Source organism: Neoarius graeffei, chromosome 17 (genome assembly GCF_027579695.1).
Source record: "Neoarius graeffei isolate fNeoGra1 chromosome 17, fNeoGra1.pri, whole genome shotgun sequence".
Lineage (NCBI taxonomy): Eukaryota > Metazoa > Chordata > Actinopteri > Siluriformes > Ariidae > Neoarius > Neoarius graeffei.
The window spans coordinates 26,674,702-26,818,880 of record NC_083585.1 but is presented as its reverse complement, the minus strand read 5'-3'; the positions used below and the strand labels follow the sequence as shown (position 1 = coordinate 26,818,880).

The 144,179-nt window shown below is 41.6% G+C and overlaps 5 protein-coding genes across 7 annotated transcripts in view; 3 read left to right on the top strand and 2 right to left on the bottom strand.

Moving 5' to 3' along the window:
* supt5h (SPT5 homolog, DSIF elongation factor subunit) overlaps positions 1–22,534 on the top strand; it is a 73,113-nt gene extending 50,579 nt beyond the window's left edge. For all 3 annotated transcript variants that reach the window (XM_060943915.1, XM_060943916.1, XM_060943917.1), the window contains 2 exons: positions 18,956–19,051; positions 22,172–22,534. In XM_060943915.1, coding sequence (XP_060799898.1) covers positions 18,956–19,051; positions 22,172–22,312 — 237 coding nt within the window. In that variant the 3' untranslated portion in view covers positions 22,313–22,534. The remainder of the gene's footprint in view (positions 1–18,955; positions 19,052–22,171) is intronic.
* rnaset2l (ribonuclease T2, like) lies at positions 22,418–54,255 on the bottom strand. Its single transcript, XM_060943918.1, has 10 exons — positions 54,184–54,255; positions 53,934–54,033; positions 38,313–38,370; positions 38,073–38,140; positions 37,838–37,895; positions 37,692–37,759; positions 28,666–28,779; positions 28,501–28,549; positions 28,339–28,413; positions 22,418–22,884 (listed from the first exon to the last, which is right to left on the bottom strand). Exons 1-10 carry the CDS (start codon positions 54,191–54,193, stop codon positions 22,699–22,701), a joined length of 786 nt encoding a protein of 261 aa, XP_060799901.1. The 5' UTR covers positions 54,194–54,255; the 3' UTR covers positions 22,418–22,698.
* An 11,986-nt stretch (positions 54,256–66,241) lies between these two features.
* On the top strand, positions 66,242–93,337 carry LOC132864647 (cytochrome c oxidase subunit 7A2, mitochondrial). The gene is made up of 4 exons (XM_060898060.1): positions 66,242–66,347; positions 92,722–92,808; positions 92,997–93,081; positions 93,178–93,337. The coding sequence occupies exons 1-4, from the start codon at positions 66,333–66,335 to the stop codon at positions 93,237–93,239; spliced, it is 249 nt and encodes an 82-aa protein (XP_060754043.1). The 5' UTR covers positions 66,242–66,332; the 3' UTR covers positions 93,240–93,337.
* An 8,821-nt stretch (positions 93,338–102,158) lies between these two features.
* LOC132901134 (transcription elongation factor SPT5-like) lies at positions 102,159–102,964 on the top strand. Its single transcript, XM_060943488.1, has 3 exons — positions 102,159–102,225; positions 102,458–102,604; positions 102,743–102,964. The coding sequence occupies exons 1-3, from the start codon at positions 102,217–102,219 to the stop codon at positions 102,962–102,964; spliced, it is 378 nt and encodes a 125-aa protein (XP_060799471.1). The 5' UTR covers positions 102,159–102,216.
* Positions 102,965–107,687: 4,723 nt separating this feature from the next.
* Positions 107,688–134,041, bottom strand: chp2 (calcineurin-like EF-hand protein 2). The gene is made up of 7 exons (XM_060898059.1): positions 133,875–134,041; positions 122,886–122,958; positions 122,728–122,808; positions 117,695–117,819; positions 117,552–117,613; positions 112,975–113,097; positions 107,688–108,711 (listed from the first exon to the last, which is right to left on the bottom strand). The coding sequence occupies exons 1-7, from the start codon at positions 133,939–133,941 to the stop codon at positions 108,658–108,660; spliced, it is 585 nt and encodes a 194-aa protein (XP_060754042.1). The 5' UTR covers positions 133,942–134,041; the 3' UTR covers positions 107,688–108,657.
* Positions 134,042–144,179: the final 10,138 nt, after the last annotated feature.

Here is a 144,179-nt window from a genome sequence, read left to right as displayed (position 1 = left end):
CCTCCTAGGGCTTTCGAGATGGACACCGTTCCAACGTTGAAACGTAGGGCCCGATCTGGAATGGTGTGCTTGTTAAAATGGTTGCAATACCCCTTGTTCATTCGGTATTCCCGTTTTTCGGCAAAATTCTGTGCCATTGAAGTGAATGGGTAGAACTTTGGAGTGATGACGTCATGAGGAGCTCCCCGACTCTAGACTTTAGAACGGGAGCGGCAGAAAAAAAAACTTAAAACTGCGAAAATCCATGTTTTAAACCCTGTAAAACCTCTGAATTAAATTGAAAAACATCTAAAAGGGTGGAGAGGAGATTTCACTGCGCGAAGCACAGTGAAATCTCCCTTCAAAATTATGTGAAAGTGTGTGACTGGCTGAGCCGTGACGCTGACACAGCACGTTGGCAGTCATTTGCCGGCATTTTTAAATCACTCCTAGCATGCTAACAGCTAGCAAAAAACGGGTGAAACGGAATAATAATAATTAAAGCCGCAAGCGGCCTCGACGGGCCCTCGCGCCAGCGGCCAAGGGGGGCGGGGGCATGCGTCCCCGCGAAATACCTTCCACAGCTTCTGTGGCAAGAGACATTACTCCCACAATGGTGACAAAGCACAGAATTGGACACAGAGTACACGGTGCGCTGAGATGTTGTCATGGACAGAACATTTTATGCCATGGCTTCCCAACCGAATTAATGTATTTACCTCATCAGTCACCAAGCTATAGCTACATAGGATTGTCTTCTGTTAGACATCTATTAGTCTGTATGTAACGCTACAACACTTGCTCCCGACTGCCTACCCATTCCCCACAAGTCATGTGTGTTTAAGGCAACCAAAACAACATACACCTGGTGCCTCATGATTGTAAACACCTCTCCTGCAACTGCTACAGCGCAATGAGCGCCCCCAGTGGTGAAAGTTCACCAAATTTGGTATACATGTCAAGGGACCTATGAAGAGTTGTTTTATAAAGTTTGATCAAGGTTGACCAATCAGAAGCCGAGATATACAGCGCCCCCAGTGGCAAAAGTTCACAAAATTTGGCACATATGTCAGGTGACCTGTTAAGAGTGTGCGTATCAAGTTTGATCAAGATTGAGAAAATAGAAGATGAGATATTGATTTTTGAAGAATACATTTTTTGGTTTCTCCCATGTCAGTAGGTGGCGCTATGCTGCACATGAGCGATTATGAGTTGGAAAAATAAGTGTCTACAACAGCAACGTACTATCACAAGGTAGTGGTGTGAAGGAGAAGCATTGTGGAATTATTTACCAAAAACCTGTTTTGGAGCAATTGCGTTGGCCAAAAACAGCGCCCCCCATGGACGAAAATTCCCAAAATGTGGTGTACATGACATGGGAGGTAGTAAGAGGGTGGCCGTGAAGTTTGACCAAATTTGAGGAAAGATTGGATTTTTTGCCCAAAAATAGCGCCCCCAGTGGCGAAATATCACAGAAATTGGGTAACATGTCAGATGCCCAATGAGTGATTTGCGTGTGAAGTATGAGCAGTTTTGAGCAATTTGAAGATATGTTATGAATTTTTAAGCATGTAAAATTTTGCATTGAAAATTGATTGACGTATAACTTCTGAACGGTTTATTCTACGTGAAACGTATTTAGGAACTTTTGTCAGCCCTGTCTGTCGATGATGTGTATCAAATTTGGTGACATTCCTATGAACGGTCTAGGAGGAGTTGCGCCGTCTTCGTGGCCATGCATTTCGCACAAAAGTGAAATTACCTCACTTCCTGTTGGGCGTGGCTAATGCATTGGCATTACATTTTTGTCCGGCTTAGTGAGATACATATGCGTACCAAATGGCATGCCACTACTACAATCTACATGGCAACCAGGCACCTTAATGCGGGAGGCCAAAAATCACAATGAGTTAGGGGGTGCTATAGAGGCCCTGAGGCCCGCCTGGATCTGGGCTTCTGGTCCTCAGTAGCGGTGGGAGTCTAAGAAAAAGGAGCCAAATTTCGTGCGATGTCGACCATGGCAAGCGCCCCAAAAAGGGTCTTGTAAAGAGTTTGCTTGCCAAGTTTGACAAATCAGAAGCTGCAATATCATTTCTGCCATAACCAGCACCCCCAGGGGCGGAAGTGCACAAAATTTGGCGTACATGTCAGGTGAGCTATGAAGAGTTTGCGTATGAAGTTTGATGACAATTGAGTAAACAGAAGATGAGATATAGATTTTTGAAGAATAAATTTATTGGTTTTTCCCATGTCAGTAGGTGGCGCTATGCTGTACATGAGTGATTATGAGATGGAAAAATAAGTGACCACAACAGCAACGCACTATCACAAGGTAGTGGTGTGAAGGAAAAGCATTATGGAATAATTTACCAAAAACCCGTTTTGGAGAAATTGCGTCGGCCAAAAACAGCGCCCCCCATGGACGAAAATTCCCAAAATGTGGTATACATGACACGGGAGGTAGTAAGAGGGTGGCCGTGAAGTTTGACCAAATTTGAGGAAAGATTGGATTTTTTGCCCAAAAATAGCGCCCCCAGTGGCGAAATATCACAGAAATTGGGTAACATGTCAGAAGCCCAATGAGTGATTAGCGTGTGAAGTATGAGCAGTGTTGAGCAATTAGAAGATTTATTATGAATTTTTCAGCATGTAAAATTTTGAAGTGAAAATTGATTGACGTATAACTTCTGAACGGTTTATCCTACGTGAAACGTATTTAGTAACTTTTGTCAGCCATGTCTGTAGATGATGTGTATCAATTTTGGTGACATTCCTATGAACGGTCTAGGAGGAGTTGCGCCGTCTTCGTGGCCATGCATTCCGCACAAAAGTGAAATTACCTCACTTCCTGTTGGGCGTGGCTAATGCATTGGCATTACATTTTTGTCCGGCTTAGTGAGATACAAATGCATACCAAATGGCATGCCACTACTACAAACTATATGGCAACCAGGCACCTTAATGCGGGATGCCAAAATCACAACGACTTAGGGGGCGCTATAGAGGCCCTGAGCCCCGGCCAAGTGTGGGCTTTTGGTTCTGAGTAGCGGTGGCAATTCTCGGAAGTGGCGCCAAATTTCGCGCGTTTTCGCCCATGGCAAGCGCCCCGAAAATGGCCCAACAGCGGAGAAAAATAAAGAATAATAATAATAGTGAACTCTTACAAGAACAATAGGGCCTTCGCCCTATAGGGCTCGGGCCCTAATAACTAGATGATAATTCACACTGGCTGTTAACTTCATTTATTGGTTAACTTTTATTACAACTCCAGTAGCAATTCAGTCACCAGGCATTCAAAACGTTATTCCGTGTGTCATTTGGGGAAACAGATGGACTGTTCCACTGGGGGGGAAATAGAGGGGTTTCCCGGGTTCTTTGTGGGGCAGCCCATTGTGATGGGGGTGTTTTACGGGTAATGACTTAAGCCATTTGGAGGGTTCAATAAGGTATTTTTGTGCATGTCAGTTATTGTATGCATTTTTGTTACGTTTTCTAATTTGATTTATTATTTGGTAATAATTGTTTAGTTAATTGATTATTTTTGACAGTGGGGCTATCCAGTGGGTGGGGCTACAGTTAGCAATGCTCTATATTAGGCCCAAGAGCCTCAGTAGGTGAGGGTTGGCGGTGAAGTGAACGTGTCTTGTTAATTAGGGCCCGAGCCCTATGGGCGAAGGCCCTATTGTTCTTGTAAGAGTTCACTATTATTAGGGCCCGAGCCCTATGGGCGAAGGCCCTATTGTTCTTGTAAGAGTTCACTATTATTATTCTTCCGTCTTCTTCTTCTTCCGTCTTCTTCTTCTTCTTTATTTTTCTCCGCTGTTGGGCCATTTTCGGGGCACTTGCCCTGGGCGAAAACGCACGAAATTTGGCACCAGTTCCGAGAATTGCCACCGCTACTCAGAACCAGAAGCCCAAACTTGGCCGGGGCTCAGGGCCTCTATAGCGCCCCCTAAGTCGTTGTGATTTTGGCCTCCCGCATTAAGGTGCCTGGGTGCCATGTAGTTTGTAGTAGTGGCATGCCATTTGGTACGCATATGTATCTCACTAAGCCGGACAAAAATGTAATGCCAATGCATTAGCCACGCCCAACAGGAAGTGAGGTAATTTCACTTTTGTGCGAAATGCATGGCCACGAAGACGGCGCAACTCCTCCTAGACCGTTCATAGGAATGTCACCAAAATTGATACACATCATCTACAGACATGGCTGACAAAAGTTACTAAATACGTTTCACGTAGGATTTACCGTTCAGAAGTTATACGTCAATCAATTTTCGATGCAAAATTTTACATGCTTAAAAATTCATAACAAATCTTCTGATTGCTCAAAACTGCTCATACTTCACACGCAAATCACTCATTGGGCTTCTGACATGTTTCCCAATTTCTGTGATACTTCGCCACTGGGGGCGCTATTTTTGGGCAAAAATTCCACTCTTTCCTCAAATTTGGTCAAACTTCACGGCCACCCTCTTTCTACCTCCCATGTCATGTATACCACATTTTGGAAATTTTCGTCCATGGGGGGCGCTGTTTTTGGCCGACGCAATTGCTCCAAAACGGGTTTTTGGTTAATAATTCCATAATGCTTTTCCTTCACACCACTACCTTGTGATAGTACGTTGCTGTTGTAGACACTTATTTTTCCAACTCATAATCGCTCATGTACAGCATAGCGCCACCTACTGACATGGGAAAAACCAAAAAATTTATTCTTCAAAAATCTATATCTCATCTTCTATTTTCTCAATTGTCATCAAACTTCATACGCAAACTCTTCATAGCACACCTGACATATACGCCAAATTTTGTGCACTTTCGCCACTGGGGGCGCTATTTTTGGGCAAACAATCCAATCTTTCCTCAAATTTGGTCAAACTTCACGGCCACCCTCTTGGCAACACCTGACATATACGCCAAATTTTGTAAACTTTTGCCACTGGGGGCGCTGTTTTCAGGCAACTTTTTATATCTCGGCTTCTGATTGGTCAAACTTGATCAAACTTGACACAACAACTCTTCATAGGTCCCTTGACATGTATACCAAATTTGGTGAACTTTCACCTCTGGGGGCGCTCATTGCGCTGTATCAGTTGCAGGAGAGGTGTTTACAATCATGAGGCACCAGGAGTATGTTGTTTTGGTTGCCTTAAACACACATGACTTGTGGGGACTGGGTAGGCAGTCGGGAGCAAGTGTTGTAGCGTTACATACAGACTAATAGATGTCTAACAGAAGACAATCCTATGTAGCTATAGCTTGGTGACTGATGAGGTAAATACATTCATTTGGTTGGGAAGCCATGGCATAAAATTTTCTGTCCATGACAACATCTCAGCGCACCGTGTACTCTGTGTCCGATTCTGTGCTTTGTCGCCATTGTGGGAGTAATGTCTCTTGCCGAAGAAGCTGTGGAAGGTATTTCGCGGGGACGCATGCCCCCGCCCCCCTTGGCCGCTGGCGCGAGGGCCCGTCGAGGCCGCTTGCGGCTTTAATTATTCTTCCGTCTTCTTCTTCTTCTTCTTCTTCTTTATTTTTCTCCGCTGTTGGGCCATTTTCGGGGCGCTTGCCATGGGCGAAAACGCACGAAATTTGGCACCACTTCCGAGAATTGCCACCGCTACTCAGAACCAAAAGCCCAAACTTGGCCGGGGCTCAGGGCCTCTATAGCGCCCCCTAAGTCGTTGTGATTTTGGCCACCCGCATTAAGGTGCCTGGTTGCCATATAGTTTGTAGTAGTGGCATGCCCTTTGGTACGCATATGTATCTCACTATGCCGGACAAAAATGTAATGCCAATGCATTAGCCACGCCCAACAGGACGTGAGGTAATTTCACTTTTGTGCGAAATGCATGGCCACGAAGACGGCGCAACTCCTCCTAGACCGTTCAAAGGAACGTCACCAAAATTGATCCACATCATCTACAGACATGGCTGACAAATGTTGCTAAACACGTTTCACGTAGGATCAACCGTTCAGAAGTTATACGTCAATCAATTTTCAATGCATAATTTTACATGCTTAAAAATTCATAACAAATCTTCTAATTGCTCAAAAGTGCTCATGCTTCACACGCACATCACTCATTGGGCTTCTGACATGTTACCCAATTTCTGTGATGTTTCGCCACTGGGGGCGCTATTTTTGGGCAAAAAATCCAATCTTTCCTCAAATTTGGTCAAACTTCACGGCCACCCTCTTACTACCTCCCATGTCATGTATACCACATTTTGGGAATTTTCGTCCATGGGGGGCGCTGTTTTTGGCCGACGCAATTGCTCCAAAACGGGTTTTTGGTAAATATTTCCATAATGCTTTTCCTTCACACCACTACCTTGTGATAGTACGTTGCTGTTGTAGACACTTATTTCTCGAACTCATAATCGCTCATGTACAGCATAGCGCCACCTACTGACATGGGAAAAACCAAAAAATTTATTCTTCAAAAATCTATATCTCATCTTCTATTTACTCAATTGTCATCAAACTTCATACGCAAACTCTTCATAGCTCACCTGACATATACGCCAAATTTTGTGCACTTTCGCCCCTGGGGGCGCTATTTTTGGGCAAAAAATCCACTCTTTCCTCAAATTTGGTCAAACTTCACGGCCACCCTCTTACAACCTCCCATGTCATGTATACCACATTTTGGGAATTTTCGTCAATGGGGGGCGCTGTTCTTGGCCGACGCAATTGCTCCAAAACGGGTTTTTGGTAAATAATTCCATAATGCTTTTCCTTCACACCACTACCTTGTGATAGTACGTTGCTGTTGTAGACACTTATTTTTCCAACACTTAATTGCTCATGTACAGCATAGCGCCACCTACTGACATGGGAAAAACCAAAAAATTTATTCTTCAAAAATCTATATCTCATCTTCTATTTACTCAATTGTCATCAAACTTCATAGGGAAACTCTTCATAGCTCACCTGACATATACGCCAAATTTTGTGCACTTTCGCCCCTGGGGGTGCTGGTTATGGCACAAATGATATTGCAGCTTCTGATTTGTCAAACTTGGCAAGCAAACTCTTTACAAGACCCTTATTGGGGCGCTTGCCATGGTCGACAACGCACGAAATTTGGCTCCTTTTCCTTAGACTGCCACCGCTACTGAGAACCAGAAGCCCAGATCCAGGTGGGCCTCAGGGCCTCTATAGCGCCCCCCGAGCACCGTACAGTGGAAGACCCTATTGTTGCCATGTGTCCAATTCTGTGCTTTGTCGCCATTGTGGGAGTAATGTCTCTTGCCGAAGAAGCTGTGGAAGGTATTTCGCGGGACGCATGCCCCCGCCCCCCTTGGCCGCTGGCGCGAGGGCCCGTCGAGGCCGCTTGCGGCTTTAATTGAAGTTGCTCTTGATAGTAGTTCAGGGTCTGAAGACTTAGCCTGGCTATTTATGCTTGTTTATTTTCGTTTTGTACAGTTTTTTGTTTTTGTATATTTTTTTCATGCATGCTTGTCACTGTAAATATTTGCACATTGGTAAAAAGAAAAAAAAATAAACGAAGCCTTTTCGTTGAAAACTATTTGGCCTCCTCCATCTTCTCCGCTGTTGGGGCTATCCTGCCACAAAGAGACTTTGAGCCGGAGAAGGAGTGAGAGCTGTTGACCAAAGCCATTTAAAACAAGGATTTCAGAGCGCAAAAACACATTCTCATATCTTAACCCTTTACTGTTGCTGGCAACATTTGAGCAAGCACACTCCAGCAGTTTCTGCAGAGGAAATGCAATCTAGTTAACATAAATCTTTCTCAAATCATTTCAGTCTCGTCAGTTCAGAAAATCTACAGTATTTTGAGACCTCTTAGTTAAGAACATACATAATTGCTAAGATGATCACAATTTCCTGGCTGAGCCTGCAGCCTCTCGCAGTAACTCAATGGAGGGAGAAGGTTCAAGAGCTCTACTATACGGAAAGTATTACTGCAAAGTTACAACTAAAAACATACAGTGGTGCTTGAAAGTTTGCGAACCCTTTAGAATTTTCTATATTTCTGCATAAATATGACCTAAAACATCATCAGATTTTCACACAAGTCCTAAAAGTAGATAAAGAGAACCCAGTTAAACAAATGAGACACAAATATTATACTTGGTCATTTATTTATTGAGGAAAATGATCCAATATTACATATCTGTGAGTGGCAAAAGTATGTGAACCTTTGCTTTCAGTATCTGGTGTGACCCCCTTGTGCAGCAATAACTACAACTAAACGTTTCTGGTAACTGTTGATCAGTCCTGCACACCGGCTTGGAGGAATATTAGCCCATTCCTCCGTACAGAACAGCTTCAACTCTGGGATGTTGGTGGGTTTCCTCACATGAACTGCTCGCTTCAGGTCCTTCCACAACATTTTGATTGGCTTTAGGTCAGGACTTTGACTCGGCCATTCCAAAACATTAACTTTATCCTTCTTTAACCATTCTTTGGTAGAACGACTTGTGTGCTTAGGGTCATTGTCTTGCTGCATGACCCACCTTCTCTTGAGATTCAGTTCATGGACAGATGCCCTGACATTTTCCTTTAGAATTCGCTGGTATAATTCAGAATTCATTGTTCCATCAATGTTGGCAAGCCGTCCTGGCCCAGATGCAGCAAAACAGGCCCAAACCATGATACTACCACCATGTTCCACAGATGGGATAAGGTTCTTATGCTAGAATGCAGTGTTCCTTTCTCCAAACATAACACTTCTCATTTAAACCAAAAAGTTCTCTTTTGGTGTCATTCATCCACAAAACATTTTTCCAATATCCTTCTGGCTTGTCCACATGATCTTTAGCAAACTGCAGATGAGCAGCAATGTTCTTTTTGGAGAGCAGTGGCTTTCTCCTTGCAACCCTGCCATGCACACCATTGTTGTTCAGTGTTCTCCTGATGGTGGACTCATGAACATTAACATTAGCCAATGTGAGTGAGGCCTTCAGTTGCTTAGAAGTTACCCTGGGGTCCTTTGTGACCTCGCTGACTATTACACGCCTTGCTCTTGGAGTGATCGTTGTTGGTCGACCACTCCTGGGGAGGGTAACAATGGTCTTGAATTTCCTCCATTTGTACACAATCTGTCTGACTGTGGATTGGTGGAGTCCAAACTCTTTAGAGATGGTTTTGTAACCTTTTCCAGCCTGATGAGCATCAACAACGCTTTTTCTGAGGTCCTCAGAAATCTCCTTTGTTCGTGCCATAATACACTTCCACAAACATGTGTTGTGCAGATCAGACTTTGATAGATCCCTGTTCTTTAAATAAAACAGGGTGCCCACTCACACCTGATTGTCATCCCATTGATTGAAAACACCTGACTCTAATTTCACCTTCAAATGAACTGCTAATCCTAGAGGTTCACATACTTTTGCCACTCACAGATATGTAATATTGGATCATTTTCCTCAATAAATAAATGACCAAGTATAATATTTTTGTCTCATTTGTTTAACTGGGTTCTCTTTATCTACTTTTAGGACTTGTGTGAAAATCTGATGATGTTTTGGGTCATATTTATGCAGAAATATAGAAAATTCTAAAGGGTTCACAAACTTTCAAGCACCACTGTATGTTTTTAGTTGTAACTTTGCAGTAATACTTTCCGTATAGTAGAGCTCTTGAACCTTCTCCCTCCATTGAGTTACTGCGAGAGGCTGCAGGCTCAGCCAGGAGATTGTGATCATCTTAGCAATTAAAAAACAAAAGGACTCTTCATAATGTTCGGTTGTTGTCTTGTATGTCCACTGGTAATATTCCCAGTATAAAATAAGATGGTTCTAATGGCAATTCTGTATCTAAACAGTTTTTTTTATTTCATTTTGAATATCTTGCCTATATTTTAATAGTTTGACAGTCATCCCCCCCCCCCCCCCCCCCAAAAAAAAAAAAAGTGTCTATGGTCTCCTTCCACTCCACAGCCCCTCCAGCACTGATCTGAGGCATCGCCAAATTTCGATGTAACAAAAGGTGTTTTAAAGTACCTCATCTTGATTTTCCACTCAAATTCTTTCCAGATGAGCCTTTTTTTTTTTTTTTTTTTTTTTTTTTAATGTCCCTTTCTACATGGTTTTTCATCTGGAATTAGGTTTCAACTTCTCCAGTTCCCACTTTGGCTTGATATCCAAGCTGTTTTCTGCCAGTCCTTCTTGTATATACAGTCTGTGGGGGGGAAAAGCTTCTTTTTTTTTTTTTTTTTTTTTTTTTAAATAGTACATTTTAATTATCTCATCTCATTATCTCTAGCCGCTTTATCCTGTTCTACAGGGTCGCAGGCAAGCTGGAGCCTATCCCAGCTGACTACGGGTGAGAGGCGGGGTACACCCTGGACAAGTCGCCAGGTCATCACAGGGCTGACACATAGACACAGACAACCATTCACACTCACATTCACACCTACGCTCAATTTAGAGTCACCAGTTAACCTAACCTGCATGTCTTTGGACTGTGGGGGAAACCGGAGCACCCGGAGGAAACCCACGGGGAGAACATGCAAACTCCACACAGAATGGCCCTCGCCGGCCACGGGGCTCGAACCCGGACCTTCTTGCTGTGAGGCGACAGCGCTAACCACTACACCACCGTGCCGCCCACATTTTAATTATTAATGTACAAATTGCTCTAGATTCTGAAGTATGTCATTTATTCCATTCTTTTTCTGTAAATAGTGCCTCCATTTGTAAGTATCTGAGAAAGTCATGAGCTGGGAGATTGTATTTATGTTGAAGCTCTTCAAAGGACATCAGTTCTCCTGCTTCAAATAACTGTCTTAACATTATTAGACCTTTTGTCTTCCCACTTCTTAAACCCTGCTTCTAGTTTGGAAGGAAGGAAGTCAATGTTATGTGTAGTCTTCATTGCTCTAGATGTAGACATGGGGAGTCTAAATTTCTTCCTGACGTTTGACCGTATTTTAAAGTAGTTTTGGCCCATTAGTTACTTATTTTATTGAATCTCCAGAAGTCTTGGTGTATAAATGGGATTGTATCTAAAAACACATCTGAGCAGTCACTCTGTTCCATCCTGACCCATATGGTAACTATCCAGGGATATCCATGCTTTCGCTGAGCAGCTCAATAATATATTTTTTCAGGTTAGGTAAGTTCAGGCCCCCATTTTCTTTTGGGCATAAGATTTGTTTGAACTTTATTTTCCTGGCTCTACTATTTTGCCATATGGATTTGGATATCAATTTATTAATTGTTTTAAATGTAGAGGTGAGGACCTCTTGAGGTAACGATTGATACATAAAGAGTAAGATCTTGGTAAGATGTTCATCTGAATTGTTTCTGCTCGTACTATTAGGGACAAGAGGAGGATATCCTACCTCATAAGGTCAGTTTTACCCACCAGTTTCCTGTAGTTAGCCTTGAACAGCTGTGATATATCAGAGATTATAACAATCCCCAAGTATCTGAACCCTTGGTTAGGCCGGCAGAATTAAAATTTTTCTGCGAATTGTGCAGGCCAGTGGCCCACGAGCATCATTACCTCCAGTTTAGATTGATTAAATTGATGACCTGAAAAAGGTTATGTGCAGTGGTTAGCACTGTCGCCTCACAGCAAGAAGGTTCTGGGTTTGAACCTCGCAGTTGACGGGGGCCTTTCTGTGTGGGGTTTGCATGTTTTGCTCGTGTCTCCATGGGTTTCCTCCGGGTGTTCTGGTTTCCCCCACAGTCTAATATACTGTAGATGAAAGTCTTCCGGATTTACCTGGAAATCCAGATATTTGACAAAACTCTTAAATCTCCGGTTTCCCGAATGGAGAAATTTATTTTTCGGATTTTTCGCGTTCCTAGACGCGGCGTAATACTTCGCATCGTCCTTGCCTGGGCGCAGTCCTTAAATAGCCCAAACATAGTTCATTGATTAGACAGGTGTTCTTTGTTAACGGCGCGCGTGCTGGAGCTCGTTAGGCGCACACGCCCAAGGCACGCCTTCAGGTGCACAAGCTAAGGCGTGCAGGACTGACGCCGTTCTGTGCAAGCACAACACAATCGCACTAGAAAGCATGGTCAAGCTGCCAGTGTAGCTGCAGTCTTTTCAGGTGCGAATTACAAGTATTTCCTCTTGTGTTAATAATTCGCCATGTCAAAACAAGCAAAACTTTCCTCCTTCTTTCGGCGTGAAGAGAGGTAAGCAATTTATTATATATATTTTTTCCATCAAAGTTGCATTTTGCGGCTTCGAAGCTACTGTAAGTTTTAGTGCTGTTTCTAGAACACATCAAGAAAACGTGGAAGAAACAGCAAAAATGGAAGAGCCGGTTTCTAAGCTGCCTAAAACTAGCAATGGTAACTTATTTTTTGTTACATAATGCACTCAGGCTGCCAGTCAGTGTGTGTGACACACACACACACACACACACACACACACACACACACACACACACACACCTGAAAAATCCTAGCTACGCCCCTGATTTACATGAGAAATGTGGTATTCATTGGTGTGTTTAAATTTACAGACAATACGAACTAATGTAAACAATTAGCTTCAACTCGCATAAATATGAATTGGAAATGTTTAGTTCACTTTAGCTTCTGCAAACGCACAACTCGACTAAAAGATGATAAACGAGGCTCAACGTCCCCAACATTGAAACCTGAAAGCTTTAGAAACTCTAACAGACCTTTACTTTTTAACAGTACTGTTTTGGGATTTTGCTGAGTTTACCTTCAACTGTCTGATATTTTTCAAAGTAATGAACTGTGTAGCAGGAAAATCACCGCGTTTTCTAAATGCACTCCTGAAAATTACTCATTAACTAGGGGAATTAAACTTGATATTTTTGACGTTAATCATTAATGTACATGAAAGAAAAAGGCTTAAAAGTTATAACTTGTTTTAGTGAAAATAAGTACTAAAATGTACTAGAATGCAGGGTTTTGCGTGGTGTTAATTTTTTCGGGGGACATTGCCCCCCGACCCCCCACCCACCCAAAATCTTAGTTTGACTTTCAAAAGTTCAGGATTTTTTTCTTTGCTCCACTTTCATCTCCAGTCTAAGGACATGCAGATTAGGTAAAATAGGCCCAGGTAGATTGGGGAGGCTTGTATCAGGAAGGGCATCCGGTGTAAAGCCTATGCCAAATCAAATATGCGGAACAGATCCACTGTGGCGACCCCTAATGGGAGCAGCTGAAAGAAGAATTTGATAACCTGAAAGTCTGCCATATTCTTTTAAAATTTTTCATCAGCTCAGGGACAGAATTGACTATCTGGGTCAGTAATATACGTCATCCGCATAGAGTGAAAATTTTATGTCGTCCCCCCCAAACTTTGGGTGGAATCTCATAGCAGCCAGCATTTTGCACAAAAATTGCCAATTCACAGTATCAAATGCTTCGTGCGTCAAATTTGATTAGCATGGACGTTTAAGTACTTTTCCTTTGCATGTTATGTTTAGTGTTCTCCTTGTATTATTAGCTCCTTGTCTGCCTGGGATAAAGCTTGTCTGATATGGATTCATCAGTTTTATAATAATTTTTGCAGCCTTTTTGCCAGAATCAATTAAATCAATCAAAGTCCTTCCCACGCCATGTGGCGCATAGGGCGGTGCCGATCCCTGTTTCTGTAGCCCTCGGCCTCTCGCCTATTACATAGCTAGGGTTAGAGTGGGGGGCTAGTCCTCTGGTAACCGCGAGAGTTTGACTCCCCACTCGCATCTGTATTGCAGTGTGCCTTGCCAGACGGCAGTAGGTACCATTTTTATGATGGTCTTTGGTACGACCTGACCATGAGTAGAACTCACGATCTCCCAATCGAGAGGCGGACACGCTAACCACTGGGCCAACTCGCAGTTTTTGCCAGAATATTGGTCAGTAATTATGGATTGTTACATAACAGCCTGATGGGTCTATAACCCTCACACAGTGTCAGATCTTTCCCTTCCTTGTGGATTACAGATATAATGGCCTCTGACCATGCTACTGGTAGATCGCCTGTGGAAACATAGTTAAAAATTGTAGTTAATACCAATACTAACTCATAATGCTTCATAGGTAACTCCCTAGGGAGCGTAATTTTTTTTTTTTTTTAAATGACATCCCGTATTTCAGTCTCCTGTAACATCTGATATTTGTAATGCATCATCTTTTGATAATGTAGATAAATGTAAACTAGCAAGAAAGGCCTCAGATTTCGGTTATTGTTTTTTTGGTTTTGGTTCTTTGTACAGGTTTTTATAAAATGTTGCAAAGAATCAGCCATTTCCTTTGGATAAGAAACTTGGGTTATTTACTGGGTTATTATTAGTTTTCTTTACTTATAATCTATATTCAGGGTGACAGGAGCATGATCACTTGATGTTGGTTCTATATTGCAGACGACTACTCTGTACGCATGTTTTGAGATGCAGAAAAAGTCAATCCTGGAATAGCTATTATGAACATTAGAAAAAACTGAAGTCCTTAACTTTAGGGTTTTTATATCTCCATGGGTCACCAAGTCCCAATTCTGAAATGATGTTATTGAGTGCTTTTTTTTTTTGTTTGTTTGTTGTTTTTGTTTTTTTTAGTTTGAGGTCCTCTCTCAGCTGGTGTTCTAATTCTCCATCCTGAATAGCATTAAAATCTCCCCCAACTAATATCATGCCCTTAGCATTATCAGCAATAATATTTGGAACTTCCTTGAAAAAATTCTGGTCATATTCATTTGGGGCATATAAATTCAAATTAGACACCACCTTCTCTCTCATTGTACCTACTACCATTACAAACCTCCCTAATTTATCCTGAATAATAATTTATCCTGCAACCCACTCAAAAAAAAAAAGTTAGGACCGAGGCATTATTACCATTGTGTTGCATCACCTTTCCTTTTAATAACACTTTTTAATCATATGGGAACTGAGGATACTGATTGTTGCAGTTTTACAAGTGGAATTTTTGTCCGTTCTTGCTTGATGCAAGACTTCAGCTGCTCAACAGTCCGTGGTCGCCGTTGTCTGATTCTCTTCATGATGCACCATACATTCTCAATAGGAGACAGATCTGGACTAGCAGCAGGCCGGTCAAGCATACTCACTCTGTGTCTACGAAGTCACGCTGTTGTCTGTGCAGAACAAGGCCTGGCATTGTCCTGCTCAAATAAGTATGGATGTCCCAGGAAGAGACATTGTCTTGATGGCAACATATGTTTCTGTAAAATCCCAATATGCACCTCTGCGTCAATGTAACCTTCACACACGTGCAACTCCCCCATGCTGTGGGCACTGATGCACCAACATATCATCACAGGTGCTGGCTTTGCACCTTTCTCTGATAGCAAACTGGATGGTCGTGTTCATCTTTGGTATGGAGAACTCGACATCTGGTTTTCTCAAAAACAAGCTGAAATGTGGACTCATCTGACTGCAACATGTTTCCACTGTCTTTCGGTCCATCTGAGATGAGTTCAGGCCCAGAGAAATTGGCGGCGTTTCTGCATAAAACTGATAAATGGCTTCCTCCTTGCATAATAGTTTCAGTTTGCATTTCTGAATGCAGCAGTGGACTGTTGAATAGCAATTGTTTCCCGAAGTTCTCCCAAGCCCATGTGGCTGTTTGTCACATTAGCATGACAGTTTCTCAGGCAGTGCCACCAGAGGGCTCGAAGGTCACACACATTCAACAGTGGTTTCTGACCTCGCTCTTTACACACTGAGACGTCTCTGAACTCCCTGAATCTCTTCACAATATTATGTCCTGTAGATTTTGAAAGATTTAATCTCTGCAATCTTGCATTAAGAAATGTTCTTTGAATTAACAATTCTCATCAATTTTGGCACAAAGGGGTAAGGATACCCTCACCTGTTACCAATTAACCTGCTTATTGTGGAATCTTCCAAAATGGTGTCACTTGAATATCCGATAAACTCTTCAGTCTTATTTTGCCTCTGTCCCCACTTTTTTTGTGTGTGTTGCAGACATCAAATTTGAACTTTATTTATAATTTCAAAATACAAATAAGTTGGTCAGTAAAACTACTGAAAATCTTTTCTTTGTATTTTTGTCAGTTAAATCAAAGGTTTGTGCGAATTAACATCACAGATTTTTGTTTTTATTGCATTTTGGAAAATATCTCGACTTTTCTGAGAATGGGACTTGGATGTGCAAGCCCAAACGGGCATCTTGAGCTTCTGATAGGTTTGCAAATCAGATAAATGTTATTCACTTCAAGTGGGAAAAACAAATAGAAACCTTTTAGGGGAAAATAAATTAAAAACAACCTGGTTGCAAAAGCTGAACACCCCTTAACTATTAAAGCACTGTTGGCTTGTAATACAGCCCTCGGTCTTTTTAGGTAAGAGACTAGATCCCCCCCCCCCCCCCCCCCCCCCCCCCGCCCACACACACACTTGAGTGGCTTTCATGTGCACAGCCCTTTGATACCCCTTTTCCACCAAATCAGTTCCAGGGCTGGTTCGGGGCCAGTGCTGGTTCACAACTCATTCAACTTGCGAGCCAGCTGAGAACCAGTTTGCTTTTCCATAGCTCGCGGTGCTAAGGGAAGCCACGTCATTACTTTGCTGTATACGTCAGTTACGTCGCTACGTTTGCATAAACCTTGGCGCGAATATCGAAGCAAAAACAACACGGAAGAAGCAGCAACAACAATAATAATAATAATGGATGACTTCGCATTTGTACAGCTGCTGCTTCTCGTCGCTTAAAAGTGGCGATCTTTCGCGGTCTTGTTATTGTTGGTCTTAACAATTCCACCCCCCCACCCCCCCGCTGACGTAAGCGGTTCTTTCCTCTGGCCCAGCAGAGAGTTGGTGCTAGCCTGGAACCGTTTTTTCTGGCCCAGAGCCAGTTCTTTGTCAGTGGAAACAGAAAACCCGGTTCCAAACTAAGCACTGGCCCCGAACCAGCCCTGGAACTGCTTTGGTGGAAAAGGGGCACAAATCATTCTGCAGGTTTTCAATCTGATAAGATCTGGATTCTGACTGGGTCATTCCAAGACGATGATCATCATCTGAAGCCCTTTCTTTATTGACTTGGATTTGTGGGTTGTTTCATCATGGAGGAGGGGAAAATTCTACTTTTGTATGCTGTCTGACAGAGGGACCGTTTTATGCCAAAATAAACGTTTGTATTTGAAGCCACCCATATTTTCGTGTTTTGATGAGTGCCTGAGCTACTGAAGAGAAGCAGCCCCACAGCATGATGCTGTCACCACTATACTTAATGGTGTTCTTTGGGTGATGAGCTGTTTTATTTTTGTACCAACCATATTTTAGAATTATGCCCACAGTGTTCTATGTTGGTTTCATCTGACGATAACACAATGTGTCGCATGGTTTGGGGTGTTTTAGGCAGGCTCCCCGATAAGTTTTCGTCTCATCTATTTTGGATGGATATCCAAATTGGTTGTCACTGTTCTGTCCTGTTTTCTTCAGTGTGTCATGGTAACATCTAATGTTTTTTGTTAACTTTTTTTTAAACAACACCTCTCCTGTCCGGTATCTTCCAGCAGTGAGATCTTGAACATGCCTGTACACTGTTTGTGGCTTCAGCAGTTGGATATAACCAAGATGTCAGAGTCCTCCAGAAACAGCTCGTCTTTATTTGGGGTTAATCAGAATTGCATCATTGATAACAGATGTATGATAATGACTTTCGAACACGAGTATGAATGTGATTTTAGTTAATTCTCTGTAGTCACATGCTCCATTATAAGAGATTGTATATACTTATGCAACAAGGTTATTTAAGTTGTCGTTCCCCCCCCCCCCCAAAAAAAAGAAGAAACATTTCTATTTGTTTTTCCACTTGAATTTTATCTGTTCTGTGTTAAAGGTGGAAAAAGATCTAACATGCATTATGTTGATTTTCTTTTTTTTTTTAATACATCACAGAAACCCACAATTTGAACAGGCGTGTGTAGACTTTTTATATTCACTGTAGGCAACATAAGATTTGCCCTCAAACCTGAAAGTGCATTTTGCTTGATTATTGTTCAGTGCCTAGTTTCCCGAAAGCATCGTAGCACAAAGATGATCGTTAAAATGGTAGAGCGAGTAGCACAATGAACACTCACTCTTCTAGTTAAGATGCTCTTAGCATTAAGAGGCTTTTGGGAAACCCTCTCCTGACTGGTTCTTATTTTTGAGACTAATGGCCCTTTTCCACTACCCTTTTTCAGCTCACTTCAGCTCACTTCAGCCCGACACGGCTCGCGTTTTGACTACCAAAAAACAGCACGACTCGGCTCGCTTCAGCCCTGCTTAGCCCCTAAAACTCGCACGGTTTTGGAGTGGGGCTGAAGCGAGCCAAAGCGAGCCGAGTGAGGCTGGGGGCGTGAGCAGACACTCCCCTGTGCACTGATTGGTGAGGAGGAGTGTCCTCACATGCCCATACACGCCCCGCGAGCACGCTGGGATCTGTAAACACCGCAAACCTGGAAGAATAATAATTACGAATTACGAGAATTATGAAGCCTTATGCGCCTCGCCTCATCTATACGCTCTTGCCAGTATCTGTTGGCGTTGTCGGTGACAACAAGCCACAGCACCAAGACCAGCAACACTAACGACTCCATGTCCTCCATGTTTATTGTTTACTATCCGGGTCGTGAGACTACCGCTTAAAAGCTCACTGATGTCAGTGTTTGCGCTGCTTAACGACATCACGTGACGTCCACCCACTTTCGCTAACTCCACCCAATGTGTCCACCCACTTCCAGCCAGCACGGTTCAGCGCGGTTGTAGTCGAAATGCAACTCCAACAGCCCCGCTCAGCTCGACTCAGCCCAACTCAGCACCGCACGGCTCAGCCGCGTTTGTAGTGGAAAAGCAGCATAATAGGTAGCTAATGAACTGGTAATTACCATCCTGCTTTCTTTCAGCATTTTTAGATGCGTGTTCAAGTGTCGAATAATGTGTGGGAATTGGAGCTGTGTTATTTAGAGTGATTTTAATATAAAAGAAAAACAAAAGGTGTGTATGCAAGAAAGTAGGCACTTATCTCCTCGACCTGGTTTGTGTTTTGCGTACAGGGTGGCATGTGCTCAGTCTATCTGCAGGACACCGAGAAGGTGGTGAGCATCTCGAGTGAACACCTAGAGCCTGTGACTCCGACCAAAAACAACAAGGTACTGTTGCTTTCTCTTACTGATGGGCTGAGGGACCGCCTTGAACATCTGTTTAGTGCCTCTGTGAAAGGCAGCAGCTTGCTGTATTCGGAGGTGGCAGTAGTCGTATTCCCCCCCCCCCCCCCCCCCAGTAAATACAAAAATATTTTGGTCTTGTGGTAAAGAAAGCTTGTGTCACAAATTTGCATACTAGTATACTAAATAGCATATTAACTACTGTGCTATCCACCAGTATCAGTACCTATAGTATTGTAGTATTTTGACAAGTGCTAACATTGCACATAACGTGCTACTATGACTACCTGAAGTGCTCCATTTACCCATTTCATTCCAGAAATGTAGCTTGTCAGCTGATAGTAAGTAAACAAGAATCTTTATTTATGACCAGAGTCTTTACAAGACTAGCCAGACCTACAGTGCTTTGCAAAAGTATTCATCCCCCTTGGTGTTTTGTCCTGTTTTGTCGCATTACAAACTGGAATTAAAATGGATTTTTGGAGGGTTAGCACTTTTTAATTTACACAACATGCCGACCACTTTAAAGGTGCACATTGTTGTTTTATCGTGATGCAAACAGTAAGATGATAAAACAAATCTGGAGTGTGCGTAGGTATTCATCCCCCTCAAAGTCAATACTTTGTAGAGCCACCTTTTGCTACAATTACAGTTGCAAGTCTCTTGGAGTATGTCTCGATTAGCTTAGCACATCTAGCCACTGGGATTTTTGTCCATTCCTCAAGGCAAAACTGCTCCAACTCCTTCAAGTTAGATGGGTTGCGTTGGTGTACAGCAATCTTCAAGTTATGCCACGGATTCGCAATTGGATTGAGGTCTGGGCTTTGACTAGGCCATTCCAAGACATTTTAAATGTTTCCCTTTAAACCACTCCAGTGTAGCTTTAGCAGTATGTTTGTCATTGTCCTGCTGGAACGTGAACCTTCATCCCAGTCTCAAACCTCTGGCTGACTCAAACAGGTTTTCCTCCAGAATTGCCCTGGGTTTTTTTTGTTTGTTTTTTTTCCCCCTCTTCCTCTAAATCTGAATCCTGTTTTTCCACTTCTTTGCGTCCAAGTATTTTTACTAGGGAAAAACAATTAAATTTTTTTCTTTGAGTGCATTTCTTTCCAAAGAAATGTGAAAATAGGGCTCAGGTTTAAAAAAAAAAAATCCCCAGAGAGATCCAGTCATGGCAGCATCTTTTTTTCAAAGATGCTGTTAGTCTCTAGTGCATGCAACAGACAAACACATCTAGTGAATTAGCAAACCTGAAACTGTCATGGTTTACAAAAAAGTACAACTGGATGGCATCAGGATAAAACTGAAATGACACATTAAACTGCTGAATGAAAATACCCAGAGAAATCATGAAGCGTGAGAATAAAATGGGGGCAAGAATAGATCCCTGAGGCACTCCACATTAAGGGCAGCGAAAGAAGTCACATTATCCCCAGCAGATACGAATAATTTCCTACTGGATAAATATGATAATCAATTAAGAGGAGTCCCAGAAATACCAACCTACTGACTAAACATGCCATGATCAGTTGTATCAAAAGAAATGTTAAGATTGAATGATACCAGAATGGACACTTCCCCGAGCCAGTGTCCTGCATTACTCTTAAAAGCATAGAGACTGTTCTGTGCTTTTTATGAAAACCAGACTGGGATTTTTCAAAGATGCTGTTAGTCTCTAATGCATGCAACAGATGAGCAGACAAATGAGTCACCTAGTCTGTACACGGTCATGTGACTGCTTGCTTGTGTTTCACTTTGCCTTGCACCAACAGATTTTTCTAATTGACTGTTCTCAGCATCCTCTTTTGGCCTTAATTAGGCACTAATGAATCAAAGTGACCTTGATCTCAAGTTTCGATTCGACATTTGATTACCTTTCAATTATTAAATAAAAGTAAGGTAGGTCTTGAAATAAGTTTGTTAGCTTTATCATCTTTTCTAATGTGGTTGTTAGGTTGAAAACTCATTTGTAGTCAGTAATGGATTATAAAAAGCTGAATCTTATTTGCTAAAAATCCAGGAGTTTCTGAGGACATCAAGACATGTGGCCCCTTATTTTAACTCAAGCTGTGTATATATTGTAAAAAAGGTATCACAGCAAAAGCATATTAAAAATGCTTGTTTCAACATTTAAATTAGTAGTAGCTAGAGGTTTTGAAATATCAAGCCTTGTACTTGAAATATTATTTCAGATGAATTGATGAAATGTATTAAACATTTGATGTGAATATGCAAATCATATAACTATTAATATTAGAAATGTTTGCATGAGAGGCAACCATTTTAACTTGTAATTTAAATTTTTTTTTAAGCCCTAAGGGGGGGCTCACCCCCCTTTTACATCTGACTTTGTCAGACTTCGGGTTTTTGAAAATTTTATACTTGCACCCATGGTAACGTCTTTTTTTTTTTTTTTTTTTTTTTTTTTCTTCTCGCCTTCAGTCTTTCATGTTTCAGACTCCTATCCCACAATGCCTTGCACGAATGGGGAAAAGCCCACCACGTGATACACGAAGTAGTATCTTGTATTGCATCATGGTGAAGCAGGAAAAAATACCAGAGAATTTAGGGCCACATGGTTCTAAATTTAATTTAATGTTCTGTTAAAAAAAAATAGTCTGTGATTCGAATTCTGTAGCTTTGGGTCCACTAAACAAAAATAATTGTCAGGGAAAATTCTTTTTATGACCTACACTTGAAAAATCTGAAAGGGAGTCTAGCTTTTTAATATTTTGTCTTTCAGAGCCATAGAGCTGCTTTTTTTTTTCTCTCTCTTCCTGAAATTTCCACTGACAACACATTAGATTCAAGTTGATCTTGTTTACAGACCGACTTTGTCTGAGTTTTTATGGTAAACCCGTTCAGTCACCAGCCAAAAAGGCTAATAAATATAATCTTTGATAATGATGGGTTGTGATTGATATTTCTGTGCAGAATCTTCTATGCTGGTGGTATAAATTCTTCACCCTGTGTGAGCATGGGTGCCATACCTGCAGGGTCGATTCTGTACAGAAGCATAAGTTACCTTTCGGCTTTTCTTCTGATTAATTTCGTTTAGGTTGTGTAAATGGAAATCATGTCAAAGTACAATTTTGCATTGTGTAGGTGAAGGTGATTTTGGGAGAAGACCGAGAGGCCACTGGTGTCCTGCTCAGTATTGATGGAGAGGACGGCATCGTCCGAATGGAACTGGATGAGCAGCTCAAAATTCTCAATCTCCGCTTTCTTGGAAAACTGGAAGTGTGAACAAATGAACTCTAATCAGCCACATGATGGTCATCAAGATGATTTTTTTTTTCTTTTTTCTTTTTTTTGTGGTTTTGTGTCACATCTTAGAGTTAAATCAAAAGGTGATTTTGCTTGCTTTTTATTCAGTGTTTTAGTGGCTATAGATAAATCACTGATGTTTTGCTTTCCAGCAAATGGATTCCATGTCAATAAATAAAAGAACTTTAAGCAGTCTTTCAACATGATCCTATATACTGTCACGATAAAAACATGCTCTATTCCTTCCCATACAGTCTTAAATTGTGGCTTGCAGCAACTGTTAAGTCTAGCATATAAGCAGATTACACAGGGGAGCATGAAATCCTCTTAGTTGGTACCCGAGAGAGCACAGACTAATGCTGTGTTCAGGTACATGGTTGTTTTGGATGCTCATAGTTGATAGGGAAGTAGGAGATGGTGGCATTTGTAGGGCAGGGGTATCCGTATGAAGTGTTCCTGTCCCTGCTGCTGTTGAGATCCTCTCCCATCTGGCATCCAAGAGTCCCATTCTTAGAGACCTTGATCTTTAACTGCAGCCATGCCTCTCTTTCCTATATTCAAAAAAAAAAGCACTTGTTTTTTCCACCTCAACAGAATTATTATACAGGTGAAACTTTTTGGCAACGATGAACTGTAATAAATCTAATATACAGTGTTGACATAAGGAGACATGCAGAATGTTGTCCTGTGCCATCAAATTTCAAGACCACACAACTGATAAAAGCCTCCAGCTAATCTGTCAACATTATTTAAATAAGACATTTATTTATTTATGACTCACACTGCTCATGATTTAATAGCTTGTGTATGTAATGGAAAGGAAAATATCGGGAGAGATAAAAGTTGGAATGGAACCCACGTGCTGTTATATTGTGTACTTGGAAACTCAGCATGATAAAATACCAAATTAGGAAATGTGCGATTTACCGTAACAGCCACCGAAGTCAGATTCAGGTGTCAAATTTAAAATGGCAGCATGAAGGTTGAACAATGCTCTCTTTTACATTGTTTTAACTTTTCTAAAGGGTATCTGGTTATTTAGCACAAAAGTCTTTTAGCACAACTCTGGATTATGGTCACCATAATTGGGGGGGGGGAATACTCCTCTTGCTATAGGAAGGGGTTTATGATGATTGCTTAGGGACTGGAAGCGATGTCCTGTAAAGTTATCCTACCTCTTGGATTTGTCCTACTAAGCCTACTGCGCATGTGTGAAATCCAGGAGGGTAGGAAAATTCAACAGACTCGTCTGCCAAGCCGTGCTGCTTGTCAGGAAAATCCTACTTCAAGCTTCCAGCTGTTTTGACTCTGTTCGCTGTTTGAATGCTGGCTGCACTGGTGATGTGTAGACAACAGATTAATATGGATTGTGTTTTTGGAATTGAATGTATAACAGTCAGTTTATTTAGTTATTGTTGGCTAGGTGTTGGCATTAGTTAAGACTTGATACATTTTGCGTGTTTTAACTAGTGTCTATGGAGTACTTTTAATTAAGGAAAAGGTTGTAGTACTGTTGTTTTCCTTTACTGTTCAGTTAGATTGAAGACCAAAATGTGAGGAGTTGTTTGATTTACTCAACCAAATAAGCTATATTCAATAATTACAATGTAGGCATATTTGCAATTCAGAAACGTATAAAATACAGTATTTATAAACGAAACGATGCCCCGTCATAACTTTGACTGCACAGTGCCCACTGCGTGACAGAATTAGCAAGTTCTCATACAGACCGTTTTATTATTCAAAACAAGTCATTACAAATTATTTGACTCGGCCAAAGACTAGACCAATACGCACAAAACATAAAAATCGGCAAATGCGTGAAATACTCACCGATTTTCTATCAGCCCGGCTGATCGGTAGGACAAAAACTCGGTCCAAATAGATAGGATAACTTTACAGAACACCGGAATTTCTGCTGCTGTGCATGTTAAGGATCAGTTGTTGATCCCTGAAACGTGGACTGAAAATCCGATTCTTGGGTGTCTTTGGATATTTGCACCTGAATTTACAGTCCAAGATTTTTTTTTTTTTTGAGATCATTTCCAGAAAGATATTGTCTTAAATCGTGTGCACTTTTAGTGGCACCTGAAGTTTAATTGATTTATCAAGGATTTTTTTTCAAGTTTAATTATTTCACTTTCTTGCGTTTAGAAGTCACAGTAATTATCTAACATGTAAATAGCTTAATAAATAAATAGCTGTATGTAGTTTTCCTTTCTTTTGTTAAAAAAAAAATTAAAATAAAGAACAAACAAAGCTTTCTTTAAACTCTTGTAAATTTTGCTTGACTTTTCATTCTTTATTACATTAGCAAATTGTAAATAATAAATATAATTTAAGCTTAGCACTTTAATCAAGACAAAACAAACCTGGAAGTTGGCTGTAGCGGTGTACTCAGGACGTGCTGTGTTAAATATTTCAGAGGGAGGATTGGTGACTAACCTACAGGCTACATCAAACATAGCAGTTTCAAGATGGCGGAGTGGGGAAAAACAGTCGCTTGTTTTCGATCAGGATCTTGGCAACTTTCATTAAAAAAAAAATCCTTCAAACATGATCAGTAAATATTCACAATAAAGATTGTGTTCTTGGATCTTGTGCTAAAGAACAGAGTTGTGCTAAATAACCGCAAACCTTCTAAAGCATGCTGTACAAAGTTTCATAACCAAAATAATCCTTTTGGTGTTCATGTGTAATGCGGTTCTCTCCCTACAGCATATTAGCCGCCTTATTAATATAACTAGTGACCTACAAAATGGTTTCTGAAATGTTTAAGTAGATGAATGATATATGGCTCATATTGCTGTAGTAATCAATGTACATCCTTTAAGTATACATACTAGGGGTGGGTATTGCCAAGGACCTCACGATACGATACGCATCACGATACTTGAGTCACGATACGATATTGCGATATTCTACATAGTTCACTGAAAAATGTAAACTGCGTTATGCATCTTAAAATCCGAGTTGTATGTACATCAGATGATAGTGATAATTCATGGGACAAACTGAGTCAAAACAACGTAATTCAAATTATCCATGCCATTTTATTGTAACTATACAAGCGCAAGTTACAACATATTTGCAGGAACAACACTGTCTGGAACACATTGAAAAGTGCAGTGGGCATCTTAGTCTCCCTGAGCACAATTATGAAACAAAGTGCAGTGTGGGTCAGCGTCCACACACTGAAACTGAACTGAAACCTCAGTGAATCATGTTTCTTCTGAACTTTGAGTAAATACTCAAAATAAAATGCAGTGTCTCACACACTAAAATTCCCATCTCATCTCATTATCTGTAGCCGCTTTATCCTGTTCTACAGGGTCGCAGGCAAGCTGGAGCCTATCCCAGCTGACTACGGGCGAAAGGCGGGGTACACCCTGGACAAGTCGCCAGGTCATCACAGGGCTGACACATAGACACAGACAACCATTCACACTCACATTCACACCTACGGTCAATTTAGAGTCACCAGTTAACCTAACCTGCATGTCTTTGGACTGTGGGGGAAACCGGAGCACCCAGAGGAAACCCACGTGGACACGGGGAGAACATGCAAACTCCGCACAGAAAGGCCCTCGCCGGCCACGGGGCTCGAACCCAGGACCTTCTTGCTGTGAGGCGACAGCGCTAACCACTACACCACTGTGCCGCCCCACACTAAAATTGAAAATGCAAGATAAAGTGCAGCTTCTTGCCTTTAGCCTTAAATGACAAAATTAAGTTCACAGTTACAGTAAGTCACACATCACTGAAGTAGACGGGAGGACTTTGGCGCTGTCCAGTGTAGTTTGCTTCGGGTTGGGTTTCGGTGGCTCCGGCTGAGCTAATATGTCGGGGTGGTGTCGTGCTAAGTAAGTTCGCAAGTTTGTTGTTACCTGAATATCTAATTGGAGCAAAACAGGTTTTGCAAAGTGCGTACTCTTTGTCCAGCTCACTGTTTTGTTTTTTGTTTTTCTCCTTTCCTTTGGAATCCAAAGTGCCTCCAAACATTTGCCTTAAAGTTCGGCGGCGTCTCTAGGTTTACGTTAACAGCCATGCTTGCTTGTTTTTTTTTCCTCACTGCAACCACCGGGAAAAAAAGAGAAGACGAAGAGTGCCTTGCAGTGAGGTAGGGGCACAGCGACACCTTGCGGAGCGGAGGTGCGGAAGTCGTACTGGATTTACGACCCGTCTGAAACATGATTTATTATTTGAAAAAATATCGATATTCAAATTTTGAGTATCGATATTGAATCGGAAGACAAAGTATCGCGATATATCGCCATATCGATATTTTTGCCCACCCCTAATACATACAGTGGATATAGTGTGCACACCCTGTTAAATTCTTTTTTTTAACATCAGAAAAACCCATGATAAATAATTTCAAAACTTTTCCCACCTTTAATGTGACCTATAACCTGTACAATTCAATTGAAAAACAAATCTGTTGGGGGGGGAACATAAAAAATAAAAAACGTACAATAAGCTGGTTGCATAAGTGTGCACACCCTTTAATACTTTGTTGAAGCACCTTTTGATTTAATTACAGCATTCAGTCTTTTTGGGTTCACACCTGCCATCTATTAAAATGACTCTGATTAACCCCAAATAAAGTTCAGACATTTACTCAGTTGCATCCTCCAGCAAAAGCCAGCGTTCACAGAGAGCTTACAAAGCGTCACAGGGATCTCATTGTTGAAAGGCATCAGTCAGGAGAAGGGGACAAAAACATTTCCACGGCATTAGATATACCATGGAGCACAGTGAAGACAGTCATCAAGAAGTGGAGAAAATAGGGGACAACAGTAACGTTACCGAGAACTGGACGTCCCTCCAAAATTGATGAAAAGACAAGATGAAAACTGGTCAGGGAGGCTGCCGAGAGGCCGACAGCAACACTGAAGGAGCTGCAGGAATTTCTGGCAAGTACTAGTTGTGTATTACATGTGACAACAATTTTCCGTATTCTCTATGTCTGGACTATGAGGTAGGGTCAAAGAAAAACATCCAGGCCTGGCTAAATTTTGCACAAAAAAAAATTACATCAACTCTCCCAAAAGCATGTGGGAAAATGTGTTATGGTCTGATGAAACCAAAGTTGAACGTTTTGGCCACAATTCCAAAAGGTATGTTTGGCGCAAAAACATCACTGCAGATCACCAAAAGAACCCCATACCCACGGTGAAGCACGGTGGTGGCATCATCATGTTTTGGGGTTGTTTTTCTTCAGCTGGAACAGGGGCTTTAGTCAAGGTGGAGGGAATTATGAACAGTTCTAAATACCAGTCACTTTTGCCCCAAAACCTTCAGGTGTCTGCTAGAAAGATGATGAGGAATTTCATCTTTCAGCACGACAATGATGCCAAAAAAAGTTTTAGAACGGCCCAGCCAGAGCCCAGACCTAAATCCAATTGAAAATCTGTGGGGTGACCTGAAGAGGGCTGTGCACAAGAGATGCCCTCGCAATCTGACAGATCTGGAGCGCTTTTGCAAGGAAGAGTGGGCAAATACTGCCAAAGTCTAGATGTGGCAGGCTCCAACCCAAAAAGACTGAATGCTGTAATTAAATCAAAACGTGCTTCAACAAAGTATTAGTTTAAGGGTGTGCACACTTATGCAACCAGCTTATTGTACGTTTTTTGTTTTCCCCCGAACAGATTTGTTTGTTTTTCAGTTGAATTGTACAGGTTATAAGGTCACATTAAAGGTGGGAAAAGTTTTGAAATTATTTATCATGGTCTTGTGGTGGTGTTTTTTGTTTTAACATCAGAAAAGCCTATCATTTTAGCAGGGTGTGTACACTTCGTTTCAAAAATCAAGATAATTTAAAGATCTAACACCCACACTAAAAAAAATGCACAAAAAATTAATTGGATGTAAATCTGAAATCCTGTTTTGTCTCTTCATCAATTGAATATATGGATGTGGGCAGGGTTCATAATTGTATCTAAAGGACAGGAAGGAAAGATTATTTGCTTGTCATGTTAGTCTGTATAGCATTATTAACTCACCTTCTCATCCTTCACACACTGTAACACAAAGTTATCTCCAAGCAGTGGTTCCAGTGCGCCATGAAGGTCATCATACTAAAATCACAAAGTAATGCATCAGGCGAGCAGTTTTATTCGATTGCACTGGATATGAAAGGTCATGACCGTCACAGGAACTTTTACCTTATAGGAGACATTGCAGGACGGTTTAATGCCTGCATTTGTCAAGGCACTGTTTGGAAGTTGAAATAAAAGGAGAGTTTTAAGTTTTTATTCTAAGTCCATCTTCCCAGTGCTGTATCCAGAACCAGACTGTGTGCTGTGGTTTATATCGTACATGACACCTACTTATCAATATCGAAGAGCAGCCGGAGCTTGAGAACTGTCTTGAAGTAGAGAAACGGAGAACTCATGATCTCCGCACAGCCTGCACATGTTCCGTGTTTAAACCATTCCTCTTTCCTGCCAAAAGCCATGAGAGATTAAAACCAGTACAGTCCTGAAACATGAGATTAACCCCATCAAAACATTTGAATGTGTAAGGAATGATTTTCAAGCTGTGCTGTTTTAGGAAAGGAATCAAAACCAGATAATTTCTCTGATGAACACAGAAATATCCCTTCTGCTATTTTTAGTTTAGTAATAAACAGTCATACTTTTTAACCATTACATTTAATATTGTCGAACATCTATAAGACGAGTTGGTTCCTGCCATCAACAGTCATTCCCTCACCGATATCTCTCTTTTCTCTCTTGAAATTAATAAGAAAAAAGACAGCAGCTTGTCATGTCAGCGAGGAAACTGGAAAAACCTCTGTCCTGAAAATTTCCACGTCTTACCACCATGTTGCGTATTAACTGCGTGTTGCATATTGAAAAGTAGACGGCCTTTTGATTTCATAAAATCGGTGAAATTTAGTTCCATCTGAAGTTTGGTTATTGTGATCTGTTTATTTCTGCAATATCTTAAAAACCCAGACCTTTCTGTGGCTGGGAAGTTATTTAATTTGAGGGGATTAAAGCAAATAATGTGCATGAAATCGTTCGCTTCACGCAGTCAAGCAGACAGAGGAAGTCCATGTGTGTTGTGAGGGAAATTTAGTGAATGAACATTCCTATTCTCTGTGTTGAGCTCAAGTGGCCTAGTGTACTGAGAAGTTGTTTTTCCAATTTCTGTGGCCTTGGTGGTGATAAGCAGGGTGCCTGAGTTCTCCCTAACTACGCATCCGCCTGCACATATCAGAGCATTCCAGGTGCATGCTTTAACAAAGCTTCATAGAAAATCTTGAGCCAATCACATACAGACGCGAGCAGTAAGCGAATATCTTCAGAGTATAATAGATAACATTTCTAAGACACAACTCGGAGTGCACTCTCGACATCACCGGAGGTGGTGTCTTCTTCTCCTTCTTTTTCCCTTTCCTATTTTATATATATCTGGTTTATATACAGTTAGGTCCATATATATTTGGACACTGACACAAATTTTGTTTTTTTACCTGTTTACTGAAACATTCAATTTATAGTTATATAATGAACATGGACATAAAGTCCAGACTTTCAGCTTTCATTTGAGGGTATCCACATTAAAATTGGATGAAGGGTTTAGGCTGATATCCCACTGTCGCAAGATCCTGTTTTAACCTTGTAGAGGTGTGGGGGCTGGTTCCAACCGAACACAAATGCTCGGGTCTCATATCAGGGGACCTGTAACCTTCGGGGAGCAGTGTTTGGAAGGTACAAATTGACAGGGTCGCACAACCTGCGACAGGCCTAGCAAGCCGGCGGGGAAGAAGAACCACGTGCTCAAGAAACGCAAGACGACACTCCGGACGGACATACACGATGTACATACACGCCGCCCCTTGGGCAACGGGCGCGTGAGTTGATGAACCGGAACTACAACGAATACTCTCAACGGAAACGGCGAACGATCAGAGCGGCAACCATAAATGTCTCTACTCTTAGAGAAAAGGAAGAGGAAATTATAGAAATGATGAAAATGCATAAATTAGAGATTCTTGGGATGTGTGAGACAAGACTTGGAGGCAATGGTGAGAAAATATTGCATGACAACTACAAGCTGATATACAGTGGTGAAGAGGACGGTAGGCACAATGTAGCATTCATGCTGGCTCCCAACATAGCAGAAAGAGTAGACAGTGTGAGACAAAGAGGAGGAAGAAAGATCAATATATCCTTAAAATTGACGAATTACAGCATCAGTCTTATACAAGTTTATGCACCCCAGACTGGAAGGCCATTGGAAGAGAAGGAGAGTTTTTATGAGGAACTACAAGAGATGGTAGACGAGGCAAAGCATGGAGAAAACATGATAGTGATGGGAGATTGGAATGGGTATGTGGGAAGGGAGAGAGATGGCTATGAGGGAGTTGTTGGAGCACATGGTATTGGAGATAGAAATGACGATGGTAGAAGAATATTGGATTTCTGCTTAGTAAACAATGCTGCCATTACGAACACATTCTATGAGCATCAAGAATCACATAAGTGGACCTGGTATGGGTGGAACCAAGAGGAGTTGAGGTATACAAGAAGATCGATGATAGACTTCTCATCTCATTATCTCTAGCCGCTTTATCCTTCTACAGGGTCGCAGGCAAGCTGGAGCCTATCCCAGCTGACTATGGGCGAAAGGCGGGGTACACCCTGGACAAGTCGCCAGGTCATCACAGGGCTGACACATAGACACAGACAACCATTCACACTCACACCTACGGTCAATTTAGAGTCACCAGTTAACCTAACCTGCATGTCTTTGGACTGTGGGGGAAACCGGAGCACCCGGAGGAAACCCACGCGGACACGGGGAGAACATGCAAACTCCACACAGAAAGGCCCTCGCCGGCCCCGAACCCAGGACCTTCTTGCTGTGAGGCGACAGCGCTAACCACTACACCACCGTGCCGCCCGATGATAGACTTATTTATCACAAATAAAAAGAATATGTTTAAAGATGTAAAAGCCATACCATCTGTATCAGCAGACTCAGATCACCGGCTAGTGGTGGCTAAGCTAAATTTGACAAAGCCAGAACAGAATGCAAGACAAGGTAGACTGAGGCTCAAGCTGGAAAACCTGAAAGATGAAAATAAGAAAAGAGAAATACAGAACAAAGTTGAAAACTATGCAAGAACACTGAGAGAAGACCAGGTGAATGCACAGTGGGAAACACTTAGAGGAACACTAATGCAGATATGCACTGAAACGTTGGGTACAAAAACCATAAAAGGAACGAAGAAGAAACAAACACCTTGGTGGACAGAAGAGCTTAAGGAGGTTGTTAGACAAAAAATGCAGGCTTTCCGGAGATGGATGAAGACAAAGCAGCCACATGATAGAGCAGCATATATAGCTGAGAGGAAAACAGTTGAAGATGTAAAAAAGAGATGTAAGAGAGAGGCTTGGGAGAAGATCGGAAGAGACTTAGAAGAAGATGTAAACGGAACGAAAAAGTTGTTGTACAGTATGGCTAAAAATTACAGAAGAGGTGACGGAGGAAAAACATATGCTATCAACGATGAAAATGGAACCTTACTAGTAGAGGAAGAAAAAATTGCGGAGCGTTGGAAGGAATATTTTGAACAATTGTTAAATGTAGAAGAGGAGTTGCAATATGAAGATGAGGGAGAGGAAGAAACAGCAAGTATCAACGAACAGGAGGTGAGAACGGCACTCAGCAGAATGAAGACTGGGAAGGCAGCCGGGGAGGACGGAATACCAGTTGAAATATACAAGGCGGGCGGAAATGAAATGATTAGATGGTTAACATATATATACAACTTGGCTTATGAGCAAGAAGAAACACCAGATGAGTGGCAGTATGGTATAATATGTCCAATTTATAAGAAAAAGGGAAATAAAACAGATTGCAAGAACTACAGGGGAATAACACTACTAACACATGCAGGAAAGATATATGAAAGAATAATTGAGAACAGACTGAGAATACAGGTGGAGGGTAAGATAGGAAATTGGCAGCATGGCTTTAGACCTGGAAGAAGTACTGTTGACTTGGTGTTTGCCCTAAAAATGTTGTTAGAGAAAGGATGGGAATGGAACCAAAATAAATACTTGGCCTTTATAGATCTAGAAAAGGCATTTGACAGAATCAACAGGGAAAGACTTTGGAAGATTCTGAAAGATGAACATTATGGCATACAACCTAAATTAGTGAGAATAATCAAGAGCATCTATAAAGAATGTAGAAATAAGGTAAAGAACAGTCAAGTGGATAGCAACTGGTTTGATGTTAAAACAGGGGTAAGGCAAGGAGGAGTGCTCTCCCCTCTGTTGTTCATCATATATATGGACAAATGTCTAAGACACATTTGCGAAGAAAGAACAGATGTAGAAACTTTTGTTTATGCAGATGACGTGGCTGTGATAGCTGACACGGCAGATCAGCTACAGGAGGAGATAGAGAGATGGAGTACAGGGCTAGAAAGAAATGGTTTGAAAATGAATAAAAATAAAACTGAAGGGGGGCGTCGTGGCTCAGGTGGATGGGGCGCCATACCATGGATCCGGGGACCCGGGTTCGGCTCCGACCCGGGGTCATTTCCCGATCCCTCCCCGTCTCTCTCTCCCACTCATTTCCTGTCCTGTCTCTGCACTGTCCTATCCAATAAAGGTGAAAAAAGCCCAAAAAGATATCTTTAAAAAAAAATAAATAAATAAAACTGAAGTGATGTTTGTAGGATGCAGAAGACAGGAGTTAAACATCAGGGCAGGGGAACATCAACTTATGCAAGGAGAAAATTATACATATCTAGGAGTATACTTTAATGAAAGAAATGAGCAAGAGGTGGAACTCAATAAAAGGATAGAAAAGTATAATGCCAATGTAAACATGCTGTATCCGATGCTAAAAGATAAATATGTACCTAGAAAATGCAAGATAATAATATATAAAACCATATTAAAACCAATATTAACATATGCTGCGGAATGTTGGACACTGACCACCAAGACCAAGTCCAAAGTACAAGCTGCCGAAATGAGAGTTCTAAGACTAATAAGAGGGGTAACAAGAAGAGACAAAATGAGGAATGATAGAATAAGAGAGGAACTAGGAATTACATCACTGTTAGAGGAATTGGAAAAATCAAAACTGAGATGGTATGGACACGTTAAAAGAATGGAGGAAGACAGAAAACCAAGAAAATACCTAGAGTGGACGCCGCAAGGAAGAAGACCTGTTGGCAGGCCGAGGAAGAGATGGATGGAGGGAGTGAAGGACGGACTGGAGAGGAGAGGCCTAGAGATGGAACAAGTGGATGAAGAACGGATATATGAAGACAGAACAAGATGGCGACAGATTGTGAGGAGTGACGTCTAGCTGACAGATGAACCAATCATCTACCTGGCGTATGGTGAGAAAGGGTGAGAAGGGTTTAGGAGTTTCAGCTCCTTAACATGTGCCACCCTGTTTTTAAAGGGACCAAAAGTAATTGGACAATTGACTCAAAGGCTATTTCATGGGCAGGTGCGGGCAATTCCTTCGTTATGTCATTCTCAATTAAGCAGATAAAAGGCCTGGAGTTGATTTGAGGTGTGGTGCTTGCATTTGGAAGATTTTGCTGTGAAGAAAACATGCGGTCAAAGGAGCTCTCCATGCAGGGGAAACAAGCCATCCTTAAAAGGATAGTTCAGGATTTTTGACATGAATCTGTATGGCATCCCCATCAATAGTGTCATGCAAACACACTGACTTACCCCTGACAGCATCCTGTGAGTCCAGTTCTTGTCCAGATTTGGTCCAGACGAAAGTAGTCCGGCAAGTTTGTTGGGGTCACGAAAGTAAAACGTTTCTCGTCTCAAAACAGTATGTGTTCAAAAGAGTGATATATTTGCATCACAAAACCGTTGCCAAATAAAAAGTCAGACCTCGAAATCGCTTTGCACTATTTTCTCTCCTTATGACTGCGCGCTGCCGCCAGGTGACAGCCACGGCTGTTTCATTCATTGTTTTAGTGATGGGAATTTCGGCTCTTTTTCGGGAGCCGGCTCTTTTGGCTCTTCTTACTATAAGGAGCCGGCTCTTTCGGCTCCCAAACGGCTCCTGAGATTTTATTTTTGATTTAATTGCTGCAATTAACTAGTTAATTAATTACATTATTATTTATATTTTATCAATAGGATGTTTTCCATTTTATTTTTTAGTTTTTGTAGCCATTGTAAAGCTTTGTAAAGTATAGCAGTGTAACAATGTTCTAGCTATAGAAATAAAACTTACTTACCAATTAATAAATTATTTTCTCACAAACATAATGCAAAACTGTGTTATATTACCAATATAAAATACACAGAAGACATCAACTGTTTATCCTTTATGGCTTTATTTCACACTCGACCTTGAACAAAATGCCACAAAATAAATTATGAAGTATAAATCAGGCCTAAGAAACTATGAAGCAAAGTTGGAAATTATTTTAACAAACACAGAACAATGTGCAACAAAATATGTGGCACCTTGAGCGCATGTAAAAAGAGAAAAAAGTGCCGCACTCTGCTCCACCAGTAATGAGAAGCCGCTGGAACAGCAAATATGCTCCTGTTATAATGACTGCTGTCTCGTTGTATACCGCAGATTAATCTGGCCATGCCAAGGTGGTTGCCGACCGAACCTGTCAATTTATGAGCGACAATTTATATCATGAGCTTTAGGAATTCACGGCAACAAAACAATGATCATGGTTGTCAAATAGACAATCATCCTTCAGCTGAGCTGAACTTTGTCTCTCTCTCTCTCTGAGGCACCTAAGGACAAAAAACTAATTCGGCTCCCCAACTCGGCTCCCACCGAAGAGCCGGCTCCCGTCGTTCACTTCAAAGAACCGGCTCTTTGAACCGGATCGTTCGCGACCGACACATCACTACATTGTTTACTGCTAGCAAAGTTAGCGACAACATGTCTGACTACGACGGTGAAATGTGTGCGGAGATTCAGCCACATCTTTGTTGCTACAGCCTGGATAGTCGCAAGTGCGCACCATTTTCACAAATATATTATTGTATAGGTTATAGAAGGTGATAAATTTGTCGTTGTTCTTGCTCTCAAATTAGCTTGTTAGCGCCGCTGATCTGAACTCCTAATCACTGCCAAACAATGGGAAAGGTGTTGATTCCTGCGCAGATGTCAACACGACAGCGCGCAGTGATACCGAGGGAGAGAAAATAGTGCAAAGCGATTTCGAGGTCTGACTTTTTATTTGGCAATGGTTTTGTGATGCAAATATATCACTCTTTTGAACACATACTGTTCTGAGACGAAAAACGTTTTACTTTCGTGACCCCAACAAACTTGCCGGACTACTTTCATCTGGACCAAAACTGGACAAGAACTGGACTCACAGGATGCTGTCAGGGGTAAGTCAGTGTGTTTGCACGACACTATTGATGGGGATGCCATACAGATTCATGTCAAAAATCCCAAACTATCCCTTTAAGCTGCGAAAACAGAAAAAAAACATCTGAGAAATTGCTACAATATTAGGAGTGGTAAAATCTACAGTTTGGTACATCCTGAGAAAGAAAGAAAGCACTGGTGAACTCATCAATGCAAAAAGACCTGGACGCCCACAGAAGACAATAGTGGTGGATGATCGCAGAATAATTTCCATGGTGAAGAGAAACCCCTTTACAACAGCCAGCCAAGTGAACAACACTCTCCAGGAGGTAGGCGTATCAATATCCAAATCTACCATAAAGAGAAGACTGCATGAAAGTAAATACAGAGGGTTCACTTCACGGTGCAAGCCACTCATAAGCCTCAAGAATAAAAAGGCTAGATTGGACTTTGCTAAAAAAGCATCTAAAAAAGCCAGCACAGTTCTGGGAGAACATTCTTTGGACAGATGAAACCAAGATCAACCTCTACCAGAATGATGGAAAGAAAAAAGTATGGCGAAGGCGTGGTACAGCTCATGATCCAAAGCATACCACATCATCTGTAAAACACGGCGGAGGCAGTGTGATGGCTTGGGCATGCATGGCTGCCAGTGGCACTGGGTCACTAGTGTTTATTGATGATGTGACACAGGACAGAAGCAGCCGGATGAATTCTGAGGTATTCAGAGACGTACTGTGTGCTCAAATCCAGCCAAATGCAGCCAAACTGATTGGTCGGCGTTTCATAATACAGATGGACAATGACCCAAAACATAAAGCCAAAGCACCCCAGGAGTTTATTAAAGCAAAGAAGTGGAATATTCTTGAATGGCCAAATCAGTCACCTGATCTCAACCCAATTGAGCATGCATTTCACTTGCTAAAGACTAAACTACAGACAGAAAGGCCCACAAACAAACAACTGAAAACTGGTGCAGTAAAGGCCTGGCAGAGCATTAAAAAGGAGGAAACACAGCGTCTGGTGATGTCCATGGGTTCAAGACTTCAGGCAGTCATTGCCAACAAAGGGTTTTCAACCAAGTATTAGAAATGAACATTTTATTTACAATTATTTAATTTGTCCAATTACTTTTGAGCCCCTGAAATGAAGGGATTGTGTTTAAAAAATGCTTTAGTTCCTCACATTTTTATGCAATCATTTTGTTCAACCCACTGAATTAAAGCTGAAAGTCTGAACTTCAACTGCATCTGAATTGTTTTGTTCAAAATTCATTGTGGTAATGTACAGAACCAAAATTAGAAAAATGTTGTCTCTGTCCAAATATTTATGGACCTAACTGTATGATCTACTATAATAAATAACCGAAAAGACAACTGCTAAGCGTTCTGAAGTGTTTATTAGAAGTTTCCATTACAGTGTGCGCATGCGCAGGTTTACCTTGACACTGACAGTTTCATCATTCTGTTGCTAAATGAACAGCTGATCACACCGAGGCGCTCGCTGAGCGCCGATATTTATTAGTTTGGTCCTGCGTTTCCTTTCCTTTGTATATAACATAACGTCTTTTTCTTCTTACTTTCCATTTCGGTCTTTCACGTTTCATTCTCACACTCACGTCCTCCATTTTTCTCTCCTGTTTCAAATTTGTATCCCACAATGCCTTGCACAAACGGGGAAAGCCCACCATGTGAAGCATGACGTAGTATCTTGAATTGGGTCATGGTGAAGCAGGAAAAAATAGCGGAGAATTTAAGGCCACGTGGAGATAATTGTTCTATTTAAAAAAAAAAAACTAATAAGTCTGTGATTTGAATTTGGTAGCTTTCAGTCCACTAAACAAAAATAATTGGATGTTGGGAAAGTTCTTTTTATGACCTAAACTTTAAAAATCTGAAAGGCAGTCTAGCTTTAATCTGATATGCTACAGGCGATAAGTTCATATCCCGAGACAACCTATGTGATTTTGTACATATTTATATTTTTGACCAGGTGTCATTACCAGAATGTGAAGTTGCTCCTTGTTTTTATAAATGAAGGCCAAAGCTGAGAGAGTTCTGGCTCCAGATCCTGAAAGAAAAAGATTAATAAAAGTTGTGATGCTTGTTTTTAAGCAGGTTTATTTGAAAATCTAGCGTAGCTGATTACCTGAAGATGAGACTGAAATATTGGCCAACAGCGACAGCAGTTATGAGCCTTCTGCGGCCTTGAAGAACCACAAGAAGAAAGAATGATGTATTTCGACAGGAACGTTTTCCTACTTGCTAGTGAAATTTCTGTTACAGCCGTATTGAGAATGTAATTATTTCACTGAACAACGTTGCATAATAAAAAAAAAAAAAACATGATCTGATTGATTGATTCTTCCCTTGTAAATATTTACCAAAGGCCATGGATGGTCCACTCCTGTACATTCTGTGGTATCTTGCAAATGTTTTCCTTGTCGATATTCTGTGGAAGAGCAGTATGTGCAGGGTAGAAAGATGAAAATACAGACTTCATACAATTATTTTCAAGATGTCCATTAAAGAAAGAACGTGTCAGTGTTCTGTGATAAACACACGTCTACATATTTGTTCTGAATTAGACCATTTTTCATTCTTCATCGCTTTATTGAACTCACCAGACAGAAGCTTCCAGGCCACTGCAGTGTGAAGAGCATGCAAGTCCAGTCACAAGATCTGCACATGGACATGGAGTTAAATACTCTCCTTGAAAATATACTGTACATTTCACTCATTTCGTGCATGGTGCTCCAGACTGTTCTGAGAAATATATTAGATGTAAATCACTTTCAAACTGCTCTACTGTTATACAATCCTCATTCTGTTACTCCATTAAGTGATGCTCCTCCATTAGACTAACGAACGCTATGAGTTTTATGCGCTGTAGCACAGCTGCCCACTGCTCTGGGTATGTGTGTGCGCTCATTGCTCACTTGTGTGTGCATGCGTATGTTCACTGCTTCAGATGGGTTAAATGCAGTGGAGGAATTTCACTGTGCTTGAGTGTACATGTGACAAATAAAGGCTTCTTCTTTTTTTTTTTTTGAAAACACCTGCATGATTAAGTGTTGTAGTCGAGTCCGAGTCCAGTCTCGAGTTGCCAGTGTTCAAGTCCGAGTCATTAAAGAAAAATCCAAGTCAAGTCCAAGAACATGACTCCAACCGCACCATTTGATGGTGGCTGTTGCTGCCTTTATGTGAAAGCGTCTCTCCTACTGTGTTGGACTAACGTTACTGCTCGACTGGCCCATTTTAGTTAACAGGCTACAGATAAAAAGCTTGTTCATCACTCAGCAAGCCCCGCCCACTATCAGCAGGGCAAATAACACGAGAGAGGGTCAACACTAGCTAGTTCGTCACTCAGCAAGCCCCGCCTTGCCCACTATCAACAGGGCAAATAACACGAGAGAGGGTCAACACTAGCTAGTTCGTCGCTCAGTGAGCCCCGCCCTGCCCACTATCAACAGGGCAAATAACACGAGAGAGGGTCGCTCAGCGAGCCCCGCCCGCTATCAACAGGGCAAATAACACGAGAGAGGATCAACACTAGCTAGTTCGTCGCTCAGCGAGCCCCACACGCTATCAACAGGGTGAATAACACGAGAGAGGATCAACACTAGCTAGTGTGTCGCTCAGCAAGCCCCGCCCGCTATCAACAGGGCGAATAACACGAGAGAGGGTCAACACTAGCTAGTTCGTCGCTCAGCAAGCCCCGCCCGCTATCAACAGGGCGAATAACACGAGAGAGGGTCAACACTAGCTAGTTCATCGCTCAGCGAGCCCCGTCCTGCCCACTATCAACAGGGCGAATAACACAAGAGAGGATCAACACTAGCTAGTTCGTCGCTCAGCGAGCCCCGCCCTGCCCACTATCAACAGGGCGAATAACACGAGAGAGGGTCAACACTAGCTAGTTCGTCGCTCAGTGAGCCCCGCACGCTATCAACAGGGCGAATAACACAAGAGAGGATCAACACTAGCTAGTTCGTCGCTCAGCAAGCCCCGCCCGCTATCAAGAGGGCAATGAACATAGTGTGTCACTTCCTCCTCTGGGTGGAGTCTTGCCAAATGACGATTGAAGTTCGAGGTTGTCCCCGTCGTCTCTTCGGTAGTTCTTCTACATATGGAACACATAGCAGTGCATTTTTTTCCCACTGCATGAGAAGTCTGTATAAGCAAAGCGGACAATCCTAGCGGCTTCTCTCCAGGCATTTTAGCGCCGTTAACCCCTTGGCTGCCACCCATAATTAATTGTAATGTGCAAGTATGCGTATTCTGGTACACAAGAACTTTTTGGGGTTACGGGTAGCAAACCACTGCTGAGCCATCCTGTTTCTCAGTGACAAAATGGTCTACCATCTGTGACGAAAATTCTGAAGTAATCCTCAGGATCAAAGCCAGCTGTGTCAATTTGTATGCCAGCATTAGACACAGTGAAATTGTGTTTACTTGGCTGTTCCATACGTGCTTCTCTAAAGATTGGCTGATATATATTTTGGTTTCCCTGATTATCATCATTATGATCATCATCATGCCTATCATCACCACCATCTCCTCCAGCAGCCCCAACAGCAGCAGCATCATTCTCAGTCTCGCTATCTCCTCTTATACCATGTCCTCCACCACGTGCACCACCACGTACATGCACCCTACCACCTCACCTGTGTGGCCCTCTACGTCTAGACCAGGGGTGGGCAATTATTTTTTCCATGGGGCCACATGAGAAACAGAAAATTTTGTGGAGGGCCGGACCAAAAGGCTGAACTAAATTCTGCATAATATTAATTGTATTTCTTTATATAAAGCAATAAATAACATTGTTTTTACAAGCTGCTAAGACTGGTAAGAGTATGGAAAAAACGAGGTTGCCTTACAAAAAATTTCATTTATTCAATCAAATTTCCCAAAACAATGGTTAACAAAATGTGAACGTTTGTACCATTTTTTTTCAGTCACATTCACCCCAAAACACAATAAAGACATCACAATATTGTCTTTCTACTCCAAATATCAAGCAAGATACATCATATTATAATAATGATGCCCACATTTGTAGTCTAATCACCTCATTTGGTGTTTTTCAGTTTTTTATTTGTTCAGTGAGAGAAATCTGGTCTCTGTTGGTCTTTAACGAGTGCATCAGAGTCAGGTTGAATGTCTGAGGTGGAGATGCGAAGCACAGCTGACAGATGATCATTGGTGAGAAAGGATCTATACCTGGATTTGTTAAACTTCATCACTGAAAATGTTTGTTCACATATGTAGGTAGAGCCAAAGAGAACAAACATCTTCTGAGCATGTCTCCTCATGTTTGGAAACTTCTCCTCCTTGAGAGAAGAGTAAAAATCCAGCAGTGTTCCTGACTTAAAGTGCTCTGCCAGTATCGCATCAGACTGCAGGTCAATGAGTTCCAGCTGAACATCACTGGGTGCATTATCCACAACACAGGTAAAGGGACAGGAAATCATCTGCATTTCACCCTCCATTGTTCTGAAATCTTCAAATCCCCTTAAAAACTCACCATGCAGCACTCCTAACATAGTTGAGTACCTGCGGAGGTGGTCAGCTGATGGTGTGACTTCCTTCAGGGTTTGCATGTGAGTGAGATCGTTGCTCTCCAGTTGCCTTCAAAGAAACTGCAACTTTGTCATGAATGCCTTCACCAGGCTGTGCATTTTGTGGACAAAAAGGCCCTTGTCTTGCAGTTTGGTGTTCAGTGCGGTCATCAATGCAGTCACATCAACAGCAAATGCAAAATCTGCCATCCAGTCCTCATCTGAGAGCTCTGGGATGCCTTTGCCTTTCTTCTCACAAAACTCTTGGATCTCTGTTTTCGTCTCGTCTCGTCTTCTTCCGCTTTATCTGGGGCCGGGTCGCGGAGGCAGCAGTCTGAGCATGGAAGCCCAAACTTCCCTTTCCCCAGACACCTCGGCCAGCTCCTCGGGAAGAACACCGAGGTGTTCCCAGGGCAGCCGAGAGACATAGTCCCTCCAGCGTGTCCTGGGTCTTCCCTGGGGCCTCCTCCCGGGGGCACATGCCTGGAACACCTCCCCAGGGAGGCGTCCAGGAGGCATCCGAAAAAGATGCCCGAGCCACCTCAGCTGATTCCTCTCGATGTGGAGGAGCAGCGGCTCTACTCTGAGCTCCTCCCAAGTGACTGTGCTTCTCACCCTATCTCTAAGGGAGCGCCCAGCCACCCTGCGAAGGAAACTCATTTCGGCCACTTGTATCCGTGATCTTGTATCCGCTTTGGGTCATTACCCAAAGCTCATGACCATAGGTGAGAGTCGGAATGTAGATCGACCGGTAAATTGAGAGCTTCGCTTTTTGGCTCAGCTCCTTCTTCACCACGATGGACCGGTAAAGCGACCGCATCACTGCGGAGGCTGCACCGATCCGCCTGTCGATCTCACGCTCCAGCCTTCCCCCACTCGTGAACAAGATCCCGAGATACTTAAACTCCTCCACTTGAGGCAGGACTTCTCCACCAACCTGGAGAGGGCAAGCCACCCTTTTCCGGTCAAGAACCATGGCCTCTGACTTGGAGGTGCTGATTCTCATCCCAGCCGCTTCACACTCGACTGCAAACTGCCCCAGTGCATATTTTCAGCATTTGGCAGACAGGTTGCACGCACCGTTGGAGGAAACGCCATGCATTTTGATAGTCTTAGAGCCAACCCACTAACATTTTCATCTCGTCATATTTTCGTGATCAAAGAGTTATGTCTAGCTCGTCACGGTCTCGTTTTAGTCATGAAAAAAGGTGCGTTAACGAAATCATTTCGTCATCGTCATCGTTAATGAAAACAACACTGACGAGACGTTGTTAAAATCTTTCTCTCTCTAAGTCTCTGTGCCTGTTTGCAATCTTTATTGAAGAGGAAAACAGAAATTTACTTCACCATCGAACACTGGATTTCTTAAAATAGATGTAAATGTAAAAGTAAATCTATCACTTTAGACATCAAAGTTGTTTTTAAATCAATATTCTGTGACATTTTTGACTTGAACTCTAAGTGATACTTTTTTTCCCTACCAGTAATGTTTTTACTCCATTTTACTTTTACTTGATATAAAAATTCTGGAGGGGCGGCACGGTGGTGTAGTGGTTAGCGCTGTCGCCTCACAGCAAGAAGGTCCTGGGTTCGAGCCCCGTGGCCGGCGAGGGCCTTTCTGTGTGGAGTTTGCATGTTCTCCCCGTGTCCGCGTGGGTTTCCTCCGGGTGCTCCGGTTTCCCCCACAGTCCAAAGACATGCAGGTTAGGTTAACTGGTGACTCTAAATTGACCGTAGGTGTGAATGGTTGTCTGTGTCTATGTGTCAGCCCTGTGATGACCTGGCGACTTGTCCAGGGTGTACCCCGCCTTTCGCCTATAGTCAGCTGGGATAGGCTCCAGCTTGCCTGCGACCCTGCAGAACAGGATAAAGCGGCTAGAGATAATGAGATGAGATGAGATGAAAAATTCTGGATGTTTTATAATAATTTATGCACAAAAGGGTTAAATAATAAAGCTGCTATCTGCTGTTAGTGGTATATAACATGCATTCATCTAGTTTTTTTTAGGACGATTATGATTATGTTTAGATTTATATCTATACAACTATATTAGAGTTTCATACAGCACTGCGTATATGTACACAGTAAAACTATTTCTGTAGACTGATATTTTATGACACATCTTTAAGGAAATATGTACATTCACCGGCCACTTTAATAGGAAGATTCCTGTTCTTGACTGCAGGTGTGGAACCCAGTGTGATCTGCTGTTGCATGCTGAGATGCTTTTCTGCTCACCACGGTTATAAAGAGTTGCTATATCCTTCCTGGCAGCTCGAACCAATCTGGCCATTTTCCTCTGACCTCTCTTATCAACAAGGCATTTTTTCCCACCCAGAGAACTGTCGCTCACTCAGTGTTTTTTGTTTCTCGCACCATTCTGTGTAAACTCGAGAGACTGTTGTGTGTGAAAACCCCAGGAGATCAGCAGTTTCTGAAATACTCAAACCAGTCCATCTGGCACTAAAACCCATGCCACAGTGAAAGAAAGTCACAATGTCTTTGAGATCACAATTTTTCCCGTTCTGATGTTTGAACATTTACTGAAGCGCTCGATTTGGATCTGCATGATTTTATGCATCGTGCTGCTGTCAAGGGATCGGCTGATTAGAGAACCGCATAAAACAGCAGGTGGATGGGTGTTCCTAATAAAGTGGCTGGTGAGGATCTCTCATCTCATCATCTCTAGCCGCTTTATCCTGTTCCACAGGGTCGGAGGCAAGCTGGAGCCTATTAGAGCTGTAACGATACGCCTCTCTCACGATACGATACATATCGTACTTTCTCAACACGATACAATTATTTATGATACGATGTTATGCAGGGCGGCACGGTGGTGTAGTGGTTAGCGCTGTCGCCTCACAGCAAGAAGGTCCGGGTTCTTCTGTGTGGAGTTTGCATGTTCTCCCCGTGTCCGCGTGGGTTTCCTCCGGGTGCTCCGGTTTCCCCCACAGTCCAAAGACATGCAGGTTAGGTTAACTGGTGACTCTAAATTGAGCGTAGGTGTGAATGTGAGTGTGAATGGTTGTCTGTGTCTATGTGTCAGCCCTGTGATGACCTGGCGACTTGTCCAGGGTGTACCCCGCCTTTCGCCCGTAGTCAGCTGGGATAGGCTCCAGCTTGCCTGCGACCCTGTAGAACAGGATAAGCGGCTAGAGATAATGAGATGAGAATGAGACGATGTTATGCAAAGTGACATGGCACAAAAAGTTGAATGTAAACTTAAATATTTTTATTTAAAATAAGTCTTAAACAATAGTTAACAATAAAAACATCTCAAAATAAACTTCTACCTGAAGTATAATACTGCTTATTATGCTTAACCATAAAACAATCAATCAATCATACAATTACTGACTAGACAATGTGAGACATAAATGAGTTTCTGTTCTAACAGACAGCTGCATTTACTGAAATTCTGAGATAAACCTAACACGCCAATATGGTATCTGCTCAATAAAACTTAAATGGTGCAAAAAAATAACATTTATAACTGATATCTCAGTGGTGAAACGAACAAAAATATAAATGATAATATTTTTTGTGAAAACAGAAAACATTTAAATTAAACAACAACCCTTAAACAACAAAACTATGTTATAGTCAGTGTCGGGCACGTTACTTTCAAAAAGTAATTAGTTATAGTTACTAGTTACTTTTCCCAAAAAGTTACTGAGTTAGTAACAGAGTTACTTTGTCATAAAAGTAACTAATTACCAGGGAAAGTAATTATTCCGTAACATTTTGTTACCCCCCCCAAAAAAAAATCAAATTCAATTAGTGTAATCATAATAAAAGTGAATGTTAAATGTGTTTAATGACTGAAATGGACACTTAACAGAACCAATTAGTAACATTATCTACACTATATTAAAGGGCTGATGACATGAACATGACTCTATGCAATTTCTTAAATAAACTATACAACATGGCAAACATGTTAGATTTCTGTTATAATTACGTGAAAAGAAGCTGTTGTTACGCGAATATCCAACTTTTAATTGCACAGCGCAAGAAAACTGGGTCTGTGGCTCGCGGCCATGCTGTGACGTCAGCGGGAGAACACACTGCAGTTCACTGGCTGTTCTACTCAATGGAAATGGCGCATGAAAACGCCAGTGAACTCTCTAGTGCTAGCTCTTCCTCTGAACAAAAGAACAACCAAATACTGGTACTTTAAGCAGTGATCATGATGGCATGATTTTATCTGATTTTAAATAAATGAGATTGATGATAATGTGAATGTTCACAACTAGTAAATACAAACTCTGCAGCTTCTGATTCAGCAGCTGCGTCATACTCCGCAAAAACATCAGGAAGAACCTACAATATAAATGGAAATGCAATACACTAAGCTCAAATGACTTTTGGAAAGTATAATTTCTAAATTTTTTCTACATATTCTTGAAGTCGGTCATCGGGGTACTTGCTACCGTTCCCTAACAACGCATGGCAAAGGGTAAAGTGTAGTGTTGCTACGAGTACTTGCTAAAGCCTCCGGTGGAAGATCCTCGATGTGCTGATAAGACATACAGTTCTATATAACACACAAGTGTCACGATAATCACGAAACAGATGCAAATTTTTAAAATACCTAATTTTTAAGCAATCATGTGTTGATCTCTTCCGAATAGAATCTATGATAGCCTACCCTCTTTACCCTTTGCCTCTCGTTGCTAGGCGGCAGTTACATGAAAGCCGCAAGCTTTCACAAGCAAATACATGACTGATATCACGCCGACTTTATGATTACATTTATGATTATCATGAATGTGTACTCTATGATGTGTACTCTGTGAGCGCTCTGGAGCGAGTGACTTCCAAGATGGCCGTGCAGACTGCAGTGTTACTATTTTTAGCAGCATGTCGGAGCACTCTATAGCTCTACATACCTTTATCTTATGTCGTTTCTCAACACATGTTCTGACAGGAGGACTGTCTTTGGAGGAGTCGCCTTGTCCCAGGCGACTGCTGGATCCGGCATAGCTACTAGTAGACCCCCTCCGGAATACTGTAGGCACTGCTGATGGTAGTAACACACGTTTGTGCTGAACTGCACACCCAAGAGATTCTTTTAAGCTGGGAAGGGTGTCAAAACAATCCAAATCGAAGTGTTCAGAGCACAGGACGGATGTGGGTGAGGGCTCCCACTTGTCACGAGTGCGCCTGACTTGCTTCACCCACTTCGCATGCAGCTCGGGATCTCTGGGAAACTTGAATAAACTTACCCCATCCTTGTGGGTTTTGGAGCAAAAGCCGGCAACACAACGCAAAGGCATAATAAATATATATATACAGTGGGGAAAACAAGTATTTGATCCCTTGCTGATTTTGTTGGTTTACCCATTAAGAAAGACTTGATCAGTCTGTAATTTTAATGGTAGGTGTATTCTAACATGTGGAGACAGAATATCAAAAAGAAAATCCAGAAAATAACTTTTAAACATCTATATTAATTTATTTGTATTTTATTGAGAAAAAGAAGTATTTGATCCCCTAGTAACCACCAAGAGTTCTTGTTAATACAGACAAGTTAGACTCTCCAAATTACCTTGTCACCTAAACTGAAGACACCTGATATCACTAATGACTTGTATAAAAGCCATCTGGCCACAGAATCAATCAGTTTGTCAGACTCCAAACTCTCCAACATGGGAAAGACTAAAGAGCTTTCTGTGGATTTAAGGGAGAAGATTGTAGACCTGCACAAGACCGGTATGGGCTACAAAACCATTAGCAAGAAGCTGGGCGTTAAGGTGACAACTGTTGGTGCAATTGTACGCAAGTACAAGACTCACAACATGATCATCAATCGACCTAGGTCTGGGGCTCCAAACAAGATCTCACCTCGTGGGGTTTCCAGGATCATGAGAACGGTGAGAAATAGACCTAATACAACACGGGCAGAGTTAGTGGATGATCTTAAAGCAGCTGGGATCACAGTCACCAAGCAAACAGTTGGTAACACTTTACACCGCAATGGTCTAACATCTTGCAGTGCTCGCAAAGTACCCCTGCTTAAGAAAGCACATGTGCAGGCCCGCCTGAACTTTGCCAATGAACATCTGAATGACTTGGAGAGTGACTGGGAGAAGGTGTTATGGTCAGATGAGACCAAAATTGAGCTCTTTGGCATCAATTCAACCCGTCGTGTCTGGAGGGAGAGACATGCTGCTTATGACCCCAAGAACACCATCCCCACTATCAAGCATGGAGGTGGTAACATTATGCTTTGGGGGTGTTTTTCTGCACAGGGCACAGGGCTACTTCACCGTATCAATGGGAGGATGGACGGAGCCATGTACCATAAAATCCTAAGTGAAAACCTCCTTCCCTCTGCCAGGAAGCTTAAAATGGGTCGTGGATGGGTCTTCCAGCAGGATAATGACCCAAAGCATACAGCCAAGGCAACCAAGGAATGGCTGAAGAAGAAACATATCAAGGTCATGGAGTGGCCCAGCCAGTCTCCGGACCTGAATCCTATAGAAAATCTATGGAGAGAGCTGAAGCTCAGAGTTGCCAAGCGACAGCCACGGAATCTTGATGATTTAGAGGTCATTTGCAAAGAAGAGTGGACCAAAATTCCTCCTAATATGTGCAGAAACCTGGTCATCAACTACAAAAAACGTCTGACCTCTGTGCTTGCTAATAAGGGGTTTGCCACAAAGTACCAAGTCCTTTTGGCAAGAGGGTTCAAATACTTATTTTCCTCAATAAAATGCAAATAAATTAATACAAATTCTTTAAAGTCGATTTCTTGATTTTCTTTGTGATATTCTGTCTCAGCATGTTAGACTACACCTACCATTAATATTACAGACTGATCGAGTCTTTATTAGTGGCCAAACCAACAAAATCAGCAAGGGATCAAATACTTGTTTTCCCCACTGTATATATATATATATATATATATATATATATATATATATATATATAATGTATAATAATAATACTAATAATGACAAACTGAACACCTGTCGCATCAACAACAAACTGGTAAGTGAGGAGGAAGATTCTTTCGCTGACGTCATATAGCTCCTCCTCCTCATTTGTCTCCTGGGTGTTGCAGCCCCGTCAAATTTGCCCAAATAGCCGCGTTTTTTATCATAACTTGTAAAATAGGCGCCTTCGTGAATTAATATATGGATCATCGGGAATTATTTTTTATGTTATAAAACATCGCCAAAGATGTCAAAAACGTGTCATCAGACCGTTAATATTTTTGTGGGACAATGTGAGATAAGACATCTATCAAATTTAATATATTTTTGTAGTTATTAAAATTGTTATATTACTAATTACTGGCCACTGACGAGGACAAACGCTTTGTTCCTCGACATAATGTGCATTGCATGTAGACATTTTTGCCTTTTATTTCAAGTAATGAAAAGTAATGGCTGTATTTCCAATGTGAAAGCGTAGTGTTGGGCTGACCGCTCGCCATCGCTGTGTCTTCTGATTGAAAGTGTGCGCAGTAGTGCAGTAGGCAGAGCCTACCTATGTATGTTGTCCAAATCTACTCTGATTGGCTGACTATGCCGTTGTCTCACGTCTCCCCGCCCCTCACTAAAGCAGAGGAAAGAAAGACTGAACGAGCAGCGTGCCAGATGAAAACAGCTTTAATAAAGTAATGCATAGCATTTTATTGTAAGTTACGGGAACGGCATTATAACAATGTAAAAAGTAATTAGTTAGATTACTCATTACTAAAAAAAGTAACGCCGTTAATTTCTAACGCTGTTATTCCCATCACTGGTTATAGCTAACAGCTGAGTGACACAGTTTGCAAACCGTTTGCTGTTTGGTGCCTGCATCTTCTCGAAAGCCAAAATACTTCCAAACTTGCAATCTGAATTTTGCTGGGGCCTCTTTAATCTTTATCGCTGATTCAGATTCGTTACTATCAGGAGTATCAACCATTTTGTAAAAAGTGCCAACTGATTTTCTGTAACAGTCGATCTGATTGGATTACGGTAAACGATTTAGCCAATAAAAAGAAAAGATAGTAAACTGGCTGGAATATGTCTAAACTTCGAACTGAGCCAAAAAATGTCACTGTCGTATCGTGCTCCGAACTGCAGGTTTAAACCGCGGAGTACCGTTACAGCTCTAGAGCCTATCCCAGCTGACTACGGGCGAAAGGCAGGGTACACCCTGGACAAGTCGCCAGGTCATCACAGTGCTGACACATAGACACAGACAACCATTCACACTCACATTCACACCTAAGGTCAATTTAGAGTCACCAGTTAACCTAACCTGCATGTCTTTGGACTGCGGGGGAAACCGGAGCACCCGGAGGAAACCCACGCGGACACGGGGAGAACATGCAAACTCCACAGAGAAAGGCCCTCACTGGCCATGGGGCTCGAACCCGGACCTTCTTGCTGTGAGGCGACAGCGCTAACTGCTACACCACCGTGGCGCCTCTCTCAAATATAATGTTTTTATATATTTTTTTCCCTATATTTCTGCATAAATATGACCTAAAACATCATTAGATTTTCACACAAGTACTAAAAGTAGATAAAGAGAACCCAGTTAAACAAATGAGACAAAAATATTATACAACCCCAATTCCAAAAAAGTTGGGACAAAGTACAAATTGTAAATAAAAATGGAATGCAATAATTTACAAATCTCAAAAACTGATATTGTATTCACAATAGAACATAGACAACATATCAAATGTCAAAAGTGAGACATTTTGAAATTTCATGCCAAATATTGGCTCATTTGAAATTTAATGACAGCAACACATCTCAAAAAAGTTGGGACAGGGGCAATAAGAGGCTGGAAGAGTTAAAGGTACAAAAAAGGAACAGCTGGAGGACCAAATTGCAACTCATTAGGTCAATTGGCAATAGGTCATTAACATGACTGGGTATAAAAAGAGCATCTTGAAGTGGCAGTGGCTCTCAGAAGTAAAGATGGGAAGAGGATCACCAATCCCCCTAATTCTGCGTTGACAAATAGTGGAGCAATATCAGAAAGGAGTTCGACAGTGTAAAATTGCAAAGAGTTTGAACATATCATCATCTACAGTGCATAATATCATCAAAAGATTCAGAGAATCTGGAAGAATCTCTGTGTGTAAGGGTCAAGGCTGGAAAACCAAACTGGGTGCCCGTGATCTTCGGGCCCTTAGACGGCACTGCATCACATACAGGCATGCTTCTGTATTGGACATCACAAAATGGGCTCAGGAATATTTCCAGAGAACATTATCTGTGAACACAATTCACCGTGCCATCCGCCGTTGTCAGCTAAAACTCTATAGTTCAAAGAAGAAGCCGTAGCTAAACATGATCCAGAAGCGCAGACATCTTCTCTGGGCCAAGGCTCATTTAAAATGGACTGTGGCAAAGTGGAAAACTGTTCTGTGGTTAGACGAATCAAAATTTGAAGTTCTTTATGGAAATCAGGGGCACCGTGTCATTCGGACTAAAGAGGAGAAGGACGACCCAAGTTGTTATCAGTGCTCAGTTCAGAAGCCTGCATCTCTGATGGTATGGGTGTAACAGTTCTAACGAAGGGTGGAGCACAGAGGACGGTAGGACAGAGATCAGGTTTGCAGAATACGGCTTTTATTGCCACACTTTTCAGTGAAACGTTAGTGACTTAACACAGACAGATCTGTTATCGGCACTCAGTTCAGAAGCCTGCATCTCTGATGGTATGGGGTTGCATTAGTGTGTGTGGCATGGGCAGCTTACACATCTGGAAAGACACCATCAATGCTGAAAGGTATAGCCAGGCTCTAGAGCAACATATGCTCCCATCCAGACGACGTCTCTTTCAGGGAAGACCTTGCATTTTCCAACATGACAATGCCAAACCACATACTGCATCAATTACAGCATCATGGCTGCGTAGAAGAAGGGTCCGGGTACTGAACTGGCCAGCCTGCAGTCCAGATCTTTCACCCATAGAAAACATTTGGCGCATCATAAAATGGAAGATACGACGAAAAAGACCTAAGACAGTTGAGCAACTAGAATCCTACATTAAACAAGAATGGGTTAACATTCCTATCCCTAAACTTGAGCAACTTGTCTCCTCAGTCCCCAGACGTTTACAGACTGTTGTAAAGAGAAAAGGGGATGTCTCACAGTGGTAAACATGGCCTTGTCCCAACTTTTTTGAGATGTGTTGTTGTCATGAAATTTAAAATCACCTAATTTTTCTCTTTAAATGATACATTTTCTCAGTTTAAACATTTGATATGTCATCTATGTTCTATTCTGAATAAAATATGGAATTTTGAAACTTCCACATGATTGCATTCCGTTTTTATTTACAATTTGTACTTTGTCCCAACTTTTTTGGAAACGGGGTTGTACATGGTCATTTATTTATTGAGTAAAATGATTCAATATTACATATCTGTGAGTGGCAAAAGTATGTGAACCTTTGCTTTCAGTATCTGGTGTGACCCCCTTGTACAGCAATAACTGCAACTAAACATTTCCAGTAACTGTTGATCAGTCCTGCACACCGGCTTGGAGTAATTTTAGCCCATTCCTCCATACAGAACAGCTTCAACTCTGGGATGTTGATGGGTTTCCTCACATGAACTGCTCGCTTCAGGTCCTTCCACAACATTTCGATTGGATTAAGGTCAGGACTTTGACTTGGCCATTCCAAAACATTCACTTTATTCTTCTTTAACCATTCTTTGGTATAACGACTTGTGTGCTTAGCGTTGTTGTCTTGCTGCTTGACCCACCTTCTCTTGAGATTCAGTTCATGGACAGATGTCCTGACATTTTCCTTTAGAATTCATTGTTCCATCAATGATGGCAAGCCATCCTGGCCCAGATGCAGCAAAACAGGCCCAAACCATGATACTACCACCACCATGTTTCACAGATGGGATAAGGTTCTTCTGCTGGAATGCAGTATTTTTCTTTCTCCAAACATAACGCTTCTCATTTAAACCAAAAAGTCTCATCTGTCCACCAAACATTTTTCCAATAGCCTTCTGGCTTGTCCACATGATCTTTAACAAACTGCAGACGAGCAGGAATGTTCTTTTTGGAGAGCAGTGGCTTTCTCCTTGCAACCCTGCCATGCACACCATTGTTGTTCAGTGTTCTTCTGATGGTGGACTCATGAACATTAACATTAGCCAATGTGAGAGAGGCCGTCAGTTGCTTAGAAGTTACCCTGGGGTCCTTTGTGACCTCGCCGACTATTACAAACCTTGCTCTTGGAGTGATCTTTGTTGGTCGACCACTCCTGGGGAGGGTAACAATGGTCTTGAATTTCCTCCATTTGTACACAATCTGTCTGACTGTGGATTGGTGGAGTCCAAACTCTTTAGAGATGGTTTTGTAACCTTTTCCAGCCTGATGAGCATCAACAACGCTTTTTCTGAGGTCCTCAGAAATCTCCTTTGTTCGTGCCATGATACACTTCCACAAACATGTGTTGTGAAGATCAGACTTTGATAGATATCTCATCTCATCTCATTATCTCTAGCCGCTTTATCCTGCTCTACAGGGTCGCAGGCAAGCTGGAGCCTATCCCAGCTGACTACGGGCGAAAGGCGGGGTACACCCTGGACAAGTCGCCAGGTCATCACAGGGCTGACACATAGACACAGACAACCATTCACACTCACACCTACGGTCAATTTAGAGTCACCAGTTAACCTAACCTGCATGTCTTTGGACTGTGGGGGAAACCGGAGCACCCGGAGGAAACCCACGCGGACACGGGGAGAACATGCAAACTCCGCACAGAAAGGCCCTCGCCGGCCCCGGGGCTCGAACCCAGGACCTTCTTGCTGTGAGGCGACAGCGCTAACCACTACACCACCGTGCCGCCCTATGCAGAAATATAAAAAATTATATATATGTATAGTGCTGTGCAAGTGTCTTAGGCCCCCTATTTTTTTTTATACAAACTTTGTTAAACATTAAACAAAAACAGTTTAGAGTTACAAATGTTCATTTTCCTGCAGAAAATTAAATGTTACAGAAAAAAAAAGTTTGTATGTGAGCAGCATATTCCATAAGAGCCCACTTTTCAGATTAAAAAAGAAAACATAATGAAGGCTGCTGGGTTTTGGTGCAAAATGAAGAAGCGAGTGTGACAGTCAAAGTGTCCAGAAGAACTGTGGCTGGTTCTGTAAGATGTAAAACCTACAGCTCATTTCCTTATAAAACTGCACTCACTGGACCTGAGGCTACTATTTTTATTTGTATTTTTTTTTTAAAGCAAAGGGTCGTCTCATACCAAATATCGACTTTGTTTCATTTATTATGGCTTAATGATTACTGTTTATGGTATTTTTTCATGCTGAAACATTTCATTTAATTATTTTTAAAGCCATTTTTGCTCTATAGTATTTCTTTACAGTAGAATTAAAGGTTTTACGTTCAAACATGCTGTATATTCAAATGTTTTAGAAGTGGACCAGGGCTTTAAAAAAAAAAAAGCAGCTTAAATCTTGTTCAGTTAAGGGATTTTGGTTTGGCCCTCCGTGTGGAACTCTGGTTGTCTGAACCCTGCAGATGCATGTTTACCTTTTCAAGATTATTCTAAGGACAGCAACTTTTTAGGACACTAACTACCAAAGGAATGCATAAAAGTACATATAAATCTTGTATAGCAAACTCAAAACAGACAGGCATTTAATTTCACTCTGCACAGTGATTTCAATAGATGAAACTTACTGGCTTATCTCACTCGTGGACCAGTCGTGCGCTTGATCCTGTGTGAGAACCCATCCAATAAGTAGAACGGCAGAACAAACCCAGACGATGGACATTTTATCTGAAGCAATATCAGATACATTAACACTTTCAGAAGCTTTGTTGTCACACTGAAAGAAGTTCTTACAAGTAAATCAACTGTCACGAATCACCATCAATATCTGTACAGATAACTGCATGTTTTGTTTGAAATACCCTGATGAGTACTTACACGAGGCCATGATAGTGCTGCAGTTGTCACGGATTACAGATCAACATCACACTCGCTTCCCTTTTCGTACTGATACTCAGAAAGCAGAAATGCAACGAAACATACATTCATCACTTTCCATATTTAAACCTTGACAGGGAAGTGATACAATCATTTAGACGTTCTTGTTCAAGACTGAAAGCACAATTGACCTTAACAATTTTGCACAGTGTGATACATCAGGGGCGTCTAAAGTTTTTTTCAAGGGGAGCCAGATTATTCAACATTATATTTATGACTGTATACAGTATACACACCCTGGTAAAATGCTAGATTTTCCTGATGTAAAAAAATGAGACCATGATAAATAATTTCAAAACTTTTCCCACCTTTAATGTGACCTATAACCTGTACAATTCAATTGAAAAACAAACAAATCTGTTAGGGGGGAAAAACATAAAAAAATAAAAAACGTACAATAAGCTGGTTGCACAAGTGTGCATACCCTTAAACTAATACTTTGTTGAAGCACCTTTTGATTTAATTACAGCATTCAGTCTTTTTGGGTTCACACCTGCCATCAATTAAAATGACTCTGACTAACCGCAAATAAAGTTCAGACATTTACTCAGTTGCATCCTCCAGCAAAAGCCAGGGTTCACAGAGAGCTTACAGAGCATCAAAGGGATCTCATTGTTGAAAGGTATCAGTCAGGAGAAGGGGACAAAAACATTTCCACGGCATTAGATATACCATGGAGCACAGTGAAGACAGTCATCAAGAAGTGGAGAAAATATGGGACAACAGTGACATTACTGAGAACTGGACGTCCCTCCAAAATTGATGAAAAGACAAGACGAAAACTGGTCAGGGAGGCTGCCAAGAGGCCTACAGCAACACTGAAGGAGCTGCAGGAATTTCTGGCAAGTACTGAGTGTGTACTGCATGTGACAACAATCTCCCGTATTCTCCATATGTCTGGACTATGAGGTAGGGTCAAATAATAACACCCAGGCCTGGCTAAATAATAAATAAATAAATAAATAAATAAATAAAATACATCAACTCTCCTGAAAGCATGTGGGGAAATGTGTTAAGGTCTGATAAAACCAAGGTTGAACATTTTGGCCACAATTCTAAAAGGTATGTTTGGTGCAAAAACAACACTGTGCACCACCAAAAGAACACCATACCCACGGTGAAGCATGGTGGTGGCAGAATCATGTTTTGTTGTTGTCTTTCTTCAGCTGGAACAGGGGCTTTAGTCAAGGTGGAGGGAATTATGAACAGTTCTAAATACCAGTCAATTTTGGCCCAAAACCTTCAGGTGTCTGCTAGAAAGCTAAAGATGAAGAAGAATTTCATTTTTCAGTACGACAATGACCCCAAAAAAGTTTTGGAATGGCCCAGCCAGAGCCCAGACCTAAATCCAATTGAAAATCTGTGGGGTGACCTGAAGAGGGCTGTGCACAAGAGATGCCCTCACAATCTGACAGATTTGGAGTGCTTTTGCAAGGAAGAGTGGGCAAATATTGCTACCGTAAGTCTACAGTGGTGCTTGATAGTTTGTGAACCCTTTAGAATTTTCTATATTTCTGCGTAAATATGACCTAAAACATGATCAGATTTTCACACAAGTCCTTAAAGTAGATAAAGTGAACCAGTTAAACAAATGAGACAAAAATATTATACTTGGTCATTTATTTATTGAGGAAAATGATCCAATATTACATATCTGTGAGTGGCAAAAGTATGTGAACCTTTGCTTTCAGTATCTGGTGTGACCCCCTTGTGCAGCAATAACTGCAACTAAACATTTCCGGTAACTGTTGATCAGTCCTGCACATCGGCTTGGAGGAATTTTAGCCCGTTCCTCCGTACAGAACAGCTTCAACTCTGGGATGTTGGTGGGTTTCCTCACATGAACTGCTCGCTTCAGGTCCTTCCACGACATTTCGATTGGATTAAGGTCAGGACTTTGACTTGGCCATTCCAAAACATTCACTTTATTCTTCTTTAACCATTCTTTGGTAGAACGACTTGTGTGCTTAGGGTCGTTGTCTTGCTGCATGACCCACCTTCTCTTGAAATTCAGTTCATGGACAGATGTCATGACATTTTCTTTTAGAATTCACTGGTATAAGTCAGAATTCATTGTTCCATCAATTATGGCAAGCCATCCTGGCTCAGATGCAGCAAAACAGGCCCAAAGCATGATACTACCACCACCATGTTTCACAGATGGGATAAGGTTCTTATGCTGGAATGCAGTGTTTTCCTTTCTCCAAACATAATGCTTCTCATTTAAACCAAAAAGTTCTGTTTGTTCTATTTTGGTCTCATCCATCCACAAAACATTTTTCCAATAGCCTTCTGGCTTGTCCATTTGATCTTTAGCAAACTTCAAACGAGCAGCAGTGGCTTTCTCCTTGCAACCCTGCCATGCACACCATTGTTCAGTGTTCTCCTGATGGTGGACTCATGAACATTAACATTAGCCAATGCGAGAGAGGCCTTCAGTTGCTTAGAAGTTACCCTGGGGTCCTTTGTGACCTCGCCGACTATTACACGCCTTGCTCTTGGAGTGATCTTTGTTGGTCGACCACTCCTAGGGAGGGTAACAATGGTCTTGAATTTCCTCTATTTGTGCACAATCTGTCTGACTGTGGACTGGTGGAGTCCAAACTCTTTAGAGATGGTTTTGTAACCTTTTCTAGCCTGATGAGCATCAACAACGCTTTTTCTGAGGTCTTCAGAAATCTCCTTTGCTCATGCCATGATACACTTCCACAAACATGTGTTGTGCAGATCAGACTTTGATTGAGCCCTGTTCTTTAAATAAAACAGTGCCCACTCACACCTGATTGTCATCCCATTGATTGAAAACACCTGACTCTAATTTCACCTTCAAATTAACTGCTAATCCTAGAGGTTCACATACTTTTGCCACTCACAAATATGTAATATTGGATCATTTTCCTCAATAAATAAATGACCAAGTATAATATTTTTGTCTCTTTTTTTAAACTGGGTTCTCTTTATCTACTTTTAGGACTTGTGTGAAAATCTGATGATGTTTTAGGTCATATTTATGCAGAAATATAGAAAATTCTAAAGGGCTCACAAACTTTCAAGTACCACTGTAGATGTGGCAGACTGATAGACTCTGACCCCAAAAAACTGAATGCTGTAATTAAATCCAAACGTGCTTCAACAAAGTATTAATTTAAGGGTGTGCACACTTATACAACCAGCTTATTGTAGGTTTTTTATGTTTTCCCCCCGAACAGATTTATTTGTTTTTCAATTGAATCGTACAGGTTATAGGTCACATTAAAGGTGGGGAAAGTTTTGAAATAATTTATCGTGGTCTCATTTTTTTACATCAGAAAAAACTTATGGAAGGAATACTTCGAGGATCTCCTTAATCCCACTGTCACATCTTCCATTGAGGAAGCGGAGGCTGATGACTCAGAGGTGGACTCGTCCATTACCCAAGCCAAAGTCACTGAGGTGGTTAGCAAGCTCCTTGGTGGCAAGGCACCGGGGGTGGATGAGATCCGCCCCGAGTATCTCACGTCTCTGGATGTTGTGGGGCTGTCTTGGCTGACACGCCTCTGCAACATCGCACGGCAGTCGGGGACAGTGCCTCTGGAGTGGCAGACTGGGGTGGTGGTCCCTCTTTTTAAGAAAGGGGACCGGAGAGTGTGCTCCAATTATAGGGGAATCACACTTCTCAGCCTCCCAGGGAAGGTTTACTCCAGGGTACTGGAGAGGAGAATTCGGCCAATAGTCAAACCTCGGATTCAGGAGGAACAATGCGGTTTTCGTCCTGGTCACAGAACACTGGACCAGCTCTATACCCTTCATAGGGTGCTCAAGGGTTCATGGGAGTTTGCCCAACCAGTCCACATATGCTTTGTGGATTTGGAGAAGGCATTTGACCATGTCCCTCATGGTATTCTGTGGGGGGTGCTTCGAGAGTATGGGGTTCGGGGCTCTTTGCTAAGGGCTGTCCGGTCCCTGTACGAACGGAGCAGGAGTCTGGTTCGCATTGCCGGCAGTAAGTCAGACCTGTTCCCAGTGCATGTTGGACTCTGGCAGGGCTGCCCTTTGTCACTGGTTCTGTTCATAATCTTTATGGACAGAATTTCTAGGCGCAGCCAGGGGCTGGAAGGAATCCTGTTTGGGAACCACAGGATTTCACCTCTGATTTTTGCAGATGATGTTGTCCTGTTGGCTTCTTCAAACCAGAACCTTCAGCATGCACTGGGGCAGTTTGCAGTCGAGTGTGAAGCGGCTGGGATGAGAATCAGCACCTCCAAGTCAGAGGCCATGGTTCTCGACCGGAAAAGGGTGGCTTGCCCTCTCTAGGTTGGTGGAGAAGTCCTGCCTCAAGTGGAGGAGTTTAAGTATCTCGGGATCTTGTTCACGAGTGAGGGAAGGATAGAGCATGAGATCGACAGGCGGATTGGTGCGGCCTCCACAGTGATGCGGTCGCTTTACCGGTCCGTCGTGGTGAAGAAGGAGCTGAGCCAAAAGGCGAAGCTCTCGATTTACCGGTCGATCTACGTTCTGACTCTCACCTATGGTCATGAGCTTTGGGTAATGACCGAAAGAACAAGATCGCAGATACAAGCGGCCGAAATGAGTTTTCTTCACATGGGTGGCTGGGTACTACCTTAGAGATAGGGTGAGAAGCACAGTCACTCGGGAGGAGCTCGGAGTAGAGCCGCTGCTCCTCCACATTGAGAGGAATCAGCTGAGGTGGCTCGGGCATCTCTTTCGGATGCCTCCTGGATGCCTCCCTGGGGAGGTGTTCCAGGCATGTCCCCCCGGGAGGAGGCCCCGGGGAAGACCCAGGACACACTGGAGGGACTATGTCTCTTGGGTGGCCTGGGAACGCCTCGGTGTTCTTCCTGAGGAGCTGGCCGAGGTGTCTGGGGAAAGGGAAGTTTGGGCTTCCATGCTCAGACTGCTGCCTCCGCGACCCGGCCCCGGATAAGCGGAAGACGATGAGACGAGATGAGATGAGAAAAAAACCTATCATTTTAACAGGGTGTGTACACTTTCTACATCCACTCTGTGTGTGCGTGCGTGTGTATGTAACATTAGTCCATATGGCCCTGGGGCTGAATTTTGGACAATCTGCTTTACAACCCTGTGGCAGCGGGGGCATGGTCAAGCGCCGATCTGTGACAGGAGGGCGGAGCCAGGGAAGGTGAGTGGCAGAATCACTACACCTGACGGTAATTAACCTGTGTTTGTGTGTCTCCCCAGTAACCGCGCCCTATTTAAGGAGGCAGAGGAGAGCTCTTCCCGGGACAAGATCACAGCGTGTGTGTGTGTTTACCAGAATAAAGCTGTATTGTTACACTGAAAAGTCTGGCAATAAAAGCCTACTTCGTACCTGAAGCTTTGTCCTGCCGTCCCTCTGTGCTCCACCCACACCTCAGAGAGCTCTACGGTGGTGCCGAAACCCGGGAAAAAAGGTGGAGCACCAACCCCGCAGCCCCATGGAATCCTCCCCATTCGCAGACCTGGTCCACGCCCTCGCCACGGCTCAGCAAAGCCAGCACCAGGCACTCGTCACGCTCCAAAAGGAGCAAGAGCGGCGCTTCGAAGCCCTGGTGCTGGCCCAGCAGGAAGATCACGAGGCGTTCCGGCATCTCCTCGCGTTGGCGGGGTCCACCAGCGCCCCGGCCGCGGGCCCGTCTCCCCTCACCGTGACCAAGATGGGCCAGCAGGATGACCCCGAGGCATTCCTCACATTGTTCGAACAGGTCGCCGAAGCCTTGGGGTGGCCGATGGAGCAGCGCGTGGTGCGCCTCCTCCCCCTCCTGACGGGAGAGGCGCAGCTGGCCGCGCTACAGCTCCCCGCCGACCGCCGGCTGGCCTACGCGGACCTTCGCCGGGCCGTCCTCCAGCGCGTGGGGCGCACACCAGAACAACAGCGCCAGCGCTTCCGCGCGCTGCGGTTGGAGGAAGTCGGCTGGCCGTTTGCGTTCAGCCAGCAGCTCCGGGACGCCTGCTGGCGGTGGCTGAGGGCCGACGATCTCGACGCTGAGGGAATCATCGATCAGGTGGTGCTGGAGCAGTTCATCGCGTGCTTACCATCCGGAACCGCGGAGTGGGTCCAGTGCCACCGCCCGGTGTCGCTGGATCAGGCAGTAGGGCTGGCGGAGGATCATTTGGTGGCTGTTCCGGCGGCAGGACAACTGACGACGTCTTCTCTCCTCTTCTCTCTCTCTTTCTCCCCTCCCTTCTGTGTCCCGTCCTCGCCCCATTCCCCCACCACGGAGGCGGGGGCCGGCTCCACCCCAGCCGGCCAGCCGCACCCGTGGTGCCCTCCCGTTTCTCCCTTCTGTGTCTGTCTCTCCCCCCCCTCAGGTGAGTGAGCCCCAGAGCACAGGTGCAGAGGGAGAGCCCGGGCCGGTTTGCTGGCACTGCGGGGAGCCGGGCCACCTGCAACAACAGTGCGCAGCAATGGAGGTGGGCACGGTGGTACGGATCCCCGACACGCCAGAAGCTGCCCTCGATCGGGCCGGAGCGTATCACATACCGGTGAGTGTCCAAGGGGCTACATATCAGGCGTTGGTGGATTCTGGTTGCAATCAGACCTCGATCCGCCAAAGTCTGGTGCAAGACGAGGCATTGGGGGGAGCACAAGGGGTGAAGGTGTTGTGTGTGCACGGGGATGTTCACAGCTACCCTTTGGTTTCGGCACCACTGTAGAGCTCTCTGAGGTGTGGGTGGAGCACAGAGGACGGCAGGACAAAGCTTCAGGTACGAAATAGGCTTTTATTGCCAGACTTTTCAGTGTAACAATACAGCTTTATTCTGGTAAACACACACACACACGCTGTGTTCTTGTCCCGGGAAGAGCTCTCCTCTGCTCTCCCTCTGCCTCCTTAAATAGGGCGCGGTTACTGGGGAGACACACAAACACAGGTTAATTACCGTCAGGTGTAGTGATTCTGCCACTCACCTTCCCTGGCTCCGCCCTCCTGTCACAGACCGGCGCTTGACCACGCCCCCGCTGCCACAAACCCCAATTCTAAAAAAGTTGGCATGCTGTGTAAACTGTAAAGAAAAATAGAATGCAATAATTTGCAAATCACGGAAACCCTATATTTCATTGAAAATAGTAAAAAGATAACATCGCAATTGTTGAAGCTGAGAAATTTTATCTCATCTCATCTCATTATCTCTAGCCGCTTTATCCTGTTCTACAGGGTCGCAGGCAAGCTGGAGCCTATCCCAGCTGACTACAGGCGAAAGGCGGGGTACACCCTGGACAAGTCGCTAGGTCATCACAGGGCTGACACATAGACACAGACAACCATTCACACTCACATTCACACCTACGGTCAATTTAGAGTCACCAGTTAACCTAACCTGCATGTCTTTGGACTGTGGGGGAAACCGGAGCACCCGGAGGAAACCCACGCGGACACGGGGAGAACATGCAAACTCCGCACAGAAAGGCCCTCGCCGGCCACAGGGCTCGAACCCGGACCTTCTTGCTGTGAGGCGACAGCACTAACCACTACACCACAGTGCCGCAGAGAAATTTTATTGTTTTTTGAAAAATATATGCTCATTTTGAATTTGATGTCAGCAACATGCTTTAAAAAAGTTGGGACAGGGGCATGTTTACCACTGTGTTTCATCACCTCTACTTTTAACAACACTCTGTAAACATTTGGGAACTGAGGAGACCAATTGCTGTAGTTTTGAAAGAGAAATGTTGTCCCATTCTTGCCTGATATACAATTTCAGTTGCTCAACAGTTCGGGGTCTCCTTTGTTGTATTTTGCACTTCATAACGTGCCAAATGTTTTAAATGGGAGACAGGCCTGGATTGAGGCAGGCCATTTTAGCACCCTGACTCTTTTACTATGGAGCCATGTGGTTTTATGTGCAGAAAGCAGTCTGGCATTGTCTTGCTGAAAGAAGGAAGGCCTTCCCTGAAAAACATTTTGTCTGGATGGCAGCATATTATTCTGAAGCATCTATATATCATTCAGCATTAATGATGCCTTCCCAGATGTACAAGCTACCCATGGCATGTGCACTAATGCACCCTCATACCATCACAGATGCTGGCTTTTGAACTGTACACTGATAACAAGCCGGATGGTCCCTCTCCTCTTTAGCCTGGCGGACATGGTGTCCATGATTTCTAAATAGAATTTCTACTTTTGATTCATCAGACCTCGGGACCATTTTCCACTTCGCCTCAGTCCATCATAAAAGAGCTTGGGTCAAGAGAAGGTGGCAGTATTTCTGGATATTGTTTATATCTGGTTTTAACTTGCATTTGTGGATACAGTAATAAACTGTTTTCACAGACAATAGTTTCCTCAAGCATTCCTGACCCTATGCAGTGATTTCCAATGCAGACATGTGTCTGCTTTTAATGCAGTGTCTCCTGAGGGCCTGAAGATCACAGGCATCCAATGTCAGTTTTCAGCCTTGTCTCTTGTCTACAGAGATTTCTCCAGATTCTCTGAATCTTTTCATGATATTATGTACCATAGATGATGTGATCCCCAAATTCTTTGCAATTTTACATTGAGGAATATTATTCTTAACTTGGTGCACTGTTTGCCCATGCAGTTTTTCACTGAGTGGTGAACCCATCCCCATCTTTACTTCTGAGAGATTCAGCCTCTCTGGGATGTTCTTCCCCAATCATGTTACTAACCTGTTGCCAATTAACCAAATTATTATTATTTTTTAGCAATACACAACTTTTTCAGTCTTTTGTTGCCCCTGTCCCAACTTTTTTGAAATGTGCTGCTGACATCAATGTCAAAATGAGCATATATTTTTCAAAAAACAATGAAATTTCTCAGTTTCAACATTTGATATGTTGTCTTTGTACTATTTTCAATGAAATATAGGGTTTCCATGATTTGTAAATCGTCATATTCTGTATTTATTTATGTTTTACACAGTGTCCCAACTTTTTTGGAATTGGGGTTGTACATTGTGTGACAAGGCAAGGCAAGGCAAGGCAAGTTTATTTATATAGCACATTTCATACACAATGGCAGTTCAATGTGCTTTACAGAAGCAAAAACAAAAATAGTAAACAATAGAGAAATAAAATTACATAAAATAATTTTATTTTTATTCTAAAACAATTAATTAAAAGAATTAAAAGAAAATAATAAGAATTAAACAATAGTAGAAATAAAATAATAAAATGCCAAAAAGAAAAAGGAGAAAAAGAAAAAGAAACCAGCGGAATAAAATAGAATAAAATTAAAGTAAATTTAAAACATGCAGAGAAAGTAAAGATTATAAAAAATGTAAAAATATTAATTATTTAACAGAAAGCATCTGAAAACAGCTTGGTCTTTAGTCTAGATTTGAAGCTGCCAACAGCAGGAGCATTTTTAATGTCCTCTGGCAGTTGGTTCCATAGCTGTACTGCATAGTAGCTAAAAGCTGCTTCACCACACTTTGTTTTAACAACTGGTTTTAATAGTAAATTTTTCTGTTGCAATCTGGTAGATCTGATTGGGTTAGGCCGCTGCAACATATCAGAGAGGTAATTGGGCCCTATACCATTTAGAGATTTGTACACCAGCAGCAATGCTTTAAAGTCAATTCTGTAGCTTACTGGAAGCCAGTGAAGGGACCTTAGAATTGGAGTAATGTGCTCTGTTCTTTTTGTTCGTGTGAGAACCCTAGCCGCTGCATTTTGAACCAGCTGAAGTCGTTTGATGGTCTTTTTTGGCAGGCCTGTGAAAAGGCCATTGCAGTAATCAACCCTACTAGAGATGAAGGCATGTATAAGTTTTTCCAGATCATTTTTTGACATAAGTCCTCTTAGTTTGGAAATGTTTTTTAGGTGATAAAATGCCATTTTAGTGATTGCTTTCATGTGACTGTCAAAGTTTAGCTCGCTGTCAATGAAAACACCAAGATTTTTAACCATTTCTTTAGTTTTAATCCCTTTTGTGTCAAGAATAGTGGTAATCCTGAGTCTTTCATCTTTTTTTCCAAATAGAATTACTTCTGTTTTATCTGTGTTCAGCTGAAGAAAACTTTGTGACATCCAGCTATTGATTTGATCGATACACTGGTAGAGACATTCAAGGGGGGCATAATCATTAGGTGATAGAGCAAAATAAATTTTACAACATTAGGAGCTACTTTGCTGTCTATAAATCAGGAAATATTCCCTTTTAATAATCATACATCAGCTTCAGTCCGGTCTAGTCAGGGTCACAGTGGAGGCACTATACACACATATTTACACATTCATACACACACCTAGAGGCAATTTAGTGTCAGTCCACCTACCAGCATGTTTTTGGGAGATGGCAGAAACCGGAGAACCTGGAGGAACCCATACACACGCTGGAAAACATCCAAACCCCCATACTGACAGGGATCGAACCAGGGACCCTGGAGTACGTCACGTTGTATATGATCATTTCAGAACAAGCATCCATCCATTATCTGTAGCCGTTTATCCTGTGCAGGGTCGTGGGCAAGCTGGAGCCTATCCCAGCTGACTATGGGTGAGAGGCGGGGTACACCCTGGATAAGTCGCCAGATCATCACAGGGCTGACACATAGAGACCCACAACCATTCACACTCACATTCACACCTACGGCCAATTTAGAGCCACCAATTAGCCTAACCTGCATGTCTTTGGACTGTGGGGGAAACCAGAGCACCTGGAGGAAACCCACACAGACATGGGGAGAACATGCAAACTCCACACAGAAAGGCCCCTGTCGGCCACTGGGCTCGAACCCAGGACCTTCTTGCTGTGAGGCGACAGTGTTAACCAATACACCACCGTGCTGCCCTCATTTCAAAACAAATAACTGATATCATTTTTGTCTTTTACATTTCTGGATGTGGTGGTGTAGTGGTTAGCACTGTTGCCTCACAGCAAGAAGGTCCTGGGTTCAAGCCCAGCGGCCAACCGGGGCCTTTCTGTGTGGAGTTTGCATGTTCTCCCCGTGTCTGTGTGGGTTTCCTCCGCAGTCCAAAGACATGCAGATTAAGTTAATTGGTGGCTCTAAATTGACCGTAGATGTGAATGGTTGTTTGTCTCTGTGTGTCAGCCCTGCAATGATCTGGCGACTTGTCCAGGGTGTACCCCATTTCTTGCCCATAGTCAGCTGGGATAGGCTCCAGCTCGCCCGCGACCCTGTAGAACAGGAAAAGCGGCTAGAGATAATGGATGGATTACTGTATGTGTTTGTAACTTCTTTTGGCTAATCAATCAGTGAAGCAAAACAATTCTGGGTGACAAAAAAAAAAAAGGATAAAACTGTGCAATAACAGAATTTTGTATTTGTTGATACAGTGCATAAATTTGATTGTCATTTTGGATATAAACAAGTCACAAGTTTATCTTTGTTCAAGTCAGTTTGTAATTATTTTGTTTTAAACTGAAGTTCACCTTTTTTTGTCTTGGACATGTTGGAATTAATGATCTTTACTGTAATTTTGCGTCATTATAATTACATGCCTTTATCAGCCTGATGAAAATGATTAGCTTGGTAAAAGGCAACTCGTTTAGAAAATTAAAGGCTGTCCTGAGACCATTTATACAATTTTACTTGTACTTTAAATAATATAAATGACACTGCTAATAATCCTGTAGCATTAAAATAATTTTCCAGCCAGAAGTCAGAACTTTCACACTGAAGTTTACTTTGATTTCGAGGCCGCAGCGAACAGTCACTTCTCTGTTTCAAAACAAATAAATCATATGACTGCCGTTCTGTTTTTTTTAGCCCACTTTCCAGTTTCACCCGGTCTTGTAAAAGTTGGCTTTTTGCTTAGCAGTACATTTATAAACTACTCAAAATAGAATATTAAATGTGAAAAGACATGTTTTAATCCTCACAGGAGAAAAATGTACCAGAACAATAATAAAATAGTACAACAACATCTATATTGATGACTCTCTTTCTAATATTTGCTCAGATTAATTCCTGGTTTTACAGTATTTTGTGGTAGGTCTCCCACACAGCTTGTGGGGTATTGCTGAAAGCCAGATGTAATTTGTTCTCTCCTGTACACCATACTTGGCATCTGGTCAAGAGCTCTCTGGTTTGTGTGTGTGCGCGTGTCCTTGTATGGCCTCACGCTAGACAAGCAGTAGGACGTTTCTAGAGAACAGGCGGACATGAGACATTTACTGGTAATTACTTTTGCTTTCTTTTCTCACTATCTTGTTCTTGGCTACAAAACTGTATTTGTTCTGTAAAAGGTTCAGGAAAAAAGTTAAATAGTTTTCTCGCATGGAACATGTTCATGTAAAGAGCCCAATAACAACTTGACCTCTCTATTCCTTGTGTCTTTCTCAAGAAGAGTACAACCACGTAGGTCTTGGAGTCAGTCATGTTTCATTCTTTTCAGTCAGATTAATCTTCAGAAATGTCATTGTGTTACTTAAAAACCATTCAGCAGCTGCTACAGAAGAAATCTGTTGGCCAGAAATATCTTTTGTTAACTGATAGTGAGGAAACTGCTTGATGAAGTTGTCACAACAGTCTGTGAAAGAAAACCTTAAATCAGACAATTTAATGTCTCGATTTTTTAACCTGTTCTCTCAGAAAATATACGAAAGACCTTTTCATAATCTAAATGTGCATCCCATGTATTCCCCGATTCGCTGTAGATTGTACATTATTATTCTCAAATAGTAGAAAAAAAGAGGTCACTTCAGTGTCACTGACACACACTCCTGCTTTAGTCTGTGTACATGCGGAGACACACATACGTTATGGACGTCGTGAGCTTCTCAGCCCCACCCCTATCAGTAAACCGTGCTCTGATTGGTCTGTGAACATGTTGCACAGTCCCAATTGGCTAACAACTCATCCGAATCTATTTTCACTTGTGCATATGACCTTGGACACCATAACACCACTCTCTGTCTCTCTGTGTGTGTGTGTGTGTGTGTGTGTGTGTGTGTGAGATTAATGTGTAGCAAACAGGTCACTAGACTCACAGTGCACTTCTTGCTAAAAACTGAACAAGAGCCCGTTTCGAATTGACGTCTCGTTTTGGTGAAAAAGGGCCACTTTTCTACCTATCTCATCTGGATTTTTATCATCTTTAAACGTGATTAATAACAGCATATCGCGTGTTTAAACCCTTTAAAGATCAAGAGCTGTATGTAAGAACAGTGCAAAAAGAGGAACAAAGACGAGTTTTGTTGTTGATATGAAACACCATGTTAAAGCACAGAATGGAATGGAATATCAGGGCATTTACAGTTTCAGACATGTGAGAGGGTTTTTTTTTTGGTTGTTATTTAATATACACTCACTGTCCACTTTATTAGGAACACCTACAGGCTCATGCAGTTTTCTAAATCAGCCAATCATGTGGCAGCTCAAGAGCTTTGCTAATATTTACATCAAACATGAGAATATGGAAAAAGTGTGATCTCTTGACTTTGATACCAGAAGAGCTGGTTTGTGTATTTCAGAAACTCTTCTGGAATTTTCATACACAGCATTGTCTAGAGCAGCGTTTCTCAACCTTTTTTCAGTCACGGCACCCTTCAGAAGTATGCAAATTCTCAAGGCACCCCCATATAAAATATACGCAGTCACGCTGACCATACGCTGCACCCCGGCAGTGACGTTGTGACATGGGAAACGGGGCCGTGAGACAAATTTTGATGATGTATGAGGCAGCGCTGATCTGTATTAGTGTAACTATCATTTTTTTGGAATTTTAATTAGTGTGCTTGCTCAAGCACACAGCAACCGAAGACTGCTGTTGTTCTTCTTAAGTTTACTTATTCTGCCTTATTCCGACATGTTTTTTGGATCCACTACTCCTCCTAGGGCATTCGAGATAGAGACACCGTTTCAACTCTGAGGCTACATCCACACGACAATGGCAACGAGATTTTTTTTAAAAATATCGCGTCCACATGGGCAACGGATCAGTAAAATATCAGGTACATATGGCAACGCTTGCTGAAAACGATGCAATACACATGCCACACCTCTACGTGCGCTGTAAGACGGCCCCATCGGAGACACAAGAACAATAGAAGTAGGACGCATGCGCATAAACCCCTTCTTCTACCCGGCGTGAGCAGGTGTTCTCAGGAACAAACACACAACAAGAAGAAGATGGCTGCGACTACTTGAGGAAATCGTGCCTTCTGTGTGGACAAATTAGTTTTATTAGTGTGCATAGTTTTATATAACTTAATTTTCTTATTGTGTGTGAACATTTTCAAAAGCATTTTTATATAATTTATATAACTTTTTATATTGTGTGTGAACATTTTGAAAAGCAGTCTTATCCAATAAAAAAAAAAGAAATTCAAGAAATGGTTCAGTTACTTGTTTATTTAAAAGAAAAGCTGTATACAAAAGTGAATGCAATGCAGTGGTTCATACAAAACAGCGAGAGTGCTGCTTGTTCTAGTCATGTGGTTGTGACATCATCGTAAACAAATCCGTTCTACTCATCCAGACGACTTCACAACGGCGCCGTTGCCAGATTTTTCCACTCTGGAACCCATTCTCAAAAAATATCGTTTTGGGCCACCCAAAACGCTGGTGCCGTGTGGACGCCAGGCCGAAACGATAAACAATTTTATCAGATTCACCTGAATCCTTTGCCATGTGGACAGCGCCTGAGACATCTGGCCCAAAGTGGTGTAGTATGCTTGTATACAGCTTTTGGATCAATGTGCCCGTTCTCTTGTTCTCATTTTTCTTTTGTTTTTTTTTCCATAGAGAATGAATAGGAGCCCTGTGATGACCTGGCAACTTGTCCAGGGTGTACCCCGCCTTTCGCCCGTAGTCAGCTGGGATAGGCTCCAGCTTGCCTGCGACCCTGTAGAAGGATAAAGCAGCTAGAGATAATGAGATGAGAGATGAGATGAGAATGAATAGGGCTCATAAATCAAATCGTCCCATTCGGACACGCTCCATCGCAGGTGCACCAAACCTCATGTGATACTTCAGGCCAACTCCCCCGACACATACATGCAATCAGTTCTGACCTGCACTCATATTTTTCCTTTCTTTTTGCTCATCCATTTTTCCTCCAATGAATGGTGTTTCAGGAGAAAAACTTTCACTCTCCATCGATTTTTTTTAACCAAGTGACCAAACTTCAAGAAACTTCATTTGATGCCTCAGGTCAAGTCCCCGCACAGATCCATCCCCTCATCTGAGACCTGCACTCGTCTTTTCCTTGGTTTTCACGCATCTCTTTTTACCTCTATAGGCTTCCATTGATTTTTGGCCCCATTCAAATGAATGGAGTTTTGCTCAGTAACACTTCACCACACATCCACCAAACTTCATATGGCACCTCAGGCCAAATCACCCATCACACACATGATATCGGTTCTGACCCGCACTCGTCTTTGTCTTGCCTTTCATCCGTCCATTTTTTCTCCATTTTGCCGCTAATCAATGGAAGCTTGACTGAGTCATTCCTCTCTTCCCCCATAGGTGATGATGCATTTGGGAAGGATCTGCTCATTTGAAACTTTGACAACTTCAAATCAATGGCCACTTTATTAAAAATACTTACATGCACACATGATAGCAATTAGCATATAAGCATTCACGTGTTACCATGCTAGCTGTTAGCATGTTACCAATTACGATATCATGCCTGCTGTTAGCTTGCGAGTTGTTAGCATGTTCACCTTTAGCATGTTATCATGAGAGCTGTTAACGTTAGGATTAGCATTGTAGCATGCAGAGTTCTCATGTTTGCTGTTAGCAAGTTCGCCTGAGCATGTTAGCATGCTAACTGTTAGCATGTTAGCTGTTAGCATGTCACCCTCAGCGTGTTAGCATGCTAAAAGTTAACATACTAGCCATTAACGTTAGCCTGTTAGCTGTTAGCATGATAGCTGTCAGCATATTAGCCTTAAAGTGTTAGAATTTTAACAAATAGCATGTTAATCATTAGCATGTTAGAATGCTAGCTATTAGCATGTTATCTATTAGCAAGTTATCTATTAGCATGTTAGCATTAACATGTTAACATGCTAGCTTTTAGCATGTTAGCATGCTAACTGTTAGCATGTTAGTATGCTAACTGTTAGCATGCTAGTTGTTAGCATGTTGGCATGCTAGCTTTTAGCATGATAGCTGTTCTGCTACAACTCAGAAAGCACACTTTGCATTTTCTCTGCGGAAATGCAGTCTAGTTCATTTTATTTATTTCAATGTTAGAATATATAATTTTTTGACGGCACCCCGGTTGAGAAAGGCTGGTCTAGAGCTTACACAGAATGGGGTGTGTGTATGTGGTGGTGGTGGGCGACATTAAGGGAGCAACAGTTCTGTTGGTGGAAACATTTTGTTGAATTGAGAGGTCAGAGAAAAATGGCCAGGGGTGGGTTTCCCAAAAGCCTCTTAACGCTAAGAGCATCTTAACTAGGAGTGAGAGTGTTCATTATGCTGCTCGCTCTACCATTTAACCAGGGCTGCCAACTTTTCGAAATTCCTTGGAGTGAGATTTTTTTGGGGGGGAGGGTCGACGGCAAAATTTTTCCGCACACCATGCAGTAAGTGGGAATTTTGTATTCGGTTTGATATTCACTTGTCCCCCTGCATTCTGGTGTTTTGTTTGTGGGTCGTCCAGCTGGAGATGGACAATGGGGGGGGGGGGGGGGGTTGAGATTTTGGATTTAGTAGATGTTCCTGCATTCTGGTGGATTTTTGGAGTGGCCTGCTGTGCCATACCTACATTCTTACACACCCTGACTTGCCAGGCCTTCAGCTTGTGGCCAACAAAAGCATCAAGTTTTGGCTTAAAAGCCCCCACACTAGAAAACTACAGATGACTGCCAATGTTCCTGTAGCCCTATAGACCTGTGTTTCAGATTTAAAGGCAAGTTCATGTTTGAAAATATTTCATCAGCTAAACCTAAACACCTTCTGAATTGAAACTAAATGTTAAGTTTTAAATAACTGTTGCAAAAAATAAGATTGTCCCTCACTGACTATTCATTATGCATTTAAGGGCTTTCCCCACCACTGGGTTCAGCAGAAGATTGGCATGGGGAAAAATATCAACAGCAAAAGAACAAATAAAATGCTTAAACAGTAAGCAAAATGTGCATGTGCTACAAGAAACATTAAAATGATTAAGTTTGAACAGTATTGAAACACAAAAAGCTGAACCTTGGCCATAGGTGGGAATGTGCACACAAAGTTGGGCTTAAAAATTTTGGTCATACTTAAATAAGCTATATTAATATATTTCTTATTAATTTATTTCTTATCTATGTTTCTTATTAGTAACAGAGCATTCGTCAGGGCCTGTTATCTGACAAATATTCTCTACCTGTCTTGCCCTCTTTGAAACCCTGTCTTTTTTTTTAATTATTCACAAGTTCAAGTTCTTTGATATTACAGGTGACCATGCTTTATTTACTTTAACTGAGCAATTACGGGTGGCACGGTGGTGTAGTGGTTAGCGCTGTCGCCTCACAGCAAGAAGGTCCTGGGTTCGAGCCCCGGGGCCGGCGAGGGCCTTTCTGTGTGGAGTTTGCATGTTCTCCCCGTGTCCGTGTGGGTTTCCTCCGGGTGCTCCGGTTTCCCCCACAGTTCAAAGACATGCAGGTTAGGTTAACTGGTGACTCTAAATTGACCGTAGGTGTGAATGTGAGTGTGAATGGTTGTCTGTGTCTATGTGTCAGCCCTGTGATGACCTGGCGACTTGTCCAGGGTGTACCCCGCCTTTCGCCCGTAGTCAGCTGGGATAGGCTTCAGCTTGCCTGCGACCCTGTAGAAGGATAAAGCGGCTAGAGATAATGAGATGAGATGAGATGAGCAATTACATACATCATAAATAATTAAAAATAAATACCCTGTAAATAAACAATAGGTATGGTGGCTAATGGCTCTTCTTGCATTTGTAATATTATCTCTTACTTGCTTTATTTTACAACATTTCCAGTATGGCTTCAAATAAAGTTATAAAGTATGATAACATACAGTAAACAAACTAAAAATGCGCCTTAATAAACGTGTGCTAAGGAGGTGCTCTCCCGTGCTGCTTGTTGGGGAAGAGAGAGGCTGTGGCACGGCGGTAGGCCTATAATGATTTGGCATGCCTAGTACACAGCTCTCGATATGGCATTAAATATTCTCACAACGCTTATAGACTAAAACGATTCAGAAACTTTATATAAGTTCATAATTACGCCAGTAACGCCACACATTGGCGTGCATATGTACAAACCTGTCTGAGACACCCGTCTTCAACTCGGATACCTTCTTCTCTCTCCTCTTCCTCTAAATTGACGGTAGGCAATTATCCAACTTCCGGCGAGTGCAGCATCATTAGATGCACCACCTACCATAGGGGAGTGTGTACAGAAGGGAACACCTCTCTGCCTGTTTAGCCGTGCGTAAGGCGTAATTGATTGATCACAAGCGGTTGGCGCGACGCAATGGGTAGCCTAGATTAGATATATAAACTAGATTTTTTTCTAGCGTGAGAAATTGGAGGTATGGCGTGTGAGCGTGTGAAGACAATCAAATGCGTGTGTCTCACGCTCATTGCGTGAGAGTTGGCAGCCCAGATTTAACGATGACCTTTGTGCTATGAGGCTTTTGGGAAACTCAAGCCTGACTGGTTTGAGGTGCCAGGAAGGATATAGCAACTAATATAATCACTCCTTACAACAGTCTTCTTCTTCTTTCGGCTGCTCCCGTTAGGGACCTGTTCTACATATTTGATTTAGCATAGGTTTTACACCGGATGCCTTTCCTGACACAACCCTCCTCGTTTGGGAGCAGTGCGAAGTATACACTGGCTTGTACAAGAGACATCTGGATGTCTTTGAACTGTGGGGGAAACCGGAGCACCCAGAGGAAACACATGCGGATATGGGGAGAACATGCAAACTCCACACAGAGTCAGCTGTGAGGTTCAAACACGGAACCTTCTTGCTGTGAGGTGACAGTGCTAACCACTGCACCACTGTGCCGCCCTTAACAACCATGGTGAGCAGAAAAGCATCTCAGAATTCACAAAACATGAAACCTTGCCTCAGATTTTTGGTCTTGGCTGACAGAAGTGGAACCTGATTGTGCAAACATCCATGCTATGGGTAAAGTCCCAGAGATCACACTTTTTCTTCATTCTGATGTTTGATGTGAATATTAAAGCTCTTGAACTGTATCTGCATGATTTTATGCATTGTGCTGCTGCCACATGATTGGCTGACGAGATTAAAATAAATAAATAAATAAATAAATAAAGTGTTCCTAGTAAAGTGGATGAAGTGTGTACAACTCCACATCAGACAAAGTTGGGATGGGATGGAGAATACAAATAAAAACAGAAAGCAGTGATTTTGAAATTGACTTTGGCTTGTATTTCATTGCAGACAGAACCCAAGATATTTCATGTTTTGTTGGTCAACTTCATTACATTTGTTCATATTCATCCATTCCTGTGTTTCAGGACTGCAACACATCCCAAAAAAAAGTTGTTACCTGGGCAATTAAAGGCTAGTAATAAGATAAAACAATTAAATAATGATGTGATTTGAAACAGGTGATAACAGGTGATTGTATTCATGATTTGGTACAAAATCAGTCTTCAGGAAAGACCTGGTCTTTGAGGAGCAATGATGGGCCAAGGATCTCCAGTTTGTCAACAATTACATGAGAAAATTATTGGAATGTTTAAAAACAATGTTCCTCAAAGACAGATACAAAAGGATTTGGATATTTCACCCTCTACGGTGCATATCATCATTAAACTATTCAAGGAATCTGGAGGAATTTTGGTGTGTAAAGGGCAAGGGCTCAAGCCTAAGCTGAACACCCATGATCTCCAATCCCTCAGACGGCGCTGTATCAAGAATAGTCATTCATCTATAACTGATATAACCACATGGGCTATATCATAATGTGCTTTTATATTGCTTTGAGTGCAATATAGATCAAAGATTATCATTGTTTTCCATTTTAATTTCAACATACTATCCCAACTTTTTCTGATTTGAGGTTGTAATCAGCAAATCATATGGCAGCAGCTCAGTGCAAAAAAAATAAAATAAATAAATTTCATACAGATGCAGGCCAAGAGCTTCAGTTAAAGTTCACGTCAAACATCAGAATGAAGAAAAATATATCTGCGACTTTGATGTGGCATGGTTGTTGATATCAGATGGGCTGGTTTAAGCATTTCAGGAACTACTGATCTTGTGGGATTTTTACACAATGGTACGAAAATCAACAAACGCTGAGTGAGCGAAAGCTCTGTGGGTGGAAACGCCTTGTTGAAAAGAGAGATCAGAGGAAAATGGCCAAATTGATTTGAGCTGCTAGGAAGGTTATACTAACTTATACAGTCAGGTTCACAAGTATTTGGACAATGACAAAATGAAAAAATTGTGTCACTGTCGAAATACTTATGAACCTGACTGGATAATCACTCTTTACAACTGTGGTGAGCAGAAAATCATCTCAGAATGCATAACACGTCAAACCTTGAGGCGGATGGGCTACAACAGCAGAAGACCACATCAGGTTCCATTTCTGTCATGGACACTAGAGGTCTGCGCGGGTCGGATTTTTCAGTCCCGCTCCCGCCCGCGCCCGCATTGTGCAGTCCCACTCCCGCCCGCAAAGAATTATGATTTTCAGTCCCGCTCCCGCCCGTGCCCACAAAGAATTATGATTTTCAGTCCCGCTCCCGCTCGCGCCCACAAAGAATTATGATTTTCAGTCCCGCTCCCGCCCGCAAATCCCGCATGATGCAGACGTTCGCGTTATTTCTCAGGAAAGTTCTTGTCTTGACACAGTGTGATGGTGCCCTGCCCCCTACTTTGAGCGGATTTGAGCATAAATATCTACAGCTCACATTCACGTTTGTTATTATTTACCTTGTTTCTGAATTCAGCATGTAGTGTCTCTAATAATAATAATTAGTGCTGTCAAGCGATTAAAATATTTAATAGCGAATTGCACATTTTTGTCACATGAGAAACCATTGTAATTCTCTGATCAGCATAAAAAAGTGAATGGGCTTGCTTTGTACCAATTTTTTTTTTTATTGCAAAGCAGAGCTAGCAAGAGAACCATGAGTGAACAATTCTAATCAGAGAGACAGGTTACACAGTGAATGGTAGGCTTGACTCAATGCTATCCCAGAAATCCTTCCTGTAATATGCAAATTTGTCCGCCTCTGATTGGACAGCCAAATTTGCATATTACAGGAAGAATTTCTGGGATAGCATTGAGTCAAGCCTACCGTCACTGTGTAACCTGTCTCTCTGATTAGAGTTGTAGACTAACTCAAGCAGTAAATCACTTCACTCATGGTTCTCTTGCTAGCTGGGTGTGAACAGCGAGTCATTAGAGTTACTAGGATTTCCTGTTAGGGTGATCAATGGCAAATTTAAGATGCCATTCCTCACTCAATCTGGCAATCTGACTCTCTCTGCAAATTTAGGCATCTTAAAATGTTTTTATTAATGCCAAATAAAATATCCAGCACAAATTATATATGATAGACATAAATTAATAATTTATAAATTTTATTTCAAACACGTTTTTAGTTAGTGGGACTGCAGCTTATCACTGCTCCCACCCGCGCTGCATATGTGCACTCCCGCTCCCGTCCGCATACGTGCACTTCCGGTCCCGCCCGCGCCTGCAATGAGCTTTCAAAATTTGTCCCGCGCCGCACTGCTTTGCGGCGGGTCCCGCGGGACTCCCGCAGGAGTGCAGGGCTCTAATGGACACAGACTCACCCAAGTTGGACAGTTAAAGATTAGCCTGGTCTTCAACTGTCCAGTTAGGGTGAGCCTGTAGCTGCATGATTTTATGCATTGTGCTCATGCCACATGATTGAACGAGTGTATAACTGCATAAATGAGCAGGTATGTTCCAATTAAATTGGATGGTGAGTGTACACACACACGTATTTATCTAACTATTAATTTTGTCTTTGAAACATGAATATTTGTACATGAATACATTTTTATAAGTACATTATAATTTGAGAGCGATATATGCCTTGCAAGTATATTAAATAAAAACGTGTCGGAATACTTACTTCCGCTCACTGTATATCGATCATGGATAAACAATGCAAAATGTATTCTGCTTTATATAGTCCATTAAAGTAGGGAATCATAGTAAATCAAAAAACCATGGGTTGTGCAGCTGGTATGGTATTGCTCAAGAATGGGGGGGGGGGGGGGGGGGAACAATGAAACTATTTGCAACAGATGATATGGTGATTATTCTCCAGGATATTGAAAAATTAAAAAAAAAACAATACAAAACCGCTTGTCTCCACAACTCAGCTTCAGTACACAGCTTTCTGTCTTTAAAAACAGTGAAATGTGCACTGGTGCTTGAAAGTTTGTAAACCCTTTCGAATTTTCTATATTTCTGCATAAATATGACCTAAAACATCATCAGATTTTCACACAAGTCCTTAAAGTGGATAAAGAGAACCCAGTTAAACAAATGAGACAAAAATATTATACTTGGTCATTTATTTATTGAGGAAAATGAGTGGCAAAAGTATGTGAACCTTTGCTTTCAGTATCTGGTGTGACCCTCTTGTGCAGCAATAACTGCAACTAAACGTTTCCGGTAACTGTTGATCAGTCCTGCACACCAGCTTGGAGGAATTTTAGCCCATTCCTCCATGCAGAACAGCTTCAACTTTGGGATGTTGGTGGATTTCCTCACATGAACTGCTCGCTTCAGGTCTTTCCACAACATTTCCATTGGATTAAGGTCAGGACTTTGACTTGGCCATTCCAAAACATTAACTTTATTTTTCTTTAACCATTCTTTGGTAGAATGACTTGTGTGCTTAGGGTCGTTGTCTTGCTGCATGACCCACCTTCTCTTAAGATTCAGTTCATGGACAGATGTCCTGACATTTTCCTTTAGAATTCACTGGTATAATTCAGAATTCATTGTTCCATCAATGATGACAAACCGTCCTGGCCCAGATGCAGCAAAACAGGCCCAAAGCATGATATTACCACCACCATGTTTCACAGATGGGATAAGGTTCTTCTGCTGGAATGCAGTGTTTTCCTTTCTCCAAACATAATGCTTCTCATTTAAACCAAAAAGTTCTCTTTTGGTCTCATCCATCCACAAAACATTTTTCCAATAGCCTTCTGGCTTGTCCACGTGATCTTAACAAACTGCAGACGAGCAGCAATGTTCTTTTTGGAGAGCAGTGGCTTTCTCCTTGCAACCCTGCCATGCACACCATTGTTGTTCAGTGTTCTCCTGATGGTGGACTCAAGAACATTAACATTAGTCAATGTGAGAGAGGCCTTCAGTTGCTTAGAAGTTACCCTGGGGTCCTTTGTGACCTCGCTGACTATTACAAGCCTTGCTGTTGGAGTGATCTTTGTTGGTCGACCACTCCTGGGGAGGGTAACAATGGTCTTGAATTTCCTCCATTTGTACACAATCTGTCTGACTGTGGATTGGTGGAGTCCAAACTCTTTAGAGATGGTTTTTGTAACCTTTTCCAGCCTGATGAGCATCAACAACATTTTTTCTGAGGTCCTCAGAAATCTCCTTTGTTCGTACTATGATACACTTCCACAAACGTGTTGTGAAGATCAGACTTTGATAGATCCCTGTTCTTTAAATAAAACAGGGTGCCCACTCACACCTGATTGTCATCCCATTGATTGAAAACACCTGACTCTAATTTCACCTTCAAATTAACTGCTAATCCTAGAGGTTCACATACTTTTGCCACTCACAGATATGTAAGATTGGATCATTTTCCTCAATAAATAAATGATCAAGTATAATATTTTTGTCTCATTTGTTTAACTGGGTTCTCTTTATCTACTTTTAGGACTTGTGTGAAAATCTGATGTTCTTTTAGGTCATATTTATGCAGAAATATAGAAAATTCTAAAGGGTTCACAAACTTTCAGGCACCACTGTAGTTCCGTCTGAAATTTGGTCATTGTGATATCAATGCAATATCTCAAAAAAACAAAACAAAAACAGACCATTCTGTGGCTGGGAAGTTATTTAATTTGAGGGTGTTGTAACTATCCAAAAGGAAACTTAATTAGTCACAATGTTGGCTTGAGGATTGAGCTTTACTCGATTCCAGATAAAACAAAGTACTGGGCGAGATTGTTCTTTTGGGCGAGGTTGCCATTTATTGCAACAACAACAAAAAAAAAAGATAGTTACAAAAACAGAACGTTACCATGAAAGTTGATGTTGACTGGAACTTAACATAAACTGGCTTTCATCTGGATGTCGGTCAGAACTGTTGTGCTCCACCACACCACCATTCAACTCACACTGATTTACACCTTATTTCATACACCTGCTGCTGGGAGGTTACTGGGTGGTTACCAATTAAACAGAAACAGAATTATACTACACCATTGTGGTCAAAATAAGGTACTTGCACAAAACATAAATCAGTGGTTCCCAAACTTTCTCTGCTGGGCCCCCCTTTGGTAGATAAGAAAATTTTTGCACCCCCCCCCCAGACAAAAAGAGAGAGAAAAAAAAGATAAACAGGACACACATACACATATTTTGTTTTCAGACTCCACTGCAGTTTATTAATACAAACCTCAACCTTTTTTGAACAAATAAAAATAAACTGCCATAAACTACAGGTCGCAATATAATTATTTTAAGTATAACTGTTTTCAAGCAGGCGGCACGGTGGTGTAGTGGTTAGCGCTATCGCTTCACAACAAGAAGGTCCGGGTTTGAGCCCCGTGGCCGGCGAGGGCCTTTCTGTGCGGAGTTTGCATGTTCTCCCTGTGTCCACGTGGGTTTCCTCTGGGTGCTCCGGTTTCCCCCACAGTCCAAAGACATGCAGGTTAGGTTAACTGGTGACTCTAAATTGACCGTAGGTGTGAATGTGTGTGTGTGAACGGTTGTCTGTGTCTATGTGTCAGCCCTGTGATGACCTGGCGACTTGTCCAGGGTGTACCCCGCCTTTCGCCCATAGTCAGCAGGGATAGGCTCCAGCTTGCCTGCGACCCTGTAGAAGGATAAAGTGGCTAGAGATAATGAGAATGTTTTCAAGCACCTTAACTGTGTAACAGGTTTCGTTTTTTAATATTCAACATTGTTATCAATGCAGTTTTAAAAAACATTGCCTCTCTGCAAAAATGGGTTTTAAAACATAACCAACTCCCTGAGAAGAAAAAAACAAAAACCTAAAGATTTGTTGTGCAAAAATGACACTTTTAATCCTCGCATCTTTTCAGTGACTGGTGTGGGCCTGCTTCATGCTGCAGATCTTCTCAAATCTGGGCTGCAGTTTTGAGATTGCCACTCTGAGTTCATTTTCAATGTCCAGCTTTGATCTGTATTTTGTCTTGCTTGAGGCCACAGCAGAAAAACCTCTCTCACATAGGTAGGATGTGGCAAAAGGAAGAAGTATGGCCAGGGTTCTCTTACCTCGCAGTGGGTAATCTTTCTCCACTCCAGTGCAAAATGCAGCCAGTGTCTTTGACTGAAACTGCAGCCTCATTGTTGAATCAGAGGTGACATCAATGAACTGTTCCTCCTCTGATGTGCTGGAGTCGGCAGGTGGTGTTGCACTGAAGGGGTCACGGATCCAGTCGTATTCTTTGGGATCCTGCATCAGGAAATATTTCTGGAAATGGTTCTGAAGGGCAGAGATGTGTGCTTTCATGCATGGGATCACTGTGTTCTGCAGTTTGTTGTCTTCAATGAATGATTTCAGGTTCTCAAATGAGTCCACATTTCCAACCTTCACTCGCTGCAGCCACATCTCAAATTTTCTGGTGAATGATGTGATTTTATGATTTGTGATTCTTCCTTCAAAAAGATGCGGATTTCATCTCGCAGTTCCAAGACCCTGGACAGCACCTTCTCACATGACAGCCATTGGGACTCGCTGTGAAACAGAACAGCTGTGTGGTCGGAGCCCATTTCCTCGCACAGTGCCGAAAAAATCCGGGCTTTGACAGGTCGTGTTTTGATGTAGTTGATGGTGGCAATAACGTTGGTTATTACATCATTCAGCTTGGGACTCAGCTGTTTAGATGCCAGTGCTTCGCGTTGTATCATGCAGTGCATCCACTGCACATTGGGGGAGATGCGCTTGATGAGCGCTTGCAGCCCTGCCCGTTTCCCAGCCATAGCCTGCGCCCCGTCAGTGCAGATCCCCACACAGTCCTCCCATTTCAGGTTGGCCTCTTTCAAGTAAGAGTCAATGATTTTAAACAGTTCTTCTGCTGTGGCTCTGCCAGTAACTTTTTTGCAGAGAAGCAATTCCTCCCTCATGTCATCTCCATCTATGAATCTGACATAAGTAATTAATAAACAGTCTTTGTTACTGTCAGTGGCTTCATCCATCTGAAGAGAAAAGCGGCTGTCACGCACTTTGTCATTAAGCTGCTCCTCTATGTCCTTTGACGTCATAAATGCACCTGCCGATGGTGTTGTTGGACAGAGGAATAGCCCTTAGTTTGCTGGCTGCAGTGTCATCAAGCATAGTTGATACCATGTCCATAGCACAGGGAAGTACTAATTCCTCCGCTATTGTGTGCGGCTTTTTACACTATGCCACTCGGTAGGCAACTTTATATGAGGCGAGTTGAGCATTTGCCGGCATGGATGCAGCTTTAGTAAATAGGGACTGTTGAGCACAGCAGTTTACGAGTTTTTGTCTGAAAAACTCAACTGGCTTGTCTTTGTGCTCTGGATGTTTTGTCTCCAAGTGGCATCTTAGCTTGTTCGGCTTCAAGCTGTCACAAGCTAGCACTTTAAGACAGACAACACACTGCGGTCTCTCCTCATTACCCACCGTTGTACAGGTGAAGCCAAAGACAAGATATGCGTCATCATATTTTCTTGTCTTTGCCTTGGAAGCACATTTGGCGATGCTTCATCCTCTGATTTGCGTTTATGTGGGAGCCCCGCGCCCCCTGCCAAAAACTTCTCCATGTTATGCTAGCAGTGTCATTCATTCATTCATTCATTCATTCCATCCGTGCTCCGCGCCCCCCCTGCAATGGCTCTGCGCCCCCCCACTTTGGGAACCACTGAATAAATGAAGAATGGCTCCTACACACCGGCCCCATAATTGTGTTGGTGTGCACTTACAATTACATAATTACATACATTTCAAAAGCAGCCAAAAAGGTGCATGTGCAAATCTTTCTTCATTGGTCAGAAGTCAATGTTCATATTTAGTCTTTAATACCAGTCCTTAATTACATGCCTCCAGCAACAGGCAGAGCTTTGTGTCAGGTCTCTCCAGAAAGCCTGCCTTGGTTTTAAGCTGAACTGACCGGACAATACCTCTCCTGTCTGGAAAGGTTTTGATCACTTTGCCCATCAGCCATGAACTTCGTGGAGCAGAGGGGTCCATGATAATAACAATGTCATTAACAGAGAAGTCCCTTCGTGACTGTCCATTTTTGTCTCTCTTGAAGCAGTGGAAGATACTCCCTTACCCACCGTTTCCAAAATAAATCTGACAGGTACTGGACCTGTCTCCATCTCCATTTAATGTACAAGTCATTTTCATTAAAAAATCCAGGAGGAAGAAGTGGTTTGGCCTTCAACAGCAGAATGTGATTTGGTGTAAGTGTTTCCAGATCATTAGGGTCAGACAGTTTAGTGATTGGGTGACTATTAAGAATGGCTTCAACCTCACAGAGACCAGTACAAAAACTCTCATCATCCACAATTTGCTGTTTGAGGATGGAATACAACACCTTCCTTAAGAGGCGAATGATCCGCTCCCATGCTCTACCGTAATGAGATCCAGCAGGGGAGTTAAATATCCATTCTATTCCTCTTTTTGCTAAAGCACTTTGTATTTTGCTATGATCCAAATTTCTGGGAGCTTCCCTCAGCTCTCTTTCTGCTCCAACAAAATTTGTACCATTGTCTGACCTGAGGTTGGAGACTTGTCCACGTTGACACAAACCATCGAATGGCATTTATACATGAATCTGTAGTAAGTGAGTGGGCTACTTCAAGATGTACTGCTCGACTAGTCATGCTTGTAAAGACCACTCCATATCATTTGACCAGGTTACGACCTCTCTTAATTTCAATAGGTCCAGAATAATCCACCCCTACATTAGTAAATGGTGGCAAGTCTGGCAAGATTCTTTGAACTGGAAGGAAGGTCAGACATTTTTTTTTTGTTCTTCAACCCTCCCCTGAAGACAACGGCAGATAACACAGTCAGCAATGATTTTTCTGCAGGCTGAGTTTGCATTTGTAATCCATTAGATTAGATTAGATAGAATTTTATTGATCCCTTTGGGCGGGTTCCCTCAGGGAAATTAAAATAGGTAAAAATAAAAATTATAAATCCAATAGGTTTTTCGAAGAGCAGATATCATGTGATTACGTCCAGCATGACCCAATTGCTTATGAATGTGTTGTAAAATAAGTTTAAATATGGGTTGATCCTTAGACAGAATTACGGGATGTTTCATTGCCTCAGGCATGGATGCCTTCCTCAAGCGACCTCCTACTCTTAACAGCCCATCTTGGAGTACGGGATCCAACCTATAGATGTCACTGTTGGTCTGCACAAATGATGTTCCTTTCTCCAAGAAAGAGATTTCCTTTTGAAATCTTTGCTGTTGACAGAGGCGAACAATTGCCAATTCTGCATTGTGTAAATCATCCCAGGTCAATGGTTGAACCTTTGCTTTGCGGTTCTGCTGCCTTTTATTCTTATTGCATGAATGCTCATGAGTTGATTTACCTTGTTTTCTTAGCTCTTGAAGCAGATCTTCAAACTTCAAAAGCCAAGCAACTGAAGTTTTCAGTTTTTCCCAATCTGAAAAATAGTTGAGAAGCTTGTTTGTAGCATTGGATGTATCCTCAACAGCACAAGCATTAGCTATGATGTCTCGTTTGACCTCAGGGTCATCCAAGGTGACAGCAGGTTTGTTCACCTCCTGTTTTGACCAATTCTTTTCATCAATCAACAGAAACTTGGATCCTTTGAGCCATCGCTCACATTTTAAAAGGTCATCAGCTGACAGTCCTCTTGAGGCCTCATCAGCAGGGTTCTGTTTAGATCCTATGTATCTCCATTGGGCCACCTCTGTAGCTTCGCGTATAACAGCCACTCTGTTTGCTACAAAATGTGTGGAATCTCTTTGTTTCACTTAAAATGTAATTAAGCACAGTTATGTTATCGGTCCAAAAAAACCCGTCTGAGCCAATTCCAGTTGAAGCGCCTTCTTAATCATCTTATCCACTCTGACAGCTAATACAGCAGCTGTAAGTTCAAGCCTGGGTATTGTGGTTTGTTTCATGGAAGCAACTCTGGACTTTCCAACCATGAAAGCAATGTTTACGTCTTTAGAGATGCTTTCCAATCTCAGATAAGAAACAGTGCCATAAACATATTCACTAGCATCTGAGAAGTGATGCAGCTGTGCATTGTTTACTTGTCCAAAGTCCTTTGGCTTGATACATCGTTCCACCTTTAGCAGTGACAATTTATGAAGATTTGTCAGCCAATGTGCCCATTTCTGTAAAAAGGTTTGTGATATTTTATCATCCCAACCAACCTTTCTTTTGCACAGCTCTTGTAGTATCAGCTTGGGAGGCAGTGTGAATGGTGACAAGAATCCAAGAAGATCATAGATAGAATTAACCACTGACAAGATTCCATGGCATGTACATGGACGACTTTCAAGTGCAATCTTGAATATAAACATGTCCGATTCCACACACCAGTGCAACCCAAGAGTTCTTTCCACAGGTAAGTTGTCTTTATCCAAATTGAGCTCTTTGGATGCTTTAGAACGATCTTCTTCAGGGATGCTTGCTATAACTGCTCGACTATTGCTTATCCACTTTGAGAGCCAAAAGCCTCCCTTTGCACATGCAGAAGTGAGATCTTGTACCATCTGCAAAGCTTCTTGTTCTGAGGACACAGACTTTAAACAATCATCTACATAGAAGTTTTGCTTGATGGTCTGTAACACTTTGTCACTGTAATCAGCCGTGTTGTCATCAGAAACTCTCTTTAACGCATAACTGGCACAGCTCGGTGACTATTTTGCTCCAAAAATATGAACCTTCATTCTGAAGTCCACCAGAGATTGTGTCACATCTCCATTATGCCACCACAAATTGAAGAAAGTCAACATGTTTCTGAGATACTTTCACTTGGTGAAACACGGCTTGAATGTCGGCCATTATAGCAACTGATTCCTGTCTAAATCTCAGAACACCACCAAAAAGAGAATTTGTGAGATCAGGACCCTGTAACAGCTGGCTGTTCAAGGAAGTGCTTTTGTAACTTGTTCCACAATCGAACACAACTCTTAAATGTTTTCTTCTTAGGATGATACACCCCGTGATGTGGAATGTACCAGATTTTTCCTTCAGTGCCATTCAGTTGTTGTTGAGACAACTGCTCCGCATAACCATTTTTAATAACATCATTCAGGAAGTAAACATACTCCTGATGATATTCCTTGTTTCTCTGAAACTTTCTTTTCAAGCTCATGACACATTCAGCAATGCACCGATTGTTTGGCATTATGACTTTGTCAACCTTAAAGTGCATATCCTGGACCAATTTCATTTTTTTTATATATGAAAGTATGTCCCTTTACACACTCATCCAGAAGGGTAATTTTGCACAAGGCCATCTGTCTACAGCAGAAAAAAATAAAATAAAGCGCGTCTGGAAAAATCCCAAGGGAGTCTGGAGCCAGATTCATGACGTCACCTGCGGAACCGCCAGCAGGCTGCGAGAGCTTGCACGGTTTCAGTGCACAGCCTGTGTAGACCAAGTTTAGCAGCTAGCGATTTTGCATTGAAATATGGAATTGTCACCTGAGCACAATGTTCTTCATCCAAAGGTGAAGTAATATAATGAGATGTCAGAATTATTTCTTCAACTTGTGAATTGCCGATTTTCTTGGTCTTTTTCTCGGCTCTGCTTGGTCCTCGGCTTCGAGGGCCTCAGTGGATGCGGCACTTCGCCTTCTGTCAGGGGAGACGAACACGGCTGGCTCCTTTGGTGACGCTGACACAGATGGACAGTGTTGCTTTGGGCATTCTGACAGATGGAACTATGTCTTTTTTCAGATCAAGTTGCCTCGCGAAGCCCATTTCCCACTGCAAATAGTTCTCAAAGTCGTCAGGCCTTGTGAAGTGAGCACCTCAAATAATGCTGTAGTCTGTAGCATGTAGCCAATTTTTCTGGGTGCCTCGCACGAAGCGCTCCCATTTCTCTCTCATTGTCGGGTCTTTTGGAAAACGATGAGTACTAATCCCATCAAGATTGGTGTTGCTACACCCTCCTACGATACGTCTGTTAACCATTTTAATAATTACGTGATAACATTAAAGAAATTTGCAGAAAACCACCAGGTCGTTTTCTCATAAACAAACCAGCGCTGACGTAGGATTCAGAAGGGGGCGTCCCGCACGTGACGTCACGAAAATCAATGTTTGCCGGGAAATCCAAATGTCAAGTTTTTTCAGAGGCGGACCAATTCGCCTCAAACGGCTTGATTTCAACTGAATTTTTCTGCTATTGTGCAAGGTAAAAAAATTGCACAAAATGCAAAATGTGACAGATATTTGACCAAAGTTTAATATAAAATAGGAAAATTACATTGATCTTGCTCCTGAATTTACCTGTGATATGCACTTTAAAGGGTAAATCAACACAGTAGTGGTTGTTTTCAAGACAAGTTGCTTTTTCCATAATCTGGAGAAATCTCATATCCTCCCTTGACATTAAAGTGTCCTCACATGACTTTTCATTGAAGTCTTGATTGTATTGTGTAATCAACAGTTGTTCCACTTTATCAATGGAGATCCTATTGACAGTGACAGTAGGGCAGCCATCCTTCCCTGTATCACTTCCACTTCCTCTAAGTGGGCCGTTCACTACCCATCCCAGTAGGGTTCGAACAGCATAGCTGTATCATTGCAGCTGTGGATAATTTCCCAAGGTTCCAAAAGCTTTGGGGCATTTATGCCAACAAATTCACTCCAGCATTAAGCTTGGGAACTTTAAATCTTTTCCAGATAAGGCCATTTTCTGAGATCTTTTTCTGTTATAATGTTGTGTCTTGTAACTGGCATGGCTTGCTGTGTATGAACCTCAGGTAAGTCTAAAAACCTGTTGTCATCATAACCAGCTACTTCCAGTCCAGTCAGACTCAGAACATGAGTCTTTACAGTATGTGCTTGTTCCATAGTTTGCAGAAAAATATGCACCTGGATGCTGTCCATGTTCAGCTGTCTCAGCAGGTGTTCTGTACAAAAGGTAGCCGAGCTTCCTGGATCCAGGAAAGCGCAAGTTGTCAAAATTTTATTTCCATTCTTAGCTTTTACTTGCACAGGTACAATTAAAAGAACACATTCCTGTTTACCGGTCCCAGTACGAGCACAGGTCTGCTGAGGGACAACAGCGTTGTTTGGCTGTTCAGATGTTCTGAATGTGAATCATTGTGGGATGCTTGGAGTTGCATACATTACATGTTAAATGATTTTTGCAACTCTTGCTAACATGACCTGGTTTTAGACAACCAAAACAAACACCACTCTGCCTTAAAAGATCAAGTCTCTCATGATGCATCTTGCTCTTAAGTTGTACACAATCTTCTATTGTGTGATCCTCTTTACATATGCAACATGATGTAGTCTTGCTTTTTGATATAGAAAAGGCATGGGAGATCAGTGTTTCTGTAGACTTTATATCTGCTGAAGTGCTAACAGCTGCCACAGTTGCAGGATTTTTATTTCTGGTTGAAAATTTTATAAGAGCCTTTCCTTTGAGTTACATGTCGGTCCTGGGATCGAGATGCTGACCTCTTCTGCTCTTCGGACCTGCCTGATCCATCCTGGTGCCCTGTGTCTGGTTGGAGTCTCATCGCATCGCTCCTGTTGGCGGCCCCATGTGGACAGTTGGGGGTCACACCTGGAGGACGCTCTGGACTCTTGCAGTGGTGCTTTTGTGGCTGGGGACTGCAGTTGACTTGCTGACTTTGGGACTGCGGTTGTCGTGAACGGTTTTGCCCTCGGGTTTCCGTCGGTGTGGGGTTTATAGCATCAACGAGGTTGACTTTATGTTAGGACTGTTAATGTTCTAGTCATGTTGTCTGTTGTTGCCCAAATGAGGATGGGTTCCCTTTTGAGTCTGGTTCCTCTCGAGGTTTCTTCCTCATGTCGTCTGAGGGAGTTTTTCCTTGCCACCGTCGCCACAGGCTTGCTCATTGGGGATAGATTAGGGATAAAATTGGCTCATATTTTAAGTCGTTCAAATTCTGTAAAGCTGCTTTGTAACAATGTTTATTGTTAAAAGCGCTATACAAATAAACTTGACTTTCGATGTAGCAGTCTGCAGGTCTTGTATGTTACCAAAAACAGGATCAGAGAGAATTTTGTTCTGTTCTAGAAAATTAATCAAATCAGAGAACAAAACTCTGCTTCCACGTCGCTCCTGTAGGTCACAAGCAGCTGCTCTACATCTTTCTCTTAATTTATATGGAAGTTTCATCACAAGCTGTTTCAGGTTTGATGGTACATTCATCTCTGCCATGTACTGTAAACTTTTCATCATATTGCAGCATCCTTTCAAAAGCAACAAATATATGTTTGAAGAGAGCCAACATCCTCTGCTTTTACTGAAGGCCAACTTAAGGCCTTTTCCATGTAAGCTGCTCCAATCTTCATTTCATTGCCAAAGTCAGGGGTCATCAAACTCCGGCCCACGGGCCGACTCTGGCCCGCCACCCCCCTTTGACCGGCTCCCCAGCCCCTCTGCCCCCCACCACTTGAACCGGCCCTATGAGGCAATCCCCAAAAGTGGTCATGGCCTATTTTTTTAAATTGCTTTTTGGCAAATAATAACATCTCTGCATCTTGTATTTTGTTGATTTTATCAATTAAAATTGATATTTAGTTATAAAATGAACTATTCATATTTTCCGAATTTTCGTCATATGCTTGCGATCAAGCAGTGACAGGCAGCGCATGCGCAGAGAACTATCAGTGTTCAGGACAGCAAAATGGCTAGCGCTCAGCGAAAAGTTGACAGAGAGTGCAGAGTTTTTAAAGAACAGTGGACCACTGATTATTTTTTTGTTCAGTGTAAGGACCATGCAATTTGTCTTGTACTGTATGTAAAGAAAGTGTGTCGGTTTTCAAAGAATATAATCTGCGTCGTCACTACGAAACCCGCCATAAAGAGTATGCTAGTTTGTGAGGGCAAACAAGAGAAGACAGGATTCGGAGGATGAACTGCGGACTGGCTGCACAACAGAATGTATTCCTTCGCCAAACCCAGATCAACCAGGCTGCTGTCCGAGCTAGCTATAAGATAGCTCACCTACTAGCTACCCATGGAAAGCCGTTTACTGATGGGGACTTTGTTAAAGTATGCATGCTTGCTGTGGCCGAGGAGGTGTGTCCCGACAAGAAGGATGTGCTCAACGCGGTGAGTCTCTCCGCACCTACTATGACCAGGCGAACCGAAGATTTGGGGGACAACGTGTATGACCAGCTGAATGAGAGAGCATCAGAATGCGAGTTTTTTGCTTTGGCCATGGATGAGAGCAATGACATGCAGGACACAGCACAACTGCTGTGATCTATTGCTCATATTATTATAATTTCACTGTTTTTTTAAATGTATTTATTTTCTAGGCCTATTTATTTGACCTTTATTAAGTGCTGCACACAATTATTATTAATATTATTAATAATATCAACAGGCCTACCTACAATTTATAATTTTCCACTCACCTTTGCCAGTGTCAATCACCTCAACTAGGCAGATGTTTCTTACCTTGACAGCTTTGATGTTATTTTTATTAGAAAATAAATAAATGGAATATCAGTGGTATTTCAAATTAAAACAAAGTGTGAAGACTCGATTACTACTTTTGCAAACCACTAGTAAAGATAAACAAATATGTGCCAGGAATCAAGTGTTGATATAGTAGTGTGGATGGCTGTGCCAGGCTAGTAATCTCTACTACACAATGAGGCCTGCTGGTGGTCATATTTGTCTGGGTCATACAATTCTGTTATATAGCTGACCTGACCCCGGCCCCCCATCACAGTCAGGAATGACAATGTGGCCCCCAGAGAAAAAAGTTTGGTGACCCCTGGCCAAAGTGTTCCTTTAATAAATACTTGGCTCTATCATAGCCTTGATTAAGCTAGAAACACCTCATGGATGCACTGGGACGCATCCTCAGTGATGTATCCTGGGGTCCTCGGGTGTTTCAGGTCTCGCAACATCATACACCCTCACCCAGGCGACCCAGCCGGGGTTGATCAAGCCCCGACTTGCGTCTATCATAGCCTTGATCATTTGGCATGTGATAGCAGCTTCTGATCAATTCTCTCGGCTGCCCCCTGATGTACTGCTCTAGATAGTACAAGCAGTCTTGGAGATTAGTGACTTTTCTTTCAACCCCCTGTTCAAATGCCATGATAAAAGATCCATACTAGAGAGGGTCGCCATCAAATATTGGTATTGCTCTAGGTGGAAGAGATGCTGAGTGCTGCTGTTGAACTAACTGAGTAGTGATTTCTGTCTGTCGCTGCATAGTGTTGCCAGTGTTCTGAATTCCATTTTCATTTTTTTGAACGTTTTTCTATAAGTTATGCTTTTAGGTTTTTTTCTCTATTTTTAAGTGAATTGCTTCAGTTAAAGAATCATTTTAAAACTTTGATGTCGATTTTTAAAGGAAAAAAACTGTCAGATGAGTCTCGATGGGTATTGGATGATAATCAAGGTTTTAATCTCAGTAGTATTGGTAAAGAAAAAGCAGGATTGTGTCGTCTCTAATAAACACCATTAGTGTACCGCATCCGCAACAGAATCAAACACAGATTGCAGGCATACGTATTTCCAAGCCTTTTACTTAACATACAGTCAGATTATGCTTTCTCCAAACATCTTAACATCCAGAAAACTTTAAATTCTTCCCTTTCAATCATGACACACACAAAAGCTACTTGAACCCTCATTCACAATTAAACCAAATTAAACAGATCCATGTTTAATCCAATGGCCATGAATTATTTCCACAATTAGACAATTGTGCAGTTCCGACTTTATAGCAACAGTTTGGGACAGAACCACATATGGGTGTGATGGTTAGGTGCAGGGGTTAAATTGGGCCGGGGCTGTCTGGGGCTGAGCCCCGGCACATAAGCTTGGAGCGGATGGCATATGATCACGCACACATCAAAAGCAACAAACCCTTTTCACGATTTTCAGTTCTGAATAATTAAATATCGTTTTATTAATCAATAAACCCATGACTTTTATGAGATAGATCATAGTTTTCCTGATAACAAGACGACCTGTCAAAGCTATTTAGAACAGAACTTGCGATCAGAGATTCTGGTTTCTGGAACACTGCGTGGGTTGCCAATTCCGCTTTTTATAAGCGACTTTGGGGTTTCTTTTTTTGTGAGCTCGCTTTAAAAAAAAATCAGAAGTCGTGGTTTGCGGGTTTTTGGGCTTGTGTTTCAGCGTTGTGACTTGTTTATAATTTTCTCCATACACCGTCTCCCCTTTTACCTGCATACGAACATAATCATTATGATATTTTTTATTATTAAAAACAAAATATCAAATAATACTGAAGAGGGGAAAAATAATACTGATCTAAATATGTTGTGTTTTTATTTTTAGACAGTATGTGCTTAGCAAAACACATACTGTCTAAAAATAAAAAAACATATTTAGATCAGTATTATTTTTCCCCTCTTCAGTATTATTTGATATTTTGTTTTTAATAATAAAAAATATCATAATGATTATGTTCACTGTATTGTTAATATTATTAGTGTTTTATTATTTATTGTTAATATTTAATTTAATGTTAAACCTTTTGCTGCATTCAAATGATTGTGCTTCTATTTTGCTGCTATAATATGCTCATCTTATGTATGTTCTAGACAATACAAAAAGCACCACATGCCAAATAAATAATTGAATACATAATCTCATCTCATCTCATTATCTCTAGCCGCTTTATCCTTCTACAGGGTCGCAGGCAAGCTGGAGCCTATCCCAGCTGACTACGGGCGAAAGGCGGGGTACACCCTGGACAAGTCGCCAGGTCATCACAGGGCTGACACATAGACACAGACAACCATTCACACTCACACCTACGGTCAATTTAGAGTCACCAGTTAACCTAACCTGCATGTCTTTGGACTGTGGGGGAAACCGGAGCACCCGGAGGAAACCCACGCGGACACGGGGAGAACATGCAAACTCCACACAGAAAGGCCCTCGCCGGCCCCGGGGCTCGAACCCAGGACCTTCTTGCTGTGAGGCGACAGCGCTAACCACTACACCACCGTGCCGCCCTGAATACATAATAATAACAATAATAATAAATGCTTCCAATGTTATAGTGTTGTTTGTATTTGGTTGCATTCACTGCATGAATATATTTGATTGACAATTTGACTGACAGTGTTTTGGCATATTTAACATTTATCCTCCAAAATAAATCAACTGTTTTGGTTTAAGATTGTGCAAGCCTTCAAATTTTCTCACTGAACATTTCTCCTTCACATTTTTCACCTGTAGGCATGTGACAAGATTTAACATGATATTGCTCAACCTACCTCTGTAAAGTCAGCTAACAACTTATTAAAATGCACCAGAATTCAGCAAATAACATGTATGATAATAAAAAACTTCTGGGGGAGGACCCCCAGACCCCCCACTAATCATTTCCTTCAAACCAATGTACAACAACCTGTACAATCTGTTACATTGGCCAACCAATCTACATTCAAACTGCCATAATGTGTAGGGGGGCACTACAAGACACACATAGGCCTACAACACAGAGATAAGGTGTATATCTCTGTGCAATATGATATGGTTATCAAATTAGAGGGTTATTTTCCAAAAAGTATATTGGGGCAGGGCGGCGGGGGCAGGGGCAGGTACGAGGCAGAGCCCCCCACATAACCAATCCCAATTTAACCCCTGGTTAGGTGTCCACATATTTTTGCCCATATAGTGTATTATGTTAACCTAACAAATAGGTTAACATATTTCATTTGCTTGGGGGAGTTTTCCACCCATAATCATTGGGACCAAATGTCTCATTCTGGCTTATAACAGGCCTGAAGGGCTAACAGGTGTAATCTTCCCATGTTGATTATCCATAACTGCTTATCCTGTGCAGGGTCGCAGGCGAGCTGGAGCCTATCCCAGCTGATAGGCTCCAGGTACCTATCCCAGGTACACCCTGGGCAAATCGCCAGGTCATCAAGACAAACAACCATTCACACCTACGGTCAATTTAGAGCCACCAATTAGTCTAACCTGCATGTCTTTGGACTGTAGGGGAAACCGGAGCACCCGGAGGAAACCCATACACACACAGGGAGAACATGCAAACTCCACACAGAAAGGCCCTTGTCGGCCACTGGGCTCGAACCCAGAACCTTCTTGCTGTGAGGCGATGGTGCTAACCACTACACCGTGCTTGATTACAATATCCCATATATGTAATATAAATGAAAATACTTTGTGTGAAATTTCTGCAGAGCCTTCAACGAGTGGCCACCAGGGCCTTCAATACAACAGCCAGGCAGATGAAGAACAGGGTTCCAGAGAAGCAGAAGCTTTTCCAGGTGAGCAGCATGTTGCTAGGAAACAGGTTTTCCTCACCTGATAAACTCTACACTTGTCTAGAGCTCTTTCCAGTTTTGAGCTCAATCCAGGATACAAGTAAATAGTGTATTTGATGTCAGCCAGAAGAAGAAACATGACTACAATGCATTTAACCAATCATGTTTTTTGTTGTTGTTTTTTCTTTCAGGCGGACAATGGTTTGCCGGTCCACATCAAAGGGGGGAGCACTGATATGATACTCTACCGCATAACCATGACCCTCACTATCATTGGTAGGATAAGGAATCATTATTCAAATCTGAATCCAGTCTGCAACTCTTTTAGTGTATTATTACTAAATCTCATCTGTCTGCTTCTGTTCTGTTCAGGCACTGGATTTTCCTGTTACTGGCTCCTGGTGGCCTCGATGCCCAGAAACAAAGCAGACTAAGAAGCTGACCTGAGAGACCTGTTCATGTGTCATATGAATTCAGCTAAAATGACTTTTATCTTGTACAGACCATTCTGATTAAAGAGAATCTTGATGTATAGTGTGTATAAATAAATGCCGACACTGTGCTCCTTTCATACACCAGTACTAGGGCCTTCACATAACACAACAGGAACTCAAAATGAAACTGTTCATAGCAACTAATGGGCTTGTTTTGACTTGGATGTCACCTAGTGTTTATCTGCAAAAACACACTCCAACTCAATGACTGCATACGTAGGGATGCAAAAGTGAAGCCAAAATATCTCTAGGGCCCTCTAACAGCTGGCTGCAGTCAAAATTTTAACCCACACCCTTTCTCAATTCCGTTAATGGGATAGATGGCAAACTTAAATTATAAAATACATCTTCCCAATTTTTTTGGGGAATAGTGTTGTGTCCACTTCACAAGCTCCATTGACCATCCAATAAAAGTTCATGGTTGATGAAGTGAACATTTTATAGGCAAGCTTCTTGAGAGCAATGGTGGCTAACTGGGCTAAGATTCTGGGTTACAGGTTGGGGATTTGAACCCCAGAACTTCCAAGCTGCCACTTGGACAAAGACCTTAACCTAACCACATCAACCTCACATAGACGTGGGAAGAAGATAGTCAAGTTTCATGAATGAACGCACATGCACTTTCCAAAACAGCTAAATCTTGACAGTTCTGACATAAAACTCGAAAAATTTTCTAACGGACATCATTATGATGTCTTGTTGTACTGATATAATTTGCAAACCATTGGTGGCATAACTGCAGACTACTAACACTAAATTTACTGTTGACTGTACATTCACTGGCCACTTTAATAGGAACTTGTTCTTGATTCTAAGATTCCTGTTCTTGGCTGCAGGAGCGGAACCCAATGTGGTCTTCTGTTCTGCTGTTGCATGCTGAGATGCTTTTCTGATCACCACGGTTGTAAAGAGTGATTATATGAGTTACTATATCCTTCCTGGCAGCTCAAGCCAATCTGTCCATTTTCCTCTGACCTCTCTTATCAACAAGGTGTTTGTTTCCACCCACAGAACTGTCGCTTACTCACTCACTCACTCACTCACTCAATGTTTTTTGTTTTTCGCACCATTCTGTGTAAACTCTACAGACTATTGTGTGTGAAAACCCCAGGAGATCAGCAGTTTCTAAAATACTCAAACCAGTCCATCTGGCTCAAGCCAACACCCATGCCACAGTGAAAGAAAGTCACATTTTGAGATCCCAATTTTTCCCATTCAGATGTTTGAAGTGAACATTAATGAAATGAAGCTCTTGATTTGGATCTGCATGATTTGATGCATTGTGCTGCTGTCAAGGGATCGGCTGATTAGAGAACTACAGAAAACAGACAGCAGGTGGATGGGTGTTCTGAACAAAGTGGCCAGTGAGTGTATGAACTTGGCTAACACTTTAGTCAGTCACTTCTTTATAAATGTACACTACCGTTCAAAAGTTTGGGGTCACCCAGACAATTTTGTGTTTTCCATGAAAAGTCACACTTTTATTTCCCACCATAAATTGTAAAATGAATAGAAAATATAGTCAAGACATTTTTCTGGCCATTTTGAGCATTTAATCGACCCCACAAATGTGATGCTCCAGAAACTCAATCTGCTCAAAGGAAGGTCAGTTTTATTTTTTTTAAAGATTTTTTTGGGGGTCTTTTCCACATTTATTGGATAGGACAGTGTAGAGACAGGAAATGAGCAGGAGAGAGACGGGGAGGGATTGGGAAATGACCTCGGGTCGGAATCGAACCCGGGTCCCTGGATTTATGGTATGTCGCCTTATCCACGACGCCCCCATATAACAAAGCCTTTTGCCAAAGGAAGGTCAATTTTATAGCTTCTCTAAAGAGCTAAACTGTTTTCAGCTGTGTTAACATGATTGTACAAGGGTTTTCTAATCATCCATTAGCCTTCTGAGGCAATGAGCAAACACATTGTACCATTAGAACACTGGAGTGAGAGTTGCTGGAAATGGGCCTCTATACACCTATGGAGATACTGCACCAAAAACCAGACATTTGCAGCTAGAATAGTCATTTACCACATTAGCAATGTATAGAGTGGATTTCTGATTAGTTTAAAGTGATCTTCGTTGAAAAGAACAGTGCTTTTCTTTTAAAAATAAGGACATTTCAAAGTGACCCCAAACTTTTGAACGGTAGTGTACTCCATCAATAGAACGACAGGTGCATAAAAGAACACGTCTCCATTCAACTGGGTAGCTTACTACAGGTGTCAGATAGATTTGGGGAAAAAAAATGCCGAGCAGCAATTTTTTCCTCAAAAATACGTTGTGTTGAGTGTAATCACTGACTGCTGTTCACTAGTAGATATTCAGTTGATACCTTACATTTATTACTTCTACTACTCATATTATTTTGATTAAAATGATATCAGCTAGCTCGCAAATGATAGCTCAATCAGTCATGAACCAAAGCTCTACAATCTTCTCTTGACAACAATAAAATCAATATACCTGAAAAAAAAACAACAACAACAACAACAACTACGATTTGCATTTTACATAGTAAATAATAACTCTCAACTTGCCACTTTGAGTTAGCCGGTGCTCAAGCTCATGATGCACTTCAGGTGATATCAGTGTGCAAGCTCACATACAGCGTCTATCACTAATACGGGTGGGTGAGAGACGGACCCCCTGTCCACCCAGCCATCTCTACTGTACATCCAAGGTCTCTATTACACAGACTTGGACTCCAATTTGCACAAGATGATGGCTGCTGTTTAGGCTTTAAAACTGCACAGTAGGAGTGAATGGTGCCATGTTGTCCACCCATTTAGATTCTGAAATGAATAAGTGTGATGGGATAACTTTGGATTTAGATCTGTATTCAGAGTTCATTGTGCATAAAATTGCACACCCTGCTATTCAGACCTCAGACACAATTATTGCTATTATTAGTGTTATTCAAAGAGATAAGCAAGAATTACACATGTACAACCCCGATTCCAAAAAAGTTGGGACAAAGTACAAATTGTAAATAAAAATGGAATGCAATGATGTGGAAGTTTCAAAATTCCATATTTTATTCAGAATAGAACATAGATGACATATCAAATGTTTAAACTGAGAAAATGTATCATTTAAAAAGAAAAATTAGGTGATTTTAAATTTCATGACAACACCACATCTCAAAAAAGTTGGGACAAGGCCATGTTTACCACTGTGAGACATCCCCTTTTCTCTTTACAACAGTCTGTAAACATCTGGGGACTGAGGAGACAAGTTGCTCAAGTTTAGGGATAGGAATGTTAACCCATTCTTGTCTAATGTAGGATTCTAGCTGCTCAACTGTCTTAGGTCTTTTTTGTCGTATCTTCCGTTTTATGATGCACCAAATGTTTTCTATGGGTGAAAGATCTGGACTGCAGGCTGGCCAGTTCAGTACCCAGACCCTTCTTCTACGCAGCCATGATGCTGTAATTGATGTAGTATGTGGTTTGGCATTGTCATGTTGGAAAATGCAAGGTCTTCCCTGAAAGAGACGTCGTTTGGATGGGAGCATATGTTGCTCTAGAACCTGGATATACCTTTCAGCATTGATGGTGTCTTTCCAGATGTGTAAGCTGCCCATGCCACACGCACTAATGCAACCCCATACCATCAGAGATGCAGGCTTCTGAACTGAGCGCTGATAACAACTTGGGTCGTCCTTCTCCTCTTTAGTCCGAATGACACGGCGTCCCTGATTTCCATAAAGAACTTCAAATTTTGATTCGTCTGACCACAGAACAGTTTTCCACTTTGCCACAGTCCATTTTAAATGAGCCTTGGCCCAGAGAAGACATCTGTGCTTCTGGATCATGTTTAGATATGGCTGTTTCTTTGAACTATAGAGTTTTAGCTGGCAACGGCGGATGGCACGGTGAATTGTGTTCACAGATCATGTTCTCTGGAAATATTCCTGAGCCCATTTTGTGATTTCCAATACAGAAGCATGCCTGTATGTGATGCAGTGCCGTCTAAGGGCCCGAAGATCACGGGCATCCAGTATGGTTTTCCAGCCTTGACCCTTACGCACAGAGATTCTTCCAGATTCTCTGAATCTTTTGATGATATTATGCACTGTAGATGATGATATGTTCAAACTCTTTGCAATTTTACACTGTCGAACTCCTTTCTGATATTGCTCCACTATTTGTCGGCGCAGAATTAGGGGGATTGGTGATCCTCTTCCCATCTTTACTTCTGAGAGCCGCTGCCACTCCAAGATGCTCTTTTTATACCCAGTCATGTTAATGACCTATTGCCAATTGACCTAATGAGTTGCAATTTGGTCCTCCAGCTGTTCCTTTTTTGTATCTTTAACTTTTCCAGCCTCTTATTGCCCCTGTCCCAACTTTTTTGAGATGTGTTGCTGTCATGAAATTTCAAATGAGCCAATATTTGGCATGAAATTTCAAAATGTCTCACTTTCAACATTTGATATGTTGTCTATGTTCTATTGTGAATACAATATCAGTTTTTGAGATTTGTAAATTATTGCATTCCGTTTTTATTTACAATTTGTACTTTGTCCCAACTTTTTTGGAATCGGGGTTGTAGAGAGTTTGATGAAAAAACAGATCCAGGTCTCATTTATATGCAATTCGGTGTCTCCCATAACCTGGCATGGAAAGCATGAACCGGATCGGGACATTACAATAACGTTACATTTTCTAAATATTCAGGGGTTTCATACTTAACATCTTGTACTCACACGTATCACTGTCATGTATCCTTTGATTATCCAGTATGATTATATCCTGTCACATTGTATTAACGTTATATTCACGATATTTTCAATCTAAATTGATCTAAAAGCCCAGAACTCTAAAAGCCCGGAACTCCAATTAAGGAATACAGTGGTATGCAAAAGTTTGGGCACCCCGGTCAAAATTGCTGTTACTGTGAACAGTTAAGCAAGTTGAAGATGAAATGAACTCCAAAAGGCATAAAGTTAAAGATGACTCATTCCCTTTATATTTTAAGCAAAAACAATTTTTTATTTTCATCTTTTACATTTTCAAAATGACAAAAAAGGAAAAGGGCCCGAAGCAAAAGTTTGGGCACCCTGCATGGTTAGTATCTAGTAGCACCCCCTTTGGCAAGTATAACAGCTTATAAATGCTTTTTGTAGCCAGCTAAGAGTCTTTCAATTCTCGTTTGAGGAATTTTCATCCATTCTTCCTTGCAAAAGTCTTCCAGTTCTGAGAGATTCCTGGGCCGTCTTGCATGCACTGCCCTTTTGAGGTCGATCCACAGATTTTCAATGATGTTCAGATCAGGGGACTGTGAGGGCCAGGGCAAAACCTTCAGCCTGCGCCTCTTGAGGTAGTCTACTGTGGATTTTGAGGTGTGTTTAGGATTATTATCCATTTGTAGAAGCAATCCTCTTTTCAACTTCAGCTTTTTTACAGATGGGGTTATGTTTGCTTCCAGAATCTGCTGGAATTTCATTGAATCCATTCTTCCCTCTACCCGTGAAATGTTCCCCATGCCATTGGCTGCAACACAACTCCAAAGCATGATTGATCCACCCCCATGCTTAATGGTTGGAGAGGTGCCCTTTTTTCTCCAAACATACCTTTGCTTGTTGCTGCCAAAGAGTTCCATTTTAACCTCATTGGTCGACAGGACTTGTTTCCAAAATACATCAGGCTTGTTTAGATGTTTTTTTGCAAACTTCTGATGCTGAATTTTTTGGTGACGATGCAGAAGAGGTTTTCTTCTGATGACTTCTATGAAGGCCATATTTGTGCAGGTGTCGCTGAACAGTAGAACAATGTACCACAACTCCAGAGTCTGCTAAATCTTCCTGAAGGTCTTTTGCAGTCAAGTGGGGGTTCTGATTTGCCTTTCTAGCAATCCTATGAGCAGCTATCTCTGAAAATTTTCCTGGTCTTCCAGACCTTATCTTGACCTCCACTGTTCCTGTTAACTGCCATTTCTTAATTACATTTCGAACTGAGGAAATGGCAACCTGAAAACATTTTGCTATCTTCTTATAGCCTTCTCCTGCTTTGTGGGCCTCAACCATTTTCATTTTCAGAGTGGTAGGAAGCTGCTTAGAAGAACCCATGGCTACTGATTTCTGGGACTAGGTTAGAGGAGCCTGGGTATTTATAAAGCTTTGAAATTTGCATCACCTGGCCTTTCCTAATGATGAGTGTGAATGAGCCATAACCCTAACAAACTAATTAAGGTCTGAGACCTTGGTCAAAGTGATCCGAGTGCTCAAATCTCCTAGGATTCCCATACTTTTGCAAGTTACTCCTTTCCTTCTTTCACTCTAAAATTGTACAAAACCAAAATAATACACCAATATTGCTTAAAATGTTGAAAAGTGTGTTTCATCTTTAACTTTATGCCTTTTGGAGTTCATTTCATCTTCAACTTGCTTAACTGTTCACAGTAACAGTAATTTTGACCGGGGTGCCCAAACTTTTGCATACCACTGTATACCTCAGCGTGACGTCACAAAGAAATCCCATGTGGCAGAACAAGCACCCTCCTGTTGGGATGGGTTCTCACTGGATAGATGTCTCCACTTTTAATTGTCATGATGGAGATGTTGATGTGTTAGACAGTGGAGGACAGAGGCAACTATCTCAGGTTAACATGTTTAAGAAGTGTGGCTCAGTTTGCAAGATCAGTGTGACTAGTTTTGAAATTTGTAGATGTTCAATCCCAACCTGATAGTACAACCCCAATTCCAAAAAAGTTGGGACACTCTGTAAAACATCAGTAAAATCAGAATGCGATAATTTACAAATCATGGAAACCCTATATTGCATTGAAAATAGTACAAAGACAACATATCAAATGTTGAAACTGAAAATTTTTATTGTTTTTTTGAAAAATATATGCTCATTTTGAATTTGATGTCAGCAACACGTTTCAGAAAACTTGGGACAGGGACAACAAAAGACTGAAAAAGTTGTGTAATGCTAAAAAAAGTAATTTGGTTAATTGGCAACAGGTCAGTAAAATGATTGGGTATAAAAAGAGCATCCCAGAGAGGTGAAGTCTCTCAGAAGTAAAGATGGGGAGGGGTTCACCACTCTGTGAAAGACCGCGTGGGCAAACAGTGCAACAATTTAAGAATAACGTTCCTCAATGTAAAATTGCAAAGAATTTGGGGATCACATCATCTATGGTACATAATATCATCAAAAGATTCAGAGAATCTGGAGAAATCTCTGTATGCAAGAGACAAGGCTGAAAACTGACATTGGATGCCTGTGATCTTCAGGCCCTCAGGCGACACTGCATTAAAAGCAGACACGTGTCTGTAGTGGAAATCACTGGATGGGCTCAGGAACACTTCAGGAAACTATCATCTGTGAAAACAGCTCATTACTGCATTCACAAATGCAAGTTAAAACTAGATATAAACAATATCCAGAAACACAGCTACCTTCTCTGGGCCCAAGCTCTTTTACGATGGACTGAGGTGAAGTGAAAAACTGTCCCAACATCTGACGAATTGAAATCTGAAATTCTTTTTAGAAATCTTGGACATCACGTCCTCCAGGCCAAAAAGGAGAGGGACCATCCTGCTTGTTATCAGTGCACAGTTCAAAAGCCAGCGCCTGTGATGGTATGAGGGTGCATTAATGTACGTGACATTGGGTAGCTTGCACATCTTGGAAGGCATCATGAATGCTGAATGATATATACATGTTTCAGAGCAACATGCTGCCATCCAGACAAAATATTTTTCAGGGAAGGCCTTCCTTCTTTCAGCAAGACAATGCCAAACTGCTTTCTGCACATATTAAAACTGCATGGTTCTGTAGTAAGAGAGTCCGGGTGCTAAACTGGCCTGCCTGCAATCCAGACCTGTCTCCCATTTAAAACATTTGGCAATTTTATCTCATCTCATTATCTGTAGCCGCTTTATCCTGTTCTACAGGGTCGCAGGCAAGCTGGAGCCTATCCCAGCTGACTACGGGCAAAAGGCGGGGTACACCCTGGACAAGTCACCAGGTCATCACAGGGCTGACACACAGACAACCATTCACACTCACATTTCACACCTACGGTCAATTTAGTTAACCTAACCTGCATGTCTTTGGACTGTGGGGGAAACCGGAGCACCCGGAGGAACCCATGCGGACACGGGGAGAACATGCAAACTCCACACAGAAAGGCTCCCGCCGGCCACGGGGCTCGAACCCGGACCTTCTTGCTGTGAGGCGACAGCGCTAACCACTACACCACCGTGCCGCCCCATTTAGCGCATCATGAAGCTCAAAATATGACAAAGGAAACCTGAACTGTTGAGCAACTGAAATTGTGTATCGTGCAAAAATGGGACAACATTTCTCTTTCAAAACTACAGCAATTGCTTTCCTCAGTTCCCAAACGTTTACAGAGTGTTGTTAAAAGTAGAGGTGATGCAACACAGTGGTAGACATGCCCCTGTCCCAACTTTTTTGAAACATGTTGCTAACATCAAATTCAAAATGAGCACATATTTTTCAAAAAAACAATAAAATTTCTCAGTTTCAACATGTGATCTGCTGTCTTTGTACTATTTTCAAAGAAATATAGGGTTTCCATGATTTGCAAATTATCACGTTTTTGTTTTTATTTACAGTTTACACAGTGTCCCAACTTTTTTGGAATTGGGGTTGTAATTCCTGTGGTGTATTTGCCATAGCAAACTGTGTCAGTATTTTACATGGCATTGACCCATGCACTGTCGAGTATGATGTCAGGGTCATGAGAGAGCACTTACATACTTGTATGCAAAACAAACTCTTTACCATGTTCCCACATAACTACTGTTGAGAAAACTGATATAGAACCATTCGTGTAGAAAGGCTTTACTGTAGTTGTAAGTTACCAGAAGATTCAGGAGACACGGGTCTTACAGTTCACGTTGAAGAAAACTTTGTCATTCTCTTCTCTGATCTCACAATGCACGAGGTGAGCTGCTTCACAACATCAGTGTTTTTTAAACTACAGCCAACCTCCAAGTTTGTAGCACTGTAGAACGTGCCCAGCCTTGGTTTTCCAATGGTCACTGTGCTTAATATCACACAGGATTTCAGAGACATACCACTGTATAGTTGTTTTATACTGTTATTCAACACATTATCAGATCAAATGATTTTATCTCACTGCTAAGACAAGTTGATTCTTATTGTGCGTGTTGCAGCTTAAGGTCTTACCTCGGGACTTGCAGCTATGCTCAGAGACTGCATCTGGGGTGGATGCAGGAGAACAGCATGAATGGGGGGAGCTGGTACAGCTAGATCCACAAACTGTGGGCGTCATTGTTCGGCTGGAGAGAGAGACCTTCCAGGTAGTAGCTGTCCAATCACCTGAGGGGATCTTCCCCATGAGTTCTCACATTTGATTCAGATCACATCTGTAAGTGTGTGAAAGTCTGTATGGTGCTTTGATTCTCGTCCTGTGATCTGTGGACCTTCCGTGTTCCCAGGTACTTAACATGCATGGTAAGGTGCTAACGGTGCGGCACCAGGCAGTGAATAGACGGAAGGACAATCGCTTTGCTGTCGCCCTGGACTCTGAGCAGAACAACATCCATGTAAAAGACATTGTCAAAGTCATAGATGGACCACATTCGGTAAGCGAAGATCATCCTGTACGTCTCACTGAACTGAAGAATAGCATCCAGTATCTTTGTCAAAATGTTTTGTAAGCATTATTATTATTATTATAATATAGGGGGGTGTAATGGAGACTCCAGCTCTGGGGAGGAACAGCTTCTTCTTCCTCACACATGCATACATACACCCCCAAGTTGCTGCTAACATACTGATCACTTTACATTCAGGACTGTAAATACAATTATTACAATCTGTGCAATATCTGCTTACACTGCACGCGCACACGTATTTTATTTATATTCTTTTTACTGCTGCTGTTTTCTGAGTGCTATCAAAGGAATTTTCATTGTATAACTACAGTGACAGTAAATTTATTATTATTATTATCTCTCATAGGTCATAAGAGAAAGGGACAAGAACGGTTCAGCAAAATTACTTTAAACAGAAATCCTAAACTGAAATGCACTCAAAAGAAATCGTGCATGACTTTGAGTCATCGTGGTCCCTCACACTTACTAGAGTGAGATGGGTGTCTGGAGTCGTGCCTGAAAGCGGTCATGTTACTCAACTGTGAAGTGACTCAAACTCCCATAAATCAGTTCAGTAGTTTCTACAACAGAAATATTTTAAGGACAGTGTTTGTGTTTTGTGGTTTCTTAACAACATAATGTTTCATAAAAAAACTGTGATTGAATCCAGTAGTGTGAGAAAAGAGTAAAGCTGAAACAGGGAATTATAGCTGTTGTAATGGGTAACAGGAGTTAACTTGTATTGAAGGTGTGGTTTTTTTATGGCAGCATTACAAGTTTGGTGTAAAGCAGTAATTACGGTGAAATCAAAGCATTTCTTCTTCTTTTGGCTGCTCCTGATTAGGGGTCGCCACAGCGGATCTTTCGTCTCCATTGCTCCCTGTCTTCCGCATCCTTCTCTACCACACCTGCGACTTTCATGTCCTCTCTCACCACATCCATGTATCTCCTCTTTGGCCTTCTTCATTTTCGTGTGCCTGGCAGCTCCATCCTCAACATTCTCCTTCAAACATGCTCTGCATCTCTCGTCTTGTCATTCCCAAGTTCTCCACATGTGCTGTCCCTCTGATGTGCTCGTTCCTTATCCTGTCCAACCTCGTCACTCCCATTGCAAACCTTAACATCCTCAACTCCGCCACCTCCAACTTTGCCTCCTGTCTCTTCATTAAGGGTACGGTCTCCAATCCATACATCACAGCTGGTCTCACTACTGTCTTATACATCTTACCTTTCACTTTTGCTGGGACTTTCCTATCACAAACGACTCCCGAAATCCTTCTCCAACTGCTCTATCCTGCCTGCACTCTCTTTCTCACCTCACTATCGCAGCCCCCATTTTCCTGCACAGTTGACCCCAGGTACTTGAATTCACCAAATTTTCTTCTCCGTGCTCTTACGGAAGGCGGTCGCATTTCTCTGCTCTCCTCTCCTTTTTTTCCTGCTTGTGCTCCTTGTTTCGTCTCGTCTGCCTATACTTTTTTTTGAGAGACTCTCTCCGCATTGAATTTCTAAACTAAAAAAGCATGGATTTGATAAACTGGTCTCCTAATGAAATTGACACAGTTTCTGGGTTCGGGGGAACCCACCTGTCCTGCCGGAACGTCTGTGGAGGACATTGGAGATATCTACCTATTCGGAACCATGATTACCAGACTTTTGCTGATTGGATTAGGCATTGCCCTGGTATATCGAGGAAATCAGACAACGGTGACAGCTGTTCCAAGCCCCACAAAGCTGCCCGATATGATTGAGCGGTGGGCAAAGCTGTCGGCACTCAGACTGTGGTAGAACTTGAACCACAACATGGTTGTCATCTCGGAGACACTTTTGGCTTTGCAAGGAATAAGTATTTAGGAGACCAAATGGAATTGAATTGAACAGAAATGGACAGATATGGACGAAATGGACAGATATGGACAAGTGGTGTGGACGTGTAAAGACTGCGTCTGTTCGAAAGACCAAACAATCTCTATCTTATCGATATTCGGCTCCCTGAACAGCACCGGCCTCGATCAAGGCCGTTGCTGGGGCAACATTTCCCCCAGAAGGTCACTGCTGGGAGACACTCTCGCATTCCTTCCCCAATCTTTCGCGGTCGCCGTTTTTCACCCCCAGTGTGACAAGCGGGTGCGTGACGCTTGCATGGCTGCAGGAGCAGATGGCTGCTTGCTTGCGCTGGGTTACCTCTACCTCCTCCCCTCCTACCCCTTCCCCCCCACCCCTGATTGCCCCCTCCTTCCCCCCTTTCCCCCCCCTCAAGTCCCATGTTTTAAAGTGTACTTGTGCTATTTGTGTGCTCGTGCGGAGGTTTTTAAATGCTCCCACACTGTACTCCTGATAGGAGCATAGTGGGGGGTGTTCTTTTTTCCTCATCTTTCCTCATGTTGCTACTGTATTTCTTTTATCCCTGTCTTCCTGTCCTGTTCCCCCTCTGTAAGGACAGGTTGATGGTCAATTTCACTGGTAACAGTGACAATAAAGGGTTCATTCATTCATTTACGTCTACTCCTTGCATCTTCACTATACTCTCATCCCCATTCTCACTGATGCACATGTATTCTGTTTTGCTACTGCTCACCTTCATTCCTCTTCATACCAATGCATACCTCCATCTCTCCAAACCCAACTCAACCTCCTTTCCACTTTCATCACATATGTTCCATCGTGACTCTTGCCTCACTTCATCAATCAAGCTATCAAATCACTATGGCAAACAAGAAAGAACTCAAAGCAGGTCCTTGATGAAGTCCCACCTTCACCTTGAACCATTCAGTCGTTCCAACTGCACACCTCACTGCTGTTTCACTGTCCTCATGCATGTCTTGCACCACTCTGATATACTTCTCATTCACTTCACACTTTCTCATACAATACCATAACTCATCTCTCAGCACTCTATCGTATGCCTTCTCCAGGTCTACAAACACACAATGTAGCTTTCTCTGGCCTTCCCTGTACTTCTCCATACAAGGAAGAGTGAATAATACTGCCAAATCAAGATGTGCTACTTTGGTAGTTTAAATAGTTATTACAAGCAAAAGGTGCTTTACAAATACTAGTTAAGGGGGTGTGCATACTTATGTAGCCAGGTTACTGCAAGTTTTGCCTTTTCTTTTTTTCTGTCCTTAAACATTTCTATTTGTTTTTCTCTTGGAGTTTGTCGGTTACTATGTCACAGTAAAGATGGAGAAAGATCTGATTTGATTTAACTTGGTTTCATTGTTCTTATGAATCACAAAAACTTGCAAGTTTAACAGGGGGTGTGGAGACTTTATCCACTGTATATAAATATCTGAAGTCTGAAGGGGCTTCATCAGAAAAAATAACTTTACTCCAGTCCTCTGCAGTCGGGGGGGGGGAAGAGAAGTTATTTTCTCTGATGAAGCCCCCTTCAGACTGTTTGGGACGTCTGGAAAAATGATTGTCCAGAGAAGAAAAGATGAGCACTACCAGGAGTCCTGCGTCATGCCAACATCCTGAGACTATTCATGTGTGGGGTCACTTCTCATCCAAGGGAGCGGGCTCACTCACAATTTTGCCTAAGAACACTGCCATGAATAAAGAACGGTATCAAAACATCCTCCAACATCAACTTCTCCCAACGATCCAGGAGCAATTTGGTGATGAACAATGCTTTTCCAGCATGATGGAGCACCATGTCACAAGGCAAAAAAGTGATAACCAAGTGGCTCAGGGAACAAAACATTGAAAGTTTGGGTCCATGGCCAGGAAACTCCCCAGATCTTAATCCCATCGAGAACCTGTGGTCAATCCTCAAAAAGCGGATGGACAAACAAAAACCCAAAAATTGTGAAACTCCAAGCACTGATTATGCAAGAACGGGCTGCCATCAGTCAGGATTTGGCCCAGAAGCTGATATCCAGCATGCCAGGGCCAATTGCAGGAGTTTTGAAAAAGAAGGGTCAACACTGTAAATACTGACTCTTTGCATAAACTTGATGTATTGGTCATTAATAAAAGCCTTTAAAACTTATGAAATGCTTATAATTGTACTTCAGTATACCAAAGAAACATTGGATAAAAAGATCGAAAAACACTGAAGCAGCAAACTTTGTGAAAACCAAAATTTGCGTCAGTCTCAAAATTTTTGGCCATGACCGTATTGCCAAAATATTCAGACTCCTATTAAATGTTTACACTGAATGCCTGCCATGCCACCTTTTCATTTTTATACTATTGTCTTTTGCTTTTAATGTTAAATTATATTCCATTACTACAAAAAAATAAAAATAAATAAGCAGTCGTACGGTGGTGCAGTGGTTAGCACTGTCACCTCACAGCAAGAAGGTCCGGGTTCGAGCCCAGTGGCCAGCGAGGGCCTTTCTGTATGGAGTTTGCATGTTCTCCCTGTGTCTTTGTGGGTTTCCTCTGGATGCTCCGGTTTCCCCCCCAGTCCAAAGACATGCAGGTTAGGCTAATTGGTGGCTCTAAATTGACCGTAGGTGTGAATGTGAATGGTTGTTTGTCTCTCTGTGTGTCAGCCCTGTGATGATCTGGCAACTTGTCCAGGGTGTACCCCGCCTTTCGCCCATAGTCAGCTGGGATAGGTTGCAGCTCACTTGCGACAGATAAGTGGTTATGGATAATAATCAGCCGAAGCAGCTGGGTTTAATCTCCCAATCTCTGAATGAGTAACCGGACCCCTTAAACACATAATTTTTGCACTCAAAGTAACTCTGAATAAAGTCCATAGCACACCAGCATGAACTGAGTGGATTTTTAAGAGTTTTATTCTTTTGTATTAATACAATACAATACCGTTCAAAAGAGAAGTAAAAATTTAATTAATTTTTTAAACAATTATTAATACAAATTCCAAAACTGCATTCACAAACACGTTTTTGAAACCAATAAGTGTGCTTTATATCCAAGGCTTTTTGTTAATGGTCACATAAAGCTCCTTTAAATCAGTAGGATTAGTGAGGTAGGCATTAGATACAAATTCATTACACTAAAACTTGGAACAAAGAACGTATACAAAAATGTATATTTAACGACGTTAAGTCCTGTTTGATACGAGTAGTGGCAGCAGTTTTATTGTTATACAAAAATCAAGGTTTATAAGGTAAATCCCTTTTGTAAGCGCTCTCTTTAGGATCAGTAATCATCTGCATATACACACACACACTTGCATACACATGCTTTCTAAGACAGTAGTTAAGAAGATATGAAAGGGTTGTACTGTATAGTATAGAACTGCAAGAACAGTTGAACTACAAATAAAACCCTGTAAACTCAAGCTTTTACTTCTTTCCAAACTTAAAGTAATATTTTTAAACCAAAAAATTATGAAGCAGCTTGACAAAAGCTATGTCTTCTAAACCTCTTGTTAATACGTAATATATTTGGGGCTGGCAAATACAGTATGATGTTATGTATTTAGATATTTCGCAAAAACGGGCTACGTTTACCCCATGTGAGATGCACATACAGTAGTAGCTAGTCCATTCTCAGCAAGTGTTTAAAATCATGCATAGTAAGCACAGTAAATACAGTCGAAATTAAAATCACAGTCTGACATCAAAACCAACTGCTCATACCAAAGATCACACTGACTAAAACCATATTTCACCAAATATCATTCACTTCCCAGCTCTGACTGTGGGCTGAAAAAACAACTGCATTCCAGTAAATATTATAAAACACAACTTTTTTTCCCATGTCTGTGGTGGAAACGCTCCCCCTCCCCGAAGACCACACTTAATTCTCGGTGCTTGTTGAGAGCTCGTCATGCTTTATCGCAGGAAGCGGATGCTCATCTTGTGGTCAATGTCGACCTTTTCCAGAGACTAATGCAAAACAGGGTATCAGATATCAGTCTGAGCACCACAAGAACATAAATCACATGCTTAGAAATCATTACACACAATTTACACCACAGTGCTACTGAATTTTCTCAATTCTAACTATCCCTGTGTCCAAAATCGCTCACTCGTTCACTACTCCCTATACAGGGAATTACTATATAGAGGACTATATAGTGAGCTCATTGGTAAAATGACAAAACGCTTTCGGACACTAGTCTGTCATGCTGGTATTTACGTCATTACGGTCACACAATTAAAACGTGTCAGATCAGGCGGCTGGTGGGTTTTCAAAATAATAAATACCTGCATGTATTTTTGTGATAAATACATATTATACTGAGCGCATTTCCCACATTAATCAATACAAAGTACCTGCATCTTTCAGTTTTTTTTAAAAAATCAAGGCTGAATACTTTCTTCTTTGCCGCTGCCTTTTATCAAATCAAATTTGAGACTTTTAATTTGATTTCTTTCAGCGTGACCGCAATGCATGATGGGATATATTGCTTTGGTTAGTGACCATCGGTTGTACACTACTTTTCGTGATGCACTGTGGGATACTTTGAGTGCACTATATAGGGTGTAAATAATCCTCACTAAGGTTTCGGACCGCACTACAAAATGGCGTCCTCGCTATATAGCGCCCTATAGAGATCTTGCATGTGACGTCACAGCCAATCCAGATTGTGACAGACGCCATCTTGTAGGTCAAACGCCATATTCCGCCTTCTACTTCTACTTTTACTTCTACCTTTTCTTCTGGAAAACCCTACTATATACAATTCTACTACAACGGCTGTGGCTACAAAGCTCTCCCTACCTGTGCACGGTTTTTATGTTTTTTGTGTGTATTTTTGCGTGTTGTTCGTCTGTACCGGACTTCAATATCCACTACAACCGTATGGACTTACTGGACATTGGTTTCCAGCAGAAAGTGACGGTTTGTAGCGATTTCCATCGCATGCACAACATTCCGGACGAGAAAAAAAAAAAAAAAAAAAACATTCCAGACGAGACCAGATTGCGAGACCAGCGGGGTCTCCGTGGATTGTTATCGGAAGCAAAGCGAAGGAGGCGGCGCCGGGAGCCGAAGCAAAAGCGAGGCTACAGGCAGAGCCGGCCTGTTGACTAAGCTCAGAAAACAGCCACTCAAATCTCCACTGCCAAGCCTCTACCTCTCCAACGCCAGATCCATGTAAACAACACGGACGATTTGGAATTACCTTATTCTATTCTATAATCGGCTGGTCAGTGCTATACTCAATACTTAAGGTGACTTACCCATCCAGTGAGGATTATTTTCTTGTTTACAAGATGCCACATCTGAGTCGCTGACAAATCCTGAATTTCTGTAAAGATAACTGTCCAGAGATTTATAAGCACGCAGTGCTTCACCACTGAACAGCGAGGGAAAGTTGATGAGGTAATCATACACGTCCGGGTATTCCGCTGGCAGTTCAAAATCCGGTCGTGAAAACTCCGTCCGGAAAGCCATAAGGGTCACAAATCTGTAGATCGTTTATTTTAGACATATATCTAGTTATCTGTTCATTAGAAAAATGAGCCGTGTAGTCCGTCGGTTGAAATTAATCCATTCTGTACACGAGTGCAGCAGTATTCAGCGGTGTTTTTGACTGACACGATGGCGGTTGTGTACTTTCCGGTCACATGACTGCAAGATCTCTATATAGTGAGTCGGGAGCGATTTCAGACACAGAGTATGTGTTGATTTATTTTTCTAGAACAGCAGCTCTTACAGTAGTTCCGGCTGCAAGGTATATTTTAACGCCTATATACGTCCCTCTTTCTCAAACTAACAACTTACACAGTGAGTTGTGTAAATTAGGGATAAAATTAGCTCATGTTTAAAGTCTTTAATTTTTTGTAAAGCTGCTTTGCGATAATGTCGATTGTTAAAAACGCTATACAAATAAACCCGAGTTGAGTTGTGCTCCCTGTGTGCCGCACAAAACAATTTTAAAAAGAAAAATTAGAATTATGCCGCCCCTCATCTGAGTATCTCCACTCATGGCTTGAGAACTGCCTTTGCGAATGAATATATAATGAGCAGTGGCTCATTATCATTTAAAGGAACAGGCACTCAAATTGGCTGTTTTGAACAGGGCTGTTTAGACAGGCTGAGAAGGGAGCTGTGGTGTTTTATTATTGTATTTTGACCAAAAGCATGTCAGACATTTCACCAAGACCTCAGGGAACTGCATCAACTTTGCAGAAAAGGAGTATAATATCTCAAATTTAACATTTATGGAAGGAGTTTCCAGTGCCAGTGCTACAGTACGTAGCAGTCAAAAAATTAAAGCTGTACGTTTACGTTTTCTGACACAGGAAAGTCTTCAGAATGGTAGGTTGTGAGGTTTCTCTGTAACATACAAGCTGGAATTTTATGTCTATAATGTCAAGAGGTAATGACTTTATAGCGCTTATAACTTTGAACGCAAGTGACAACAGGAACTAACTTGTTCCAGGGACAATCAGCAACATAAAATACAACTACAAGAGTGCTCTGAGAGCACAATATCCCCCGCTGGCTACTATGCCATAACTCTGGTAAAATTTGCCCAAATTAAACGAAATTTCAATAGGCGTATAACCGTCATATAACAAAGCCTTTTGCCAAGTTTGATGAAATTCCTCCACAAATTGTGAGAGGAGTTGATTTCAGAAGAACGTACACCCTCATGAAACTGTCAAAGTACAAGTTATTTAATCAAGGGTCAAAACTCTGGTTAAATTTTCACAAATGAAATTAAATTGCAATGTGTGCGCATTACCATCATATAACAAAGCCTTTTGCCAAGTTTGATGAAATTCCTCCACAAATTGTGAGAGGAGTTGATTTCAGAAGAACGTACACCCTCATGAAACTGTCAAAGTACAAGTTATTTAATCAAGGGTCAAAACTCTGGTTAAATTTTCACAAACGAAATTAAATTGCAATGTTTGCGCATTACCATCATATAACAAGGCCTTTTGCCAAGCTTTGGGAAATTCGTCCAAAAATTGAGTGTGTTGATGTCAGAAGGCAAGCGCACCTTCATGAAATTGTCAAAGTACAAGGTTGTTAATCAAGGGCCACAACTCTGGTAAACTGTGACCAAAATAACAATGTGTGTACTAACGACATACAGCAATGTCTTTTGCCAAGTTTGGTGAAATTCCTCCACAAATTATGAGAGGAGTTGATTTCAGAAGGAAAGCACTCATTAAATTGTCAAAGTATAATTTTGTTAATCAAGGGCTGTAACTCTGGTAAAATGTGACCCAATTTAACGAAATTACAATATGCGTATTACCAACATATAACAAAGAATCCTGCCAAGTTTGGTGAAATTCCAAAAATTGCGAGAGGAGTTGATTTCAGAAGGTGAGCACCCTTCCCGGGACGGACGGACAGACATCGCCACGAAATAATCCCCCTTCGGGCCTTTCGGCCAGCGGGGGATAATAAATTGTAACTGTTGGCAAATTGCTGTGCTATAAGGGGAATAAAACATTTCTGGACATCCTGTTCTTGGTAAATAATCAACTTCAAGGTGGTAACACACCTATAATTATTTTACTACAGCAGCAAGCCTGTCATTTCATATTCCATGTGCAGGTCTGCAGTAACACTCAGTATCTCCAACATAACGTACGAAACAGTGTTGTCAAAAACAGTAACTGAAAGATCCTGTGTTTCAAAGTCTAGTCTAACCATAAAGTCACTAACAGTCATGAATAAGGTAATATTCTATCCTCATTCAGTGGATATGAGCAATTGTGTGCTCTGATTGGCTACTCTACTACTAGGATATCAGCTCATATACCGTGAGTAGAGAAAAACAAAATGGCGGCGTGTGCTGCTGAACCAACCAAGGACGAAGTAAAAACCCTATTTGAAAACAACCCCCCCCCCCAAAAAAAAGCCAACAAAATATGGAATAAAAAGTATTTGATGGTAAGAACGTATCTTTAAATTTTTCAAGAATTATTATAGCATTTTTCACAAACTGCTATTGTCATTTCACCGGTTTATTTACATTCTAAGCGGAAATGATTTTGTTGGACGTTTTGTATAAAGTTTTTATTTATCAAATTTGCGAAAAATAAAAATGCTCAGTTTCTCAAAATCCAGTGACTGTGGCTAGAATAAAACAATTATTCCACTCAATCTCGGTGCTACATGCTTCGTCGGCTATCAGCTTGTGTATGACTCGATTTCGTGGAATAACTTAAATGTTTTACCTTCCGAAACTCTTCAAAAGATATGGCATCGTCGTTGTCCAGGTCTGCCTCTTGAATAGTGCGGTCTACTATGCATTCCAGTTGTTCTTGTGTTACCTGGCTCTCCAGCATGGCCTGGAGAACCTGCCAATGATTTTCAGCCATCACTTATTTTGAGTGAAAAAGGAACTAAAAAGCGATGTTTATATACTTTAAGAACTATAAATAAACAATAACAACTACCATTAAAACACAGAAATACATGTGACATCATGATAACAGCAGGGCCTCATTTATCAAGCTGAATAACAGAATATTTGTAAATTGTTTATAAGAGCAGATTATTTACAGAAGGTATTTGGCATTCATGAAAATCCCGAGGTGGACAGTAATGGATTACATTTACTGTACTTGAGTACACTTTGAGTATCTGTACTTTACTTGAGTATTAACTTTTTTTTGGAAACTTATGACTTTAACTTCACTACATTTGAAAGACAAATATTGCACTTTTCACTCCATTACATTTCTATCAAGGTCCTCGTTACTCGGTTGTTGTTTTTTTTTCTCCGTTTCGGTCAGGTACCACCCAAACTGATGATCACATCAGTGGCTTTTCTTTGGCTAATCAGACACAAGGTACGCCACCACTCTTGCCAGAGCAGTTGGAGGTTAGTTGCCTTGGTCCAGGGAATCAAACCAGCGACCTTTTGGTCCCAAAGCTGCTTCTCTAACCATTAGGCCATGGCTTCCCCTTTACTCGTTGCTATGAAGCAGCTTTGAAAGTGGACGTGTTTTTCTTTTCTTTTCTAAAACGTGATTGTTTTTTTCATAGGTGACACTGAGAGCCTATCAGTAAATCACTAGGGTCACGTCTCATCCACAGACTGTATAAAATCAAGTTCAGTGATTTCTCTGCAGCATTACTGAACACAATCAGTTGATGGCAGAATGGAAGGAGGTGGTTCTTCTGGTGAATGAACGCCCCCATGGCCATATGTAAAACCCATTTTTCAGTTTTCTGAAAGGATTAAAGATTTGTTTCATTTTAAACGTTTGCCGAAAACGAACCACATCACAGCCTACAAAAACTCGCTGTCCAACCTGCGGAAGCATATTGAGGTACACTACCGTTCAAAAGTTTGGGGTCACTTTGAAATGTCCTTATTTTTGAAAGAAAAGCACTGTTCTTTTCAATGACGATCACTTTAAACTAATCAGAAATCCACTCTATACATTGCTAATGTGGTAAATGACTATTCTAGCTGCAAATGTCTGGTTTTTGGTGCAATATCTCCATAGGTGTATAGAGGCCCATTTCCAGCAACTCTCACTCCAGTGTTCTAATGGTACAATGTGTTTGCTCATTGCCTCAGAAGGCTAATGGATGATTAGAAAACCCTTGTACAATCATGTTAGCACAGCTGAAAACAGTTGAGCTCTTTAGAGAAGCTATAAAACTGACCTTCCTTTGAGCAGATTGAGTTTCTGGAGCATCACATTTGTGGGGTCGATTAAATGCTCAAAATGGCCAGAAAAATGTCTCGACTATATTTTCTATTCATTTTACAACTTATGGTGAGAAATAAAAGTGTGACTTTTCATGGAAAACACAAAATTGTCTGGGTGACCCCAAACTTTTGAACGGTAGTGTATGTAAACGTTTTATTCCAAGAGAAAGCTTGCAATGAAGTTTGTCTTTTAGAGCTAGCGATAACGTTGCAACAGCTATGGAATCTGGTTAGTCAAATGACTTTCCATGGATTTGCCCGCCAAGCTGCCGTACCCTTGTCCACGGCTAACGTTAACACATAGCTAGTTAACGTGGGCACTATTAGTTAGCATGTAAAAATGGCGCTACGCTAACATGAATAACGTTAACTTATCTGAAGTCCTTTCAGAAATGTGTTTTAGCATAATCTTGCCAAATAAACAGAATGTAGAAATCTTTCTTTTCTAGTAGCATTAGCTACCCAATATGATTTTGAGTTTGAAAAGAGTTTGCTAGCATGTCAGGTTCAGGGTCAGCCTCAGCTCTACAGGTTCTACAAGCTAGTCAGTAAATCCAGTCGGTTGCTTCAGAGGCGTTAAGTTTTGTAAGCGTTGTGGCAATAATACAACAATGCGTTGACAGAAAATGTACTTTTAATACTTAAGTATTTTTAAAAGCAAGTACTTCAGTACTTTGACTTAAGTAAAAATTTGACTGGACAACTTTCACTTGTATCGGAGTAACATTTGACCAGTGGGATCTGTACTTTGTCCATCTCTGTGAAAATCTTGTAATTTTGGAAAATGTCTGGATCCTACTAGTGCTCCTGAGCATGTGTACATTTACATATAAGAAGACTAAACCTCGTCTGATCACCTTCAGTTACTGCACTTTTATATAGAGATTTCACTGTTAAGTTAAAATAGTTTATACATTTCAATCACACACATTGAATGAATATTTTGTGAAACACAGTAGTCTGATGTTAAAAGCATTCACTAAAGAAATATTAAATATCAACAGATAAGAAAGCAAGCAAACATAAATCCCTAAATTAACACAAATTAGACCAGTCATTCAATTAAGAATGGCAGTGTAAGAAAGGAGGATGGCCTACAGCGCCTCAGGCGATGTGCGTTTATTTGGCATCTTCTTTTAATGCCGTGCAACAGTTTATTAGAGCCGAGACTAAGTGACCGATCTGGTACGTCTCAAGCTACAATATGCCATATACTTCCTAGTGTGCCACATCCCCAGTCGACTTCCTACCCACCTGCTTTTCTGCGCATCCTAATCAAGCAGTCATCATCGCTAGCGATGGATAGCCGCCACCGACCCACCTGCTTTTCCAGCATGGCACCGTCGAGGGCACATTGGTGTGCGAGCAATTCGCTTTGATTAAAAGTATTAGCATTTTCTCTGCTTGATGTGTTTGGATTCCATGATCACCTGTGTACAGAATATACTCCTCTCCTTTTCATCTCAAACCATTTTCTTGTCACCTTACTTAATGCACATGTAATAATAATAATAATAATAATAATAATAATATTCTTTAATTTTCTCCAAATTTTGGCCTTTTCAGGGGATTGCTATGCTGTTAAATAATGTGATATATTGCTGGGTTTCAGTCACGTGACTTTTCTTAGCGGTTTTACCAGAAGTGAAATAGCTGGTGGTCTAAACAGCTGCCGTAGTGCAAACAACTAGCGATAACTTAGAGTACGCTCGCAATCTAGAAGCCACTGCTGGCTTTAGATATATTCAGAAGATTGCTATGTGCAGTGGAATCGACCCCTACAGTCTGGGAAAGAAGAATTTGTCATACGATCTCGAAAACTACCCTTCAGTCAAGTTCCCCGACATCTCGAACTATCTGGTGTTGCAGACGTCCTTCTACACCGCAAAACAGATGAAAGCGTGGAAGAGTACGGAGGCTTACAACTTTTTTGCATGTGGCTGGGTAAAGGACCTCGGTATCGAGTCGTTGCCGAATGAATCCTGTATTGTTTTTGCCCGTGTATGTATGTTTTTTTTTTGTTTGTTTGTTTTTAAGCTTTTCGTTCGCGTCTTTACAACGAAGCGCTGCAAGCTGAAGTGGAAACAAACAACAGTTGGCTTGATTCTCACTTGTGTTGGCTCTTATCTCTCAGCTAAATCATTCACAAAGATCATCAGAAACCCCTTTAAAGACCTGGATCTTAGTTAAACAGGACGGAGAAGTGATCACGGCGCATTGTAACTGTACGGCTGGGGAAGAATTTTGTCACAACCTTCATGCGTATGAACTTTGTGAGGAGTAAACAAAGAAACCGCTGGGGACTTTAGCGCTTCGTGACAAAAAAAAAAAGTACCGTAAAATAACGACACACAGCAAGAAAAGTACTTGGAAACCACTAAGGCCATAGCCGAGAGGGATATAAACCTTTCACCAAGTGATCACTGCAAACTCGAGCGTGCTTCGACTCGGCTCCCTTCGATTTCGCTGAGAGGCTCAAAAGCCGCCTTTCTCCACGTCTTTTTGTGAAATCCTGTGTTCATTCACCCTTTTTTATTAGTTCACGAGGAACCCTGAAGAAACTTTATCAGTTTCACGGTTTGATCGATTCAAACAATGCAAGCGTAAAGCATTTTTCATGTGAGCAACGTACCTTCTCTGTACAAACGCTTTGTCAACTGAGCTTTGGTAGACCACCAGCTAAAGTTTTGAATAACTAATGAGGCGGATGTGACGTCACGTGAAACCCAGCAATATTTATATCTCACATTATTTCTATAAATTTTATTTATTGGCACACATATAATAAATTTCTTCATCTGAGAACATCTTTTTTGCTGTTTGCTCGTCATTTTATAGTATGAATTTTGCCTTTTTTTTTTTTTTTTTAAAGAGAGTTTTTTGGGTGTCACCAAATGCAAACCAGCTGTGCCTGGTGTTTATTAGCATGTGCATGCTAGTATGAAGAAAACCAGTGTTTCTGAAGCTTTTGTAATTCTAGCAGAAAATTTTAGTTTGGTTTGGCTTACACAAACATTTACATACAACTCAATTAAAAGATTGACAAATGAGGCCCGGTGTTCATCCAGTATACTCATGTGCACTGACCTGAAAGAGTTCTTGTCTGGAAATCTTGCCGTCCTTGTCCTGATCATACAACTGAAAAGCAACTACAATATAACAAGACTAAATAACCTGAAGCAGAGTAACACACGGTTCTCTTCTTTTACCAGGAAATGCCATAAACATACATTTCAGTTTGTTGATTTTGCTGTTAATGGGGTCAGGCGAGTTGGGCTCTTTGGATTGGTTCTTATCGACGGGACGGAAATGTGCCAAGATCCTCACAAAGGATGGGAAGTCCAGTGTTTCTTGCCTGAAAGTGACAATCATTTAGGTCCAACTGCACACATTTTATGGAGGGAAAAAAAAAAAAAAAAAAAAAAACACACACACACACATGATGGGGGGGGGGGGGGGGGGAAGAGTCTGCTGTCAGCTAAAATCTATTACTTGGAGTGAAAGCTTTTCTAGTCATAAAGAAATAACAGTTTGGTTGAATCCACAGGTTAATATCACAAGGCCACAAAACAAGTCTGTCATAGCCATGAATTTTTATGTGGAAATGAGTTGCATGGGAACGTATGCGTCCTGCAGTTAATAATTTTGTGGGAACGGGCAACAAAATCTATTTCCTTGGAGAATTTGGTTGAAATGGCGCCAACTAGTGGTATATCCATGTCACACTTCCAGTGACTCCAGTATGTGCTTTTGTGTCTCATTCCAAGATTAAAGTACAATATTTCTGATCAGTGTCATGCTTCGGTTCAAAATATAACAAAGAGTAAAGTACTAACTCATGGCCACACCTTGCTGTAAAACAGAACCACCATGTAACCTCAGCTCTGTACTTTACCCCTTGGTGTGGTTTGTTTGGGCAGGTGAGACCACAGTAATTGCAATTGGGTGCAGCTCAAACTGTAGCAAGAAAACGATTCAACCCTGAACGGACCCAGGGTCTGGAAACGAACCAAACACGCTGCGTATTTTGTTTTGTGGATGAGATTTGACAAACTGAGCCAAAAATGAGTTTTTTGCAATTTATTTGATCGCTTGCCATCCATTAATCATCCATTGTCACGTCCGTCCACCAATTTTTATAATTTCTTTCAATGTCCTTTATAGTTCAGTTGAAGATTTTCAAATAATTAATATTAGTCAAATACAGTGCCTGTTCATAAAAAATGTCAACAGTATTCTCAAACTACCGATTACATGTATTATGCAAACCATCCTTGAATGAAATGGTTTTACGAGCATGCTTGCAGCCTAACATGTGAAACCCAAACAAACCAAATAAGCCAAAAGTATAAATTTTGCTCTGTTTGGACTAATAAATCGGCTAAGATTTGCTCAGGGTACCATTACATATAAATGGATAATTTTAATTAAAGTAACATGACACACAAGCATATTTTATATCATTATATACACATATGGTTACATTATGCATATTTCCAGAAGCGGTGAGTTGCAGAAAGCTGTAGTTTGTTTTACTTTAGATCTGAAAAGTCTCTTTCTGACCCACGAAGGCATACATTTTCATGTCACGTTTGGCCAAGTGATAATTTGTTGTAAATATAAAAGCCACTATATTACAGAAATCACTGATACTTATGAAATATGGGATTTAATATGCAGATAGATTATTAATTATTATTTTTACAGGTGTTGCTAGTTGAACCAGCAATCAAGAAAACCTCATCTGTATATTTACAGTGGGGCAAAAAAGTGTTTAGTCAGTCACCAGTTGTGCAAGTTCTCCCACTTAAAAAGATGAGAGAGGCCTGTAATTTTCATCATAGGTACACTTCAACTATGAGAGACAGAATGAGAAAAAAAATCCAGAAAATCACATTGTCTGATTTTTAAAGAATTTATTTGCAAATTATGGTGGAAAATAAGTATTTGGTCAATAACAAAAGTTCATCTCAATACTTTGTTATATACCCTTTGTTGGCAATGACAGAGGTCAAACGTTTTCTCCAAGTCTTCACAAGGTTTTCACACACTGTTGCTGGTATTTTGGCCCATTCCTCCATGCAGATCTCCTCTAGAGCAGTGATGTTTTGGGGCTGTCACTAGGCAACACGGACTTTCAACTCCCTCCAAAGATTTTCTATGGGGTTGCGATCTGGAGACTGGCTAGGCCACTCCAGGACCTTGAAATGCTTCTTACGAAGCCACTCCTTCGTTGCCCGGGCGGTGTGTTTGGGATCATTGTCATGCTGAAAGACCCAGCCACGTTTCATCTTCAATGCCCTTGCTGATGGAAGGAGGTTTTCACGCAAAATCTCATGATACATGGCCCCATTCATTCTTTCCTTTACACGGATCAGTCGTCCTGGTCCCTTTGCAGAAAAACAGCCCCAAAGCATGATGTTTCCACCCCCATGCTTCACAGTAGGTATGGTGTTCTTTGGATGCAACTCAGCATTCTTTCTCCTCCAAACATGACAAGTTGAGTTTTTACCAAAAAGTTCTATTTTGGTTTCATCTGACCATATGACATTCTCCCAATCCTCTTCTGGATCATCCAAATGCTCTCTAGCAAACTTCAGACGGGCCTGGACATGTACTGGCTTAAGCAGGAGGACACGTCTGGCACTGCAGGATTTGAGTCCCTGGCGGCGTAGTGTGTTACTGATGGTAGCCTTTGTTACTTTGGTCCCAGCTCTCTGCAGGTCATTCACTAGGTCCCCCCGTGTGGTTCTGGGATTTTTGCTCACCGTTCTTGTGATCATTTTGATCCCACGGGGTGAGATCTTGCGTGGAGCCCCAGATCGAGGGAGATTATCAGTGGTCTTGTATGTCTTCCATTTTCTAATAATTGCTCCCACAGTTGATTTCTTCACACCAAGCTGCTTACCTATTGCAGATTCAGTCTTCCCAGCCTGGTGCAGGTCTACAATTTTGTTTCTGGTGTCCTTTGACAGCTCTTTGGTCTTGGCCATAGTGGAGTTTGGAGTGTGACTGTTTGAGGTTGTGGACAGGTGTCTTTTATACTGATAACGAGTTCAAACAGGTGCCATTAATACAGGTAACGAGTGGAGGACAGAGGAGCCTCTTAAAGAAGAAGTTACAGGTCTGTGAGAGCCAGAAATCTTGCTTGTTTGTAGGTGACCAAATACTTATTTTACTGAGGAATTTACCAATTAATTCATTAAAAATCCTACAATGTGATTTCCTGGATTCTTTCCCCCCATTCTGTCTCTCATAGTTGAAGTGTACCTATGATGAAAATTACAGGCCTCCTTCATCTTTTTAAGTGGGAGAACTTGCACAATTGGTGGCTGACTAAATACTTTTTTGCCCCACTGTATAACCCAAATATCACATTTCTTTTTTTTCCTTTTTTTTTTTAAATTGTAGCTTTTCAAAATGAAGCAGTAAACTAAAATTTAGCAGCATTTCAGTAAAATGTAGGTTTCATTTACATGAGGAAGTGCATTAAAAATGATGGAATGCAAGTTCTCTGGACAGCGTTCGTCTCTTGATGTACAAAAAGTACATAAATGCAGCGAAACAATATTTCCCTAACATTTATGTCACATCCGTCCACTTTGTTTTGTTCCTGATTTTTTAAAATTTTATTTACTGCGTTAATATTTGTACTTAAGGACACAACTAAATACAGTAGGTATAAGGTTATTACTAATACTGTAATGGTGGTGACGTATTGGACATGTGTAATGGAATAATCATCCATTGTCATGTCCGTCCACCAATTTTTATAATTTCTTTCAATGCCCTTTATAGTTCAGTTGAAGATTTTCAAATAATTAATATTAGTCACATACAGTGCCTGTTCATAAAAAATGTCAACAGTATTCTCAAACTACCGATTACATGTATTATGCAAATAGAATATTGAATTTGCTTTCTGCCAGCTTCTAGTGATGGTGTTATTGTAGGTAAAAATTCAGTAGAAATTAATACCTAAAGGAATTGTGTGTTAATGGTAAATTATAAATGATATATCTAGTATCATTGATCATTTCCATGCATGAAAGTGCGAATGTGGGGTACTTTTACTATCTGATGGTTTAGTCAATTAATCGGTCACGTCCGTCCACCAATTTTAGGCCAATTAAAATATCTGTGTAAGGAAAAATGTCAGTCACTGATAATTAGTAGAACACTGGTATACTATTTTGTATTATATCTAATAAATTTTTTTGTTACAGAATGTGATTGAAGTCTAAATTATGGGAAAACCAGAGGAGAAACGATGTAAAGCGGCTGAAAAGAAAGCAAGCTGGAGAATGAAAATAAAAACTGCCAACAATGAACAATATCAAAGTATTGAAAGAAAAGACAGAGCAAGGACACAAAAAGAACGTCAAAAGCAATTTACAAAATCACAGTTGGAGCAACAGAGAAAAAAAAATGCGGCAACAAAAGCATAGAAACAACTAACTTAATGAATGTGAAAAAATTTTACAAATAATATAAAAAAATTCTTCTAACCAATGTAGATGGCTCCCCGAAATATAGTTTATTTTTATTACCCAATGATATCATATAGCACAGAGCTCAATTTCATTCTAAATATACTGTAAGCACCTTAATATAAAATGTACAGTTTTTCATTGCAATCTCTTTGAACTGTGTTTGTGTGCCGATTTCTTTGATGAATTTATTGAATAAAAGTCTTTCTGCAGATATGATTGTATTCCCGTGTAAATGTTCTAGCTATTTCTCACATTGCTATACATCTTTCACATGCATATTGCAATTTATACTAATTCCATTTAAGTATATCTCTATTTTGTCACATCCGTCCACCAACAAAATATAGATCATATGTGCTAAAATCACTGACATATTTTCTGAAATGTCGAGCTCATGCTGTCCTGAAATTTATTGTGTCTGTTTTGGAGAACATTAAACAATATTTTAAAACATAGGTTGATGCGTCTAAGTTGACTTTCATTTTCTTGTAAAAAAGTGGCCACCAAATTGGTACCCAAAGCAAATTTTAGCCGAAATGTGAACGTGTCCTTAATAACTACTTTATCCGTACTTTTGTAATACCAGACTAGGATTCGAGTTACACTGTACCACTGAGGTAGCTTTATTACTAATAAGCAATATAAAAGGAGTTCATCATCATTCTTAACTTCAGTTTCACCGCTGTGGTATCTTTTACAAACAAACAAAACGTCAATTTTGTTTTTCCGATGGAAAATGCAATACATCAGCCATGATAAGACACTCTTACCCTGAAGAGAAGAAGGCCCCTATTATTCTGTCACATATTGGATTCATGGCCAGCTGCTTTATGGCTCCAAAGTCCTGTGCACTTTGAGAAATGTAGATTAATGAGACTTTGGCCAAGTAACTACTAGCCAAATAAATAAATCTGAAGCAGCAACTTACCTAAGATGGCCCTTGTTGTCTTTGTCTAAAGATTGGTAACGGTCGTACAGACGAACAAGGTGTGCACGAGTGACTGCAAGAAACACAGGGCACGTTACAAACTGACTCTTAATGACACGTCTCATTCAATATGTGTACAATCCACTTTATTATATACACCTTGACTGTATCTCCACTTAGTGGCCATTTTTTCACATCAACATGCTATGTAACAGGAATACGAGAAGGCATTTTGCATTGAAGGTGCTGGAATTTTAAGCAGCATACATGGAGTATTAATTACAATCGCACGCTCAAATGACAGTCAAATCATTTCTCTTTCAAGACAGAATGTGTGTTGATTGCAGTGATATTACATTACATTACATGACAGGCATTTAGCAGACGCTCTTATCCAGAGCGACATACGGTACAGCATATCTAGAGCAGCCTGGAGAGCAGTTGGAGGTTAGATGCCTTACTCAAGGGCACTTCAGCCATTCCTGATGGTCCAGGGAATCGAACCAGTAACCTTTTGGTCCTCAAGCTGCTTCTCTAACCATTAGGCCATGGCTTCCCCTACATATACCGCCATATACTCGCCAGATATTCCACAGTGTTAGTAAATAATTGAATCAGAAGGCGTTGATGAATTTCCTATAACAGCACAGCTCAGACAATAATTATAACCGTTACATACAGTAAATTACAGGTTTATATTAACATGCTCATTCTAACATGTTATCATTCGTGTAGTAACCGCTCATTCACATAATCTAAGACAAATAATAAACAGATTGAAATGTTTAAGGGGAAAAAAAAAAAAGTGTATAATCATTGATTTTTTGGGGGCTTTTTTCACCTTTATTGGATAGGACAGTGTAGAGACAGGAAATGAGCAAGAGAGAGAGACGGGGAGGGATCGGGAAATGACCTCGGGCCGGAATCAAACCCAGGTCCCCGGATTTATGGTATGGCGCCTTAGCCACGACCCCCCCATAATCACTGATTTAAAAAAAAAAAAAAAGTTTCCGGACAAAGGTTCGTTCCTGTTATTCGTTATGTTATAGTCGCTACAGACAGTCACCTGGATCCCCACCCCCCCTTGAAGTTAAAGTGACAAAAAAAGTATAAATTCCATTGTCCTGAAGGCTAAAATCTTGTGGACGTTCCATAAAAAGCACTGTCCTTCATTAATAAACTAAAAATTGTAATTGTTGGCAAACCGCTGTGGTATAAAAATACTATCTGTGACATACAAACTCTGAAACTACTCGCTGTAGAGTTTATTTCTTTTTGTTTATCTATTCTTATGATTAGCAGTTGTAATTAATGCAATCTTGAACGTCAGCACCCCTCAGCACAAGTCCTTGCTTTGTTCCCAATCACTTGCTATGCACACTTTGTCTAATACGAGTCTCAGGACCAGCAATGTGTTGGAATTTTAAAATACTGACCTATATAAACCTACTCTGATCTTCCAAAGACTCGTCTCAACCTCGCAATGAAGTGTTTAAAACCCCCAGTAATCCTCTTAAACCTGATACGTACCAGCCAAACACACTATCGGGTTAGTGTCACTGCTGTACTGAAAGTGATGGACTCAAAATCTGTATCTAGCAATAGCTTGACAGTAAACTATTAGGGCTGAGCAACGCGTTATTGCAAGGTCTCAGTGACCGATGGCATAATAAGTCTTAAGTGTAATGTGGAGCAAAGTATTTTATACACACACACACACACACACACACACACACACACACACACACACACAAGCATCTGTGATGTTTAGGTGATTCAGTTCTGTAACAATCTACTGGATTCATGCCATCTTTCCTCTGAATACTAAACAGGGTCAACAGCAAAGTCTTAACCACTTTGCTCCAACCAAAAAAAAAACCCCAACCACTAAACTGACAGTTCTGCTGTCTATCCTTTTGTATAATTCGTACTCTGACTGAGCAATGTGTGCGTCCTGTATCCAATTTCTACTTACATTTCTCCTCTTAATGCACTTTGCGGAAAAAAAAAGGATGAAGGAGAAAATAATCCACTTTCATTATGGCATTAAGCAGACGCTTTTATCCAGAGCCGACATACAAGTGCAAAAGTCATTACAGTCACGGGTCACGTCTGTAATTCACACGCACCGTCTCAATCATGAAAACCATCTTGCCGAATGGAGATCAGATCTCGCAGGTGTGTGTTTCATTCATTTTCTCTATTGCTTATCCATTGTGGGTGAGCTGGAGCCAATCCCAGCTGACACTGGGCAAGCGGTGGGGTCAGGTCTGGACAGGTCGCCAAATGATCGTGGGGCTAACACATAGGTGGTGTTTACATTAGACCGTATCAGCGGATCATCAGATTAACGTTTTTAAAACGATTTGCGTGCACACAGCAACGCCAATACACGATTCGCATGCACACAGCAACGCCAATACACGGATACGCTAATCACATGACTAATTCGGCACATAAGTTGAAATGTGTCAGTGCGGCTCAGCGCTTCCTCCTCAGCGGCTGCGCTCCAAATCACTCTGCCCTGAACAGCGAGTGCCCTCTGGAGGGTGCACACTCCGGCCCTGCGCAGCTCACAGAGCGCGCGAGTGAAGCGCACGAGCAGTGATTCAGGACTGAGCCGCTGTGTGTGTGATCCCAGTGCATATCAGGCATGCGCAAGTCACTCACCACTTGCAAGTGGAAGGATGGCAAGCCTAAAGACAATCATAACTACACCAAGGGCAGTATTTGCATCTTACCATGAACAACATTAAGAATGACAAAGCAAAGCATTATATTCATACTTTTATACTCTTTAATGAAAAACAAAAAGGTGATACAAGGCGGAAACAATAGCAGGAAGTGAAGTCCGCGCCGTTTTTCAGCAGTTGCGTCACATGACCAACGTGGCATGAACAACGCCAGCGAATCAGGAAGGTGGATGTCACAGTGACGTTGTCCAATGATGACGTCAGCTAGAGCTCAGCACTGCGTTTCCTCGTATCTCAATGTTTACACAGCACTGGATCAGATACGAACTGGGTTGAATATGTGGGCCCTGGCGAATTCAAGTTGTTCCGCCTGTGGAGTCGTTTCCCGGCGTTTTAATGTGAACGGACAGTGCATCCGCGACGAAAACGAGAAGGATACGGTCTAATGTAAACACCACCACAGAGACAGGCAGCCGATCACATTCACACCTATAGGCAATTTTAGTCTTGTCAGTTGACCTAATTTGCAAGTCATGTCTTTGGACTGTGGGAGGAAACCAGAGGACCTGGAGGAAACCCACGCAGAGACAAGGAGAATACGCAAACTCAACACAGTAAGGCCCCCGTCAACCAGCAGGTTTCAACCCAGAACGCTGCTTGCTGTGAGGTGACAGTGCTGCACTTAGCAGGTGTTTCACTCTGGTTAATAGAAGTGCGAAGCTCCATACTTAATATTAAGGTAACGCATCGACCTGACTTTTGATGCCTTCTGCAACCGTATGATGTCTGTACGAACGAACGATGTATGTGTACCATCACAGGATACCTGGACTAAGTGCAAGGCAATGTCTCTCAAACACTTGACCACCGGACAACGAAATTTGTATCTTTATTTACACAAGATAGATGGGTTTTTAATCCAGCACTTATTTTTAATTTGCCAACACATTTTACGGCAAATATTAATGGAATTTAATTTTTTCATACAACCCCTGGCAAAAAGTATGGAATCACCAGTCTTGGATGAGCACTCATCCAGACATTTTATTCTGTAGAACAAACTGAGATCACAAACATGATACAATAATAAAGTCATTCCAAAGTGCACCTTCTTGGCCTTCAGAAACACTAAAATAAATGAAGAAAAAGCATTGTGAGAGTCAGCAAATGTTACTTTTATAGACCAAGCACAGGGAAAAAAAAATATGGAATCACTCAATTCTGAGGAAAAAAATATGGAACCACTCAATTTTCAGGTAGAAAATAAGGACTCACCCAGTCAATTTCCTTTCCCTAAATTGACACCTGCCTCAGATTAGATCTGCTCGTTAGTCTGCAGTTAGAAACAGCGCAGTTATCACACCTTGGAGGGCTGCTGGACCAAGTGGACTGGCAAGAATCATGGCTCCAACAAGAGAGATGTCTCTTGAAACAAAAGAGAGGATTGTCAAACTTCTTAAAGAAGGTAACTCTTCACGCATGGTTGCCAAAGATGTGGGCTGTTCACAGTCAGCTGTATCTAAGATATGGACCAAGTACAAACAGCATGGGAAGGTTTTTAAAGCCAAGCGTACTGGTAGACCAAGGAAGACATCAAAGTGTCAAGACAAAAAACTTAAGGCCATATGTCTTGAAAACCGAAAAAGTACAACAAAATAAGTGAAGCATAAATGGGAGGAAGCTGGAGTCGATATACAAGTATGTGACCGAACCGTGAGAAATCGCCTAAAGGAAATGGGATTTTCATCTAGGAAAGCTAAAAGAAAACCATCATTGACACCTAAACAGAAAAGAACAAGACTACAATGGGCTAAGGAGAAGCAATCATGGACTGTGGATGACTGGATGAAAGTTATCTTCAGTGATGAATCACGAATCTGCATTGGACAAGGTGATGATGCTGGAACTTTTGTTTGGTGCCGTTCCAGTGAGATTTATGAAGAGGACTGCCTGAAGAAAACATCCAAATTTCCACAATCCTTGATGATATGGGGCTGCATGTCAGGCAAAGGCACTGGGGAGATGGCTGTGGTTACTTCTTCAATAAATGCACAGGTTTACATTGACATTTTGGACAGTTTTCTTATCCCTTCAATTGAAAAGATGTTTGGGGATGATGAAATAATTTTCCAAGATGACAATGCATCGTGCCATAGAGCAAAAACTGTGAAAGCATTCCTTGGTGAAAGACACATCCAGTCAATGTCATGGCCTGCAAATAGTCCAGATCTCAACCCAATAGAAAACTTGTGGTGGAAATTGAAAAAAATGGTCCACGACAAGGCTCCGGCCTGCAAAGCTGATCTGGCGACTGCAATCAAAGAGAGTTGGCACCAGATTGATGAAGAATACTGTTTGTCACTCATCAAGTCCGTGCCTAAGAGACTGCAAGCCGTTATAAAAGCCAGAGGTGGTGCAACTAAGTACTAGTGATGTGTTTTGAATGTTCTTTTGTTTGTCTGTTTTTCATGATTCCATATTTTTTTCCTCAGAATTGAGTGATTCCATATTTTTTTCCCTGTGCTTGGTCTATAAAAGTAACATTTACTGACTTCCACAATGCTTTTTCTTCATTTCTTTTAGTGTTTCTGAAGGCCAAGAAGGTGCACTTTGGAATGACTATTATTGTATCATGTTTGTGATCTGAGTTTGTTCTACACCAGTGGTTCTCAACTGGGGGGGCGCGCCCCCCTGGTGGGGCGCGGAGGTACTCCAGGGGGGTCGCAAGTAGGCTTCATGTATGGAGGAAAAAAAAAATCTGGGGCTAACAGGCTATAGTAGCTAAGCAGATGCAACACATTTACCCATGTCAAAATGCAGGACATTGGACTATTACATACAAATCAATACTATTATAAAATCTATCATCAATCTATCATAAAATCTTGTGTGTAGGTTATTTTAAGCCCGTGACGCGAACATGACGCAACGTCACATGAGTGAGTCTGCATACCGTGGCCACCGTGTGAGTGCTTGCCACACACACACTAGTCTGGTTTCTTGCCGAGTTAACTCGTGCCGACTCTCGCTAGTCTACTATCATCAATCCATCGATACAGCGCAAAACCCAAACAGTCTTTTTAAAGACTACTACCCCACACTGTATTTTTGCTTTCCCCATTTCACCTCTACCCAAATAATTTGTTGTTTTTGTTGTTTTCTTACTGCTAGTCTACTATGGATAATGCTACTACTGCTGCTACTACTACTACTAATAATAATAATCTAGCCCAGGGCTATCTATCTATCTATCTATCTATCTATCTATCTATCTATCTATCTATCTATCTATCTATCTATCTATCTATCTATCGGTCGATATAAGGTGCTGTAGGTCGGGTGGCGTCACTGCGGGTGAGTGTGTTTGGGGGGGGGGATGGGGGCGGGGCGAGAAGAGGGGCCCCCAACTGCAATGAACCAGCTTTGGTGGGGCCCAGGTTGCAAAAGGTTGAGAACCCCTGTTCTACACAATAAAACGTGTGAATGAGTGCTCATCCAAGACTGGTGATTCCATACTTTTTGCCAGGGGTTGTAGTGGGCATTGTATCTGTGCACTGTATGCTTTTTTTTTTTAACTAAACAATTTCTTACTCTGCACACTCGTGTAAACATAATTACTGTGCAGTTCAATAGCAATTACGAGCATCTTTCCTTAGTTTTAGATAAACTAAAACTACCACATATTGATATCGATCCTAACTCTATAGTAATAATGTAAAGTGGAAAGCGCTGGTTCACTGCTGCCCACCAGGCAGAATCACAACATAATAAACGTCGTGGTGTTGTTTCTAGCACATGGCATGTGGCGTCAAAGAAAGGAATAACTATGTATTTGTAACTGTGATGCGCATCTCATTATTGGAGTCACTGTCGCAAGACAATGCAGCAATTTACTGACATGAAATACACCACAGTTCATGCGATATAATATTGTTATTCTATTCAGGTTGATTTTGTGCCCTTGCAAATATTTTGCTCATACACTCATCGGGTGCTCCGCATTTAGGCAGTGCCTAAATATATTTAGTATAACTACGCAGGTGATTATAGAAAATCATGCATGCTGATTAGTCGACAAATTCAGACTATTTCTCGATAATCACCTCAAGTTATTTGGCAAAATGGCAGCCAATCACTTTGTCACCGTGAGTGAGGAAGAATTACACATTATGAAAGAAAACGCTGTTCCTAAAAGCACTAATGATGCACCGAAGTTTGGTCTAAAACTATTCAAATGTAAAGTGGAACTGTGATTTATTTTATCCATTTCAAAGCAAAGTATTTTATGTGAGTCGGCATAGATAAGTGACAAGTCTGTGCCGGACTGTTCTTGCATTTGCATGCCGCTTTTGAAGTTTGAAATAAATTTTTTTTTTAATAAAATCACCTGTGCATTTATACTAAAACAATTATCCGCCTCAGGCTCAGTGAATAATAACAACCTTGACTTCATCTTGGTTATCATTTAAATAATATTGGCTGGCGTTGAGTGGTATATCAAATATATTCCATTCAGCTAGCATGATCTTGAACGAGTTGAGTATATCTGATATAACCATGAAAAAAGCCATTATTATTATTATTATTATTATCTCATTATCTGTAGCCGCTTTATCCTGTTCTACAGGGTCGCAGGCAAGCTGGAGCCTATCCCAGCTGACTACGGGCGAAAGGCGGGGTACACCCTGGACAAGTTGCCAGGTCATCACAGGGCTGACACATAGACACAGACAACCATTCACACTCACACCTACGGTCAATTTAGAGTCACCAGTTAACCTAACCTGCATGTCTTTGGACTGTGGGGGAAACCCACGCGGACACGGGGAGAACATGCAAACTCCACACAGAAAGGCCCTCGCCGGCCACGGGGCTCAAACCCAGAACCTTCTTGCTGTGAGGCGACAGCGCTAACTGCTACACCACCGTGCCGCCCTATTATTATTATTATTATTATGCACTTCTTTCAGGTGTTCAACGTGTCTTTCAAAATCTTCTGTATTTAATGAAGCAAACCTGGCAGCCATGTTTGTTTACAAACTGTCACAGTCGCTCACTAACATGGAAGCTTTACATCTCCGACTCATGACGCTATGTTGCCTTGACAACCATGCAATATCGTAAATCATATTCAATGCTCATTCTCCATTGCGTAGAGCGACGTAATACATGTAGGATAAGCGATATGCTAACAGTATTGCATGCTATCAAACCAAATGAATGAAACCTGCTAGAAGGGAATAGAACATGTTTTTTATTCCATCGAAAAAGTGTCCTGTATGTATCATAATCTCTGATATTCACTGCACTTTCGGCGAATAATGGTTAAATATTAACCTGACATGACCATCACTAATAAGCTGCATGAATCTACAGTCTGGGCTAGAAAGTAGTTAGACCCAGTTTTACATCATCATACCAATCTGGGATGGGTTTCCCAAAATCATTCACAGCACAGTTAAATGGTAGAGCGAGAAGCATAATGAACAACACGCTCTCCTAGTTAAAGCAGATACGCAGAACCTTTATTTTTAAATTAATTTCTGAGTGGATAGTATTTCCATCCTTGACTCTTGTATGCTGCATAAATGGGAATAAAAAATATATATATTTTTGAGAGTTAAAATCGACCGCAAAGTTGGCATTCGAGCTGCCCCGCTGAGCCAGCCAGCCCTGAGTGCGCGATGTCACAGCGGGAACCAGTTTTAAGGCCAAGGCCTTTTACAGCTATAGACCAAAGTCATATAAATAAACATTTATGGTGAAAGTAAGAAATCCCGTTACCGACTTGCTCAACTAAGACTGATTTGACTTCATTGATTGTGGGTTGACTCTCATTAAAACAGGATAGGTGTTATAACTTATGCAGCATACATGTACATGCATGCATTTTCACTGATAAAACGTAAAAGGCTAATTAAATAATCAGATGAACTGAGACAATCACATTCTGAAGCAAATTAAATAATCTTATACCAGTAACTTAAATACACAATACAAGTTACATGTACTAATCTAAATGCAGGTAAACAATGTGTTGTATTTTTATTTTTTTATTTTTATCCCAATGAGAGTTGGAGCTTACCCGTCTGTGTTCTCGCTTCTTGAAGGCCGATCTTGTGGCCAATTGTTTCAAAACAATCTGACTTTCAGTTGTTCGTTCAGTTCTCCGTTCATTCGCGTCTTCCACGTAAGGGCGAGATGGCAGCAATATCCAGTTTAGAAATCAAACGGCTGCTACACTCATTCTCTATTTTGTCCATGCTGAGTACTCCGCCATTACTGCTTGTCTCAGGCAATTACTAAAACCTGGGATGGAATGGGACATCACCGGTTTTAGCAACAACCGCGGGGAGGTCACTGCCTGAGCGATATGTCCTGTCCCATTTCATCCTGGGTTTTAGCAACAACCCTCGGCTCACTCCGGGAGAACTGGTCCAACTGAACTTTGCTTTTAAAAATAAAATAAAATACTTGCCTTTTCTTGTCGATTTATTTTCCTTTAATTGTTGGTACTGCACCCTCTTTTAATACGGGCTTATAGCCAACACTCCTCAACAGATCAGAGGTCTCGTACGAGTCTTCAGTAAAATGTGCAGAGCAGAGGAGAGACCACTTCATAGCCGCCCAATGTGCCCGTGAACTTCTCGCAAAACGCGTCCAAATCTTTGCAGTTTGAACATTCTTGGGCCATGAATGCAACGTAAATCCACCTTCTGTCGTGTTGCTGGCGGGTGCAGCAACACATCTGCATGGCATGGCGATAAATTAGCTCAAAATGGAGGATCGGAGTTGCAGCCAGCTCTGTGTTTTAGTATGGACCCTTTTCACGTGACGTCACGACAAACGCGGCCGCCATTTTGGACATGTACTACCAGTAGTTTACCACAGCCAACATTGAGGAACGGCAGCAAAGAAAGTGTTTATTTTCAGCAAGACTTCCATCATGCCACTATATTGTTGTGCACCTGGATGTAGTAACCATCAACAAACAAGGCAAGGGTTATCATTTTATTGGATCCCGGTAGATGCTGACCGACAGAGAAGATGGATAGCAGCATACCAACGCTTGTGTAGTGACCACTTTGTTGGAGGTAAGACGAATAAAATTAGCCAGAAAAGGCATTACATTGCTGTTAACATTCCATTCTAGTTTACTGTAATTATGATCTGGCAGCTATTTACACCGGATCCAGTGTAAATAGCTGCCGGAGCCAACGTCCGAGGTTCCGAAGCGCGCTAGCTCGCAGCCGGCCGGAGCGCGCTCCGGCAAGCCCGGACGTTGGCTCCGGCAGCTATTTACATTGGATCCGGTGTAAATAGCTGCCAGGTCATAATTACAGTAAACTAGTAAATACAGTCTTCTACATCTCGCTCCTTTTTCTTTTATGTTTGTTGCCTTCCTCGCATTCAAACCGAAGTCCACTACATGTCCAAAATGGCGGTCGCGTTTACGAAGGTCACGTGACTGAAAAGGGTCTATAGCGGAAATGGCGATGAGACCGACAGCCTTCCTGCGGTGACGTCACGGACGTTAACATCATTCACTCAGACCGCTACCTATATAAATCACTTTAATCATAAAAAGTACTATATTAGATTCATTGTTAATGCTTAAAACTATTCCTGTGCCATTCTTGCGGTCTCAAGGCGTTTATAAACGAAAGTGGCTCTGCGTATCTGCTTTAAGACGTTCTTAGTGTTAAGAGGCTCTTGGGAAACCCACCTGCATGGTTTGTTTACCTGATAAAATGGCCAAGGAGGGGAGATACAATGTAGGTGTACCTAAAAAACAAACAAACTGGACTTACCAACTCCTTTATTGATATCCAAGTGAACAGTACACAGCGTCTTTGCTGTATTTGGATTTAAACAATTTCCAGCTGAGCAAAGTAAGACCTGCTCGAATCTCCTGCTCTCAGGCTGCACCAACTTTCTCACTCATGTCCCTTTTAGAGCACTATTATTATTATTATTATTATTATTGTTATTATTAACAACAACATTATTATTATTATTATTATTAACAACAACAACAACATTGTTGTTGTTGTTAATAATAATAATAATAATTATTATTATTATTATCAACAACAATGTTGTTGTTATTATTATTATTATTATTATTATTATTATTATTAATAAGCTCAAGGTTAGTGAAAATCTAAGAGCAATGCATTTCTTCATAAAATATTTCTTAAATATGCTCTACCCTGCAGGAGATTGGATCCAATACACAGATACACAGCTTTACACTATAAACAACTTGCCAAACAAACACAAAATCACAACTTACACCCAGTTTCTCGCATTAAATCCTCCACGTTTGGGATTTTAGCCAGGTCAGAGCTGGTCGAACCCATTTCATACTCCTGCTTTTATTTATTTGTTTGTTTATTTCCAGCTACACGGTTATTGAGAGCTCTTTATTATAACAAACTGAGTCAGTGCTCAAACAGGCAGGAGTTCAAGCTTGTGTTCGCGTAATGATTGACAGTAAATCTGACCAATCAGAGCTGACGCTTCCAGGTTGAACGTGACCGGTAGTCACGCCCATTCAAGCAGCGAGTGTATCAGCGTTCAAATAAACCGCACGCGACGAGTTAATAACAAAACACACCCGAATCTGCACTGCTGTCTGTCTGTCTGCCTGTCTGTCTGCCTGCCTGTCTGTCTGTCTGCCCTGAGCACTTCTCACTTCTACTCCCAGTGTCAAAGTGGAAATGAACACTGGGTGGCGCCATGACATTTAAATATACTTTGGTTGTGCAGAGGCGATTCTAGAGTCTGTTGTGGCCCCAAGGAAAACATTTCCAGGGGGCCCTTCTGACCATCACCAATATGTTATAAATAATCTGACGCCAACAAAAAATGTATGAAACCAAAGTTTTTTAAATTCCAAATGTGAAAATACAATGGTAAAGAACAATAAAAAACAAAATAAATAAGCCCTCGGGCCCTGACTCTCGGGGTGCCCCTGGGCCAGGGGGCCCCAAGCAGTTGCCTGCCTTGCCTGTTCACAAGCTGTGCGTCTGTTTTGTGTTAATTTTCTTCACAGGATGCTGAAAAGACCAGCAGTGCTTTTCTCTGTGTCTCATGACATCACTTACACTGTCCTGCTGCACAGACTTTATTTTAATCTGGTTCATTTTTTAAATAATTTGTTTGGACTACTACACATTTTACATCTGCTTGATTAAGGCGGCACGGTGGTGGAGTGGTTAGCTCACAGTAAGAAGGTTCTGGGTTCGAGCCCAGCAGCCAGCGAGGGCCTTTCTGTGTGGAGTTTGCATGTTCTCGCCGTGTCTGCGTGGGTTTCCTCCGGGTGCTCCGGTTTCCCCCACAGTCCAAAGACATGCAGGTTAGGTTAACTGGTGACTCTAAATTGACCGTAATGTGAGTGTGAATGGTTGTCTGTGTCTCTGTGTCAGCCCTGCGATGACCTGGTGACTTGTCCAGGGTGTACCCCGCCTCTCACCCATAGTCAGCTGGAATAGGCTCCAGCTTGCCCGCGACCCTGCACAGGATAAGCGGTTATGGATAATGGATGGATGGATCTGCTTGATTAAAAATAAATGATTAAAGACCTAGTTTTACAAATCTCATTGCACAACAATTCATTTTATGTCAAAAATAAATACCGGAGTATTACAGGCATTGAGTGGCATCACAGTGGTGTAGTAGTTAACACTGTCGCTTCACAGCAAGAAGGTTCTGGGTTCGAGCCCAGCGGCCGACGAGAGCCTTTCTGTGTGGAGTTTGCATGTTTTCCCCGTGTCTGTGTGGGTTTCCTCCGGGTGCTCCGGTTTCCCCCACAGTCCAAAGGCATGCAGGTTAGGCTAATTGGTGGCTCTATAGGTATGAGTGTGAATGGTCGAGAGGAGAAAACCTCTATAATAATCCAGTAGAAGGCAACGGGAAACCATTACTGTAATGTTCCCTAGAGACTTTGATGGTTGAAGCAATCAGACCGGCCACGTCACTGTAGTGATATGCCAAAATGGATGGATGGACAGGCATTGAGGAGTTGCTCTTATCCAGAGCAACATACAACATACCCCCAGCAGTGGGGAGCAGGTGGAGGTCAGATGCCCTGCTCAAGGGCACTTCAGCCATTCCTGCTGATCCAGGGAATCGAACCGGTGTCCTTTTGGTCCCAAAGCTGCTTCATATGCTGCACAATTGGTCACACATTTTTGTAAATGTAAATTATGCAAGACGCAAAGATGCAAACTTTTTACTAATTGGAATTATTGTACTGATTACAGTAATTGTTTGGTTTCTGTAAGGGCGGCATAGTGGTGGAGTGGTTAGCACTGTCATCTGACAGCAAAGTTCTAGGTTCAAACCTCCCAGTCAACCGGGGCCTTTCTGTTTGGAGTTTGCATGCCTGTGTGGGTTTCCTCTGGGTGCTTCGGCTTCGTTCCACAGTCCAAAGGCATGTGGATTAGGTCAACTGGCTACTCTAAATTGCCCATGAGTGGGAATGTCTGTCTGTCTGTCTGTGTAGACCCGCAGCCTGTCCATGATGAACCTCATCTCTCATCCAATGCCAACTGAGACTGGCTCCAGCTCAACCATAACTATCGATGGATAAGCAGCATAGAAGAAGAATGATGGAGTGGTTTCTGTATTCTTTCCAATAGAAACATATTTGTAGATGTTTAATGTCTAAAACATCTCATCTCATTATCTCTAGCCGCTTTATCCTTCTACAGGGTCGCAGGCAAGCTGGAGCCTATCCCAGCTGACTATGGGTGAAAGGCGGGGTACACTCTGGACAAGTCGCCAGGTCATCACAGGGCTGACACATAAACACAGACAACCATTCACACCTACGGTCAATTTAGAGTCACCGGTTAACCTAACCTGCATGTCTTTGGACTGTAGGGGAAACCAGAGCACCCAGAGGAAACCCACGCAGACACGTGGAGAAAATGCAAACTCTACACAGAAAGGCCCTCGCCGGCCCCAGGGCTCAAACCCAGGACCTTCTTGCTGTGAGGCGACAGCGCTAACCACTACACCATCATGCCGCCCTGTCTAAAACATATTTATCAATATTAAATTTATCTAAAATATAACTCAAAAATGGGCTTAATGATTTCTTGCTGTATGTACACACTTTCAGTTTTTAGAGGACAAATCTTCTTCTTCTGTTAAGTTGTCCCATGCATTCACAAATGTTTCTTTGACTATTTGGCCTTGCCTGTCTTCTTTTCCTCAGGCCCTAGCCTTCTATACAGATCATGAAATAATGAAATAACAGTATTTTTAGTCTATCATACATTATTCATCACCATTGTCAAACTTGTCACACTTTTTCTCTGCATAATTTTGGCACATCAGAGCTAGTTTTCTTCTAACAGGAAAAGACCAAAAGCATTAATACGGCATGTAAATTATATGCAATAATTTATGTGAGTCGTTGAATTTCTCTTTGTCTAGAAGAGAACAAGATGCACAGAATAAGAAAAAAAAACTATAATGAATACAAGTCATAATGATGAACATAAATTTCAGGTAAGGGAAATCCAGACTTAAAATGTGATTATATATTAGACACCTTCCTGTTTTAGCCAGCATTAACTTTTTCAGCAGTTTGTGCTACAGTAGCTCTTCTGTGGGATTGGACCATATGAGCGAGCCTTCGACCCCCATGACCCTGTCGCCGGTTCACTGGTTATCCTTCCTTGAACCACTTTTGGTCGCTACTAACCACTGCATACCAGGAACATCCCACAAGATGTACCATTTTGGAGATGTTCAGACCCAGTCATCTAGTCATCACAATTTGGTCCTTGTCAAAGTCGCTCAGATCCTTACGCTTGCCCATTTTTCCTGCTTCCAGCACATCAAGTTCAAGAACTGACTGTTCTCTTGCTGCCTAATGATATCCCACCCCTTAACAGGTGCCGCTGTAATGAGATAATCAACATTATTCACTTCACCTCTCAGTGGTCATAATGTTCTGACTGATCGATATATATACAGTATGTGCAAAAGGAAACATCTCATCTCATTATCTCTAGCCGCTTTATCCTGTTCTACAGGGTCGCAGGCAAGCTGGAGCCTATCCCAGCTGACTACGGGCGAAAGGCGGGGTACACCCTGGACAAGTCGCCAGGTCATCACAGGGCTGACACATAGACACAGACAACCATTCACACTCCCATTCACACCTACGGTCAATTTAGAGTCACCAGTTAACCTAGCCTGCATGTCTTTGGACTGTGGGGGAAACCGGAGCACCCGGAGGAAACCCACGCGGACACGGGGAGAACATGCAAACTCTGCACAGAAAGGTCCTCGCCGGCCACGGGGCTCGAACCCGGACCTTCTTGCTGTGAGGTGACAGCGCTAACCACTACACCACCGTGCTGCCCCAAAAGGAAACATTAAAAAAAAAAAAATTTCAACAAAAAGGAAGATATTTTAATTCAGGAAAGTCTGTAGTTTCACAATTACATACAGTACAGTAGAAAATGTTGAAATTTGACCACACGAATGGATTTCCAGGCTGCTACACAATATTTGCCATTAATATGTAATGTTAGCAAAGTAATAAAGTACACCAATAGAAGAAGATGTCTTTATTTATCACACGTACACTCAAGCACAGCAAAATTCCTTTCTGCATTTAAGCAATCTAAAGCAGTGAGCACACACATGCGAGCAGACGGTAACCATGCTACAGTACCCAGGGAGCAGTTGGGGGTTCGATGCCTTACTCAAGTGTACTTCAGCTATGATACAGAGGGAGAGGAAAGTGCTGTTCATTCACTCAACATCCCTCACATTTTTCCTGCCAGTCCCAGGAATCAAACCAGTGACCCTTTGGGCCCAAGGCTGCTTCACTTACCTTCAGGCCATGGCTGCTATATGCATTAATTGATATTTATTTAATTGTTCATTGTGTACATCTGAGTTTTTCAGTACATGACATTGTTTTGTCAATGCATGTAGAATACACCTTTTAGCATAGAAAATAATAATAATTACAGCATTTCCTAAATGTTTTAATTTACCAAACTCTGGTCTCCAGGTGTAAATACTGGAACTTACTTTTCAGTCCTCAGTTCTCAATCTTGCCAGCTAACAAGTGCAAACAGTTTCATTAAAGTGTTGGTTCATACAGTATTGTGGACTCATTCATGGTATAATCTTTGGTTAATATAGGCGTTAATTCTTTGCCTTATATTGTTTATTATATAAAAAAAATAATCACCAATTAATACAAGTGCGAGTTACTTTGTTGGCTGTTACTTATGGTGTATTATTGCTGACTTTATCTACTGCGTTAATGTCATATAATATAATCTCTTTAATAAATGATAACAACTACAGATTAAGTATCAACGCTGTACTGGACAGTGCCTGATTTTAGAGGTCCAAGTGAGGGCAAAGACCATTAAAATATTTCATTTCATGCCCACACCACAATCGAGACAGACAGTTTGAGATTACAACATTCCACTTGGCAGCCATGCTGTTCTCAGAGATATGACAGATAGTGTTGTGTTTTAGTGTTTCCATGCCACCAATTAAGTTTGTTTTCTGAAGTTCATTCAGTCTCATTTCATTTAAAAGGTATGTCCTTTAAATATGGCCATGGTAAAGTTGTTTGGGTAAAGGAGTAGTTAAAGGTATAATGTTTCTTGTTAAAGCTTCAAATATGCCTATAAAACATGCAGATTACAGACACCAGGTAATGAGAAATACAAGGTCGGTGTGGTTGTGCAATTGCAAACATTCTGCTCTAAGAACATAGCACACATCTCTTTTCTGACCTCTTTAGAGATTTCAAGCCTTTAAAGTCTAACTCTGAGCCTTTAAAGTGTAACTCTACCCACTGCATAATTATAAAAAAATAATAATAAAAAGGGAAATAGTAGAAACTGCTGTGAATGATGAGTCTTGATAATGCGGGCGGGGTTTGAGGGAAGTGGGCCGCCGACCTCTGGTTAGAGGCCGTTAAAGTTCTTTCAACTTATTAATGTAATAGCAATAGATACTGGGAAAATGAAAGCAAAAGTTTGCATCCTGTCATGACTGTAAACATGCATATGCGGTAGATACTTAATTTTATTGCATCATGGAGGAACAAGTGGTTCTGGGAAAATACACTGCAATGACACTTAATAGTTTGGCTGACATCCTCAGTGACTCGGGTGACAAAAATTCATGCCGAGGTGCGCTGTGTGCATTAAACATGTCTTCATTTTAATATAAAGTAAAATAATAAAATATTGGCACAAAAATGCACCCATTCGAGATAACAACTCAGTGCTCCTGGGTATTAGCAATTACTGCAGCCCTGTGTGCAGTTGTGCCTCTGTCTGTGTCTCTGTGTGTATGTCTGTGCTTTTGGATGCAGTTTTTCATCCTTTAACACTGATACACTTGTTTTTGGTCAGTTAATGGAAATACACTACCGTTCAAAAGTTTGGGATCACTTTGAAATGTCCTTATTTTTGAAAGAAAAGCACTGTTCTTTTCAATGAAGCTCACTTTAAACTAATCAGAAATGCACTCTATACATTGCTAATGTGGTAAATGACTATTCTAGCTGCAAATGTGTGGTTTTTGGTGCAATATCTCCATAGGTGTATAGAGGCCCATTTCCAGCAACTCTCACTCCAGTGTTCTAATGGTACAATGTGTTTGCTCATTGCCTCAGAAGGCTAATGGATGATTAGAAAACCCTTGTACAATCATGTTAGCACAGCTGAAAACAGTTGAGCTCTTTAGAGAAGCTATAAAACTGACCTTCCTTTGAGCAGATTGAGTTTCTGGAGCATCACATTTGTGGGGTCGATTAAATGCTCAAAATGGCCAGAAAAATCTCATCTCATCTCATTATCTCTAGCCGCTTTATCCTTCTACAGGGTCGCAGGCAAGCTGGAGCCTATCCCAGCTGACTACGGGCGAAAGGCAGGGTACACCCTGGACAAGTCGCCAGGTCATCACAGGGCTGACACATAGACAACCATTCACACTCACGGTCAATTTAGAGTCACCAGTTAACCTAACCTGCATGTCTTTGGACTGTGGGGGAAACCGGAGCACCCGGAGGAAACCCACGCGGACACGGGGAGAACATGCAAACTCCGCACAGAAAGGCCCTTGCCGGCCCCGGGGCTCGAACCCAGGACCTTCTTGCTGTGAGGCGACAGCGCTAACCACTACACCACCGTGCCACCGGCCAGAAAAAGGTCTTGACTATATTTTCTATTCATTTTACAACTTATGGTGGGAAATAAAAGTGTGACTTTTCATGGAAAACACTAAATTGTCTGGGTGACCCCAAACTTTTGAAAGGTAGTGTATATAATAAATATTCAACAGTAAAGTGTGACAAATGACCCATATACAGTATTATACACCGTAACAATGGATAGGTATGGATATATACTGTACAGGGTGTTTCAAAAAAATTGATATCATTTCACAATCTAATAACTTTGCCAATTCTAGTTCAATTGACCTCGAATTTTAACAGCAGGTGTGGAAACAGGTCAAAATTTTACGTTTAATGTTTTTTGTTTTTATCTTTTTAGGTATAGAAATGGCATTCACTGGAAAAGAAAAGGTGTTTTGTGTGTTAGAGTACGCTCGAACACAGTCGAACGAGACTGTGCAGCGTGCATTTACGCAATGTAAAAAATATTTGTTGTTTTGAATTTAAAAAGTGAGTAACCTGGTTGCCTTAAAATTTTGAGTTCATTAAAACTCATATAGTAAGTTAGGTTAATGAGGCAATCAAGTTGCAATGTGCTATATGAGTTTCAACAAACTTTTTAATTTTAAGGCACCCAGGTTAATCACTTTTTTAAGTTAACACTACAAATTATTTTTTACAGTGTGAGAGAATTCTCTAAAAATGCACTGTTACCAGAAAAGACTGTTACCAAAGACATGCCGCAGCATGTTTGGCAGGTGCTGGACTACCGACTTGACGTATGTCGTGTTTCAGGCGGCGTGCATATTGAAAATTTGTGAAATCGTTCATGGAATCCACATACCTTTGAATTTCTCATTCAAATTTTGAGGAATAAATCTTATATTGCTCAACATTAAGCCTGTTCAGTTTCATTTGCCTAGACGATGTAGTTTCTGGGATATTTACATCTCAAATAATACCACATTTTTTTGAAACACCCTGTATATTAGCAAACTAATTCAGGGGATAATAGTGACATCATGAATTCACACTATAAATAATGGCAAAATAAAAAAATGTTTAAAATGTTTTGCATGTCGGACTGACGATTAGCTACAGTACGTAGGAGTGCTCCTAAGCTGTGCCAGTGTACTGTGTGCTAGATGAGAGATGCTGGTGAAACATAATTATTCCTACAGTACAATTTAACTTTACAACAATTCAAACCTTCTTGCAAGAAATCCTGAGCTTCAGTTATTGGTTTCTTCACACTTTGAGTTGCTCATAACTCTTGTACGTAATCTGTTTACGTGCATTGTTAGCACTGGTAACATGGCAGCATTGATCTTAAACATTAAAGCATATGCAGAACCATGGCCTCAGTTTTTGTTTATAAATGCCTTGAGACCTCAAGAATGGCACAGGAATAGTTTTAAGCGTTAACAATAAATCTAATATAGTAATTTTTACGATTAAAATGATTCATATAGGTAGCAGTCTGAGTGAATGCCCTTGATATCTGTGACATCACAGCAGGAAGTCTATCGGTCTCATCGACATTTGCGCTATACTAAAACACAGAGCTGACTGTAACTCCAAGCCTCCATTTTGAGCTAATTTATCGCCATGTCATGTAGATGTGCCAGCAACATGACAGAAGGTGGATTTACATTGCATTCATGGTCCAAGAATGTTCAAACTGCAAAGATTTGGGCGCGTTTTACGAGAAATTCACAGATTGGGCGCCTACGAAGTGGTCTCTCCTCTGCTCTGCACATTTTACTGAAGACTCGTACGAGACCTCTGATCTGTTGAGGAGTGTTGGCTATAAGCCCGTATTGAAAGAGGGTGCAGTACCAACAATTAAAGAAAAAGAAAACTACAAGAAAAGGAAAGTAAGTTCAGTTGCACCAGTTCTCCCGGAGTGTGAGCTGAGCAGTAATGATGGAGTACTCAGTATGGAGAAAATGGAGAATGAGTGGACCAATCGTTAGATTTCTCCACTGGATATGCTTCCCCCCGCTGGATATGCTTGCATCAGCAGCAATATCTCGCCCTTACATAGAAGAAGTGAATGAACGAAGAACTGGAAGTCAGATTGTTTCAAAACAATCAGCCACAAGCTCTGTCTTCAAGAAGCGAAAACACAGACAGGTAAGCTGCGACTCTCATTTGGTTACATAACAAAAAAACAACAACACTCATTGTTTACCTGCATTTAGATTAGTGTGATTGTCTCAGTTCATCTGATTATTTAATTAGCCTTTTACGTTTGATCAGTGAAAATGCATGCATGTACATGTATGTTGTATAAGTTATAACACCTATCCTGTTTTAATGAAAGTCACATGAGACTGTCAGTTCAAGTCCATCCAATTCTCTAGATGGCTTTGTTCTCTGGCTTTATTTTGTAAGGTGGAGGCCTCCGTGGCCAACATGTTACTATCGGATTCATTTTCCGATGGTTCGAACTGATACGGTTCTACATGTATAGCAGTAGCATGTACACACACTCCAATTTCAGGACAATCACAGTCAGATGTATTACTATCTGAGGAATCCAAAGAATCTCCAGTAAATCCGAACAAAGAAGCCACTGCAACCACTCTCGCCTGTCGAGTCTGACTTTGGTCTATAGCACCGGTTCCCGCTGTGACATCACCCACCCAGGGCTGGCTGGCTCAGCAGGGCAGCTCGAATGCCAACTTTGCAGTCGATTTTAACTCTCAGAAATATATATATTTTTTATTCCCAATTATGCAGCATACAAGAGTCAAGGATGGAGATACTATCCACGCAGAAATGTATTTAAAAATAAAGGTTCTGCATATATCCTTTAAGCAATAGGAATTAGCCTTGTTAGTAATTAGCAACTGGCCTTGTTTGTGGTATCAGTATGAACCAAGAAATCTTATCTTCTACCATAAACTCTGATAAAGTGGCAATAAATTGTTAAACATAGCATTTCTAAAGGCATACTTTGGACAGACCAAGTTGCAATCATACCTTTTCGTAAGCCATAGCTTGATTACATTTCATCAACTCACAAAATGTGAATAATCAGAAAGATCCACGTCTTATTGTAAACAGACCTTCCACTTTCACCTGTGGCTTAAACGAACGTACTCTGTCAACCTTTCAGTTTCAGACTTCATAACAAAACACATGCTGTCCCATAGAACCAGCAAAGTATGAAAATAAACTTCATGTTCCCCAGCTATCTGTGACAATCAGCTCATGAATTTGAGGGAAATACAACAGATCAGCTGGTGAACTCTCCTTTGGTCTTCCTTTGTCCGCAATTCCTGTAAACTGTGGCCTGCAAAAGCAACAGCCAGAAATGAAAGTAAATCAAGAACAATAGACAGCATGTACACATTGAATGAAGTATTGTCAGTCCAGGTGATGCAATCAGGACTGAATTCCTTTAGTACCAGC

Excerpts from the sequence above, each read along its gene's own strand:
- LOC132901134 (XM_060943488.1), top strand. Across the intron at positions 102,605-102,742 it reads TGGAGAGAGAGACCTTCCAG|GTACTTAACATGCATGGTAA; the intron begins GTAGTAGCTGTC and ends CCGTGTTCCCAG.
- LOC132864647 (XM_060898060.1), top strand. Across the intron at positions 92,809-92,996 it reads AGAAGCAGAAGCTTTTCCAG|GCGGACAATGGTTTGCCGGT; the intron begins GTGAGCAGCATG and ends TTTTTCTTTCAG. Across the intron at positions 93,082-93,177 it reads CATGACCCTCACTATCATTG|GCACTGGATTTTCCTGTTAC; the intron begins GTAGGATAAGGA and ends TGTTCTGTTCAG.
- chp2 (XM_060898059.1), bottom strand. The coding sequence starts at position 133,941 with ATGGGTTCGACCAGCTCTGACCTGGCTAAAATCCCAAACGTGGAGGAT. Across the intron at positions 117,614-117,694 it reads CAAAATCAACAAACTGAAAT|TTGCTTTTCAGTTGTATGAT; the intron begins GTATGTTTATGG and ends GTTATATTGTAG. Across the intron at positions 108,712-112,974 it reads CTTTTGAAGAGTTTCGGAAG|TCTCTGGAAAAGGTCGACAT; the intron begins GTAAAACATTTA and ends GTTTTGCATTAG.
- rnaset2l (XM_060943918.1), bottom strand. Across the intron at positions 28,414-28,500 it reads CCTGCAATGTCTCCTATAAG|TATGATGACCTTCATGGCGC; the intron begins GTAAAAGTTCCT and ends TTGTGATTTTAG. Across the intron at positions 22,885-28,338 it reads AGTGTGTGAAGGATGAGAAG|GAAAGAGAGGCATGGCTGCA; the intron begins GTGAGTTAATAA and ends TTTTGAATATAG.